Below are 144,179 nucleotides of genomic sequence, written 5' to 3' on the forward strand. Positions count from 1 at the left end.
ACTCTACAAGTTAATTGGCCATCTTTCATAGTATTAGGCAGGTAAGTGTGTAACTGAAACACCCAGGCTGATGACAGATTATCGAATTCAATTAGAAAATTCTGCTTGTAAGATCCTATTCATTTAAAAAAAAACAACATTGTTTTTGTATCCTTCAAACTAAGAGATGACTATTTAAGTAGATTGAGTCACTTTTCGCTTCTGTCAAACTGTGAAATCCTACTAGGTAAGCAGGATGCATTTGGGAAATTGGAAAGTCAAAATGCAACCTATCAGCATCAGCATGGTTTTGTGAAGGGTAAATCATGTTTGACTAATTTGCTAGAGTTCTTCAAAGACATCACAACTAAAGTAGACAATGGGGGTCCTGTTGGTGTAGTATATCTGGACTCCTGGCATTTGATAAGGTGCTGCACATAAATAAAGAAAGATCATATGGGTGGAGTAACTTTTTTTTAGATTAGATTAGATTCCCCCCAGTGTGGAAACAGGCCCTTCAGCCCAACAAGTCCACACTGACCCTCCAAGGAGTAACCCACCCAGACCCATTTCTCTGTGGTTAATGCACCTAACACTATAGGCAATTTAGCATGGATAATTCACTTGACCTGTACATCCCTGGACCATCCGGAGGAAACCCATGCAGACACGAGGAGAATGTGCAAACTCCACGCAGTCAGTCACCCAAGGCTGGAATCGAACCTGGGTCCCTTGTGCTGTGAGGCAGCAGTGCTAACCACCGAGCCATCGTGCCACCCTTTTATTTTTTTTAATAAAATCGAAGAAGTAAGGATATCTGTTCTTACTGTCAATGGATTGGTGTAAATAAGGTGATATTATTTGTTCACTTGTGGAATGTATGGCAGTACTTCCTTTTGACCCCGAGGGTGGGAAGCTGTGCCTATTTCACAGTTGGATGTTGGATAACTGAAATTCTGTTATCGGCTTGGATAGATGATTGCCTAACTAACATAAAGCAGAGAGCCAAGGTAAATGGGTCTTTGGCTGGTTGGTAAGCTGTAATTAGTGGAATGCTACAGGGTTTGGACCTCATGCCCCAATGACTTACAATCTACATCAATGACTAGGGTGCAGGGATAGTAGGTACTAAAGCCAAAATTTCACATGATAGTACAATAAGTGGGAAAATAAGTTGCAAAGAAGAAATTTTAAAAATTACAAATAGATATGGATAGGTTAGGTGAATGTGGCAAAATTTGGCAGATGAAGTTTAATGTGGATAAATGAGAGGTTATCCATTTTCATGGAAGTAATGGAAAGGGAACTGCTAAACTAAATGGAAAGTGGTTTTGCACATGAAAACTAGCACGTTGGTACTGCAGGTAATAAGGAGGGGAAATAGAATTTTGGTATTTATTACTAAAGGAGTAGAGTATACAAGTAGGGACATGTCATTACAACTGCACAATAGAACATAGAACAATACAGCACAGAACAGGCCCTTCGGCCCACGATGTTGTGCCGAACATTTGTTCTAGCTTAAGCACCTATCCATGTACCTATCCAATTGCCGCTTAAAGGTCACCAATGATTCTGACTCTGCCACTCTCACAGGCAGCGCATTCCATGCCCCCACCACTCTCTGGGTAAAGAACCTACCCCTGACATCCCCCCTATACCTTCCACCCTTCACCTTAAATTTATGTCCCCTTGTAACACTCTGTTGTACCCAGGGAGAAAGTCTCTGACTGTCTATTCAATCTATTCCCCTGATTGTCTTATAAACCTCTATCAAGTCACCCCTCATCCTTCTCCATTCCAATGAGAAAAGGCCTAGCACTCTCAACCTATCCTCGTATGACCTATTCTCCATTCCAGGCAACATCCTGGTAAATCTCCTCTGCACCCTCTCCAAAGCTTCCACATCTTTCTTAAAATGAGGCAACCAGAACTGCCCACAGTACTCCAAATGTGGCCTTACCAAGGTCCTATACAGCTGCAACATCACCTCACGACTCTTGAAGTCAATCCCTCTGCTAATGAATGCTAATACACTATAGGCCTTCTTACAAGCTCTATCCACCTGAGTGGCAACTTTCAAGGATCTATGAACATAGACCCCAAGATCCCTCTGCTCCTCCACCTTACTAAGAACCCTACCGCTAACCCTGTATTCCACATTCTTATTTGTCCTTCCAAAATGAACAACCTCACACTTGACAGGGTTGAACTCCATCTGCCACTCCTCAGCCCAGCTCTGCATCATATCTAAGTCCCTTTGCAGCCGACAACAGCCCTCCTCACTATCCACAACTCCACCAATCTTCGTATTGTCTGCAAATTTACTGATCCACCCTTCGACTCCCTCTTCCAAGTCATTAATAAAAATTACAAACAGCAGAGGACCCAGAACTGATCCCTGCGGAATTCCACTTGTAACTGCGCTCCAGGCTGAATATTTACCATCTACCACCACTCTCTGACTTCGACCGGTTAGCCAGTTCTCTATCCAACTGACCAAACTTCCCACTATCCCATGCCTCCTGACTTTCCGCATAAGCTTACCATGGGGAACCTTGTCAACTGCCTTACTAAAATCCATGTATACTACATCCACTGCTCTACCCTCATCCACATGCTTGGTCACCTCCTCAAAGAATTCAATAAGACTTGTAAGGCAAGACCTACCCCTCACAAATCCGTGCTGGCTGTCCCTAATCAAGCAGTGTCTTTCCAGATACTCATAAATCCTATCCCTCAGTACCCTTTCCATTACTTTGCCTACCACCGAAGTAAGACTAACTGGCCTGTAATTCCCGGGGTTATCCCTATTCCCTTTTTTGAACAGGGGCACAACATTCGCCACTCTCCAGTCCCCTGGCACCACCCCCATTGACAGTGAAGACGAAAAGATCATTGCTAACGGTTCTGCAATTTCCTCTCTTGCTTCCCACATAATCCTAGGATATATCACGTCAGGCCCGGGGGACTTGTCTATCTTCAAGTTTTTCAACATGCCCAACACATCTTCTTTTCTAACAAGTATCTCCTCTAGCTTACCAGTCCATTTCATACTCTCCTCTTCAACAATACGGTCCCTCTCATTTGTAAATACTGAAGAAGAGTACTCATTCAAGACCTCTCCTATCTCTTCCGACTCAATACACAGTCTCCCATTAATGTCCTTGATCGGACCTACCCTCGTTCTTGTCATTCTCATGTTTCTCACAAACGCATAAAAGGCCTTGGGGTTATCCTTGATCCTACCCGCCAAAGATTTTTCATGCCCTCTCTTAGCTCTCCTAATTCCTTTCTTCAGCTCCCTCCTGGCTATCCTGCATCCCTCCAACGCTCTGTCTGAACCTTGTTTCCTCAACCTTATCTAAGCCTCCTTCTTCCTCTTTACAAGACATTCAACCTCCCTCGTCAACCAAGGTTCCCTCACACGACCATCTCTTTCCTGCCTGACAGGTACATACATATCAAGGACACGTCGTATCTGTTCCTTGAAAAAGTTCCACATTTCAACGACATCCTTCCCTGACAGCCTATGCTCCCAATTTATGCTCCTCAGATCCTGTCTTGCAGCATCGTATTTACCCTTCCCCCAATTATAAAACCTGCCCTGTTGCACGCACCTATCTCTCTCCATAACCAAGGTGAAAGTCACAGAATTGTGATCACCATCCCCAAAATGCTCACCCACTAACAAGCCCATCACTTGTCCCGGTTCATTACCAAGTACCAAATCCAATATGGCCTCCCCTCTGGTCAGACAATCTACATACTGAGTTAGAAAAGCTTCCTGGACACATTGCACAAACACTGCCCCATCCAATCTACTTGATCTAAAGAGCTTCCAATCAATATTCGGGAAGTTGAAATCACCCATGACTACTACCCTGTGGCTTCTGCATCTTTCCAAAATCTGTTTCCCCATCTGTTTCTCCACATCTTTGCTGCTATTGAGGGGCCTATAGTAAACACCCAACAAGGTGACTGCTCCTTTCCTATTTCTGACTTTAGCCCATACTACCTCCAAAGGCAGATCCCCCTCGAACTGCCTTTCCGCAGCCGTTATATCATTTCTAATTAGCAATGCCACCCCCCCCTCCTTTTTTACCACCTAATCTTACTGAAACATCTGTAACCAGGAACCTCCAACAACCATTCCTGTCCCTCTTCTATTCATATTTCCGTGATGGCCACAACATCGTAGTCCCAAGTACCGATCCACACCTTAAGTTCACCCACCTTATTTCTGATACTCCTTGCGTTGAAGTATACACACTTGAGCCCATCTCTGTGTCCGCAAGTATTCCCCGTCAGTGCTACCTTCTCCACAGCCTCCCTACATTCTTGGACATCCTGAAAAACAGCTAACCTACTTGCTGGACTACAAGTCCGGATCCCATCCCCCTGCCAAATTTAAACCCCCCCGAAGAGTGCTAGCAAACCTACCTTCCAGGATATTGGTGCCCTTCTGGTTCAGGTGCAACTCATCCAGCTTGTACAGGTCCCACCTTCCCCAGAATGCAGTCCAATTGTCCAAATACCTGAAGCTCTCCCTCCTACACCATCCTTGCAGCCACGTGTTCAACTGCACTCTCTCCCTATTCCTTCCCTCACTGTCACGTGGCACCGGTAACAACCCAGAGATGACGACTCTGTCCGTCCTAGCTTTTAGCTTCCAGCCTAACTCCCTGAGCTCCTGAATGACCTCCCCACCCCTCTTCCTACCTATGTCGTTGGTGCCAATGTGCACCACGACTTCTGGCTGCACACCCTCCCCCTTAAGGATTCTGAAGACACGGTCCGAGACGTCTCAGACCCTGGCACCCGGGAGGCAACAAACCATCCGAGTGTCTTGCCCATGTCCACAGAACCGCCTGTCTGTCCCTCTAACTATAGAGTCTCCAATAATTAGCGCTCTCCTCCTCTCCTCCTTTCCCTTCTGGGCCTCAGAGCCAGACCTCGTGCCAGAGACCTGGTCACTGCAGCTTACCCCTGCTAGGCCGTCCCCCCCCAACAGTATCCAAAGCGTTATACTTATTGTTGAGGGGAACGACCACAGGGGATCCCTGCACTGAATGCTTCCTCCCCTTCCCACCTCTAACTGTTACCCAGCTACCTCTGTTCTCTGGTGTAACTATGTCCCTGTAGCTTCTATCTATCACCCTCTCAGCCTCTCGAATAATCCTCAGTTCATCCAACTCCAGCTCCAGTTCCCTATCGCGGTCTGTGAGGAGCTGGAGCTGGCTGCACTTCCTGCAGGTGAAGTCGGCAGGAGCATCGGTGGTCACCCTTACCTCAAACATCCTGCAGGAGGAACATTCCACTGCCTGTGCTGCCATAACTTTACACTTAGTCTCCAAAACAAGAACACTAAGGAGCTTACCTGTTCAGCCGACTGAGTTCTTTTTTTAGGTTAGAGGAGGAGGGAGGGTGGGAGACACTACATGTGTAGTGTGTCGGGTTACTTCTCCACTCAAACTTCTTACCATCCCAGAAGCCTTTGTTGACGACTTCCGGGTTCCCGCTCCTAGTTGAAAAAAAAAACACAGACTGCGAAAAGAAAAAAATTAATTTAAACTGGTCTCCGCTTACCTTCCGGCTCCCCTGTCTGTGCGCCTGCTGTAGCATTGAAGGCATTGAAGAGACTGCATCTGCAATAATGAGTCCAGTTCTGGGCCCCTTACTTGAGATAGGATACAATTGAATGGCGGTAGTTCAGAGAGTTTCACTAACTCAATGCCAGAGATGAAAGGCTTGCTTTCTGAGGAGAAAATGAGCAAATTAGGCCTATACTGTATGGATTTTAGAAGATTGAGAGGAGATCTATTTGAGGTATATATGCCATGCAAGAAGAGATTGACAAAGTAGACGTGGAGTGGATGTTTCTCCTTGCGGGGCAATCTGGAGTCTTTAGGATAAAGGGTAGCAGATTTAGACAGAGTTGAAGAGGAATTGCTTCTCTCAAAAGATTGTGAATCAGTGGAATTCATTACCTCAGAGTGCAGTGGACACCAGGACACAGAATATATTTAAAAAGGAGACGGTTCGATTTTTAGTTAGTAATGGGTTAAAGGATTATGGGAGTGGGCAGAAAAGTGGAGTTGAGGCCAAGATGAGATAAGCCATGATTGAATTAAATGGCAGAGCAGTGGGGCTGAATTGTGTATTCCAGCTCCTATCTCTTATGTTCATATTAAACACAAACTAAATCTCCATCTATACTACCCAAATCATAGTCAGTTTGGTAACAGAGGCTAATGGGATCATTTTAAAATAATTCTTTGTGAGTAGAAGTTCAATATCTTATCATCTTCACCGTGAGGTTCTGTGCATGATCAGCAGCAACATCTCCCTATTCAGTAATCACATGGGTTGCTGTGAGGTGACTAGTTTTGAGTTACTGTCAGCTCTTTTAAACAAAACAGACAGGCAGGAGGCTGGAAGAACACAGCAAGCCAGATAGCATCAGGAGGTTGAGAAGTCGATGTTTCAGGTGTAACTCTTCAGGACTGCGAGAAGGGTTACACCTGAAACTCGACTTCTCAACCTCCTGATGCTGCCTGGCTTGCTGGATTCTTCCAGCCTCCTGCCTGTCTATTTTGGATTCCAGCATCTGCAGTTTTTTTTGTCTCTAACCTTTTGAACAAACAACTGTTTTGAGCTCCCGTCTAAGACAACTCTGACTCTTCATTTACTTCACACTGGGACTTCAAATGCCGCAAAAATGCTTCATATGTAACGAAATGCAGCAGTTGATCTTTTGTTAGATTTTTAGATCCAATATATAAGTAACTTGAGACATGTCAGGTGATCAGCATTGCTTCTAGTCTTCTTGGCTGCACAACAACCCCAGAGCTTTCTGCACTGGCTGAACACAAGTCAGCCCCTTTAAGTTATTATGCATGTGTAGCTCATCCACAAAACTTAAAGTGTCTGCACACTGAAACAAAAGAAGGCCCCACAAAGCAGAAAAAAGCATTAGAAGGAATGTTGGTGGTAAGCACAGTATGCTTAAGAAGATCAGGTGATCTTCCACCAATGGTTCCTGGAGCTTTCCACTGTTCCCTTATGACTCTAATGGTGAAAGAATATTTTTAACATCCATCTGAAAGGGAGAGGGGACCTAATGCTGTGTATCATGTAAAAATAACATCATTTAGAATGGTACAGTTTGATCAGGGATAGCCAGCATGGCTTTGTTAGAGGGAGGTCATGCCTAATAAGAATGGTTGATTTTTTTGAGGGCGTGACCATGTGGATCGATAAGGGCAATGCAGTTGATACAGTTTATATGGATTTCAGTAAAGCCTTCGACAAACTCCCACATGGGAGACTGTTAAAGAAGATAAAAACACACGGGATCCCAGGCTAACTTGGCAACTCATTTCCAAAATTGGCTTAATGGCAGGACAGAAAGGATAGTGATGGAAGGCTATTTATGTGGTTGGAGGGTGGTGTCCAGTGGCATACCACAGGGATCAATATTGGGTCCCTTATTGTTTCTGCTACATATTAATGAAATAGATGAGAATTAGGAGAAAGAAAGGGTGAGTAAACTTGCAGAAGACAGGAAGATTTGGGTGACTGAGGGAGAAGATTTTAGGTTTCAGGAGGATATAAACAGATTGGGCAGGTCAGGCACCTTTGTCAACATCTTTCAATCCCATGATCTCTACCACTTAGAAGGACAGGGAAACAGATGCACGGAAACACCATCACCAGCACATTCCCCTCCACCTCACACGTCAGGCTGACTTGAAGCCATATCAATGGCACTGCGTTAAAATCCTGGAACTCATTCCCTTTCAGCTCTGTGGGTGCCCTGACACTGCAACTACTCCAGCAGTTCATGAAAACAGCTCACCAACGCCTTTTCAAGTGCAACTAAGGATGGGAAATAAAGATTGGAGTTGCTAGGATGTCTGCATCTGAAAATGAATAAATAAAAGCTAACAGGGACGTGGATAACATTAACATAGATATTAATGAGTATATTTATAGATATTGATAAAGAGCAAAATAGACAAATGTATAAATTAATAAGTAAATGCTTATAAATAGTTAAAAGATAGATAGATAGATAGATAGATAGATAGATAGATAGATAGATAGATAGATAGATAGATAGATAGATAGATAGATAGATAGATAGATAGATAGATAGATAGATAGATAGATAGATAGATTCATAAAGGAATGGGTGAGCAGTTACGACCAGGAAACAAAAGCTTCGTAAGACCTAAGGAATAGGAACAGAGTAAGCCATTCAACCCATCGAGCCTACTCCTGTCCAGTCAATAGGATCATGGCTGATCTGATGTTACTCACATCAATTTTCCTGCCCTTTCACCATAACCTTTGATCCCTATACTGATCAAGAGTCTGTCTGTCTCAGCCATAAATATACACAAGGATTCTGCCCACACAGCTTTCTGTGGGAAGGAATTCCAAAGACTCTCAACTCTCGGATAAAAGTTCCTCCCCATCTCAGTCTTGAATTGGCATCTCTTCAAATAGGTTCAAAGTCATATGGCATGAACAGAGTCGTAGGGAAACACAGTATAAACCCAGCAGACAGGGTGGTAAGGTTGCTGGGGTGAGTAACCGAGTACAGCTGTCCTACCAGTTCATAGCTTGGCAGAGCCACACTTTTATATGAGTCCACGTGTAGTTTCTGAAGTCCGGAGGTATGATAGACCTGTGGAAATGATGTTGGAAAAAAACATGAAGCTCTACCTCAGTGTTAGGGGCTTGGAACATGATGGAAGGTTAGAATACCTCGGACTCTTCAACTTTGAAAGAGTTATAGAAAGATGTGATAGTAAATGCAATAGGAAATGTTAAAATGATGCATTATGTTGAATTAAACTCTGACTATAAACTGATAAAAAGAAATCCAAGATAGTCTCAGGGAGCACCAAGAATGGACTTTAGGTAGGTGATAAACAGACCTGTCTCTTCAATCTGGCTTCTGAGACTCAATAAAATTTATCTGCGAATATACTACACATATACAACAGCAGACATTGATCAGCTCAGTACCAGGTTAGAATGGGGCAGTGCGTACTGAGGTACACTTGGGCTCAGGTGGAAGGGAACCTTTTACCGAGTATGTACTGGGTTGAAGCTATGCAGGACCCCATAGTGAGACACCCACACACACAAACCATAGAGCATGAAGCAGGAATTAATGGTTTCAGATTTTTCAGTGTACCATATAATTTTTGCTCTCCGAATCCATCGCACTATTATCAGTATAATCTGATAATAATGAAAATATAAGATCCTGGAACATTCTGCGATAATTCCTAGAATAGTTTTTTCTTCTTTAAATTACTTGCATGTTACATTTCTGCTGTTTATTTTGGGGCTAGATATTGACTGCCAAGTGAAAGAAGTCGCTCAATAGATTCCAGCAGGAGTCAGGAAACCATCCCGTGGTGAGACTGGAGATCATTGCATGTTTGAGGAGGGACTGCGCTGGAGAGCCATTCTATTACATTTTTAAAATATTTCTTCCTCTCCCGCCTCCCCCTCCACACACAAGCTCAATCGCAAAGTTGTGTGGCTACTCCAACCGTTGGAAAGTCACCCTTTGGACTTCCTCAACTACAACACACACACATAATAGACAGAGAAGTGGCCATTATTTCACTTGATTCTATCCTTCCTAGGCTCATCACAGCTGGTGTGCAAGAGAACTGAGAAAGACGATTGGAGAGCTGTCGGGAATGTTGAAACTAAATATACATGCGTGTGAATGTGTGTGTGTGTGTGTGTGTGTTATATTTGAAACTATTTCAAACAAAGTTGAAAGGACCTTTCTTTAAATAGAACTCTCAGTTGACAGGACTTTTAAATTGCTGGCCAATTCAGAAAAAAAAAGTGAACTGCTCTAAACTCACGAGAACGTGAAAGTGACAGAAAGTGGATGTTGAAACTGACATGAAACTGAACGCGGTGATATTCACACACTGATGTTTTCTTCCTCGACAAAATCCTGGAACCGTGAGGAGGAAACTGCAGAAAGGCGCCTGATGTGACAACACAGTAACCGCCAGCCCAGGGTTTTAATTCCTTTCTTGTCATTGGGGAAGATCCAAGGGAGAGCAGACTGGGGGATGGTATTAATGAGCGACTTCAATTCTATCATATGGATGTGATTTTTTTTTTCTCTGTTGTTGCTCTGTAACCAGAATTCACAGAAACTCAGAAATCAGCTCAGCACACTCCGCTCCCTCCACAACTGAGGGACGAAAAAGTTAGCGAGCGTTTCAATTGGACTTTGGTTTTGTTGGGGGTGGGTGGTGTAGTGTGTGTGTGTGGGGGGGTGGGCTTTGGGGGACGTGTTGGGACGGACTCGAGGATTCGATGCTGCCGCCGGTGAGGGGAGAGAGGAGAGAGTTTCAAACAAGCAATTTGAAAAGTGGATGAAGAGGAAGGAGGTGGGCTGACATCACCCAGTGTCAGACATGGGAGCCGCCACTGTCTCCAGCAGCCTTGGAGTGCTCCTATACTGCTCGGTTCTCAGCTGTGTCTATGCTCTGGTGAGTGTGTTCTTTGCCTGTTTGACTGATGTATCCCGATTAGTTGACCGGGTTATTCCTGCTCGGACGGACACACCACATATTTCATATTTACACCTTTTGGTGTTGTATTAGGTCTCTGTGTTATGGGTTATTTCTGTAGGATGGATCAATTCTTTGAATGTGTCCTGGGAGTGAGAGACAAACTTACAGGTTGGTCGTTCTCATTTCCTAAATCATATACTACATATTTCCCATATTTGAGCGTGATCTATATAGATGGGCATATACCATAGGCGTCACTGGCAGCAGTGTTTATATTTATGCAGATTTATGCGCAAACTCTTTTTATCCTTGTTTCAGTATAAGCTCATACAATACATACGTACAATGCTAACATCGGTATATGCTATAAAAGTTAAAAGCTTTGCTCCACTCCATATAACATATGGAGAGACCACCTCTCTCTCTCACTCCATACATACACTTTCCTTTGTGTTGTCTGTGTTTACAAACACACATATGTGGTGTGTCAGCATAAGCTATATACAATATAGCAATCAGCTACATGATTTCACTGGCAACACATTTGCTCGTTGGACCTAAGCATAACTATAACTCCAGCCCTATAACCACACTGACACTGAGCTAATGAGACTGAACTCTGCTCCATATGAGTGTTTTTGCACATATGGATCTGTCTGACCTTCCCATCCATACACCCCTCTGAGATCTCTGTCCTCCTCAAATTCTGGTCTCCTGCAGATCCCCACTTTCCATTATTCTATTATTATTATGCTTTCAGCTGGCAATGTCCTAGTTTTTAAAATTCTGCTCTGAATACCCTCTGGGCTTTCTATTTCTTTCTTGTTTTATCCTTAAAGCCCACCTCTTCATTGAAGCATTTTGGTCACCTTATTTCTTTATGTGGTTTGACTTTAACTTTGGTCGAATAGAACTCATTTAATGTGCCTTGGAACATTTTGACTATATCGAGCTTCATAAAGAAGAGCTTTACAAATGTTAAATAGATGTTGTGTCTTTGTGTATATGAGTATCTGACTCTGTGCATGTTATATATTGTCAATGAATATTTTTCCGGCAGTAGAGTTTGCATTGGAAACCCTTACTTTTCCTGATAAATATTAATGTCATTCTAGATCCCAGCGTGCCTCTATATTTACCGATGATATGGAAGTTTGGAGGATTCTAAACATTGAAGAGGACAATGTAGAATTTTAAAAGGACATAGATAAGTTGGTGGCATGGGAGGATAAAGGGGAGATGAAGTTCAATACAGAGAATTGTGAGTTGATGCATTTTGATAGAAAGAGCATGGAAAGGTAACAATGAATAAGGGTTACAATTCTACCAGGGGTGCACCAGCAGATGGACCTGGGTGGAGATCATTGAAGATGATAGGACAGGTGAAGAAAGTGTTTTAACTTTTTTAAAAGGAACACTGAGTACAAGAGCAATGAGCTAGTATATGACACTTGTTAGACCTCAGCTGGAGCATTATGTATAGTTCTGGACACCACGTTATAGGAAAGGTGTGAATACATTGGAGAGAGAGAGAGCAGAAGAATGGTTCCAGGGATGGGAAACTTCAGGATAGAATGCAAAAGGTTGGGAATGTTCTCCTTGAAGGTAAGAAGACTAAAATGAGATTCTGATCGAAATTTTCAAAACCATGAGGGGTTTGGATCGAGTAAATGTTCCAGCTCATAAAAGAACCAAGAATGAGAGGGCACAGAGTTGAAGTGATTTGGAAAAGAGACAACTGCAATGTAAGAAAAATGTTTTTGTCACAGCAAGTGATTCATGTCTAGAAACACTGCTGAAAGTGTAATGGAGGTAAGTTCATTGAAGAGGGCATGGGGTGATAATTAGAAGAGAAAATAAATTCTCCAAGATATGTGGAAAAGGCAGGAGAATGGTGTTAAGTGATAATGTCTGGAGAGCTGGTGCAAACACAATGGGCTGAATGGCCTCCTGTGCTGTAATGCATCTGTCATTCTGTGATGTGTGAATATATTTCATTGTGCGTGACAGAATGTGAGTCTGTGTGAGTGTGTGTTTCTCAATGAATCTGCCTGTGTGAACAAAAACATTTTATTCCTTTGCCGGTCACCTTTAATTTACACATTCTGGTTACTGACCTCTGGCCAGTTCAAACTGTTTTACAAAAAAGTGAAACATTGTCATCATTTTAACAATGAATTGAGCTTCTCTGATTTAATTCTTTAAGGGCTCAACAGGATAGATGCAGGAGACATGGCTCGGGTCTAGGACAAGGGGACAGAGTCTTATTATATGTTGCAGGCCATGAGATCTGAGGTGAGAAAGAATTTCTTTAGTCAGACGTGGTTCTTTAGTATTCTGTGCCCTCGGATGACTGTAGAAATTCAGTTGTTGGATATGTTTAAGCCTGACATTGATAGATTTCTACAGATTAAAAACACCAAGGGATATTATGATAATGCAGAAAAAGTTGGTCAGTGAGACCTCATTGAATGATAGATAGGCTCAACTGCTTAAATGGACCAACTCCTAATCCTATTTCTTATGTTCACAGAATTACAGAATTTTTACAGTGTATATGGCCCATCATGCCTTATATGCTTTCTGTTTACCTGTTTTTGCCATTTCCTTCCTTCCTGCCCATCTGCACACACTGATTGTGGGTTCTACAGGCACCCCCTGCCCCACTCCATCCAGTAATTAACCTGCATGGCCAATCTCCATTTGAGAGTGCAGACTCAATCTGTTGACCATAAGGGGTGGTTGAGGTGGGGTAGGGTTGGTGGGGGTTAATTCTGTCCTTGTGCATAAAAGCACACCTTTCCCCTAGCTGTAAAGCAGCAAGGAAATCTGATTGTTTTGTTCACTTGCACTTTTAATCCAGATGCTCTGAGGATGATTACAGTTGAGATCAGTTGTGGATGTAATTTTTCCTCAGCAATAAGTGAACTCATAAAAACCTTTATATAGCACGTCTTATGACTTGAGGACACCCAAGCTGCCTCAGACTCATGAAAATACATTTGAAATGTAACAGCAACCAATTTGTGTACAGATAGGTCCCACCAACAGCAATGAAATATTAAAAAACACACAAATAAGCTATTTTCATGGTAATGATGGATATATGTTAGTAATGACAAAAGGATTTTTTTTCCTTTTAATAGTTTCATGGAATATTTTAAGCTCGATCAAGACAGTAGATGATACAATAATGTATCATGTGAAAGTCAGAGCCTCCAACACTACAGTAATCCCTCAGCGCAGTGTGGAATGTGGTACTTGCATCCACAGGCTGTTGAATCAGTGGTGGGAGAGCTACCAACTAAAGTGTCAGCTCTCACAAAATATATAACCTTTGGCAAGCAAGTTATTGAGATTGTCAGTGTTGTAGGAGAGAATGAGGATTGATTTTGACAAATAAATGATAAAGAATAATGCAAACAGTGAGAGGGCAGAGGGAGGCCGTTTTTATGAGCAATATTATTAGAAACCTAATTTTGTGCTTAAGGTTAAAGAAGGAAAATAAAAATTAAATCAATACCTTAACCTTGAAACTCAAGAGGGCAAGTTAGAAACTGTTAAAAAAAGATAAGCCACAGAGTCTTGGATAAATTAGCAGCATTGAAGAAGGCCATTCAGTCCCACTTGTCACTTAATCTCTGTTAACCTCAGCCTTTCCAATCTTACCTAGTAAGTAAACCACTGACACACTCACACCCTAACCGCTTCTCATCCCTGCAAATATTCTGCTAAATCTCCTCTCAGGGGCTTTCCCAGCTTTCCAAAATTATCATGACCAGAACTCAACACAATACATTAGCTGGTATTGCCTTCAAGCTTTTTTAAATTTATTCACAGGAAGCAGGCATCACTGTTTAGGCCATCATTTATTGCCCATCCCTAATTGCTCAGAAGGCAGTTGACAGTCAACCACATTACTATGGGTCTGGAGTCACATGTAGGCCAGACCAGAGAATGTTGACAGCTCCTTCCCTAAAAGACACGAGTGAACCAGATGGCTTTGTCCCAACAATCAATTCATGATCATTATTAGACTCTTAGATGCAGAATTTTATTGAATTCAAATTCCACCATCCACCATGGCAGGATTTGAAGCCAGGTCCCCTGAACATTGCCTGGTTCTCTAAATTAATAATCCACCAATAATGCTACTACGCTGTTGCCTTCCCATGTGCCCATTCAATTTCATTTTGAAATCATTGGTGAGTTCCATTTCTATTACATTATTGGCAGTGCAGTCCAGATCATTATCACCCACTGCATAAAAACTGTTCTTATTCACATTCTTCCTGTATCACTTGCCCAAAACATTTAATTGATTTCCCCTACCTTTGTACTATCAGCTAATAAATTAAAACAATTTTCCTTGTCTCTCTTATCAAAGCCTTTCATAATCTTGTGCACAAGTCTCCCCTCAGTCTCTTTTGGTCTATAGAGAACAACCATAGCCTTTCCAAGCTAACCTTGTATGTCAACCATTGACACCTCCATGCCTTAACCCACTATCATCGCTGGAACTATTCTGCTAAGTTTCCTGCTAAAGGGCAGCATGGTGGCTCAGTGGTTAGCACTGCTGCCTCACAGCGCCATGGACCCAGGTTCGATTCCAGCTTTGGGATGTCTGTGTGGAGTTTGCACATTCTCCCCATGTCTGCGTGGGTTTCCTCCCACAGTCCAAAGATGTGCAGGTTAGGTGAATTGGTCATGTTAAATTGCTCATAGAGTTAGGTGCATTAGTTAGGAATGGATCTGGGTGGGTTACTCTTCGGAGGGTTGGTGTGGACTAGTTGGGCCGCAGGGCCTGTTTCCACACTATAGGGAACCTAATCTAAATTTTCTCTCAGGGATTTTCATACCTTTCCAAAATGATAGTGACCAGAACTTGAGATAATACCTTATCTGGTGTCTAACCAGAGACTATAAAGGGCATTTAACGGGCATTGGATAGGCATATGGAGGATAGTGGGCTAGTGTAGGTTAGGTGGGCTTGGATCGGCGCAACATCGAGGGCCAAAGGGCCTGTACTGCGTTGTATTTTTCTATGTTCTATTTTCCATATAATGTCTCTGCTTTTGTACTCAATGTCTCTATTTATAAAGTCCAAAATTTCTTATGCTTTCTTAACTACTCTCTCTGTCCCCTTTAAAGATTGATGCTTTGGCATCCCAGGTCCCACTGTTTGTTTACACTCTTTAGATCTCTATCATTATGTTTATACTGCCTCTCCCTATTCCTTCTGGCAAAATGCATCACCTCAGGCTTTGCTCCATTAAGTTCCATCCGTCACTTGTCTACCCATTCTGCCAGCTGTACTCTGTCCTGTTACATGAAATTCATTATTGTTGTCAGTGTTTGGCACTAGCCAAATTGGGTATCATGGCTAACTTTTCAAATTTTATTTTACATTTCAAGATTCAAATCACTTACATATTACAACAATATCAACGGTCCCAGCATTAATATTTGAGGAGTACCACTGTCCACCACCCATCAGTCCAATAAACCCTTATCTACGAGAACTCATGATTCACGCTTGAAGTTCAAGTCCCTCATCACACTAATTTACAAAAGGAATTTGCTAAACCCATGATAAAATATATGCTGACTTTTCTTTGGATTTGGATTCGCAGATGCCAACAACCTTTTAAGCACATTTCTGGGCTAATACTTTTGTGAGGTATTGAGGGATTGCTGAATCTTCAGTGGTGCTAACTGTCGAATGTTTGTCGTCTCAGGTGGAAGTAAGAGCTCCCGTGGCACTGTTGAAAAATGAACAGTGAGACAGAGAAAAACACCAGCGAATGTCGAAATAAAATTGGGATTCCTGGAAATACTAAGCAGCAATGGTAGCTTCTGCGGAGAGTGAAAAACTGAGTTAGCATTTTAGGTTGATGACCTGTCTCTAATTCTGACAAAAAGGTCATTGACCTGAAATATCAACCTCTGTTTCGGTCTTCACAGATGCAGCCAAAACTACTGAGTATTTCCAGTGTTTTGTTTTTGTTTTAGAGCAGCAAAATCCTTGCCAAAATTCCAAAACAGCTCACACCACACATATGCAGCAACATCACCCAGGAATTTATTTTTCTGTTAGAATTCACTGAGTTGGAGTCTTTTTGGAACAGTGTCATTTACACCTTTGTTACTTGACTAGGCCAACAATTTCTTTGTCGGACTCTGTCCCCTCTAAACTGAAACTCACTCACATTGCTCACATCCCAGAGTAGTACAAAATAAAACATGCCCACCTCCAGCCCACACAGTGCAAGTTTCTGGGATGGATGCTTGACGTGAGCCTGTCATGCCACTGGCTAAAGCAGTGGTGAGGTGAAGTGTTTATGTTGTCATTAATTGGCCACTTAAGGCACTCCACTTGCCCACTGTGGGCTGGTTGACAACTCCTCTCACACTGCTGCTAAAATTGAGGCAGAAGCAGGTGGGCAGGTGGACAAAATGCCCATATGGCATTTTATGAGCCACCAACCAAATTTCAAACTTGTTGCCAGATTGTGTAGAATCTAGCCTTGTTTTTAATATCTTTATATATATGTGTGTTTGCGTGTGTGTGTGTACATTGTGTGCATTTATGTGTATGTGGTGTGTCTGTTCTGTGTGTACGTATATACATATGACTACATTTGTACAGATATAAAGTGAGAACAGGATTGTCTGGAATGCTACTATTGTAGCCTCACTCTCTGTGTTGAAGCAAATGGGAGTATTTGAATGAGATGCTGCAAGGGTAGTGGAACCCACAGGAGCAAACAGCCAGCAGCTAAAGGAGGAGAGCCAGTATGAAAAATGACCGGTTGAGAACAGTGAGAGAAAGCAAGGTGCTTATGGCTGGGAGGGGAGATAATGGTGAGAATACACCTTCAGTGCAAGAGACAGCACCTTCAGGAGTGAGAGGGAACCAAAATAGAAGAAGAAAAATATGAAACAAATCACCAATGACTGGCAGAGAAATGTAAAGTGTTTACAAGATGTTTAAAGTGCCATGGCATTTGTCTGGTGATGACTGCGGTGTGTCGGCGGCTTTGGTCTCTGGTTCAGATTTCCCTCTGCTGGTTTAATTACTCAGAAAAATGGCCCATTGTAATTTTTGCTCGATTCAACCCTGTTATATTTTTAGAACCCAAAGTTAGTCGTCCTTTGAAGCCTGGTGCAGTGGGATTTTAGTTCTGTAACTCCAGATGTCCTGTGGAATTCACATGCCTTTTAACTCTCCACTGACAGTTCAAGTGGTTTGTTAGGAGCAAGGGGCTGTTTGATCCGACGGGATGTTCTTTCAGAAGTTCTCTCAGCACTGTATTTGCAAAGGCTGGGAGCCATGCAAGCACCATGAACACCCAGCTCTTTTTACCAGCTTGGAGGTCCCTCGCATTGCTAGCTGTTAATGCTTTAGGTACCTTCTCCCATTCCCCTTGATGGTGGCTAAGCCTTCAGTCTTCTCAATCCTAAACTCTGGATTTCCCTCCCTAAACCGCTCCACCTCATTCCTTTCCTTTGAGATTCTCCTTAAAACTTACCTGTTTGAACAAGCTTTTGGTCACCTACTTTAATATTTTCCTCAGTTTTTGTCCTGATTATGTCTTACTAGAGGAAATGTGCTATATAAATGCATGTTGTTGTTAAGGTGAACTCAGCAGAAGCGAGATCATATCATAATAGGGATAGGATTAATGTGTATGGGTAGAGGTGAAAGCAGGAAGTTGGCAGTAGGTAATGACGCCCATTTGAAGAGCTGGTGCATAGGTTTGATGGGCTGAGTGACCTCCTTCTGCATCATAACCTGTCTGTGATTCTATGTCTGAAAGCATGAAGTCGTAAGTGTCAGTATTCCAATGACATGCAGGGGAATAAAACATGTTCACAACTCAAATGAATAGTTACATATGTGGTTCATCTAACCATTTGCTTTGAATTAAGGGGAATCCTGTGAGGGAAACACAAGCAAAGTGTAACACATCAGTTTGATGGCAAAGGGTGACCTTGTTGTGAAGTACAAATGGGAATAATTGTTCTAAAAAGTTGCTTCTGAACTATTCATACCTGAAGTCTTTTTGGTATGAGTTATTGGAGCAAGTTCCTGACCATTGGTACACTTTTATCTTAAATAGTTTGGAACCAGTGTTAATCCATATAGCTCATAAGTTATAGTACTGATCCAGCTTATTTACATAAATTGATCCCCAACTTAGGTTCAGACATGAGCTGGGGATCAAAGCAATTTTCAGTTCCCAACCATGAGTAAAAGCGACTGGAAGATTTCATGTGAGTGGAATGGAACAGTTTTGAAGGTAAGTGTCACAAAAGCGACAAAACACTGAAAACCTTTGTAAAGCTTCAAAGGGAATCTCAACCCATTAGCATCCATTTCTAAGAACAAAACATCTGCTGGCAGATGCCACAAAGGCATCCAATTACCAATCTCTGCCCACTTTGCAGATGGTATGAGAGGGAAAAACAGAAAGTGAGAGAATGATTCACAGAGGTGGAAAGGAAATTTCATTACAATAGTAACTAATGAAATCTCATTAAAACAGCCCAATCACTAGTAGTAAAGTCTTACAGTAGGGTTGCTTTCTCAACAGAGAGAGACAGTTGGTATTGGCTTAACCTGAGGGTCACCATGCCTCAGGCAAGGGGCAGGAAGAGCCCTTTATGGTAACATTAGCTAGTGTAGGAACTGAACATACATTGTTGGTATCTGCTGAGTTCAGTTAACAACAACATGCATTTATATAGCACATTTCTCTAGTAAAACATTTCACGGCATTCCATAATCAGGACAAAAACTGAGGAAAATATTACACCAGCTGTCTAGCTAACTGACCCCCAATAACTAATAGCAATATTTGTGAGACTTATTCCTTTCAGAGATTGCAGTAATACAATAACCTATGTATAGTCTAACTAGAATTATAGGTTAATAGCCTGATCTGTAATGAATGATGTTTCCACAAACTGAATAGTGGCAGTTTAGGAAAAAGGTGAGGTGCATCGAGTTGGGTTTCATGGTGGAATAGTTGCTGAAGTTTGGCATGCAGGTGCAGCAGGCAGTGAGGAAAGCTACGGGTATGCTGGCCTTCATAGTGAGAGGATTTGAGTACAAGCATAAAAATGTCTTTCTGCAGTTACGCAGGGCCATGGTGAGACCACACCTTGAGTATTGTGTGCAGTTTTTGTCTCCTAGTCTGAGGAAGGTCATTCTCGCTATTGAGGGAGTCCAGCAAAGGTTCACCAGACTGATTCCCGGGATGGCAGGACTGACATATGGAGAAAGACTGGATCGACTGGGCTTGCATTCGCTGGAATTCAGACAAATGAGGAGAGAATCTCATAAAATCCTGATAGAACAGGATGGGCTAGATGTGGGAAGAAAGTCCTGGTGCTGGGCAAGTCCAGAACTAGGTGTCACAGTGTAGGAATAAGGGGTAAGCCATTCAAGACAGAGTTGAGGAAGAATTTCTTCACTCAGAGTTGTGAAAGCTGTTGGGGCCAGGTTGTTCGATATATTCAAGAGGGAGCCGGACATGGCCCTTGTGGCTAAAGGGATCAAGGGGTATGGGGAGAAAGTGGGTGGGGGAACTCAAATTATATGATCATCCATGATCTTAGTGAATGGTGGTGCAGGCTCAAATGGCCTCCTCTTGCACCTATTTTCTATGTCTCTATGTTTCATATTCCAAAACACGGTAGCCATTTGATATTTTGATATTGAAATTACTGTCAGAATCCCCAAATACTTTCAACAGGCCTCAAGTTTCTGCCTTGGACTCTGGCTTGGACACAGGTTGTGCATACAAGAAGCAGTTGGTGGTGGGAAATTTCAATCAGATATGATCTAAACATGGAATTAAAATGTCAAAACCAGTCGACGTAGCAAAACCTGACAGAACCAAGAGAGTTTTGTAAAAGTTGTTCATGAGATCTAGGTGTTGTGGGGTCAGCCATCATTTATTACCCATCTCTAATTAGCCTTTTGAGAATTTGGTGGTATGCTCCTTTTGAACCTCTGCAGTGTAGATGTAATATGGTGTATATATCTTTACAATACTGCTTAGATGGGACCACATTTCTCATAAAGCCCTTAATGTAGCTCATTGCCAAAATTTCTGAACCACTCTCTGGGCTCAGACGCAATAAAATATTTTTCATAGAAGTTACAGCACAGGAAGAGACCTTTTAACCCTTGGTGCTTCCTCATGATTCAACCTCCTGGTCCATATGAATTAGGAGCAGAAGGAGGCTATTTGGCCCCTTGACCCTGCTGTGTTATTCAATAAGATCATGACTGATCTGCTCATGTATTGAATTCCACATTCCCATTTACCACTGATAATCTCTGATTCTCTTGTGCCTAAACACAATCCATTGATTTCTGTTTTAAAAGCATTCAATCACCCTGTCTCGGAGTTCCAAAGTCATGTAACCCTCTGAGACTAAAAACAATTCGCCTCATCTCTGATCTGAAAGGGTGACTCCTAGTTTAAAAGGTCTGGATTTAGCCAGAAGAGGGAACATTGTTTTTAAAGCCGGCTTATCAAGACTATTCAGGGTTTTAATACTCCAATCAAATTGTCCCTCATTTTTATAAATTCCAGTGAAACCAAGCCAAACAAAACAAACAGAGTCCGCTAACCTTTCTTCATAAGTCAACCTGTTCATTCCAGGTATCAGTCTACTTAACCTCTGCGGAACCACCTTCAATGAATTTACATTCTTCCTTAGATAAGGAAACCAAAACTAAGCACAGCATTGAAAAATGTTCAATTCCTGTCATAATAAAAGTTAGAATTCTTAACCATTTGTTGCACACGGGTCCTAATACCTTGGAGCTGAAAATGTGTTGCTGGAAAAGCACAGCTGGTCAGGCTGCATCCAAGGAGCAGGAGAATCAACATTTCAGGCATGAGCCCTTCTTCAGGAATGAGGAAAGTCTTTCCACATTCCTGAAGAAGGGCTCATGCCTGAAACGTTGATTCTCCTGCTCCTTGAATGCTGCCTGACCTGCTGCGCTTTTCCAGCAACACATTTTCAGCTCTGATCTCCAGTATCTGCAGTCCTCGCTTTCTCCTACTAATACCTTGGACTCATGCACCAGTACACATGCACTGATCCCTCTGCACATCAGAATTCAGTTGCCATTCCCATTCCCTTTTGAGATAATTCTCCAGTTTTTTATTCCTGCTGCCAAAGTGATCAATGTCACATTTTCCCATAATATACCCCATTTGTTAGAGTTTTGCCCACTATTTATATTGGTTTGCAACCTCTGATGTCCTTACACAAAAGAACATTGATATCAACCTTAAGTTTACAGCAGAAGGTTCTACGGTGATCTAAATAGGAAGAGAGTAAAGAAAGAGAATGTTGGTCCTCTAGTGAATAAGGACGAAGAAATGTTATTTGTAAATTTAGAATTTTGTTCCCCTCATCTAAGTCATTTACACCAATTACAAAACCTTAAGCCGAATCCCCAGCACAGACCCTACTTGTAAACTCCATCCAATCGAAAAAGACCAGTTTATGCATAGTCCCTGTTTTCTGTTTCTTGATGAAGAGCGTATGCCTGAAACATCAACTCTTCTGCTCCTCGCATACTACCTGACCTGCTGTGCTTTCTGAGCACCATTCGTTAAGCCTCTGTTTTCTGCCAGCCACCTGGTATATCACTCCCTTTACCATGTGCTTCAATTTTGCACAATAACTTTTATGTGGAGCTTTGTCAAATGCCTGTGAGTAATACAAGTAGAGTACATTAATGGACTGTCCCTTATCTGTCAAACAACTCCAATAAATTGATTAAGCATAATTTCCCTGTCATAAACCATGCTGACTTATCCCAATTACCTTGAATTTTAATAAATACCCAGATATAGCCTCTTTAATGATCAATTCTATCATTACCCCATGATAGAAGTCAAAGTAACTGGTCTATAATTTCTTATTTGCTGCTTCCCTCCCTTTTAAATCAAAGGGTTATATTTGCCATTTTCCAGTCTGAAGGAACATTGCCAGAATCGAGCAAATTATAGAAATTAATACTAATACATTTGCTTCATTAGCACCTTGTTTATTGCTCGAAGCTGATGTCCATGAGGACCCAGGGATCCAGGAACTTGTTAGCCTCCAGCTCCATCAGTTTTCTCAATATGACCGGTTGTTAATTTCACCAAGTGAAATTCATTCTTTATTTGACCTAATTTATAACTATTACAGGAATTTTCTTTGTATCCTCTGTACTGAAGATAGAAGCAAAATATTTTTTCATGTCACCTGCCATCTGTGAATTATCTACTTTTAATTCCCCATTCTCATTCTCGAGAGGACCAACATTTACTTTATTTATTCATTTCCTGTTTAGACACCGTTAGAAATATCTATTATCAATTTTTACATTTCTAGCTAGCTTCCTCTCTTACACTAATTCCTTCCTTCTGATTAACCTCTCAGTCATTCTCTGCCATTCTTTACAATAATTGTTATTTCTCTTTTTAAAATATTTATCCCATTACATTTGTTCTAGTTTATGCTTCAATAGTTACTTGTGATGAAGGATCCCTCAGTCCAAAAGGTTCACTGCAAAAACTTTTCATCTACTTTTGCCTTAGTCATCTGTAAATATAACCACCAATGATGAGCATTGGTGAAACTGCATTTAGAGTATTGTGTACAGTACTGGGCACTATTCTTATTGAAGGATGCATTGGAAACGGTTCAGAGAAGGTCAACCAGACTAATACTTGGAAACAATTCTGAGAAGGTTTATTAGACTTAATACTTGGAATGAGTGGATTACCTTATGAGGAAAGTTTAGATAGGTTGTGCCTGTATCCTCTGGAGTTTAGAAGATGACTTTGTGGAAACACATGAGAGGACTTGACTGGGTGGATTTGAAATGATATTTCTTCATGTAGGAGAATCCAGAACTAAGAGTCATAGTTTAAACATAAGTGGTCATCAAGTTAAGAAAAAGATTAGATTTTTTTTCTCTAGAAAGTTGTGAGACTTGGAATTCCCCTTTTCAAAAAGCAGTGGATCCATATTTTTTATCATATATAAACATTTTTAAAAGAGAGGTGGTTATATTCATGATCACCAAGGGATGCACAATTATCAGGATATGTAAGAATGTAGAGTAGAGGTTGAAATCAGATTGAAGGATAGAGTAAGCTTGAAGGACTAGTGAAGTGACCTACTCTTGTTAATTGTTTGTATGTTGTATGTATGTTTGAGGTTAAGGACATTAGATGAGAAAATAAGAATACAGAGCTTCTTGAGGGTAGTTATACTGAAGAGTTTGCACTAGTGGGGAAGGTGAGGATGTTGAATGACTAGAACAGAAGGATTAGATTTTTATTCACTCGTGGGATATGGGGGTCACTGGCTGGGCCAGTATACCCTTGAGAAGGTAGTGGTGAGCTCCCTTCTTGAACCTTCTTGAACAGTCCATGTGCTGTAGGTTGACCCACAATGCCATAAGGGAGGTATATCCAGGATTTTGAACAAGCAAAAAGTGAGGGAATGGCGATATATTTCAAAGTCATGATTGTGAGCGGTTTGGAGGGAAACTTGCAGGTGATGGTGTTTCCAGGTATCTGTTGCCCTTGTCCTTCTCTATGCAAGTGATCAATGTTTGAAGGTGATGTAGAAAAACCTTTGGTGAATTTCTGCAGTGCATCTATAAGTAGTACACACTGCAGTTACTGAGTGCTGTTAGTGAAGGGAGTGGACGTTTGTGGACATGGTGCCAAACAAGTAGCCTATTTTGTCCTGGATGGTGTCAAGCTTCTTGATTGTTGTTGGGGCTGCTCTCATTCAGGCAAGTGAGGAGTATTGACTCATGTCTTGCGCTTTTGTAGATTGTGGACAGACTTTGGGAGTCACTGCAGCATTTCTAACCTCTGACCTGCACTTGTGGCCACTGAATTCACATGGCTCGCTCAGTTCTGTTTCTGGTCAATGGTAACCCTTAGGATGTCAATAATGTGGATTCAGTGATGGTAATGCCACTGAATGTCAAAGAACATTGATTAGATTGTTGCTTATTGTACATGGTCATTGCCTGGCATTTCTTTGGTGAGAATATTATTTGCAGTTCCAACCTGGATATTGTCCATGTCTTGCTGCATTTGGGCATGGATTGCTTCTGTAACTGGAGTCATGAATGGTGATGAACATTGTGCAATCATTGGCAAATAATCCCACTTTGATCTTATGATGGGGAAAAGGTCATTGATGAAGCAGCTGAATATGGTTAGGCCGAGCATCCTGAGGAACCCTTGTATAGATGCCATGGCAATAAGATGGCTGACCTTTAACAACTACAGTTATCTTCCCATGTATCAGTTATGACTCCAAACAGTGGACAGTTTACGTCCTGATTCTCATGGACTCCAGCATTGGTAGGGCTCCTTAATGGCACACTCAGTCAAATGCAGCCTTGATGTCTAGGGCAGTCCACTCTCACCTCATCTCATCAGCAATTGTGACTTACCACTACAGGGAACCAATGTAGGTCAGCGATGGATGACTGAGACTTGCTGGCAGTTAGGATATGGGAAATGGATACTTGATGACGTCAAGTTTATGGAGAGTGTTAATGGGGAGACCAAACAGGACATCGTTAGAATAGCTGTACTGTAAGATAACAAAAGTATTTCCTTTCCCTCTTCCATTAACAAATCGTAACTTGATGATTCCCAATTTTCAGTCTCTCTCTCTCACCCTCTCATTCCTAAACCTCTCTGTGCCATTCTCCATCCTTCCAGTCTCTACTTCCTCATATCTTCACCCCATCTCTAGTTTCAGAACCATCAGTTTACTGCCTCTCTTTCCTACATATATCTGAGGCTCAATTCAATTACGTACTCATTCTATCCACCTTGAGCTTCAGGCCACCGGCCATTGTCTCTGCTCATTCTCTTACATACAATCTAACACCTTTCCGCCCTTTCCAGCTTCTTCCTTTCTTTCCCTTCCTCAGAATTCCTGTTGTTTCTGCATCAGCTGGTTTCATTTCTGGTCTCTCCTAATTGTAGATTGTTACTTTTTGGTGGGCATATGATGTAAGTATTGGGTGATATCAGAAACATGATTTAGGTATTGAGTGATGTTGGAGACATGATTGAGTTATTGGGTGATATCAGGGACATGATGTAGGCATTATGTGATATTGGTGGCATGATGCATGTATTGGGTGATATTGGGCATATGATGGAGGTAATGGGTGATATTCAGGACATGATGTAGGTATTCTGTGATATCGGGGATATGATGGTGGTATTGAGTGATATTGGAGATATGATGAAGGAATTGAGTGGTATGGGGACACGTTGGAGGTATTGAGTGATACTGGGGACATGATTGAGTTATTGGATGATATCAGAGACATGACGGAGGTATTGGGTGATATTGGAGATATGGTGGAGGAATTGGGTGGTATTGGGGGCATGATGTAGGTATTGGGTGATATTGGGGATATGATAGAGATATTGAGTGATGTTAATGACATGATATTCTGTGATATCAGGAATACAATGGAGATATTGGGTGATATTGGGAACATGAAGTAGGTATTGGGTGATATTGGGCATATATTGGAGGTATTGGATGATATTGGGGATATGATGGAGATATTGGGTGACATTAGGGACATGATGTAAGCATGGAGTGATATCGGGAACATGATTGAGTTATTGGGTGATATCAGGGACATGATGTAAGTATTGGGTGATATCAGGGACATGATGTAAGTATTGGGTGATATCAGGGACATGATGGAGGTATTGGGTGATGTTGGGGACATGCTGTATGTATTGGGTGATATTGGCCATTTGCAGGTTTTTTTGTGGTGGTATCTAGTGATGCCAGAGTGTGAGGCATTCCTGATGAAGGGCTTTTGTGCAAAACATCGATTTTCCTGCTCCTCAGATGCTGCCTGACCTACTGTGCTTTTTCAGCACCACACTCTCAACTCTAATGTCCAGCATCTGCAGTCTTCACTGTCACTTGTGAGGCATAATGGCCTAGGTTTACTATTCTCTCAAAAAAAGACATTTTCAAGGAGGTGTATAAAAGGAGAAAGAGATGCAAAGTATTTGCAGAGGGGATGACAAGTAACTGTCAATTATCACAAGTGAAGAAGTAAGCGAAAGCCACTATCAATAGTCAAGGTAAAGGTTGCAGAGATTGGCTGGAAGAAGACTGTGGGCAGATTGAAAAGAGAAGGCCAACATTTGAAGTGTAATGTGATTGGGACTTGAGGAATTGGTGTAGATCAGGGGAGGGTGCTGATTGGCCTTATTGGACACAGTAGGTCCCTTGTGTCTATCTGCTACACTTGCTCCTCAGGCTCTGTTTACCAGCAGTAGCAATAGAAATATTTATAGAGACGAGGTTGTATTTATTGGAAGACATTCAAAAAGTATTTCTGTGCTGTGAAGATTTACCTATGTGAAATGTTTGGCCTCTGCACACACTATGGGAGGATCTATTATGTTGTTCTGAATAATATTTTCACATAGGGTTAATATAATCCATGGTACTTTTAATATAGATTTGGGTGATGTGGGGTGAGGAATTGAAATGACTAGCTGGTATTATTGCTAGAATATTAATCCAGAGGCTCAGATAATATTCTAGGGATCTGGGTTTAATTCCACTGCAGACAGTGCAATTTTAATTCAATAAAAATCAAGAATTAAGAATCTAATGATGATCATCAAACTACTGCTGATTGTTGGAAAACCCATCTGGTTCACAAGTGTCCTGTAGGGAAGGAAATGTGCTGTCCTTAACTGGTCTGGTTTATGCGTGTCTCTAGACCCACAACAAGGTTGACTCTTAACTGCTCACTCAGCAATTGGGGGTGGGCAATAAATACTGGCCTAGCCTAAGACTTTAAGATCCGATGAATGAATTTAAGAAATACCCTCTCTTCAATGGGAGCTGTAATAATGTGGAAATCAGAGTCACAACTTTTTCACATATCACTTTCACCCAAACAAAAATTATTGCACAACAGCGCACAAATTATTGAAATTTGTAGGATGGTTATCAGAATGGTTAATGAAGCATATAGCCCCGGAGCCTTGTCAATAGGGCATGGAATACAACAGAAAGAAGGTAATAATAAATTCATGTAAAACACAGATTCCGCCTCAAGTTGATTATTGGGATGTACTTGATACTCCTTCAATGCTGATTTGAAATGGGAACTTACAAAATCCAACTAATGGCTTTCTGGCCTTCCATCCATTTGTCTCCAACCTGTACAAAATTCTATGGGAGCTGGTGTGGAGGGGTCAGATCACAACTAAGGTGCTTTTATTATAGATTGGGGTAATGTGGGATTAGATGTGGCAATGGCTTAGTGGTATTACTGCTAGAATACTAATCCAGTGACTCAGATAATATGGGGGAAATTGAGGCCCTTTAGTGATACATTAATAACCAGTAGAGGGTGTCATCTACCACTGCCACTATTTTATCTGCAACTTTAACTGTGTGTTTTTTTTGTCAGGCAAGGGTGAGGTCTGCTTTGTAGGTTCCCAGTACCTGTTGGAGACAATTGATAGGCCACACTTTCCCCTATGCTTACAGACTACCAATCCCCTTATTTGGACTTGTCAGCCTAACCCTTCAAACATTTACTGCCACTTACTCTATCCATGATCTCCTTAGAATCATAGACTTCTTATGGTGCAGAAGGAGGTATTTTGGCCAATTGTGTCTCCAAATGAACATCATGACTTAGTGCCATTCTCCTTTCTTCTCTCCATACATTTGTACAATCGGCCTAAATTTTCCCAGGCACTGGACAATGTATGCTTTGGTGAGAATCAACATTGGTGATATTGAGATTCCCAATCTTGAGAGAAAAGAAAATTTCAACCAATTGTTGAATGATGAGATGAGATTCTCTCCAGTGATCTGTCTGAATCCATTAGCACATGTCAGTATTATATCACCTTGCTTTGTTAATGTGCAGTTTCTCATTTTCCCATTCATTTGGGAGAAACTGGATGGTGACAATTCTAGATGTGAAAGTCAGAGCAGTGTACAGGCAACTCCAGCTCACTGATTGGTCCTTTAGACCTCCATCATGGACACCAGGCATCAAAATCTCAGGGTACATTCATGGACAGTGACTGTGTGACCCACCATTTGTCAGGATTCCAGTTCCCTGTCGACAAAGTGTGTTGCCAATTTTCCTCTATCCAACATGTCTGAGGAAATTGGTAGGGACAGTGCAAGGCACCTGCGGACTCCAACACTTGACTGAGTGTATGGCTGGACTTCAAAGATGATACAGGTGCTAGGAATCCTTGGAGTTCATCCAGTGACTGACACTTCCACTCTCTTGCAGTGAGTGGGAGAATAAGATAATAGAGGTGTCATCTGGGCATGATGCATGGGTAATCAGTGTTTGGCAAGACAATGTGAGATTATGGAGAGAAATCCTCAAACAAAAACTCAACAGAAACTTAAATGAAATTAACAATTAACCCCAAATTCTGGCAAAATTCAGCCCATTGTTTCTATTTGAATAATGCCCTCTTGAATTCCTCAAGGTGAACCTATCTCTACCACGTTTTGAAGCAGTGCTTTCATATCGGAACCATTTATTGTGTGAAAAGATTTTCTGCCAAAACACACTTGTTTCTTTTGTAAAGCAATTTATTGATCCTCTTATGAATGGTAATACCTACTGTATCCAGACCCTTCATGAGTTTTAACATTTCTATCAGATCTCCTCTCAGCCTTCTTTTCTACAAGGAAGACAGATTCATCCTCTCCACTCTATCCTCATCGCTGAAATTTCTCACCCCTTGAATCAGTCTTTTAAATCTCTTCTGCACTCTCCCACTGTGTTCAGATTCTTCCTATCCTGCAGTGCACAGAAATGTGCATAATACTCTACCTGAAATCTCATAAGTGTCTTATCTAAGTTTGCAGGATGGTATAGGGTTTATTTGCTGCTGTCTTCACTTGTCCTGCCACTTTCAATAATCTGTGTATGTATATAGTAAGTTCTCTTCGCTCTAGCACACCCTTTAGAATTGTACCCTTTAATTTATCTATTCATGTTCTTCATACCAAACTACATAATCTCATACTTCTTTGCTTTAAACTTCATTTGCCAACTATCTGCCCACTCCAACAACTTGTCCACGCACTTTTGTACCAACCTTTTTGTTCTGTGGGTAGTCCCAGCAGTGGCCGCTGCTCCCAGATGGTGTTGCTGAGATCATGGAATATCAGGCCATCTAATATTGGCTTTATATTGTCAGCAAACGTTGATGCATTGTCCTCAATCTACTCATCTAACATACATTGTAAACAGATGAAGCCCAAGTTCTGATCTTTACTGGATCTCACTAGTTACAGGCTGATTTATTACTAGCTTCCTTTCTGTCCATTAATCAATTCGTACTACTATATTACCTCCAATTCCAGGAGTTTTACTTTTGCGTGATTAATTCTTGTGTGGAGCCTTTTTGAATATTTTTTGAAATTCAAATACATTACATTCACTGGTTTTCCTTAATATGTCTTGTGAGTTACAAGGTCAAAGAACTCTAACAAATTGGACACAATTTCCCTTTCTCTCAAATCATTGTATTTACTCTGTTTGATCATATTATAACTCCTTTAAGTGTCATGTCATTGCTTATAATGGATTTTAGCATTTTGCCAACTGATGTTAGGTTATCCAGGTCAAGTTTTCCTGCTTTGTTAACTCTTCCTACTTTTTGAAATAACAGGTACATCTGGTGAATTAAGACAGTTGGGATTTTTGAACAAATTCACAGTTGCAGACAGTTTTGTTTTCTTTATTCCTTAAGGTGATTGGTTGTCACTGACAAGGTCAGCAATTGTGGACAATCTCTATTGGGTAAAAACAATGACTGCAGATGCTGGAAACCAGAGTCTAGATTAGAATGGTGCTGGAAAAGCACAGCAGTTCAGGCAGCATCCGAGGAGCAGTAAAATTGAAGTTTCGGGCAAAAGCCCTTCATCAGGAATACAGGCATGATGAAAGGCTTTTGCCCGAAATGTTGATTTTACTGCTCCTCGGATGCTGCCTGAACTGCTGTGCTTTTCTAGTACCATTCTAATCTAGACAATCTCTATTGCCCTTGTATTAATGGTTTGCTGGCCCATTTCAGAGCCTAGTTAAAAGTGAATCATATTGCTGAGACTCTGGAGTTACAGGTAGATCAGACAAGCTAAGATTGGCAGATTTCTTTCCCTATGATTAATGTCTGTTCCAGTGACACAGTATTATCTCAGTATTGCTCTCTGTCAGACCTTGGCGTCAAACTCTGGAGACTGGAATCACTAAAGAGGGACAAGTGCTTATGGGAACACCAGGTACAATCCAAAGGCCATTTGACCTGTGATAGTAGCCATTTGACCTGTGATAGTAACTATCTTTTCCACTTTGTCCTCTGATCATTAATAACTATTCTCTTTTTAACTTTTGAAGTTCAAGTGCTGCTGTAGGCCAGTCTAGGAGGTCATTGTTCTCCTGTGTAAAGCAGGATTCTCAGATTATCTCAGGAATGCTTATCAAACACGTCACTAAAGACATACAGTGATAATGGGAAATACAAATTCTGGACTTATGACTGGGATTCTGATTGACAATCTTCTGAATAGTCTGTGAGGCTGGGGTTGACAACTCTGGATCTATCTCCGGAGGTTTCATTGTATAACCACCAGTCTACAACCAACACACTCACCTGCTCCTGCCATTGGCCATCCGGCATGTCCATCTTTAAAGCACATCACCTTCCACTGCCCATTGGAAAGCCAACAGATTCTTGTTATCCACTTGGATGATGCTTGACTGTCAATCAACTGTTATTCTCCAGTTCCAATAGATTTAGAATGAATAAACAGAAAGAGTTCAAAGGTGATAAAGTACATTTCTTTGTATGCTGCATTGTTTATTACTGAGGAAGCACAGTCACAACTGCTGTCTGTTTAAGTAGGCATTAAACTGAGGCACCACTTACCCTCTTGGATAGATGTAAATGGTCTCATGATATTTTTCAAGGGAGGCATGGGAACTCAGCTGAATGTCTTAGCTAATGTTTATCCTTCAAGCAACATTACTAAAGCTGGTGATTCATTTCATTGTTGGTTGTGGGATCTTGCTGTGCACAGTTTATGTTTTGTACTCCCCTGTATTACAACAGTGTTACTTCATTGGTTGTAAAGCACTTTGGGCATTCCGAGATCCTAAAAGGTGCCATATAAATGCACTCTGCACTATCCAGACAATTTAATTTTTAATTCCTAGTGACTCCAGGACATCCCTGGTGAACCGGCAGTTGAGCATTACCAATTTTCTCCAGGTTAGAATCAGTGCAGTATCAGTTTCAGATTTAACCCTTACTTCTTTTGGCATTTCCCTATAAAGCAGTTTAACTCAACAAACATCCAGTATTCAATAAAATTTGTGCCTGAGCCTTCAAACAGACGCTGTATTTATTTATCTGAACTCCTTGCTTTGGCTCACACCCTTTTCCTTTCAATTGATGAGGAGGCCTAGTTTGGCACTTAGTCAACTGTACAAAGTGTGTGCATTATATTACACAACACAGCCAAGACAGAGAAATGCTGTTCTGTACGTTCTTCTGAGAGTTGACCGAAGTACAATTTCATGTACCCAGAGTTCCATTACTCCAGCAGAGACAACATCATCTGGTGCAAAGAGGGAGGCTGTAAATATGCTACTAACAAGTTCTACTGAAAGTGTTGCCAGAATATTCCATCGTTATTACTTTTCTAATCCCAATTTTCAGTGGCTCAAAATATATTTCGATTGCTTGATTCCACTCACATTTTCTTTTAACCCTACTCAACATATGTTCCAGGCAGTTCTAATGCCAACCCCATATAGTACCAGCCTAGGCTCATTTGCTAGCACTCTTACCTTTGAATCAAAAAGGTTCAAGCTTCACTCCTGACACTTCATTAAAGCTACCAGTCTGTGCCTTACTGAGGGAGTGCTGCTTTGTCTATCGCGCTGTCTCTCAGATCAATCTTTAAACTCAGGCCCTGTCTACAGCTGAGATGAATGTGAAGGATTCCACAGCACTATTTAAAGAAAAACAGGGAATTCCCTTAGGCTGTGGCTAACATTCATCCCTTAATCAACATTCTGATGTAATAATATCCTGTTACTTACCTCAATGCTGCCGTGGGACTGTATTCTGTCCATATTAGCTGCTAAACCTCCGTCATCAAAATAGCAATTAAAAATGAAAGATTAGTTTGTTGTAAAACATTAGGCGCATTCTTGATTTCAATCAGCAAACTCCTACAAACATTAAAAAAAAGTTAACTTTTTCGTGAATGATCCTGATTGAGGATATATTTTAGCCAGGATTCCAGGGATGACTTCTTTGTTGCTGCTCAGAATAAGTGCTTTGGTATCTTTTACATCTACCTGAGGAGGGAAGAGTGGGTTCAGGCTCATCTGTCAGGAGAATAGGGAGAAAATTTGGGTGATGATGTGTAGGGGGAAGGGTTGATTTAAAACTAAATAGTCCTTGTGCTGATATTATTCTGGGGTTTGTTAATGGGAACGGAGTGAGGTTAATTCCCGACACACAGACAGAACTGTCCAATTCTTCCCTTCGATGAGCTTCACCACACAGATAATTACAACAAGGTTTTCAGTCAGGAACTGTGGACGCAGAAGACCCAACTCCATTGTATCCCTTGGTTACCTGCGGCTAACAGGAAATGGACAACATCGCTGAAAAGCCAGAATCCTGAGTCAGTTGAGGTGGGACATTGCTTCCAAGAAACATTCTCAACATTTGCTTAGTTTGTTGGGAATCCTTCATTTTGTAGCCTCAACCTCTTGGCAAGGTTTCTTTCTCAACCAAGTCGGGTCAGTGCAATAGGATAGTGGTTATAATTCTAGAGTCCTGGACTAATAATTCAAATAATGCCTCAGATAATAAAGTAGTCCATGCCAGCACACAGAAACTCCTAGATAATACATACATATTTGCACTGATAAATGAGAAAATATGTCAGTGAAAGGAATAGTCAATTATCATCTTGAATAAGAAACAATCAAACCATCTCCCTCAGACATTCAATTGGATTACCATCACCAAATCCACCATCATCAATATCCTGGAGTGACCAGAAACTTAACTGGACCAGTCACATAAATAATTTAGCAACGCCAAAGGCTGAGAATTCTATGGCAAGGGGTTCACCCATTGACTTCTAGTTCCTTTCCATTACCTCTAAGTCACAAGACAGAAATACTCTCCATTTGCCTGAATGCATACAGCTCCATCAGCACACAAGAAGATCAACATCAAACGGTCTATTTGTTTAATACCTCCTCCACTACCCTTAAGACTCACTTCAACCACCATAGGCACACTAAGCTATAGCTTTACCTAGAGGATATATACAGAAACCTTCCAAAGATTATTTGGCAACACTTTCCAAACCTATGGCCTCCACAATTTTGAAGATACCATACAGCAAATATTGGGAAGTACCATAAGGTTTTCACAACAGAGAATTAGGTGGTTCAAGAAAAAGGCTCACTTTATCACATCAACTATGAAGGGATGATAAAAGTCACCATAGTTCCAGAGAACTGTGTTCTCTCATCTCATGATGCTAATCAGAAGCCCAAAGTACCATTGACATTATTAACTTTTAACAGGGTTGGAGGATTTGAGCTGTAGGGAGAGGCTGAACAGGCTGGGGCTGTTTTCCCTGGAGTGTCGGAGGCTGACGGGTGACCTTATGGAGGTTTACAAAATTATGAGGGGCATGGATAGGATAAATAGACAAAGTCTTTTCCCTGGGGTGGGGGAGTCCAGAACTAGAGGGCATAGGTTTAGGGTGAAAGGGGAAAGATGTAAAAGAGACCTAAGGGGCAACTTTCTCACACAGAGGGTGGTACGTGTATGGAATGAGATGCCAGAGGAAGTGGTGAAGGCTGGTACAACTGCAACATTTAAGAGGCATTTGGATGGGTATATGAATAGGAAGGGTTTGAAGGGATGTGGGCCGGGTGCTGGCAGGTGGGACTAGCTTGGGTTGGGGTATCTGGTCGGCATGGATGGGTTGGACTGAAGGGGCTGTTTCCTTGCTAAAACATCTCTATGACTTTATGACTCTATAACTCCAAGATGTGTTTTTCAAAATCATTTGCCAGAGCTGAAAAATGACTGCAGGTGTGAATTCAATCACTGTTTGAGAAAGACCCATACAGTCTTACAAAAGCAAATCTTAGTAGGACTTATACACTTAATAGTAAGGTTCTAGGGAGTGTTGCTGAACAAAGAGACCTTGGAGTGCAAGGCTCCTTGAAAGTGGAGTCACAGGTAGATAGGATAGTGAAGAAGGCGTTTGGTATGCTTTCCTTTATTGGTCAGAGTATTAAGTACAGGAGTTGGGAGGTCATGTTGTGGCTGTACAGGACATCGGTTAGGCCACTGTTGGAATATTGCGTGCAATTCTGGTCTACTTCCTATTGGACAGATGTTGTGAAACCTGAAAGGGTTCAGTAAAGATTTACAAGGATGTTGCCAGGGTTGGAGGATCTGAGCTATAGAGAGAGGCTGAACAGGCTGGGGCTGTTTTCCCTGGAGCGCGGAGGCTGGAACCTTATAGAGATTTACAAAATCATGAGGGGCATGGATAGGATAAATAGACAAAGTCTTTTCCCTGGGGTGGGAGAGCCCAGAACTAGAGGGCATAGAGGGGAAAGATATAAAAGAGACCTACGGGGCAACGTTTTCACACAGAGGGTGGTACATGTATGGAATGAGCTGCCAGACGAAGTGGTGGAGGCTGGTACAATTGCAACATTTAAAAGGCATTTGGATGGATATATGAAATAGGAAGGGTTTGGAGGGATATGGGCCGGGTGCTGGCAGGTGGGACTAGATTGGGTTGGGATATCTGGTTGGCGTGGACGAGTTGGACTGAAGGATCTGTTTCCGTGCTGTACGTCTCTATGACTTTATGTGAAGGTTCAGATAAATCTCAGAGATAGAAACACAACAGGATGACATGACAAGGGGCTAATGATTTCACCGCCTCAGCAGAAAGACAAATCTTGCAGAATTCTTCTGTTTTGCCCTTACAGGAATATATGAAGAAAGGGTCAAAAACCATCTTCAGCCCTGGTCTGTGTGTGTTACTGGCCTGATGTCCTAATGAATTGATTAGTGTGTTATGATGGAAGCAGCTCTAAGAGCTGCCATTAAACACTGCTTTACTGCAGATAAAAGAAGGGGAAAATTCTTCTTCTTACTTGCTGCCAGTCAGCCACTGTTGAGAAGATTCATTCCTAAAGAATTTCAATCAATCTTCAAAGCCAGGACACTCAAGATCTCAGATTTGCTAATATTACTGCTACCAATAGCAACCACTGTAGCAACTGTCACGGTTGCCTGTCTGCTCTTCATGAATAATTTGACAACTGACTTTTTTTTAACTTTTATCTTTTTTGACTCACTCTTTATTTAAACTTTGTGTACATTATTATTTCTTCTCACCCTTAGTAATTTCTAAACCCATTGTTCTTAGTAATTTAAGAAAGCAGAGTTAGATTAGTTCCCTTTAAAATATTTTTCTTTGAGAGTGGGTGCAGGGCACCTGTAGGGAAGGGATCCTGTTAAAATTCATCTTGTTGCAACCAACCAAGGGGCGGATGAATAGCCAAAGGAGACTGGTTCATCCGTCTGCACCCAGGACTTTAATTGTTTTGTGGTTTTTGATCTAGAACAGTGACAAATTGAGGAACTTTTCTTGTGTTATATTTGAGGGCTACTATGTCTCAGGCAAGTTGTATAACAAAACTTCATAAGAAACCCGACAAAGCATTAATAGCCTTAGGAAAGGAACCTGGTGTCCTTCCCTGCCCTCAACCCAGCCTCACACCAATGGGGGAGGTTTCATTTTGCAGCAGGAGTGACTTCCCTAGACATTTTAATTTGAGTTACACATCAGTTAGTAAAAAAGCAATAACTCTGATACGAGTCCAGATGTGATTTCTTTCTGAGAGTAGATTCTAGCCAGATTATAGTTTCTCAGAAGAACATTTCTTAGATACAGTGCAATTGGTTTCCTTGACACAGTGAAGACGAGAGGGGACCTGATAGAGGCAAGTTTGAAATATTGCCTGATGCTGCGACAATGGAGTTCAGATGAGGGCTGAGAACCTGAAGAACTGGATGTTGGAAATCGGAAACAAGAACAGGAATTGCTGGAGAAACTCAGCAGATCAGGCAGCCTCTATGAAGAGAAAGCAGAGTTAGTGTTTTGGGTCCAGTCACCCTTCTTCAGAACTGACATTAGCTAGGAAAAAGTGATATATGTGCGTAAGACTGGGGATGGGGAAGGGGAGGGTGGAGTTAAAGGAATAAGTGATTAGTGGAGATAGAACCCAGAGAGAAAGACATTTAGGCAGGCAAAGGGATGGACAATGATAAGCCAGGAAGAAAGAAAAACTGATAATGAGGACCATAATTAGGTGAAAGGGTGTGCTGAAAGCAGCTCATGTGATGACAGGGTATGGTGTTTGAGGGAAGGTAAAAGTTATGGAGGAAGGTGTACAGGTTCTAAAATGATTAATCTTGATATTGGGTCCTGAAGACTATAAAGTACCCAATATCAAGATTATACACCAACTATACACCAATGACCTGCTGTTCTTCCAGCTTGTGTGACGAGTCCACAGCTGCAGCCAGACCTGCTAGCTTTCTCCAACAACTTCTGTTTGTGCTTCAAGATGTCAATCTGGAAATATCGAAAGGGTTCACAAGGATAAGGCATGAACAATTCTGACTGTACATCTCTACAAGCTGATGGAATAGGAAAACAATTATTCCTCAGGTGAATCCCTCATTGCAGCTTGCATAAAATATCAGCTAAAAAATATATAAGCTAAAGAAAATCAGTCAGTCAGTCTCAGTGTTGGTGTTGGGGTGGTAATGCCCTGAAGAAAATGGATTTGGAAATGACCCCAGCAGCTAATAAGATTCAATTAATTAATAAAAGTTTGGAATTGGAAGTTAGTCTCAGTCATGATTCCATATCTGGTTGACTGTAGGGAAGAAAATTTGCTGTCTTTTTGCAGTTTGGTCTATGTGTGACTAGAGACCCAAAGTAATGTGACTGAATCTTGACTACCCTCTGAACTGGCCTGAAACTTTTAGTTCAGCAGCAAGTGGGATTTTGACAAAAATATTGGGCTTGCCAGTGATTCCCACATTGCATAAAAGCATAAAGAGACATTAAAACTGACCAGAGAAAATGGCACTAAAATTGGTGGTGTAATGTACAGCGAAGAAGTTTACCTCAGATTTAACGGACTTTGGCCAGATGGGCCAATGGGCCAAGAATTGGCAAATGGAGTCTAATTTAGATAAATGTAAGGTTTTGCATTTTTGAAAGGCAAATCAGGGCAGGACTTACACACTTAATGTTAAGGTCCTGGGGAGTGTTGCTGAACAAAGATACCTTTGAGTGCAGTTTCATAGTTCCTTAAAGGCGGAGTTGCAAGTAGACAGGATAGTGAAGAAGGAGTTTGGCATGCTTTCCTTTGTTGGTCAGTGGGCTGAACTTGGGGGTTGGGAGCCCTGTTGTGGCTGTACAGGACATTGGTTTGGCCACTTTTGGAAGATAATTCTGGTCTCCCTGCTATAGGAAGGATATTGTGAAATTAGAAAGGATTCAGAAAAGATTGACAAGGATGTTGCCAGGGTTGGAGGGTTTGAGCTATAGGGAGAGGCTGAAAAGGCTGGGGCTATTTTCCCTGGAGCGTCGGAGGCTGAGGAGTAACCTTATAGCGGTTTATAAAATCATGAGGGGCATGGATAGGGGAAATAGTCAAGGTTTTTTTCCCCCAGAATGGGGGAGTCCAAAACTAGAGGACAGAGGTTGAAGGTGAGAGAGGAAAGGTTTAAAGGGACCTAAGGGGCAGCCTTTTTACACAGAGGGTGGGGCATGTATGGAATGAGCTGCTAGGGGAAGTGGTGGAGGAGGGTACAATTACAACGTATAAAGGCATCTGGATGGATACATGAATAAGAAGGATTTGGAGGGATATGGACCAAATGCTGGCACATGGGACTGGATTAATTTAGGATATCTGGCAGGTGGGACTAGATTGGGTTGGGATATCTGGTCAGCATGGATGGGTTGGACCGAAGGGTCTGTTTCCATGCTGTACATCTCTATGACTCTATGGTCTGCATGGACGAGTTGGACTGAAAGATCTGTACAGCTCTGTGACTGTATGACCGAATTGAAAGCAGAGTAAAAATTGATTCATAGCTCAGGAGGTAGAAACATTTTTCAGAGGCGATGTGAATCTGAGATATGTCAAAAAATATTGTTTAAAGTAAATTGCAAAGTAATGACATCTTGAGGGTGACAGATTCTGAAGAGCTGGCCTCTAGATAAGTTAATTGCATAGAATAGACATTGATGGGTTGCTTATTAATAGAAATGAACTTCATTATTTGGCTCTCATTAATATTAATTCTATGCTCAAATGGATTAAAAGTACAGCACTTGAATTTGCTGAGGAAGTGCAATGGCAGAGTATCTCAGGTCCACATCTGATTGGCATCAGATTTGAGAATACAGAAAGTCCCAGTTTCTGCTTGTACAATTTGTTTCTTTTGATTACCTTGCTCGAAGGTTCAAGAAAGTTTGCAATCTTAATCTTGTTTGATCACTAGCTTGCACTCAGAAGGTGAGGATTGTCATATTCTTATGCTGTTACCTTCCAGGATTACCACTTTCATAGTGGTTTGTGTGATCGAGGGTATGGATATGGGAGGGTGGAACAGTGGATGACATTCATGCCCCTGTCCTTGCTTTGGATCCCCCAATAAAAGGCAGAGATGTAAACGATGAAACCCATAGGAGAAAGCCCCAGAATAGATGAGAAGTGAAAAGGTTGCCTTTACACCAGGATTTCAGGAAAACAAATCACTCCAAAAATGGCGCTGGTTGAACAGTGAGCACTTGATTTCTGAGCAGTGATCCACATGGAAATTGAGTCATGTGTTCGTTGGGTTGTAGAAGCTGCAGGGAATTTGAAACAACCTTGGGTGCCATGCCCATGCAAATGGAAAAGTCTTGAAAACAGCACAGAGAAAAGTATTAATAAAAGCAAAGAAATACAGTAGCTACATTGCTGAATCTTAAATGGAATAGCCTCGTATTCTTGCTACTGGAAATCCCTGACATGTTGAAAATGTTTGCAAAAGCGAGTGAAACTCCGTAAAATTACCATTAAATTCCCTTGCATGAAACAGAAGGCCACAGGTACCCTATTTGTTTTTAGATATTTTTAGACACAGTATGAAGCTATGCTTTTTTTTGGTTTCATCTCTGCTGAGAAGGATATGCAATCAGTAAACATAAATATACCCATTAGAATCAAGCGGTTACACAGAGTGCACACTTTAGGCCTGTCTGAAGACTACCAGAGAGAACCTGCTAACTATCAGAAATACTGGAGGATCAGTATTGTGTAAAAGCTAACATTAGAATTCACAACCTAGAGATGTTCTCTTACATGCAACAGCCAAAGAATCAGTTGATCAGTTTGTAAGCAAATGCTGTGTCACTGTGTGCTTTCTCAATGCTGAGCTGAATGAGCAGATGTCAGAGCTGCCTATAGCTCCACTAAAGCTTTCCAAGAAGACCTCTTAGGAAAAAAGACGAAGACACACTGCTAAAAGGTGGGTGGGTAGGGGGGTGGGGGGCGGTTTTGGTGGTGGTGGTGGTGGTGGCATGGTGGCTCAGTGGTTAACACTGCTGCCTCACAGCACAAGGACCTGGGTTCGATTCCCGCCTTGGGCGACTGACCATGTGGAGTTTACACATTCTCCTCGTGTCTGTGTGGATTTCCTCCCACAATCCAAAGATGTGCAGGTTAAGTGAATTGGCCATGCTAAATTGCCCACAGTGTTAGGTGCATTAGTCAGGGGTAAATGTAGGGGAATTGGTCCGGGTGAGTTACTCTTCGGAGGGTCGGTGTGGACCATACTATACTATAGGGCATCTAATCTAATCTAATGTAGGTGAGAGAAAATTTGAATCAGAAGTAGCCCTCCATAACATCTGCAAGTGCTTTGTGAACATAGAAAGCAAGCAGGCTGCATGGAGGTGTAGTCTGTTACACTCACTGTGATGTCCTGCATTCCAAGATATTTGTGGAGAGCAATATGGTACTGGGCTCATCTATATAAGAAATCTAGTTCTAGAGATATGACCAGAGGCTAAAATAGGGCAAAGCAAAACAAAACATCTGTACATATGCTGACAGGAACAACAGGGAATGTGTCAAAGACCTGCACAATTACTAACACGTATATAAGTTGAGTGTAAGATTGTCCAGTGTGAAGATTCAGATTGGAAGAACCTTCAACCAGAAAGTGATCTGGCTTTCTACACATGCGGGGGAGGGAGGGGGGCAGTGGGTGAAGTCAAACTGAGGTTTTAGCTACAATAACATCATATACCCAAAGAAACACACTAAGCACATGTTCAAGACTGCCAACATGGCAGCTAGTGCAGGAATGTTTCCAGTCTGAATTCTGAAAGATATTTACCTGGATCATTAGAAATCAAAAATACAACCTATAGCAACAAACTTAACAGCATATAACAATTACCCATCCTTGCATTAATACACTCATGATAAAATGCAACTATGGTAATTTAGCATGGAAACTAGAAGTATTGTACCTTGTGGATAGAGTCTACCTGCAATAGTAGAATGAACCATATATGGAATTCGATATTATGATCATTTAGGAAATCACTAAGATGTCAGCAGAAGAGTCCAGAAATACTTGCATTGAGTCAGTCCAGTAACTACAACAAATATACCCACACAGGTAGAATACCATAGGAAACGTCATAGGTGATAGTGTATTGCATCTCAGAGAAAATGCAATTCCAATAATTTACTCTCAAAGAATAGTGTTCATAAACATGGGAAGTTTAAGAATAAAGATGATAATATGAAATGCAATACTATAAATCAATACACTGATTGGTGCAGTTCAATCTTATGCATCGTAAAAAAACATGAAATGTTGAGAGTATGTTTGGAATCAAGATCCATCTATTGAGATGCCAAATTCCATCATGAGAATTGAATCCTAAATTCACAACAGCTAAATTCTTTTTAAGCTGAGTGTCAAGTATGGATATTGGTCGTTGTACCTTATAAATAAATTGCAAGAAATCATTACTTTCAGAATGTCATTTGGAAAATGTTGCTTCTAGAACCTACTTTTTGGTCTGTCTGTATGTCAAGATCTGTTCTAGCAGCATACTGACAGAATACAGAGAACCACATGTTCCTGATCACACCACCAACCTTTAAGTGTCAATTGAAATTGCATGGCAAATGGGAAAACAAAAGAGAAGTGAAGCAGCATACACTTCCATGTGTACCAATGGAAATGGCACCCCTATGATAAAAATCTGCTCATTGGCAGAAAGCCTATAAGTTTTGCCGTATACAAAATGTCCACCATGTTGACGCACCTAAATACAGAAGTTATTTTCCTACTATGTAACTTAGCACATGGGAAGTATCGTGAACTATTTCGAGAAATACAATCATGAGTTATAAAGATGTTTTTTTTCAAATATAGCATGATTTTCTTTGACAAAGACTTTATTTGCACATGTCCCGTGCCTAATTTCATTATATTATGACCTGATTTTCACCCTATTCCCTATTACTACCCTCTCCTATCTCCCAAATGAAATCTGGTGATGTTAGCCCAGACAGTACATTGAAATGAAGGCCCCCTCCCCCGCTTCTCCTTCTGGTAGGTTCACAGATCTGTCCATGATCACATGGTAACAACTGCTCTCTTCAGCAAACTGCTGGCACCTTCAAGCTAACAAGAATGAACTTCCACTAACCTCCTCCTCTACTTTAATTAAAGGCACTCGCTGTGTGATGTTTTGGGACTTGTGCAACTGCTTGTCATGCGGACTTTCGCCCTTTTACCAAAAGGTTTCATTTAAGTAAAGGTTACAGAGCACTATAACAAAGCTGCAATTGTGGACTGATGTTAACGGGAAAGGAGGAATCTGGATGACTGGATCCCGATCATTTGGGTAGTATAGTGGTTACATTACTGAATGAGTAAGCATGAGATCAGGACTAATAATCTAGTGACATGATTTCAAACCTCACAATGGCACTTGTTTGATTTAAATTCAGTGGATTAAGTCGATCTGGAATAAAAATCTTATGACAGGAATGTTAACCATGGAATTATTAGATAGTTGTAAAAACCTATCTAGTTCACTAATATCCCTTAGGGAAGGAAATCTGCTGTCCTTATCTGGCCTGGCCTACATGTGACTCCAGTAAAGTGGTTAACTTGCAATATTCCTCTGAAATTGCCTAGCAAACCACACAGTTGTATCAAACCACTTTCAAAAAATCAGAGTAGAATAAGATCAAAACCAGCCATGTGACATTGACCCAGACACCAGAAAAAAGATGCACCCAGTCAAGTTGACCTTAAAAAATTCTCCCAGCTAACATTTTGGGACTTTTGCCAAAAATGGGAGATGCATCCCACAGATTAGTCTGCAACAACCTTACATAGTCCTCCTCACTAAATCATTATCTTACAGTAAAATCACAAATACCTCATCAACAACACTGGGCATGTCCTGTCCCATCACACAGTAGTATGTGCAGTAGTTGGGAGGGAGTAACTATGGGAGTTTTCAATATTGATTCTGGATTCCGTGAAGTCTTGTGGCAACAGGTCAAACATGGGCAAGGAAATTTTCTCTTCTTTATTGTCCTCCCTCACCGTCTATGTTGAATATAGTTTGAAAGAGGCACTAATGGCACAGAATGTACTGTTTGTGGAGTACTTCAATATTGACAACCATAAGGGCTCATTAGCTCTACATTGTCCAAGTCTAAAGGTCATAACTGCTGGGCCTGGGGCCTGATGTTCATGGAAGAGAATCCAAATGGTAGGAAAATCCTATTTTATTTTATACTAATCTTTCAGGCACAGATGGAATTATTCATGACTCTACTGGTATGAGTTAGAACCGCAAAGGGCAGAGAAGGAAAGACGGAGAGGAGTTAGTCAAAATGATGAGGGATCTGGATAGAGTAGATAGGGAGAAACTGTTCTCATTGGCAGTGGTGTCAAGAACTAAAGGAGATCAATTTAAGTTGTTTTTAAGCAAATTTCAATTGCTTAAAAACAAAGGCTATTTTTGATAACTCATATTTATGAGTTATGAGAATTGGAAAAGTGAAGATTTGGAGCAATTTTAGGTTGCAAAGGATTTACCATGTGACTTTATGGCAAAAGGCAAAAGTTCAGCAGAACAGGGGCCTGCCTACTATTTACAAAAAGCAAGTGACTTTCTAGTAAATAAAAGACAAATTTTCATAAGAGATAGAGCTGGCAGTTGTTACTTTAATGTTTAGCTAAACTGATTTTGAAGAACTCTCTGGATTTGTGCTGTTTGTTGTCTACAGATCAAAGCCATATCCCTCCCGTTCTCTCTCTTTCTCAATGAGTAAAGCACCCTTAAAGAAAACCAGCTGAAAGGATTTCTCAGTAAAGCATTTTTTGGGTATTTGAGAATACTGAAGAAATCGGTTTCTGCAATCTCTGATGAACTTTGGATATTGAAACATTAACTCATTCTAAGGACCTGTGTCTAAATGATCTTCCATTGCTCTGCAACTGCCAGCAATTGGATCTTATCAACAGGAAGTGAAATAAACTCTGAGACGTCAACACATTCTACCTTTTGCCCTCAAACCCTTGACCTGCACAACCGTTGTTCTTTTCTTGCCTGTTTTTCCTACTCATATTTGCTTTGCTGAACTGTGTCATCTTGTCCTAGAAATGCATTTTAAGTAGTGAAAACAGCAACAGATTGGATCAAACCAGTAATGAAAGGCTGGAGGAAGGGTCTTGTCACTGCAGTATTTATATGGCTGGTCCAGCTAAGCTTCTGGACAGTGATAATCCCTAGGATGTTGCCAATGGGAGATTCATGGATAGCAATCCCATTGAATGTCAAGAGCAGCTGGTTAGATTCTCTTGCTGGAAATGCTCATTGTGTGGCACTTGTGTGGTGTTAATGTTATTTCTCACTTGTCAGCCTAAGAATGAACTTATTCAAATCTTGTATAAGTATGCAAACTGATTGAGTATCTGGAAAATCACCAATAGCACTGAACATTATGCAATCATCAGCAAACATCCTCACTTTTAACTTTATGATATGGAAGGTCATTGACAAAGCAACTAAAGATGATTAGGGCCTGGATTACTCTGAGGAACTCCTGCAGAGATGTCCTGCGGTGACTGACCTCCAGAAACCACAACCGTCTTCCTTTGCATGAGGTGTGACTCCAACCAGTGCAAGGCTTTCCCTCTGATTCCCATTGACTCTTGGTTTGCTTTGACTCTTTGTTGCAATACATTGTAAAATGTGGCTTTGATGTCAAGAGCAGTCACTCAAACCTCGCCATTGGTGTTCAGCATTTTGGTTCCACCAGGACCTCTCAATTCCTAACTTTATTAAAGCTTAGTACAAACCTGAACAATTTCTCTTCAGTACTATTGCTGGAATATTTTATCAGGGTCCATAATTTTGCAGTATTCATTATCTTCATGTATTTCTTGATATTATTTCTTGATTTAATGAATAAAGTTGGTTGATGACCGGTTTCTGTGAGGAGGCCAAGATGGATCATCACTCAACATTACTGGCTCAAGATTGCTGCAGATGCTTCAACCTTGTCTGTTGCACCAATGTTGTGGGCTCATTGCCATTATTGAGGATGGAAATAATTTTCCTCCTCCAATGAGTTTTTTTAATTGTCCACTGATATTTATGACAGGATGTGACTGGACTGCTGAGCTTTAGATCTGATATACAGGCTGCAAAATCACTTATTGCTGTTTGGCACTGAGGTAATATTGTTTTGTGGCTTCACCAGATTGACACCTCAATTTTGGATGTGTGCGATACTGCTTCTGGCATGCCCTTCTCTTCATTGAAACAAAACGAATCCCCCAGCTTGATGGAAATTGTCCACCTGAAGTAAGCCAGCATAGAGGCTTGCAGTTTGTGTTTGTATTCAATCCCCTGCTGCTGATGGCCCACAGCACCATTGTGAGTTTCATGCTGGCACTCTGAGCTCTGAGTCAGTAGGTTGTGGATAGGAGCATTCTCTAAAATTGTGGTCGAACCCAATTCAATCACATTTTCTAAGATAATAATTTGATGATTATCTGAAGAAAAAAGGTAACTGCATGGCTATGAGGATATGGAAAAGGAGTGGGATTAGCTGAGTTTCTCTAGCAGAGAGTAGCTCAGACATGAGGGATTGAATATCCTCCTTCTGTTGTGGAATCATTCTAAGATTCTGCTCCAGAGAGATCAGCATATCATGTATTCTGGCAATCCAAGGCAATGCTGACAGAGTACCTATTAAAGATGTTATTTTTCAGAGAAAGCAATAAACTGACACTATCAGTCTGTCAGCTATGTTCTTGTATATTGTATATTTAAAGCCAATCCAGTGACCTTCATTAGCTGGATTAGCTGTATTGGTGAATGGATCAATGCACCACCCAGTCATCTTAAGAGATAAGTAGCTTGGGAAATTCAACAAGTTGGAGGGCAAGTATCAAGCTTCCCATAGTATCATTTGAAAAAATATCTCAATAAGATTAGTGAGGGATCTTCCTCTCTACCTGTTCCTGTGTGACACAGATCATTTAAACAAGATGAACAGCTTTAACATAGCTGGCAGGATTGCCTAAAAGGTTGCTTGAAAAGTGTTCACTAAATGTTAAAATTTTAAAAAGGAAAAGTATAAGAATATTGGAATAATTGGGTCATTCTTTCAAGGAACCCTCTCAAGCCCAATAGATCATCATTCTTGGACTCTATAAAAGCAGTTTTGTTTCCCTTTCTGTGTTGTTTATACATTTTTAATGGTCATCACTAAAATGGGTTATCTGGCCAATGCGCTTTGCTATTCATGGGAGTTACTGTTTGAAAATTGGCTGCTGTGTTTCTAATGAATAGTGACAACTTTTCAAAATTACTTGATTAGCTGTAAAGCACTTCTGTGACATCCAAAGGTTGTAAAAGTCACCATATAAACACAAATTGTTTTCCTTTCAGTCAGAACTCAGCAGCCTTGACTAATTCCTTAGCTACAAACTCTGGTTAACCTTTCCAGTTGATTAGTTAGGGGTTAACTGAACAGGCAGTTATGCAATTATTTGTAAAGAAGACACAAAAAATGCTGCTCACTCAGGAAATAACAAAAGAGACAATTGTTATTGGTATGGAATGCATATTAAATCTTTCCTTAGACTTATAAAGCCATGAGTTCAAGCTTCATTCCTGGATTACTGGATACTTAGTAGACAAGTGAAAGAGGTGATATGAAGGGACATAGAATAGACAGAAGATGACTTTAGCTTAGTGTGCTTTCTGTAAAATGCTCAACATGACAATGCAACATTGACTCAGCATTTAGTTGGTGTCAGGTGCCGGAAGACTGGAGGTTGGTTAATGTAGTTCCACTGTTTAAGAAAGATGGTAAGGACAAGGGAACTACAGATCAGTCATCCTGACATTGGTAGTGGGCAAGTTGTTGGAGGAAATCCTGAGGGACAGGATGTACATGTATTTGGAAAGGCAAGGACTGATTAGGGACAGTCAACATGGCTTTGGTGAATGGGAAATCATTACTCACAAACTTGATTGAGATTTTTGAAGAAGTAACAAAGAGGATTGATGAGAGCAGAGGGGTAGATATGATCTATGTGGAGACTGACAAAGTTCCCCTTGGAGACTGGTGAGCAAGATTAGATCTCATGGAATACAGGGAGAACTAGCCATTTGGATACAGAACTGGCTCAAAGTTAGAAGACAGAGGGTGGTGGTAGAGGGTTGTTTTTCAGACTGGAGGCCTGTGACCAGTGGAGTGCCACAAGGATCGGTGCTGAGTCCACTACTTTTCATCATTTATATAAATGATTTGAATGTGAGCCTAAGAGATATAGTTAGTAAGCTTGCTGATGACACCAAAATTGGAGGTGTAGTGGACAGCGAAGAGGGTTACCTCAGATTACAACAGGATCTTGATCAGATGGGTCAATGGGCTGAGAAGTGGCAGATGGAATTTAATTCAGATAAATGCGAGGTGCTGCATTTTGGGAAAGTAAATCTTAGCAAGACTTATACACTTAATGGTGAGGTCCTAGGGAGTGTTGCTGAACAAAGAGACCTTGGAGTGCAGGTTCATAGCTCCTTGAATGTGAAGGTAGATAGGATAGTGAAGAAGACATTTGTATGCTTTCCTTTATTGATCAGAGTATTGAGTACAGGAGTTGGGAGATCATGTTGCAGCTGTACAGAATATTTGGTTAGGCCACTGTTAGAATATTGTGTGCAATTCTGGTCTCCTTCCTATCAGAAAGATGTTGTGAAACTTGAAAGAATTCAGAAAAGTTTCCAAGGATGTTGCCAGGGTTGGAGGATTTGAGCTATAGGGAGAGGTTGAATAGGCTTGGGCTGTTTTCCCTTTAGTGTCGGAGGTTTATAAAATCTTGCGGGGCATAGATAGGATAAATAAGCAAAGTCTTTTCCCTGGGGTGGGGGAGTCCAGATGGGGCATTGGTTTAGGGTGAGAGGGGAAAGATATAAAAGAGACTCAAGGGACAGCTTTTTCACACAGAGGGTGGTATGTGTATGGAATGAGCTGCCAGAGGAAGTGGTGGAGGCTAGTACAACTGCAACATTTAACTAGCATCTGGATGGGTTTATGAATAGGAAAGGTTTGGAGTGAAATGGGCCAGGTGCTGGTAGGTTGGATTAGATTGGGATATCTGGCATGGATGAGTTGGGCCGAAGGGTCTATTTCTATGCTGTGCATCTCCTAGACCTTGGATTCTGAAATACAGGAATCCTATCAGGATTTTACCTTTGGTAACCTGCAAGGATCCGAGGAGTCTAAAATAGTTTTTTTCTTAGCTGTTTCCAACGTGCTTTAAAATGGTAATGTAAAGCAACTTTTGTTACATTTGGCAGAGGATTTTCATGGGTCACCCAATTACCAAGCTTATGAGCATGTAGAAATGATGTCTGGTCTATCCTCCTGTTCTATTGAGCTGAGTTTCAGCTAAACAATATGAAATCCAATGCACGACATGCATCAAAAGTCAAGAAATCTCCTTGGAGAGGAAATCCAAACAGATCAATAAAAAAATCATAGACCATTTCAGGGAAACTCTTTCTGGGAAATTCATACAAACATATGAATGGGTTTCTGATCCTTCTCTTTAATGTCTGTAAGATCATAAGAGTTCCAGGAGGGAGAGTGTTACACTCTTGTTTACTTGTTGTATGCAAGAACAGTCACCTCCAGGAATTTTTCCAGTTCCCTTTTATAACTGAAACTAATGCACTGCTGTGGAAATTAAATCGACTTGACTCAACTGTTAGCAAGAGCAAAGAAAAGAGCTTTATTTAAATTCTGCAGAGTTGACCCAATACATTCAGCTAGATGCCTCACTGTAAGGGGTACCTGAGCATTGTTCAGATACTTTTTCTTATCATGCTCTCAAGGGCAAAGACTGGGAAAACTCAAGTTGTTATTCTCTCATCCCCTGGTCTTGGACATAACAGTTCTTCAGCTTTCACTGAGTTTGACTGTTGCAAGATCGAGTTGAATGTTTACAAAATTCAACAGAGACAAGCTGGCTGCAAACCTCATCAAAGTATTGTTTACAAAGCTCAGCACAGCATTAAATTTTAGAAAGGTGTTCTCTTTCAAATTTCATAGTAAATGTAAAATTTCTTATAAATGTAAAAATTCTTAATTTTCCATTACATGCACAAATCACCAACTAATTCTGACGGTCAATGATCCTCCGAAAGTTGAAAAGCCTCTTGCTATCTAACCAAGTTCCATGTGTATATAATGTTAACATACATTCTCTTGCTATCTATAACTTATCTGATGCAAAAAGAGTCATTCACATGTAAACATTGCAGATGTTTTAGATCTCACAATCTAATATCTGTGATATCTATGGTTTTCTTGTAAAAATGTAGCAACTCTTTCAGTATACTTTGATAACTAAAGATTTTAGATTAAGCATTGCTTAGAACCTTTTCCAGGACTCTACTCAGGTGAGGCAATCAGAATGGCCTTAAATTGGTTTTGGATAGGATATAAATAAAACCTGGTGATCTGATTAAATTTGTTCCATTGCTTTTTAATTATATAGAAGGGGAAGCAGGCTGTCAGTTTGCATTTGGAAGATAGCATCTCTATACTTCACTGGAGTGTCACTCAAGATTATGTGCTCATGATTCTAGAGTGCAGGCTTAAACCACAATCTTCTCTCTCAAGAAGCATGAGAGAAACACTGAACCATCAATGTCATTGTTAATTAATTTGCTCTGGTCTGTGATGAGAGCATAAGAATGGTAATAACTTACCACCACAGTTTCAGGCTAGTAGATGCCAGCTTTGCTTAGTTGGCCATATCCTTAATTTACATTGAAAGGTATAGATCTACGAGATCACATGGTACTACTGGAGAAAGAGCAATAAATTGCCCCAATATCATAAGCAACATTTCTGCCTCAAAAAGACGCAGTGAGAAAAGCCACTAACATTGAAAATGCTGGAGAAAGTCAGAAGGTCTGGCACCATTGGTGGAGAGCGAAACAGAGTTAACATTTGAAGACCGTTCTTCAGAACTAAAAAGGGTTGGCAAATGGTTGTTTTTTCCCCAAACCTTTCAGTTTTGAAGGAGATTCATAGTAGACTTGAAATGGTAACTCTATTTCTCTCTCTACAGATGCTGCCAGATCTGCTGAGTTTCTCCAGTATTTTCTGTGTTAGTTTCAGATTTCCAGCATCCATTGTATTTGGCTTTTATTTACTCAATAGAAATTCAAATAGCCTGTCTTCTACATCTCAATTTTAACTTGTGATACTCTTGCTATGTATGTTTACCTATTCAACAGCACTTGAGAAATTAATTGTACAATAATGTATGATATAACATAATGAAACACAAGAGAAATTCTAGGCATATTGGTTGATGTCCAGTGACCCCTGCTGGTCAAATGCACACATATCACCTCTGGTTGAGGAAAGGAATGGGTTTGGATGTAATGGTCCCCATGATTTATTTGCTTGTCAAGTCTCCTAAATCAGGAACACGTGTATTGTGAGATATAGGAGGAAATATAGTATCTAACCTCTATCCCAACCTTTGCCCTTAGACATCCACAATCCAAATTCCACTTGTAATAATTTTGGTCAGTAGGTAGAGAATGGTTAATTTGTCCCATCACGCTTGTACTGCCTCTTAGATAGCAATCCCATTTTCCCACGCAATATATGTTCCCATTCTATAACTCTACAAGCACTTTGCTTCAATTAGTTATTCCAATTGTCTGTTAGAGATGCAAATGCAGCAAAGCTCTCCATGCTGCAACACTCCCTGAGCTAAGTTTCTCCACACACTCCCCCAGTGATAATCTTAAATTACTGACCCTAGCCTCTGAATATGAATCAGATTCATCTCTACCCCATTTGTCTGACCTATTTTATGCTTTTCTCACCTTAATCAGGTTGACGCAGATGATGTAATTACCAGGGATGAACAGATTTACTTGCTGCTTCATGCTAAACGGAAGTGTGAACAGAAATTGAAGTCCAAGATGGATAAAGCTGCTGGTAACTCTTTAAGCTTCTTTTATTTTGTCAACTACATTTTTGCATTTATAGAACACCCATAAAAAGACAAAAGGTTCTGAGGCACTTCACAGGAACATAATCAGACAAAAAGAATCCATGCACAAAAAGAGGTATGAGAGGGAATGATCAAAGTATTGTCCTCACCCTGGATAAAATCCTTTCCTCAGATGAGCCTATGTTCAATGATCTAAGAAGTTATATTTATTTTTGTGAGTGATTCAATTTAATTATAGCCAGTAGAAAGCCTTAGTCTTAAATGAGATGAAGGTCAATTTATTACAAAACTGGCTGTAGGTTGTTTAAGTAAAAATGCAAAATTATTTAATATATACAATGGTTAAATGCAGATAAGGATAGAAATTATGTACGAATTATGTACGAAGGTGAAAGTCAGATCAGTCCTTTAATAAAAAAACGAAAGAACTGTGGATGGAGTAAATCAGAAACAAACAGAGAAATTGTTGGAAAAGCTCAGCAGGTAGGCAGCATCTGTGGAGAGAAATAAGAGTTAACATTTCAGGTTGAGTGACCTTTCCTCAGAACTGATAGTAGCTAGGAAAATGTTGACTTACATGCAGAAGATATGGCGGGGGAGGGGGTAAGGAGTAAATGATAGGTGGGATAGACCCCAAAGAAAGAGAAGAACAGTTAGACAGACAAAGGATAATTATCTGGCTAGTAAGGTGAATACCTATTAATGGGGACTATTAATGGTTAACAATGAGTGGCATGTAACAGCAGATTATGTGATAACAAGCCTGGTGTGTGAGGCTTGGGAGGACATGGGAGACCTCAAGCCCTAAAGTTATTGAACTCAGTATTGAGTCCGGAAAGCTGTAGGGTACCCAGGTTAAAAATGAGGTGTTGTTCTTCCAGCTTGTGCTGAACTTCACTGGAGCTTTACAGCAAACTTGAGACTGAGATGTTGGCCAGGGAACAGGGTGGTGTGCTGAAGTGGCAGGCAACTAGAAGTTCAGGGTCTTTTTCACAAACAGAATGCAAGTGTTCTGCGAAGTGGTCACCTAGTCTACATTTTGTTTCCTCAGTGTAGAGGAGACTACATTGTAAGCAGTGAATACAGTAGACTAGATTGTATGAAGTGCAAATAAAGTGGTGCTTTACCTGGAAGGTATGTTTAGGCTTTTGGATACCATGGAGGGAGGAAGTAAATAAACAGGTGCCGTGAGGCTGTTAGGGGTGAAGGAGGAAATGTCCCTGCGGAAGGCTGACAAGGAAGGGGGGGGGGAATATATGTCTGGTGGTAGCATCCACTAGAGGTGGCAAAAATGGTGGCTAATGATCCTCTGGATGTGGATATTGGTGGGATGGTAGATAAGGACATGGGTGACCTGTTACAGTAAGGAAGAGAGATGGTGAGAGCAGATGTGCAGGAGATGGGTTGGACCTGCCTGGGGCCCTGAAAACAATAGTGCTTGGGAATCCTCCATTGAGGAAGAAGGTAGTTACTTTTGAGGATCCCTTGTTAGATTTGACATCATTGGAACAAATGCAACAAAGGCAGAGGAATTGGGAGAATGGAATACAGTCTTTACATGAAGCAGGGTGTGAGGATGTATAGTCCAGGTAGCTGTGGGATTTGGTGGGGTTATAGTGGATATTCGTGACCAGTCTATCCCCAGAAGTGGAAACAGAGATGTCAAGGAAAGGAAGGGGGGAGTCAGAGATGGACCAGGTGAAGGTGAGAGCAGGGTGCAAATTGGAAACAAAATTGATAGACTTTTCCAATCCCGAATGAGAGAGGGAGGCAGCACTGATTATACCATCCATATACTGGAAAAAGAGTTGTGGATGAGGGCCAGAATAGGACTGGGACAAGGAATGTTCCACATATTCACACATTGTAATTTCACTAAATTCTTCTCTCCCTTCGATCTCCTGATAAAGTTTTTGTATCCTCTATAGTGAATACAGAGAAAAATATTTATTAATTTCATCTGCTATTTCACTATGATCTACTGTGAATTCTCAATTGCCACTCCCAAGAGTACTAACTCTCACATTTCCTTTTTACATACCTGTAGGAACTCTTGTCATCTGTTTTAACATTTCTAGCTAGCTTCCTCATATTCTTTAATTTCTTCCTTCTGATTAACCTTTCAGTAATTCTCTGCTGTGCCTTGCAGTCACATTTTGTTTCTGAAGTTTGATGCTTTCCCTAACTTTTTGGCTAATCGAGGCTGGTTGGTCCTCCCTTTAGAATTTTTCTTATTACGAGGAATATACTTTGAATTTTCACTGAAATATCTGCCACTGTATTTATGTTGATCTAGCCTAGAACACAAGTTCACTTCAGTAAGCTCAGCTTTCATGCCCACATATTATTTATTTAATTTTCAAATATTCGTCTTCTCGTTTTCATGTTGAATATAAAATTCAATCATATTGTGATTGCTGCTACCTTGAGATGCCTGAACTCTGAGATCATTAATTAATTCTGTCACTTTGCACAACACCAGAACTACTGTCTGGTCAGTTTCAAAATGCGCTGCTATCTTGTAAGCATTCCATGAACTCTTCATCCAGGCCACTATTGCCAATCCAGTTTATATGTCAATTGGAGTTACCAACGATTATTGCTATCCCTTTATCAGAAGCACTAAAAATATATTATTTAAAATTTGTCTTACATTGTCAACAGTTAGAAGCCTATAGACAGCTCCCATTTATGAATTCTTTCTTCATTATTTCTCATCTCTATTGAAGCTAATTCATCACTCTTGATCTCCTGAGCCAAGTTCATCTCTAATTATTGCTCAAATGCCTCTTCGGATTTACTTAGCTTTCTATTTCTTTATGAATGAATAAACAATGACCATAATATTCCGGACCTAATCCTTGTCATCCTGAAACCATCTCTGAAATAGCCATCAGATCGTATTTATTTACTTCAATGTCTTCTATTGATTCACCTACTATGTTATGAATACATTATGAATACACATTCAAATCGTTTTGTTTTTTTGTTTTTTTATAACATCTAGTCTTGATTGTTGGCTCATTCCTAGTTTATTTTTCTCTCTCTTCCTTCCTGCCATTCTTAGACCCCAATTTCCGTTTTTACAGTTTTGCTCTATTCATTATCTCTACTCTATGATATATCGGATCTTTTTCACATATGATCTCTTGCCATCACTATTTAATTGAAAACCCTCTCTACTTCCCTAGTTACATAGTCCACAGTTCAGGTGTAGACAACCCCAACAGTTCAGTCCCCACTTTTGCAAGTACCCAACAAATTGGAACCTACTTTTCCTACATCAGTCTCAAATTTTAGTCATCTCTGATCTTATGCACTTCATATACATTCGCACCAGGTTAAGGTAATATTCCAGAGATTTATTATAAACTTCAGGATCGGTTTTCGAATTTAGTTCCTAGCTCCTTATGTTCCCTATGCAGAACCTCTTTCCTAGTTCTACCTATTTCATTGGTACCTCCATGGGCCACGACCCTCAGATCCTTCCCCCTCCTCACTGCAAGTTCCATTCCAGGTCGAAGCTGATTTCCCGAACCCTGGCACAAGGCAGGCAACACCGTCATCCAGACTGTCACTTTTCACTGCACAGAACAGTGTCATTTCCCCTCACTATGCTATCACCCACAACGAAGACTTCTTGTTCTGCTGATTTGAATGGCTTCTGGTGACATAGTGCATCTCATCCTGAGAAAATCTCAAACCTATTGGACAATTGTAGAGGTTAACACTTATGCCCTCTGCGTTCTCTTACCTGCACACTCACACTCATGCGCTCCTGTCCCAGCTCACTGACCATATTGTAACATTTGATCCTAATAGGAGTTACTGCCTTCTGGTATAAAGAATCCAGGTAAACATTCCCCTCCCTGATGGGTTTCAGTGTCTGTGATTCAGCCTCCAGCTCATAAACTCTGAACCGGAGCTGCTTGACCTTCAAATAGCTACTGTAGGCAATGAATTATTCTGCCAGCACGACGCTTGAAGATTGCCTGGACTCCTTGTCAGCAGAACATGCATGATTTCTGGATGAATGAAAACAAAATACTCATTTCAACATCTCCTCTGTGGTATAACTTTTCCAACAGAACACCTCTTCAGCACCACACAGTTAGCCTTGATCTAGAAACTCAAATTCTGGAGATGGTTCAATAGAGCTGTAAGATTCAATTTACTGCTTGCAGGGAGGAGGGTAGTACAGAGGGCGGTTGGGGGTTGTGGGGGAATGCCTGCCAAATTAAGTTTGCCTCATAGGTTCTTCACTGGACAACAGCAGGCTTTTCCTGGGATCAATGACACTAGAGGTGTCAATGCCAGCAGGTAAAAGGTGCCAGTCAATATGGCCAGTAGCTCTAATGAATGGCAGTGTCAGCAGAGAGGTGGTGGATGCTGCTGGTACTACACCAGCCTGCTGGATTCCAGGCTACATGTGAGAGATGGTGTGAGGGAGGTGACAGGCAGTTACATTGGAGGGAAAAGGAGAGTTTTTAAAATCCTTTCAGAGGATAGAGGCACCAATGGCAAGGTGAGCATTTGTTGCTGTCATTCTGCATCCATGGTGGAGGTAGTGAATGTTGGAGTTTGTGGATGTGGTGCAAATCAAGCCGGCTGCTTTGTTTCGGATATCAGGAAGCTTCCCGGGTTGTTGGAGCTGCAATCATCCAGGCAATTGGGAGTATTCCGTTACACTCCTGACTCTGGCCTTGTGTGGGTACAGGACAGATTTTCGAAAGTTAGGGAATGTATGTTCGATAGAATTCTCTGCCTTTGACCGGCTTTTTTAAAGCTTTAATATTTAAAAAAATAATAGAATGTGCGATGGCATTTATTGCTTATCACTAATTGCCCTTGAGAGGTTGTCGAGCTGCCAAAGATGTTGCCAAGGTTGGAGGATTTGAGCTATAGGGAGAGACTGAACAGACTAGGGCTGTTTTCCCTGGAGCGTCGGAGGCTGAGGGGTGACCTTATAGCCTTATAGAGGTTTATACAATCATGAGGGGCATGGATAGGATAAATAGACAAAGTCTTTTCCCTGGGGGGGCGGCGGGGGGGGGGGGGGGGGGGGGGGGGGGGGTGGAGTCCAGAACTAGAAGGCATAGGTTTAGGGTGAGAGGGGAAAGATATAAAAGAGAACTAAGAGACAACTTTTTCATGCAGAAGGTGGTACGTGTATGGAGTGAGCTGCCAGAGGAAGTGGTGGAGGCTGGTACAATTGCAACATTTAAAAGGCATTTGGATGGATATATGAATAGGAAGGGTTTGGAGGGATATGGGCCGGGGGCTGGCAGGTGGGATTAGATTGGGTTGGGATATCTGGTCAGCGTGGACGAGTTGGACGAAGAGTCTGTTTCCATGCTGTACATCTCTATGACTCTATGGCCTCCTGGAGGTAGACCCACAATGTCCTTAGGGAGAGAATTCCAGGACTTTGATTTGGCAACCGTGAAGGAACAGTGATGTATTTCCAAGTCAAGATGGTGGGTGGCTTGGAGGGGAACTTGCAGACAGTGGTGTGCCCATGAGTCTTATCCTCCTATATGGTAATGATTATGAGTTTGGAATGTAGTGTCTTCGGAGATTTATTACATTTCTGCAGTGCACCTCTCTGCTGCTACTGAGTGTTAGTGGTGATGGGGGTGCTCTGGATAATGTCAAACCTTTGGAGTGTCATTGGAGTTGCAACGAAACAGGCAAATCGGGGGGTATTCCATTACATTCCTGACCTGTGCCTTGTAGATGGTGGGCAGGCTTAAGGGAGTCAGGAGGTGAGTTCTGTGCTGCCAGATTCCTACCTGTTCTGGTAGCCACATACTTAAATTACTTTTTCAGTTCTGTTTCTGATCAATCATAACTCCAGGATGTTGACAGTGTGCTAATCAATGATGGTAACACTACTGAATGTCAAGAGCTATGAATAGATTCTGTCTTGTTGGAGGCAGTCATTACCTGGCACTTGCGCAGTACAAGTTTTACTTGCCACTTATCAGGTCAAGCCTGAATCTTGTCCAGGTCATAAAGTTATAAAGTCATAGAGTCATACAGCATGGAAACAGACCCTTTGGTCCAACCAGTCCACACTGACCATGTTTCCAAACTAAACTAGTCCTACCTGCCTGCGCTTGGCTCATTTCCCTCCTATTCATGAACTTATCCAAATATCTTTCTAACATTGTAACTGTACGTGCATCCATCACTTTCTCTAGCAGTTGATTCCACACACAAACCACTTGCTATGTAAAAATGTTGTCCCTCATATCCTTTTGAAACCTTTCTTCTTTCACTTTAAAAATATGCACCCTAGTTTTGAACTCCCCCACCAGAGGTAAAAAAACCCTTGTCATTCACCTTAGCTATGTCCCTCATGATTTTATAAACCTCAATAAGATCACCCCTCAATCTCCTATGCTCCAGTGGAAGAAGTTCCAGCATATCCAGCCTTTCCTTATAATTCAAACTCTCCATTCCTGGCAACATCGTGGTAAATCTTTTTCCGAACCCTGTCCAATTTAATAATGTCCTTCCTGTAACAGGGAGAGCAGAAGTTTACACAGTACACCAGAAAAGGCCTCACCAGCATCCTGTAAAACCTCAACATGACTTCCCAACTTCTCTACTCAAAGATCTGAGCAATGAAGACAAGCATGCTAAACGTCACCTTAACCACCCTGTCTAGTTCTGATACAAATATCAAAGAATTATGCACCTGAACCCCTGGTATCTCTGTTCTATAACACGATCCAGGGCCCTACCATTAATTGTATAAATCCTATCCTTGTTTGTATTACCAAAATGTAATACCTCACATTTATTTAAATTAACCCATATTTCCACTCCTCAGGTCATTGACACAATTGATCAAGGTCTGTTTGTAACCTTAGCTAACCTTCTTCACTGGAGAAAGTGAGGGCTGCAGATGCTGGAGATCAGAGCTGAAAATGTGTTGCTGGAAAAGTGCAGCAGGTCAGGCAGCATCCAAGGAACAGGAGAATCGACGTTTCGGGCATAAGCCATTCCTGAAGAAGGACTTATGCCCGAAACGTCGATTCTCCTGTTCCTTGGATGCTGCCTGACCTGCTGCGCTTTTCCAGCAACACATTTTCAGCTCTAACCTTCTTCACTGTCCACTATACCACCAATATTGGTGTCAGTTTTTCTGCATATACTCATGCGTTGCTTTAGTATCTGAAGAATCACCTATTTGACCTTATGATGAAGCAAAGATTGTTGATGAAGTAGCTGGAGATGGTTGGGTCTAGGACACTACCCCGAGGAGCTCCTGCAGAGATGATCTTGAACTGAAATGATTGTACCACACCTCCAACAATGATGATCATTTTCCTTCGCACTAGCTCTGACTTTAACTGTTGTAAAGTTTTTCCCTTTGCTTCCTATTATAGATGCAGATGGAATATAATGTGAAAAAATGTGAGGTCATGTATTTTGGCAACAAGAATTGAGGAGCTGAAGATTTTTTAAATGGAGAAAGAAAGATAGAAGAAAGCGACAGTACAGTCCTTGTCCCTGAATCAGAAAAAGTTAGCATCCACCTTCAGCACATACTAGGGAATACAAAGGGTATGATGCACTTTATTTCAAATGTGATGAAGTTTAAAAGTAGGAAGGTTTTGCTAAAACTATATAAGACACTAGTGAGACTATAGCTGAAATTCAAGGAACAGTTTTGGCACCTTGTCTATGGAAAGATATACTGGCATAGGAGTCAGTCCAGAGAAGATTTGCAAGACTAATACTAGGTATGGAGGCACTGTCTTATGAGGAGAGATTGAATAGGTTGAGCCTATATTCACTGGAATCTGGAAGAATGAGAGGCAGCCTTATTGAAACATGTAAGATATTTGGGAGCTTTTACAGGGTAGATGCGGAAAGGACAGTTTAGATCAGAAAACATAATCTCAGAAATGAAATTTCCTCTCTCAGAGTGTTGTGATTCTGTGGAACTCTTTACTGTAGAAAGCTGTCAAATTTGCATCATTAACATATTCAAGGTTGAGATAGACAGGTTTTTAATTAGTGAGGGAATCATAGGTTATGAGGAAAAGGCAGGAAAATGAATTGAAGATTATCAGATCAAACATAATATCATTGAAATACAAAGCAGACTCAATGGGCTGAATGGCCTTCCTCTGCTCCTACATCTTATAGTGAACTCTACCCACTACACCCCTATACTTGGTTAACATACACGACTTTACGGACCTCAAATGATGCCATTTCATTCTGTGAGCTTAATTTGGTGGACATAGGAAGAAAGCATGGTCCTCACTTGCCATCTTCCTGCCTGATTAAATGAGCCCCCCCCCCCACCCCCCCCCCCCAACTCTTCACTATCAAACTTGCCTTGGAGAGGGCATCAAATTCTGGACAAGTTCTTTATCGCATTTAATTATGCCATTCAGCTTATTCAATCCATGATTGGTACCTTTCTGTGGAACAGTCCAGCCTATCTCACTCCTCCACTCAATCCCCATAGTCCTGCATGGTTATTTCATCAAAGACATCATCGAACTTCCCTTTGAAGTCATTGATTATTTCTATTTCCACCACCCTTGTGGGCATTGAGTTTCAGGTCATCCCAAGATTATCCCTCCAAATTTTGCACTAAATATTAAATTAGATTATCCAGGGGTGGGGGGATTAGACAGCCATCAAAGGAAGCCTGACAAAGGAAGTCAGGAATGTATCATAGAAAAAGAGAGAGCCGATAAAGTGGTTTAGAGCACTGGGAAATCAGAAGATTGGGAAGATTATAAAACCAAATAGAGGATAACAAAGAGAGAAATAAGAAAGGAGAGGATCAAAATGAAGGTAAGCTAGCCAGTAATATTAGAAATGATTGTAAAGATTTCTTTCAATACATAAGAAACAATCGAGAGGCAAAAGTAGAAATTGGGCTGCTCCAAATTGATGCAGGAAGGCTAGTGATGGGAGATAAGGAAATAGCTGATGAACTTAATAAATACTTTATGTCAGTCTTCACAGTGGAAGACATGAGAAATATCCCAACAATTAAGGAGAATCAAGGATCAGAGTTGAGTATTGTAGCCTTTACAAAAGAGAAAGTGCTAGAAAAGCTAAAAGGTCTTAAAATTAATAAATCTCCTGGCCCCGATGGGCTGCATCCTAGAGTTCTGAGGGAGGTGGCTGAAGAAATAGTGGAGGCATTGGTTGTAATCTTTCAAAAGTCACTGGAGTCAGGGAAAGTCCCGGATTATTGGAAAATCATTGTTGTAACCCCCTTGTTCAAGAAAGTATCAAGACAAAAGTTGGAAGATTATAGGCCGATTAGCCTAACCTCAGTTGTAGGTAAAATTCTAGAATCCATTGTTAAGGATGAGATTTCTAAAATCTTGGAAGTGCAGGGTCAGATTAGAACAAGTTAGCATGGATTTAGTAAAGGAAGATCATACCTGACAAACCTGTTAGAATTCTTTGAAGAGGTAACAAGTAGTTTAGACCAGGGAAACCCAATGGATGTTATCTACCTAGACTTCCAAAAAGCCTTTGATAAGGTGCCTCACGGGAGGCTGCTGAGTAAGGTGAGGGCCCATGGTTTTTGAGGTGAGCTACTGGCATGGATTGAGGATTGGATGTCTGACAGAAGGCAGAGAGTTGGGATAAAAAGCAGCTAGTGGTCTCCCGTAGTGTTCAGTGTTGGGACCGCAGCTGTTCATTTTATATATTAATGATCAGGTTGAAGGGACTGGGGGCATTCTGGTGAAGTTCATCGATGATACGAAGTTAGGAGTCAGGGAGGTAGTTCTGAGGAGGTGGGGGAGCTGCAGAAAGATTTAGACAGTTTAGGAGAGTGGTCCAAGAAATGGCTGATGAAATTCAATAAGAGCAAATGTGAGGTCTTGCACTGCAGAAAAAAGAATACAGAGACGGACTATTTTCTAAACAGTGAGAAAATTCCAAAAGCCAAAGTTCAAAGGGATCTGGAAGTGCTAGTCCAGGATTCTCTAAAGGTTGACTTGCAGGTTGAGTCTGTGGTTAAGAAAGCAAATGTAATGTTGTCATTTATCTCAAGAGGGTTGGAATGTAAAAGCAGCGATGTGCTACTGAGACTTTATAAAGCTCTGGTTAGGCCCCATTTAGAATACTGTGTCCAATTTTGGGCCCCTCACCTCAGGAAGGACATACTGGCAGTGTGTCCAGTGGAGATTCACACGGATGATCCTGGAATGGTAGGCCTAACATATGATGAATGACTGAGGATCTTGGGACTGTATTCATTAGAGTTTAGAAGGTTGAGGGGAGATCTAATAGAAACTTACAAGATAATGCATGGCTTAGAAAGGGTGGATGCTGGGAAATTGTTTCTGTCAGGCAGTGATACTAGGAACCGTGAGCACAGCCTTAGAATTAGAGAGGGTCAATTTAAAATGGAAATGAGGAGACATTTCTTCAGCTGGAGAGTGATGGGCCTGTGGAATTTATTGCCATGGAGTGCAATGGAGGCCGGAACATTAAATGTCTTCAAGGCAGAAATTGATAAATTCTTAATCTTGCATGGAATTAAGGGACACGGGGAGAGTGCAGGTAAGTGGCGGTGAAATGCTCATCAGCCATAATTGAATGGCTGAGTGGACTCGATGGGCTGGAGGGCCTTACTTCCACTCGTATGTCTTATGGTCTTGTAGTCTTTAAATTGCATCCCCTTGCTCTTATAATATCAGTTAATGGGAACATTTTTTTCTCTATGAAGAAACAAGTAAGAACAAACTATTCAGCCTGTCAAGCTTGCCCTGCCATTCAATATAATCATGGCTGATCGAACGCTTCTAAGCCCTTTATTTACCCCATCCTCATATTCCTGTACCCCACTGGTAATCAAAAATCAATCAATCTAAACATATTCAAACAATGAGCTTCCACAGCCCTCTGGTAGAGAATTCTAGAAGTTCGTAATCCTCATCTGTCTTATCGAAATCTATCACACTCTTATATACTTCTATCTAATCTCTGCTCAATAATTGTTGCTTGAAGGAGAAAATCCCATTTTTTTCAATCTAATCTTGTAACTAAAGATCCCCCATCCCTGCAACCATCAGTGAATCTCTTCTGCACACTTTCAAGCGTCTCACATTCTTTCTGGGATATGGTTACCAGAACTGAATGCAGTGCTCTAACTGGGGCCTAATCAGAGGGGCGTTATAAAGGTGTGGGATAGATTTTCTGCATTTGTCCTTAATGTATCTATTCACAATATTATCTATGATCCTAACCATTCTCTCAGTCTGACCTACCACCTTCAAAGACTGATGCACATACACTTCCAGAGCCCTCTGTTGCTGTACACTCTCCGGATCTGTGCCATTAATTTAGATTGCTTTCCCATCCCACTCCAAAAATACATCACCTCAGACTTCTCTATCTTAATTTGATCTGACAATCTTCTGACTCAGAGGAAAGAGTGTCTTTCACTGAACCATGGCTGTCACAGTAAGTGTTTAAACTTTGGATTTGGCCATAAGATCATATGTAATTTGTCCACTGTGGCAGCAACTGTGAAACTTTTGGGAGTCCCTGGACGAGGGGAGAATGTGTAAATGGTGGTAGGAAATGTAAAATGTGTGTCCAGTTACATGAGTTGTGAAACATGGGCACCAACGTGGTAATGGGATGCTTTAGTTTGACCTTTGTACTCCTCAGTTCTGATTGAGCCAGCATCCATTGGAAATGTTCCTGCCCGGTTGTCAGCTGAACTGAGTTGGTACTCCTCAGCTGACCAAACTCACCATCCATTTGAACTTCGGTGAGTCTGTGGGCCTGGATCACCTCAGATCACCTTGGTATGAGATGGGAATGAAGGGGTAAAAATTAGAAAGCATCAATTTATTTGAGACTGAGCACCTTTGGCATCTTTGGAGGAGTGTGGCAGAAGCGACTAAGCTGAGACAGTGAGACAAGGGCAGCCTATTGAACTCAAGTCATTAAATAATAAAATTGGCTCCGGGTTGTTTGCTTGCTGAAGGAGCTCAACCTTTCAGTGATGTGTAAAACGTTGCAGTGAAACATTCCATAGTTTATTAGTATTTATTTTTCTAAGAGGCACTGAGTGATCTTTCCTTTTTGCCAGCTTAGCAAGGCTTCTCAGAGGTTGTGTGGAAGGAGGGCGAGAGGAAGGGAGGGGGATGGGCAGGTGGGAAAACCGTCTCTGCCGAATTGGCAAAGTGCCTCATTCTCCTGCCTGTCAACTTGATTCACGCCATCAAGTGCAAAAAAAAAGCTTATTTGGCAGACGGCATTACTTCAGTGGCTTCTGTGGGCAATGAGCAGTGCAAATTGAGTCTAAGAATTATGTGATATTTGCTTTAAAATAATGTTTAAGATAAGCAAGTTGCTGGCTTAAATTGATGGAGGAGAACTGTATTTGTGGAACTAAAATGAAATGTTGTTCTTTATATGGTTCATACATAATGAGACAAAGGGTCGAGCATCTGTACAATGCTATCCAGAGTCCTGGGAGCGCCAAAGATGCTTTGTAGAATTCAGGAACAGTGTAGTCACAACAGCCAACTTTTGCACAGCAAGATCCCACAAATATCAAGAGATCAACTATTTATTTAAATAATCTTAATGTCTGGGCCAAATTACCAGACCAATTAAAATTGGACCGTGGCTCCCCTATATTTTCACCAATAACAGTAAGTTAGCCGACATACAGGGCTTTACCGAATACAATGTTCTTATTTGAACATGGATTTGTTATTTTCTAATAGTAACTGAAAAAGGACCAATGCTTAATCAGTTAGAAGTACTGTTCTTTTGTAGACCCTTGATCAAGGCAGTCTGGCTTGAACCAGTCATCTGGTTACAATGCTGTCCATGATTGTTTATCAAGGGTGTATCTCCAAGTTACATGCCCAAACTTATGTGAAATATTGATACTTAGGGGTGGGGGGGTGGTGGGTGCGGGGGTAATGGTGTGGAGCAGCATGTTCACATCGGATCAGTACTCCGACATCAATCACCTGCTATTCCAATGAGATATGACATGGCGCATCAGACTAAGGGACATAAACGCCATTCTAATCTCCAGAAGAACTATCTCAGCACATAATATTCATCAAACTCAGGGAAATCAATGATTTAGAACTGCTATATGCTCCATAGATAGAAAAAAATCTTGTCTGTCATACCTGAAACCTATGGGCAACGACTCAAGGGAATTGTGGGATGACTGTTTTTAGCAGTGCGGTCAGGGTTATGTACTGAATTTTACTGCAAACATACCCAGCCTTGTTTCAAGTTTCCCTGCTGTACAGAAGCATGCTCTGTGTACCAGGTTACCACTAGTTGCTGTCATCCAAACACCTAAAATTAGCCTTGAAGAATATTTTACTCCCACATACCACAATATCCTTTTATTTCCTTCTCTGGATGACAGTGTGTCACTAGTTTAACACAGCACTGTTTTCAGAAAGCAAATAAAACTGCACACAAGCTTACGAGCTGGGCCTGAGTGAGAGAGCAGAATCATAGAGACCTGGGCCTCTGAAGCACGGCAGCCAAAAAAAACTTTCTTGTTTACTGAAATCTTTGTAATTCAAGATTGTTTTTCTTTAAGTTAGGAGAATCTGAAAAAGAACATTTTCAGTAATTTTTAAATGGGCAGCAACCTCACACCACTGGTGGGACTAGGTCAGAGCTTGATTCTGTGATATCTTCTCTAACTTTAATCACTGCTGACTTTTGTCTCTCCTCTCCTCGGTGTCCTGCATCAGGCTGGGATAAAATGATATAATTCAACACAGTATTCTGTTGAACTGTTGTGTTTCACTTGTGCTTTATGATATTATAGATGCAAGTGTTATATCCATTAACACATGATGTGTTGTGTCACAGTTCACACAGGAAACTGAGTTGCTATGGCAAAGTACAGTTCTTATATTGTAGACCGGAGCTGAAGATAGCAATGATTGGAGCTCCAAAATTCTTTCCATCACAGCTGACCAGCTTTCACCACTAGAATCTGTAGAGATAGAAACAGTGTTAATGTTTAGAGTCCATTGAACCTTCTTCAGAGTGGTTTCTGATGATGTGGGAGTCCAGAACCAGGGGTCACAGGCTAAGGATATAGGTGAACAAAGTTAAAAATCACACAACACCAGGTTATAGTCCAATTGGTTTAATTGGAAGCACTAGCTTTCGGAGTGACGCTCCTTCATCAGGTGGTTGTAGAGGACCACTTGATGAAGGAGCGGCGCTTTGAAAGTTAGTGCGCTTCCAATTAAACCTGTTGGACTATAATCTGGTGTTGTGTGATTTTTAACTTTGTCCACCCAGTCCAACACCGGCTCCTCCAAATCATGATATAGGTGAAGTCATTCAGGATTGAGATGAGAAACTTATTCATCCAGTGAGTCATAAGACTGTGAAATTTGCTATCACAGAAACAAGCCAAAGCCAAAACTTATGGTTGGACATAGCACTTGGGGTCAAAGGGACCAAAGACTATGGGGGAGGAGCAGTAACAGGCTATTGAATCGGATGATCAGCCATGATTATAATGAGTGGCACAGCAATTCAAAGGGCTAAATGGCTTACTCCTGCTCCTATTTTAAGTTTCTATGCCCAGTTCTTATGTTACGGGTGCTATAATAAGCAGTGCCACATTGGGTATAAATACCCAGCTGGAGGTAAGGCCCTCACCATGGTAGCAAATTACGGTGTTTATTAAGTAGTAATTCATTGTGCATTTATGGGTAATATTTGTGTGTGTATATATATATATATATATATATATAGCATTAACACATCATTGTTACTGGCTGAGTTTTTCCAGCAATTTCTGTTTTATTTGTCTAAGAACTCCAGCATCTTCAGTGCTTTTTAAAGTATACCATCCCAGAGTCTTGCTTGTATCTACAGAAGTGCCTGTCCATTCTTTTAACAATTGACTCCTCTATAACTATTGCATTTCCACACTTTGGTTCTACTGTATTGGAGAGGAGGACATTCATGGAGCAACAAATTTAACATTTTTCCTTTTCCCTTAGAGGCCATTCCCCTCCACAATGTCCAAAGTGGTATACCTATTTTGCAGGAGAATAACAACAGGAGACTCCTGTATTGCCTGCTTAGTCCTCTTGCTCTGCCTGTTGGTCACCCATTCCCTACCTGCCTATGATGCCTTAACCTGCGATATACCATCTCCATCATGTTGTCTGCGCTACTCTTTGCCTTGTTGATGCTCTGCAGTGTCCCCAAATGCTGCTCTAGCTCCACAATCCAGAGTTTCAGAAGCTGCAGTTGGAGAATCTTCCAGCATGTGCCAGCCGATGCCTGACTTCCCACACAGAGCAGGAAGAGCAAAGCATGGCTTTGACCTCTCCTGGCAAGACCAAGCACTTGAAAATAAACCTTTTGGGAGATGCTTAATATTAAATAATATCAATTACTCCCTGGTTCTCATTACTATCAAATATAGACCATATAAACTATAACCAGCAAAAAAAGCAAAGAGTATCTCTTCCACTTTGCACCAAATTCCCATGATGCTTCAAAATCCCAGAAATACATACTCACTCTGGCCATGTCTCGCTCAGGATGTGCCCTCTCCCAACCGCTAATGCAAAGCCTACTGTCATGGATAATTACATCGGTAACACATTTTTAAAAGCCCCTCATAAATACATACATTACAACCCTTTGTGGGTTGATAACAAACTATTTAGTAACAAACAGCAGTGCGTTTCCATCAATGTAAAATATTTCAGGTGGTAATATTTCCAGTGACTGGTTTCTTTTTTTTTTAGTTTTTTAGTAGTCTCATTGGGAATTTAGAATAGTAGGAATGGAGGTTAGGGCAGTTGAATGTTTCTCCTACAGAATGTGGGAGGTAAGGGTCACCAGTAGTATCGCAGCTGACTGCATCTGTGGGAAGTACACCCAATTCCAGCTCCTCGAAAACAGCATTAGGGAACTGGAGCTGGAACTGGATGAACTTTGGATCATTCAGGAGCTGGAGTGGGTTATTGAGAGGAGTTATAGGGAGGTAGTCATACCTCAGGTAAAAGATGAAGGTAGATAGGTTACTGTCAATGGAACTGGCAGAAAGTGCAGAGATCCCCTGTGGTCGTTCCCCTCAACAATAAGTATACCATTTTGGGTACTGTTGTGGGGGATGACTTACCTGGGTAAGCAATGGGGAACAGGTCTCTGGCACAGAGTCTGTCCCTGTTGCTCAGAAGGGAGGGGAAAGAGGAGCAGAGTATTTGTCATTGGGGACCCATAGTTAGGGGGATAGATAGGAGGTGTGGTGGGAATAGGAGAGACTCACGGTTGGTGTGTTGTTTCCCAGGTGCCAGGGTTCATGATGTTTCTGGGTTCTCAAGATCCTTGAGAGGGAGGGGGGAGCAGCTCCAAGTCGTGGTGCACATATGCACCAATGACATAGGTAGGAAGAGAGATGGGGATTTAAAGCAGAAATTCAGAGAGCTTAGGGTGGAAGCTTAGAACTAGAACAAACAGAATTGTTATCTCTGGTTTGTTGCACGTACCACATGCTAGTGAGGCGAGGAATGGGGAGAAAGAGGAGTTGAACACATGGCTTTAGGGATGGTGCAAGGGGGAGGGTTTTGGATAGTTGGATAATTGAGGCTCTTTCTGGGGTAGGTGGGACCTCTACAAACAAGATTGTCTTCACCTGAACCAGAGAGGTACCAATATCCTGGGGTTGAAATTTGTTAATGCTCTTCAGATAGGTTTAAACTAATTCAGCAGGGGGATGGGAGCTGAAATTGTATTTTGAGCATACAGGAGGATGAGAGTAGTGAGGTCAGAACTAAGGTTTCAAGATTGCAAGAAGGCACTGGCACTGGTTTGGAGTGTGTCTACTTCAACGCCAGGATCATTCAGAGTAAAGTGTGTGAACTTGCAGTATGGGTTGGTACTTGGGATTTCGATGTTGTGACCTTTTTAGAGACATGGGTAGAACAGGGACAGGAATGGTTATTGCAGGTTCTGGGATTTAGATATTTTAGTAAGAACAGAGAAAAGGTAAGAGAGGAGGTGGTGTGGCATTGTTCATCAAGGATAGTATTACGGTTGCAGAAAGGGCATTTGAGAACTTGTCTACTGAGGTAGTATGGGCTGAGATTAGAAACAGAAAGGAGAGATTACCCTGTTGGGAGTTGTCTATAGGCCTCCAAATGGTTCCAGAGTTGTGGAGGATAGAATAGCAAAGATGATCCTTGATAGGAGCAAGAGTGACAGGGAAGTTGTTATGGGGTCTTTAACTTTCCAAATATTGACTGGGGGTACTATAGTTAAAGTCTTTAGATGGGTCAGTTTTTGTCCAATGTGCGCATGATGGTTTCCTGACACAGTATGTAGACAGACCAACAAGGGGTGAGGCCATGTTAGATTTGGTACTGGGTAATGAACCCGGCCAGATGTTAAATTTGGAGGTAAGTGAGCACTTTGGTGATAGTGACCACAATTTAGTTATGCTTACATTAGTGATGGAAAGGGATAGGTATACATTGTAAGACAAGAGTTATAGCTGGGGAAAGGCAATTACAGTGCAAATAGGCAAGATTTAGGGTGCATAGGATGAGGAAGGAAACTGCAGGGGATGGGTACAAAGACCAGCTATTGTGGGTCCTTGATAAGTATGTACTGATCAGGCAGGGAGGGAGTTGTTGAGTGAGGGAGCCGTGGTTTATGAAGGAAGTTGAATGTTTTGTCAAGAGGAAGAAGAAGGCTTATGTTAAGATGAGACGTGACAGCTCATTTTGGGCACTTAAGAGTTACGTGTTAGCCAGAAAAGAGCTAAAGACAGAGCTAAGAAGAGCCTGGAGGGGACATGAGAAGGCAGACAGGATCAAGGAAAACCCTAAGGCTTTCTATGGCTATATCAGGAATAGAAGAATGACTAGAGTTAGATTTGGGCCAATCAAGCATAGTAGTGGGATGTTGTGCATGGAGTCAGAGGAGATAGGAGAGGCGGTAAATGAATGCTTTTCGTCAGTATTCACACAAGAAAAAGATAATGCTGTCGAGGACAATACTGAGATACACGCTACTAGAATAGATGGGATTGAGGTACAAAAGGAGGAGATGTTAGCAATTCTTGAAAGTATAAAAATAGATAAGTCCCCTGGGTCGGATGGGATTTATCCTTAGATTCACTGGGAAGCCAGGGAGGAGATTGCAGAGACTTTAGCTTTGATCTTTATGTCATTGTTATCTATAGGAATAGTACCAGAAGACTGGAGGATAACAAAAGTTGTTCCCTTGTTCAAGAAGGGGAATAGAGACAACCCTGGAAATTATAGACCTGTGAGCCTTACTTTCATTGTGGATAAAGTGTTGGAAAGGGTTATAAGAGATAAGATTTTTAATTATTGAGAGAGGAATAAGTTGATCAGGGACAGTCAACATGATTTTGTGAAGAGTTGTCGTGCCTACCTTATTGAGATCTTTGAGAAGGTGACCAAACAGATGGATGAGGGTAAAGTGGTTGATGTGGTGTATATGGATTTCAGTAAGGCATTTGATAAGGTTCCCCACGGTAGGCTATTGCACAAAATACGGAAGCATGAGATTGAGGGTAATTTAGTGGTTTGGATCAGAAATTGGCTAGCTGAAAGAAGACAGAGGGTGATGGTTGATGGGAAATATTGTTCCTGGAGTTCAGTTACTAGTGGGGTACTGCAAGGATCTGTTTTGGCTCCTCTGTTGTTTGTCATGTTTATAAATGACTTGGATGAGGGCATGAAAGGATGGGTTAGCAAATTTGTGGGTGACACTAAGGTTGATAGAGTTGTGGATAGTGACGAAGGATGTTGTAGGTTACAGAGAGACATAGATAAGCTGTGGAGCTGGGCTGAGAGGTGGCAAATGGAGATTAATGTGGAAAAGTGTGAGGTGATTCACTTTGGAAGGAGTAGCAGGAATGCAGAGTATTGGGCTAATGGTAAGATTCTTGGTCGTGTAGATGAGCAGAAAGATCTCGCTGTCAAGGTACATAGATCCTTGAAAGCTGCCACCCAGGTTGATAGGGTTGTTAAGAAGGCATACAGTGTGTTAGCTTTTATTGGTAGAGGGATTGCGTTTCGGAACCATGGGAACATGCTGCAGCTGTATAAAACTCTGGTGCGGCCGCACTTGGAGTATTGCATACAGTTCTGATCATCACATTTTAGGAAGGATGTGGAAGCTTTGGAAAGGGTTTAGAGGAGACTTACGAGGATGTTGCCTGGTATGGAGGGAAGGTCTTATGAGGAAAGGCTGAGGGACTTGAAGCTATTTTCTTTAGCGACAATAAGGTTGAGAGGTGACCTAACGGAGACATATACGATAATCAGAGGGTTAGATAGGGTGGACAGTGAGAGCCTTTTTCCTCAGATGGTGATGGCTAGCACAAAGGGGCATAGCTTTAAATTGAGGAGTGATAGATATAGTACAAATGTCAGAGATAGTTTCTTTACTCAGAGAGTAGTTGGGGCGTGGAACACACTGCCGACAACAGTGGTAGACTCTCCAACTTTAAGGGCATTTAAAAAGTCATTGGATCGGCATATAAATGAGAATGGAATAATGTAGGTTAGATGGGCATCAGATTGGTTCCACATGTTGGCACAACATCGAGGGCCAAAGCGCCTGTACTGCGCTGTAATGTCTATGTTCTATGTAAATGGTACGTTTGTACCCTTGTTCACATGTTATGACACAGAAATATTATCATAAACATGTCTCTTAAAGGTATATCACACTGCTGGGAGACAGAGCACAACGTTCATCATGTTTGATTGTTATACAATAAAACACGTTATACAAGATTAACAATTCTAACCATTATGTAATTCTTTGAAGATTTGATATCTTATCCTGATCTGATGACTGTATGCCTGTTCGGAGAGGTATATGTTGTGTTCAGTTGCTCGTGGTTGACAACTTTGATTTCTTGTTGCTGTAGTTGTCACTCAATATCATTGCCCAGTTATTACCATTGGAGTTTTCCTCCTCACAGCCTTCATGCATGAATATCATGTTGTAAATTGGTCTGATTATTGTTCTGTTCCTTTGCAGTGTAGCACCATGGTCAATACTGACTTTTGGGCTGCTTGAATATTCTAAAAAACTTGCTGGTATCCAAGCACTCATATTTGTATTTCTGACTCCCACTCTCTGCCCAGTATATAGCTGTGGTAGCCCCCTATCTTCTTACTAGCTTTATCTCTTTCATTCTTATCTATCTTTGACAATGAATGCCATGAGTCTCAGAATGTTCATGGAATTGGATGCTGAGCAAAATTACCCAATCTTGCCGTCCTGGTATAAGCTATTCCAGGAATGGTAATCCCTTCTCATGAAAATTCAACAATGCAATGTGAAAATCCTGTTTTGATCATTGATTTGATAGTGTGTACCATTTACCCAATGTGAGCTTGGACAACAGGATAACCATGTGAGATGGATCCCACCCCAAATGGCACACATCCTGTATTGTATCCTTTGTCAGTGAACTGCAGTCATTATCAGATATGCTCTGTTTGGGACACCAAATAAATTGAAAATAACATTCAGCATGTCAGTGATAGGCCTGCTCATTGTGTTGCTAAGTTGGTGAACAATAGAAAATTTAGATAGGCAATCTGTCACAAGGATAGATCTTCCAGTGCACTGTGAGTAAGTCTGTTGCTATTTTCATCCAAGGCAGGGCATCATTATGGGGGATTGAGTTGGGAGAGGATCAGGCAGGATGTGCCAAGGTTGGTTGGGGCCAGGTCAAGAGGTTCCCAGTTGGGTTGGGATGTGTTGGATTGAGTTATACTCAGACAGACAGATTGTTAGTCAGTACAAGAATCAAGGTTTATGGAGAAAAAGCAAGAGAGCGAAGTTGAGATTTTCATGATCTCATTAAATGACAGAGTGGACTCAATGGGCCAAATGACCAACATCTGCTCCTATATCTTATGATCTTATACATATCTTGGACCATTTGAGAATGAGGGTGTTCAGAAGGTGTTGGGTCAAATTGGATGTTAAGGCAGAGGGTTTTCAGGTTGAGGGCTTCCTAGTGTCTGCACTTGTCAGATTGGTAAGGGTGCTGCATTGGGTTAGAAGGGGGATGTCTGAGGGATTCCTGATGTGTCATTGGGGAATTATGGGGAGGAGGGTCAGCAAGTTAGAACAGATTTTAATTGCTCCTATCTCTCCTGGGTAACTATTTAATCAATTGAGGTAGAACCCCTTATAGTTTGTGAGTCTAACTCAAGATTCAGAGACATTTTTGAAGGGTCCCACATGATGAATAATTATCTGTCAGATATTTAATCTTCCCAGGCATTTCAGGCAGTCAGTGCATCGGGACCTCCTTCCAAGTGGTCCATGGCATATCTTTCAGCATATCTTTCATATAGTTGCAACAACTATCTTCCAATCAGAAAACCTGGGTCAGGGAATTTGATTGTTTATAAATGTACAGACTAGCCCATGCAATATTCAAGAGGTTAAAATCAATCACCATCACAGATAGTTAACTCTGGAGGTCAGGAACTAAGGCCTCTGATTTCTTACAATATTCAAACTCATCAAACTATTTAGAACTCTGGAAGTGTGTTTATGATTAATTATATGGGACAAACTTGATGTTATTATGCCAATGCATTCATGGTTCATTTGGCTAGTGCAAGTATCTTACTACCTAAGAGCTGTCATGGTTCTGCAGACTATTTCTCCCTTCTCCTGCAAGTTATTGGCAACTCTATCTGGTTTATTAATGTCTGACATTTCCACACACATCGTTGACTGATTTTGTCAGATGAACCTTCACTTCCTTGTCTTTTTACATTTTCAAATTCATCCTCTCAACATTTCCCCCAGATAACCAAGTATCTGTACAAATTCCAAGTTGTCCTATTTATTTTGAGGAAGGGTCACCGGACCTGAAATGTTAACTTTGATTTCTCTTCACAGATGCTGCCAGAACTGCTGAGCTTTTCCAGCAACTTCTGTTTTTGTTTCTAAATATTTTTAGCTTCATATGTCTGTGTTGTCCACAATGCGATTTAATCTGACGTAATTCGTATTATCATCACGGCCTATTTTACCTACACGATACTGACTGTTCTACCTAATTTATTAATTCTTACAAGTCATTTTAATGCACTGTATCTTTTCAATAACTCACATTATGCACTTTTTTCCCCACAGAAGGGTACTGTGCTCCCCAGTGGGATGGGATCCTTTGCTGGCCAGAAGGACCACCAGGGAAATTGGTGTCAATGCAGTGCCCAGATTATATATATGATTTCAACCACCAAGGTCAGAGGCTGGCATTCGATGCTCACTACAAGCACAGTGTTTTAGAATATATATTTCAGACTTAAGTTGCAAGAATTCATGAATATTTGACCATCTTTCCACAGAAAGGATATAAAAAACATATATAATTATTTTAACTGTTGACTTCGAAAATGTAGCAAGTTAAAAAAGGAGATCTTTTAAAAAATATTAGTTTGTTAAACTGCCAGTGAGGAAAACTTAGATGTTATTTTCTCATTGCTCGCAAATAATTTGTAGCTTTTTATATGTCTGATCAGCCAGTATGTTGGAGGGATTTGATGTCTTTCTGACAGTCAGACATTTTCATGAAGTATCTTAGCCATTACATTTTGAAACATAAAATAGTTAAGGCATAAAATGAGTCCATTCAGCTTTTTGTTTTTGTGCCAACTATGTCTATAACAGCAACTCATTTGGTTTCACTTACCCTCCTTTTCCAAGTAGCTTTGCACATCTTTCTCTTCAGAAAATTCCATTCATATTATTCCATTGTCTTTTTGAAAGCAAGGATTGAATCTGCTTTGACCACAATCTTGGCAGTGCATTTCAGATTTTAAACACTTGATGACTAAAAAACATTTTTCGCAGTTGTTTCTCTTGCCAATCACCTTGAACCAGTCACTTGTTAAACCTTGCACCAACAGGAAGAATGTCTCCAATCTTATGCTGTCTAGACCCATCATAACTTTGGGCAACATAACAAAATCTCCTCTTAATCCTCTTTTAGCCAATTTCTCTATCTATCCATGTAAAGACAGTTCTCATTCTAAAGACATTCATGTCAATCTTTCTTGCAGCCTTTCTAATACCTTCACATCGTTCTTGAAGGTGGACTCCATGGCCATAAATTAGTGCTACATCAGGGTCCCCCTCCACTACTTGGAGTATCAGTGGGAGTTTGGCATCTATTCCATGCGGCAGGCCTAATGCTGTTTAAGTGCCTTCCAGTATTTAAGTCACCTTGTAGGATGGAAATCTTGCCTTAGAGAGCTATTGGCTTGCATTGGGAGCTGTGTCTGCTGCCAGAGAATCTCCACTGGAACCCCGGCCTCAAGTGAAAGAGAGTGGGATGTGGTCACAAGGAGGGGTTGCATTGCAAATGGTTAAAGGTCAAGTCAAGTCATTATAGTCTTAACAGATCATAGGGCTGCTGTCTCATTAGAGAGCGACAAAACTGATGGCAATTTTACTTAAGGGTCACCATACCTCAGGCAAGGGGAGGTGTTGAGAAGAGTCCTTCATTATAACCTCAGTCAGTGGAGGGGATTGAACCCATACTGTTGGTATCATACCGCTTCACATACCAACCATCCATTCAGCCAACTAAGCTAAACTAACCTATCAGTTAAAGGTAAGGACAGAAGAGTGAATCAGAGCCCCCCCCACTGTTCTGCCTTTCCAATGGCTATGTGTCTCAATCTGGTACTGAGTGCCTGCAATGAGGAAACTCCTCCTACACGGTCACCAACAGAGTTAGTGGACAGTCATGTCAGTCTCATTAAATCCCTGAAATTCTGTTAGGCCCAGATAGCTTATTAATGAGCTTAATTAACATTTCATTGCTGAAGATTGGAATTTCTGCATCAATGCCTTGCTTGCCCAATTTAATTGGGCTAGTTTTCTCAATGCCTAGAATCTGAGGCGATGTCACTTGTCTGAATCTCTCTCCCCTTCAACCTCTGCATTCATGGCTACTCTGGCAGCCTCCATTAAATTATGCTGAATCCTACAATTGATACTCAACTAATGTTTTTTGCAGGCTTATAATAACATCTTTGCTCTTGTACCCTGTTACTAAAGCCTAGAATCTTGCATTCTATGCTAACCATTCCTCTCAATTTGACCTGCAATCTTCGATGATTTGTGCAGCATCTCTGTAATGCTACCCTTTATTTTATATTGTCTCTTTTCGTTCTTTCAAAATGAATCACTTCATACTTCTCTACATTAAATTTCATCTGCCACTTGTCTGGCACATTCTATTAGCATGTTTATGTTCTCATGAGGTTTATCAGTATCCTCCTAAAACTTCCAAAGTTTCTGTCATTCATAAATTTTGAATTTGTGCATGTGTACACCTCAGACTAGATCATATATATAAATCAGAAAAAGCAAGGGGAGCATGATTATACCCTTCCTTCAGTCTGATAAAGAACCATTCACAATTACTCAGTGTCACTCAGCCAGTTTCATATTAATGTCACTGTCTAGGTCAGCATTATGTACTCACCCCAAGTTATCCTTTCGAAATTGTAGGTGAATGCATTCTTGGAACTGCTTGAAAGGAAAACTACACTTTGGGCTATTGTAATTTGAGGTGTGCAAGTGAGATTAATTCTCACTATAAGATTTAGGGGATCCCTACAGTGCAGAAAGAGGCCATTTGGTCTAATGAGTCTACACTAAAGAGCATTCCACCCAGACTCAAATCCCACCCTATCCCAGAAATCATGCATTTTCCATGGCTAATCCATCTGAGTTGAACATCTTTGGACATTACAAGGCAATTTAGAATGACCAAATCCCCTTACCTGCAAGTATTTAGACCATAGGAGGAAACCAGACCACCCAGAGGAAACCCATGCAGACGTGGGGAGAACATGCAAAATCTGCAGTGTTACCATAGGGTGGAATCAAACCCAGGTCCCTGGCACTTTGAAGCAGCAATGCTAACCACTAAGCTACCATGCCACTCGGTATTCTTATCTATTGTAGATTTTCTGACAAACTGCATTGCATGTTGGAAATAGGTTTTAATGAATTATTTGACTTTGAGAAGCTTATAGATAGCAGGCTATGACTATTTTTTTCAAATGTCTTCTAAAACCCTGCCCCAGACCTTCCCTTTAATTACGAGGTAAAAACACTTCCCCCACCTCATCCTAGCTTCTAACCTCCAGCAACTCGATCCCCTGACTTGTCCGACCTGCCCAGCTCCTTTTCCACCTATCCACTCCACCCTCTCCTCCCTGACCTATCACCTTCATCTCCTTCCCCACTGACCTATTGTACTCTATGCTACTCTCTCCCCACCCCCACCCTCCTCTAGCTTATCTCTCCACGCTTCAGGCTCTCTGCCTTTATTCCTGATGAAGTGCTTTTGCCCGAAACGTCGATTTTGCCTGTCCTCGGATGCTGCCTGAATTGCTGTGCTCTTCCAGCACCACTGATCCAGAATCTGGTTCCCTTTAATTAGACAGCCATTTATTCCCCCTCTCTGCTCCTCCTCTTCAATATCCACTTCATTTCTGTCAGCAACTTTGTTCTTTGAGAGACACTATTGTTAGGCTTGGGACCAAATCCTGGACAATAAATGCTGAATTTTCACTCGGAGTATCTTTTAGCCTTCAGTTTTTAGTCATTTTCAGGAAAAAGAGCATTCCTCAACCTGAATTATGTCACAGAAGTCTCTCTTATTAAGTGAGCAGGTGAAGGGTGAAGCTGCACTCGACACTAACTTCCTGTGTGTTTTCTGGCAGGCCATGCTTATCGACAATGTAATGTGAATGGGAGCTGGGAGCTTGTGCCAAGCAATAACCGAACATGGGCAAATTACACAGAATGTGCCAGGTACCTTGCACATATGAACCAGGTTGCAGAAAAGGTGACTTTACCCCATGAATCATTTTTATTACAATGTTCTATTTCTATATTGTCACAGAATATTTGTGGTGACTATCTTTAGCAATTGTGGTTGTAGTAGCAACATCCATAAACAGCAATAAGATAAACAAATGGGTTACCTTTTTGTGAGGACTTGGAAACTTGAAAGGGTTCAGAAAAGATTTACAAGGATGTTGCCAAGGTTGGAGGATTTGAGCTATAGGGAGAGGCTGAATAGGCTGGGACTGTTTTCCTTGGAGTGTCGGAGGCTGAGGGGTGACCTTATAGAGGTTTACAAAATGATGAGGTTCATGGATAGGGTAAATAGACAAAGTGTTTTTCCTGGGGTGTTGGGGGGGGGGGGCGGGGTTCCAGAACTAGAGGGCATAGTTTTAGGGTGAGAGGGGAAAGATATATAAGAGACCTAAGGGGCATCTTTTTCACACAGAGGGTGGTACGTGTATGGAATGAGCTGCCAGAGGAAGTAGTGGAGGCCGGTCCAATTGCAACATTTAAGAGGAATTTGGATGGGTATATGAATAAGAAGGGTTTGGAGGGATATGGGCCGGGTGCTGGCAGGTGGGACGAGATTGGGTTGGGATATCTGGTCGGCATGGATGAGTTGGACCGAAGGGTCTGTTTCCATGCTGTACATCTCTATGACTCTATGATATCCTCAAACCATACAATGGGACTTTCACCTTCCCACCCAGCATTGGATTAGCAACTCATCCATACACCTTTAATAGTCTTTGTGGGCTTTTCTAGTCTAATAAAACATATCAGACTGCTATTCGCTGGAAAATTGTTCAGAGGTAAGATCTGCTGTGTACCAAAGTGGCTGCACTTTCTACACAGGGTGACATGCAGCTGTGATGAATTAACATAGACTAAAATCCCTACAGTGTGGAAACAGCCCTTCGGCCCAACAAGAAGGACCTCCAAAGGCTAACCCACCCAGACCCCTACATTTAACCCCTTACTAATGCACCCAACCTACACATCTTTGAATTGTGGGAGGAAACTGGAACACCCAGAGGAAACCCACACAGAGAGGGAGAGAATGTGCAAACTCCACCCCTGAGGCTGGAATCGAACCCAAGTCCCTGGCGGTGTGAGGCAGCAGTGCTAACCACTGTGCCACCTTGAAGGGCTATTGAGACTAAGTTGGTGAACAAATATCGGAAGCAGCAAGATGATGCTTCACTCTGCAGTAGTTAGTGTATGGAATGTACTGCCTAGAGGTGTGGTGGTTCATTTGAGGCAATCAAGAGGACATTGGATGGCTATGTGGATAAGAAAAATGTGCAAGGACATGGAGGAAAAGCAAGAGATTGGAACTACATGAGTTTCTCATTTAATGAGCTGGTGCAGTCATAATGGGCCAAATGGCCTCCTCCTACACCATAACACTTCTGTGATTCTGTGATGTTGTAGAGAGATGATTAGGGTTGAAAAGGGCGAATTAAATCGGCTGAAGGGCCCTGTACAGTTGAATTAATCTTGTGATCTCATAAGTTATGCAGTTAATATTTTTGCTGAGTCTTTCATTCTGTTAAAGTTGCTTCAAGCCTCCGATCTTACATGTCTGGAAGTTGGACATACAACACCATTCTTTCATTATAGCTGAGTCAAGGTTTGAACAATATTAAACCTAATGACATTAGCAAAGTATCTCAATTACATGGAATGCAGCAGGTCCACGAGAAAGTCCACTATCATCAGTCAGATAGTCTAGCCACTTCTATTCATCCACACGATCCAGAATTTTATGAAATCTGATTGTAGAACCACTTTTTCTCCAATCCAATTCTCCAAGCTGTGGGTACTTTAAATTTTGACGTGCAACAGTTTGAACAACATAGAGCCAAACAGAGCAGAAAGATACTTTTCATCCAACATATATGTCTTAGTTCTTTGCTCCACTAATTCAAATTTTCTCATCCTTTTCCACTCCAATGGAAATATTCTCACTACTTTATCCCAAAATTTGCAACCTCATACTTAGTTAAATTGAACCTGTCATGTTTACTCCTATTTTAATAAACTGCCTGTCATTGTATAAATTTCAGGCAGATTGAAGAATTGCGATAAAAATCCCCGCTATCTCCACCTTCACAGCTATCAACCATTTTGAATCCATGGAACCAGGGTGCAATAAAATCCATCCTGAGTTACTGTATTCATTTCAAAACCAATTTCTTTTTATACTCTTTAGAAACTGTTCATGTCCTCCAGTACATCTAATTTCCATTTGCATCATTATTTGTTAAAAGTATTGGTATATATTTACTTACTTTCTCTACCATGCCTTCATCCTTCAAAATACACTACATCCTCTGGCCCCATTGCTTACTCTCAAGGTAAATTTTTAAACTTTGAGCCCTTGCAAAAACCTTTATTATTCAATTTGATATTATTTACTGATTGTTTATAATACTCCTTAAGGTCCTTTTATTTCCTTTCAGTAATTTATTTTTGTGATGTAGATGTTGCTGGCAAGGCTGATATTCACTGCCTATACCTATCATCCTCAAGGAAATGATAGTGAACTTTCTCGTGGACCTGTTGTCAAACCTTGACTCGGCTAATGATGAAAGAATGATGTTGTGTGTCTAAGTTACCTTCCAGACATGCAAACTCAACAATCTAGAAATAAAAGGAAAGGCAATGCATGGGAACACCACTACCTGCAAGTTCCCCTCTAAGCCACACACCATCCTGACTCAGGACTGTATCACCATTCAACCATTCATTCACTGCCACTGGGTCTAAATATTGGATCTCCCTCCCTGATAGCATTGTGAGTGTACTACACCTCATGAATACTGTGATTAAAAAAAATAGCTCACCATCACTCTCTCAATGATAATTAAAGATGGGCAACAAATGATGACCTAGTCAATGGCATTTCCATTCTAGTTATGGAAGGTTGAATAAAAAGATCCGTCTCATTGCGACTTTTGAAAATTCAGAGGTAAGGATGTTTCTGCTGCCCTTTTCTTTCACTCTCGTCTACACTTTCTACGCTTCTCATAATTTTCGGTATGTGTTGATGGTTCTAACTTTATCATATTTCTTTAACACTGTACAGTACAGAAGTGAGCAATGTTGAAAAAAGGTTAGGGTTTTATCTTGCGTTCACCAGTTTGCAAGAACTCCAATTCCATAGGAAAACTGACATTTATATTCCATGAGAGGAAAATACTTATTGTTTGGAATGTGGGTTCTGACTCTGATATATGTTTTAATTCAACAAAAGGATGGCAGTCATTTGCGGGTTCAAATCTCAGGATGATATCCTGACAAATCAGAGTCAAGCTGAGTTATTTAAAACTTAAACAAAGTCTGACAGTTAACTGTTAATCATCATTAATGGTGCATTCTTCTGTACCAATCATAGTCCATTTGTCAAACAATCAATACTCTCCTCTAATGAGGTATAAATGTTGTTTCTCCCCTTGATTTGTTATTCTGTGAATTGTCCTAATGAACATGAGACAAAAATCTTTGAGAAAATGTAGTTATTCAGCAATAATTGGCTGGTGAAAGGAGCAGCTCTTGGGTTTACCTTCAGCATGTCAGATCTGGGAAATATCCAATTGGATTAATGTGAAATTTAAGAGATGTGAAGTTCTTATTCTATGAGCCAATTCATAGGCACAAGAGGATGTGAGCCTCAGACTATGGTCTGTATTGACACCATTAAGATGTGAATCTCAAGTTAGGTAATCTCCTGAGTTACCAAATGTGTTTGCCATGAGAAAACTTCCAATGTAATATTTCTGGTTGAAGGGTAAGGGTCATTTGGTGCACGGGTATGATTGAGCTGGGCCTGCTCCTCAGGTGGCAGTTTGGTGGTTTGATAGAAGTGAGTTTGTGCAGAGGCAGGATGTTTAAGAAGCTTGTTTTCATTCTTTGAGACAAAAACTAATAGAGTGTAACAAAAAGAAATAAGGAGGGAGAAGATTAAGTATGAGGGAAAGCTAGCCAGTAATATAAAGGAAGACTATAAGAGTTTCTTTAGATATATAAAGGGCAAAAGTGGGCATTGGACCACTCGAAATGACGTTGGAGAGGTAATGATAGGGATCAAGGAAATGGCTGAGGAATTGAATAACTGATACTTCGCATCAATCTTCACAGTGGAAGATATGGGTAAAAATTCAAGAGAGTGAGAGGGCAGAGCTGCGCTATTACCAAGGAGAAGTGGCTAGAAAAACTGAATGGCCTGAAGGTGAATAAATCACCTCGACCAGATGGATTACACCCCAGAGTTCTAAGGTAGATACCTAAAGAAATAATGGAGGTGTTAGTGGTGATCTTTCAGGAATTTCTAGAATCAGGAAGGGTCACAAAAGATTGGAAAATTGATAATGTGACACCCCAGTTTAAAAAGGGTGTAAGGCAAAAGACGGATAATTACAGACTGATTAGCGTAACCTCAGTCGTGGGTAAGATCTTAGAATCCATTATGAAGGGTGAGAATTCTGAATACTTGGAAGTGTATGGTAAAATAAGGCAAAGTCAGCATGGTTTCAATGAGGGAAGGTCATGCTTGACAAATCTACTAGAATTCTTTGAAGAAACAATGAACAGGTTACACCAAGGAGAGTTAATCGATGTTATCAACCTGGATTTCAAGAAGGCCTTTGACAAGGTGCTGTACAGGAGGCTACTGAGTAAGATAAGTGCCCATGGTGTCAAATGCAAAGTGCTGGCATCGATAGAAGCCTGGCTGACTGGCAGAAAGCACAGAGTGGGGATAAAAGAGTCCTTCTCAGGATGGCAGCCAGTGATGAGTGGTGTTCCGCAAAGTTCATTGTTGGTACCACAACTTTTCATTTTATACATTAACAATCGAGATGAAGAAACTGAGGGAATTCTGGCTAAGTTTGCAGATACAAAACTAGGTAGAGGGATGGGTAGCATAGAGGAGGTGGGGAGGCTGCAGAAGGATTTGGACCGGTTAGGAGAGTGGGCAAAGAAATTTCAGGTGGAGTAGAATGCGGGAAAGCGTGAGGTCAGGCACTTTGGTAGGAAGAATAGAGACATGGACTATTTTCTAAATGGGGAGAAAATTCAGAAGTCTGAAGTATAAAGAGACTTGGGAGTTCTAGCCCAGGATTCTGTCAAGGTAAACTTGCAGGTTGAGTCAATAGTTACGAAGACAAATGCAATGATGGTATTTATTTCGAGAAGACTTGAATATAAAAATAAGGATGTAGTTCTGAGACACTATAAGGCTCTGGTCAGGCCACTTTTGAGTATGGGGCACAGTTCTGGTCCCCATATCTAAGGAAGGATTTACTGGCCCTGGAGCTTGTTCAGAGGAGTTTCATGAGAATGGTCCCAGAAATGAAAAGCTTAACATATGTTGCACGTTTGACGACTCTGGGCTTATACTCGATGGAGTTTAGAAGGATGAGGGAGGATCTAATTGAAACATACAGAATGCTGAATGGCCTGGACAGAGTAGATATTGAGAAGATGTTTCTATTTATAGGAGAGACTAGGAGCTGAGGGTAAAGCCTTAGAGTAAAGGGAAGACCTTTTGAAATGGAGATAAGGAGAAACTTCTTCAACCAGAGAGAATGGTGAATCTATGGAATTAATTGCCACAGAAGACTGTAGAGGCCAGTCATTGAGTATATTTAAGACTGAATTTAAGGGGATCAAGGGTTATGGGGAGAAAGCGGGAGAATGGGATTGAGAAACGTATCAGCCATGACTGAATGGCAGAGCAGACTCGATGGGCTGAACGGCCTAATTTCTGGTCTTACGGTCTTGCAAACTTCATAAAGCAAAATATGTCTCATTAAATCTCTCATTAAATAGTCAATCTGTTGGAAGTCGAATTTGTATTTGATAATTACTTCAAAGGTAGTTAATCTTTGTTTAGTGTCTCAATGCTATGAAATAAAATGTGATCTCATCTTTTTCCCCAAGATGAAATGAGCTTGTGAAACTCAGCCAAGCATTCTTAATGAGTACATTTGCTAGAATAACACTTGGCGAATGGCAACAATGAAGTGTATTGAAACTGCAATAACAGATTTTCTTGTCTCCATTACACTAGATTGTCTATCCGTCAATGTATTCCAGCATAGGGTCTCTTTTAAAGCATAACTAATACCTGAAGCCTGTCTCTTAATTATTTAAGTTGAAATAATGTAAATAATTTTAAATAAAGCTCATGACATTTAAACAAACCTTTTCTACCTTCATGAAACTAAGAGAAAGAAAGGAGGGAAAAAAGTAAGAAAGAACAAAACAAAGAAGACAAGACTGCTACTTACATTGTGATCATATTAACCTCAGGACTCCTTGAAGTATTTTACAGCCAATTATTTCCTTGAAGTGTAATTCATTTTTGTAATATAAAAAATGGAGTTCATTCGGATGCATGATAGCACTGTGATCCATAAACTAAAAATCAAAGAGTCAGTTCAAAATCCAATATATAATGAGAGATCTAGAATTGTAAATCTAGGTGTTTATTCAAAGTTCTGCAAGTATTGTGCCATGAAATCTGGAGTTATGAACCTGGCAGAGATTTAAATATTTGGAAAAAGATAGGTAACGTACATTACAAACACTGAATTGGAAAGGAATACACTGTATATATTGTTGCACAACACTTGTTGATTTAATGTCTTGCATTATTGAGTATTTTATAATGCCAACTGCTTCACGGTTTTATCTACAATGATAAATACAAATTAATGTCTAAGTGACTGTAGTGTTGAAATAAAACTTTGAAGCTATTCCTTCCTCTCCACACATTCCATTCATAGGGTGTACTGTCAGTTGGTCAGCTTAGGGGTTCATGGTGTAGTGATAATGTTACTGGACTAGTAACCTGGAAGCCCAGGATAATTTTCCAGGTGCATAGATACAAATCCCACCAAAGCAGTTAGTTAAATTAAAAAATCAATGAATAAATCCAGAACATAAAACTGGTCTCAGCAATAATGATTACAAAGCTACACATTGTAAACCTATTTTGTTCGCTAATGCCCTTTACGGGCTATTTCACCTGGTCTGGTCTACAAGTGTCTCCTGATTAACAGTCATATAATTGACTCCTAACTGCCCTCCAGCAACATGCTGAATTCAAAGACTTTGAGTGAAGGGAAAATAATTGCTGGCCTTATCAGTGACATCCATGTCCCATGAAAGGATGCTGTCTGCTTGTTTGTGACTTTTAAAGACAACATATGACCTCTTATTACTTGCTGCAAAGTCCTGTGTATACTGTGAGATTTGGGATTATAAATCCAGAAGTTCATTCACACTGTTGTACATATGATAAGGTCTGGAATTGTAAATCAAGGAGTGATTAGAGATGCAGAAAAAGCAACAAACGACAAAGCAATATATTTTGTTGCAATGTATGCATTCATTCTCTATGTTGAAAAAAATCATGGCGCTACAGCCATGGCACTACAGTCTGTGATGATCAGGACAAACTCATATCTATCCCAGGGATTTAAAGATTGTTCTTCAGTAATACCAGCCCACACACATTCCACTCATAGCATAAAACTGCCATTTCTCCTATTACTGTGATGTGTATTGACAGCAGCTCTCTGCATTACTTATGACTTGTGGCTATTGTTAACCACAATCTATGACATCTCATTTCTTTCTTTCAGGACATCTTTGATCGTCTGTACCTCATCTACACCGTGGGATACTCTATTTCCTTATGCTCATTAACTGTGGCAGTTATTATCCTGGGCTACTTCAGGTAAAGAGTATCATCTGATTCATCTACAGAATTAATCAGGTCTCATTTGATTTAAAAAAGGGACTGCAGTGGAAGGGAAGGGCTTAACATCATTAGGTGCTGGTCCATACCCATACTGTAGCTACTTTCTCTATGTTTCATGGAAAGTTTTAAGATGCTGAAGCTACTCAAAATAAAAGTATAACTGCCAGAGAGCCATGTAGATAGAGTTATGACACTTAATACCTTTCATGCCTTCAATAGAAAGCTAGACTGATTCTTAGCTGAGATAACATGACAAAATAAATTAACTGATTAAGAGACCCTGCACTGTTGGTCAGCAATGTCCTGGTTTGTCTTTCATTGTCTGAGAACTTAGATAAGAATTTCTAGAATTCTTTTTCCTTTGAAGTGTTGCGGCTTTTTCAGTTTTTTTGCCTCTCCCATGACCTGGCTGTTGTGACAGGATGAAGTGCACCTTTAAGGGGGTGTATTTTAAATTGCTGTCAGTCATGACATGTCTTGATGATATTCGTGGTGTAATTTCTATGTGGTTTGAAGCAACAGTGTTTGAGATCAAAATATGCCCAACAGCCTCTCAGTAAATCACACCAAAACAGGAATTACTGGAGAAACACAGCAGATCTAGCAGCATCTGTGGAGAGAAAGCAGAATCGATGTTTCGAGTCCAGTGAACCTTCTTCAGAAAGGATGTATCATGTATCACTGGAGTGTTTGCATTGGAACAGCAGGACTGACAGTGGCCCACTCTGTGAACTGCGATGATTAGCAATTCCTGGCACTGACTAACCATGTCCAGATGGCCTGATTGAGGTGTGATGCTGCCCTTGACTGAATGTGGTGATGTCCCCTGATTGATTGCAGCTGAAAATGTGTTGCTGGAAAAGCGCAGCAGGTCAGGCAGCATCCAAGGAGCAGGAGAATCGACATTTCGGGCATGAGCCCTTCTTCAGGAATGCCCGAAACGTCGATTCTCCTGTTCCTCAGATGCTGCCTGTCCTGCTGCGCTTTTCCAGCAACACATTTTCAGCTCTGATCTCCAGCATCTGCAGTCCTCACTTTCTCCTGATTGATTGCAGTCTCCATTGACTTGACTGAGGATTACTCCCCTTATTTGATGACACATGGCCACTTGGCTGAAGTACATGATGCACTTGCTGTGTAAGCTGTTGCCAAGTTCTGAAGGTGCGATGTTGATGTGTTAGACAGTACCATGTCCACCCATTTGACTGATCACTGCTGACAACCATGACAAGCTGCCTGGCTTTGTGTCTGTGCTAAAAGGCAAGGCAAGGCAAGGCAGAGTACTGTGAGTTCTGAATGAGGATGCAAAGTGTAAAAAAGGCAAGAAAGGCATAAAATGTATGTGTGTGATGGAAGCAAGCAACGAGCCTGAAGTGTAATTTGTTCAATTATAGGGGAAGGGTGACTGCTTCTGTGTGTAAATAGAAATCTGGAGAAGCCAGGAGTTGCCAGGTACCTGCTCTGACTGTCATGTCAGGAATTGTCACTGTCTAATTTCTCTCTGTTATGTAGGAGAATTGCATTTAGTGAAGTGAGAGTAAGTAATTATGAGATGTTAATGCATGCAAACTTACCTCTTACTGTTCAACCATGGGAAATCGGCCTTTTACTTCTCAATGACCTAATTTTTCTCATCTCACTACAGTCTCTGATCCATCTGTGAGGGAATCAGGACAGGTGGATTAAGTGGTTAAGAAACTTATGGCATACTTCTCTTTATTTGTTGAGGCATAGAGTTTAGGAGCAGAGGTGTGATGGAGATGCTGTATAAATATTTGTTTGGCCACAGTTAGAGTAGTGTGTGTGGTGGAATCCACATTACAGGAGGGGTGTGGTTGCACTGGAGGGTGCAGAGGAGATTGACCAGGATGTTGTCTGGGCTGGAAAGTTTTAGTTGTGAAGAGAGATTGGACAGACAGAACTTATTTTTCTTAGACCAGAAGAGATTGAGGGGGAACATGATTAAGATAGATAAAATTATGAGAGACAAAGATAAAGTAGACAGGAAGAAACCTTTCCCCTTGATGGAGGGATCAATGACCGGGGGCATAGATTTAAGCTAATGGTCAGAAGGTTTAGAGAAGATGTGAGGAAAATGCTTTTCATCCAGAGGGTGGTGGAAATCTGAACCACTGCCTGTAAGGCAAAAACCCTCAGGACACTTAAGAAGTATTTAGGTTTGCGCTTGTGATGTCAAGGCATACAAGACTATGAGCCAAGTGCTGGGAAATGGAATTAGAATAGTGAGGTGACTGGTGAAGACACAATGGGCCAAAGGATCTTTCTCTGTGCTGTAGACCTCCATCACTCAATAACTCATCATTGCTGATGTCATTCAGGTATTGGGAAAATTCAAAGCTACGTTTTAGTTTAGACAGGGGGTGAGCTACAGCTGGGGCAGGTACCTGTAAGAATTACTGAAGTCAGGATACTGTTTTAATTTCTAAAGGAAACACTTGCATTTGAGTAAGAGAATATCACTGTGATCACATTCCATAGCACTTCACAGTCAATGAGTTACTTTGCATGGCAGCTCTTTAATTCTAGAGGCAAACATGGCAGCAAATATTGTATGAAACAGAAAATGAGATGAATAATTATTTAATCTGGGTTGTTTTATTTTTCATGGTGATCTTTGACGGAGTTAGTGTTAGCTGTCATAATAACTTTGTTCCTCTTTCAACATACCATTTCCATTTATGTCTTATGAGGAAAGACTGAGACTTGGGTCTGTTCTCACTGGAAAGAAGAAGGCTAGGAGGGGATTTGACAGAGGCCTACAAAATTATCAGAGGATTAGATAGGGAAGACAGTGAAAGACTTTTTCCTAGGATAATGACGTCAGCTTGTACAAGAGGGCATAACTACAAATTGGGGGGTGATAGATTTAAGACAGATATCAGAGGCAGGTTCTTTACGTAGAGAGTGGTAAGGGCATGGAATGCCCTACTTGCTAATGTAGTCAACGCAGCTACATTAGGGAGATTTAAACAGTCCTTAGATAAGCACATGGATGATGTAGGGGGACGAGCTGAGAATAGTTCACAAGTCGGTGCAACATCGAAGGCCGAAGGGCCTGTTCTGCACTGTATTGTTCTATGTTCTATGTTCTACGTAACACTGTAGGTTTGGTAGCTCACCTGGGAGATGGTGCTGCTCACAGTCCAACACTCCTTCATGAAATATCAGTCTAGACTGAGTGCTCACATCCTGAAACAAGAAGCAACTTTTAAATTTTGAGACAAGACTGCAATCCAAGGAATACTGTATTATGTACAGTGCCTTTCATGACCTTAGAACTTCTTAAAGCATTTTACAGTTACTTGATTAGGTCTGTTAGCCAAACTGTGCACAGCAAATTCTCCCACACAACAATGATCATAACTGGACAATCTTTTTCTTTTTGATTTTAATGAGGGACAGGTATTGATCATAATACTCACCAGCTCTTACTCAAAATACTGTAGTGTCATTGGATCTTTTACATTGGACAGCAGACAGGGCCTGCATTTAAGATTCTGTCCAAAGGATGCAGCGCACCCTCTACTCCATTGGCCTGTCAATTTGATTTGGGCACTGAATTCCAGCATTGCGACATTAACTCAAATGATTCTAACTCAGACGGGAAAATGCTAATAACTGGAGCCATGGTTTATATACCATTAAAGCTTGGATCAATCTTTGGTTGGGGGATAAATGCTAGCTAGGATGTTGGGCAGAGCTGTCATGATCTTCTTCAAAATACTACCATGGAATCATTTATTCTCATGTGACAGGACAGCCTAAGCATCATCAATTTCAAGTTTAATTCAAAAAGCAGAATCAACGCTTCATTAATGTAATAGAATCACAGAGTCATACAACACAGAAACAGACCCTTCAGCCCAATTCGTCCATACTGATGAGGTTTCCTAAACTGACCTAGTCCCATTTTCCTGGATTTGTCTCATATCCCTCAAAGCTCTTCCTTTTCCTGTACCTGTCCCCCAGATGCCTTTTAAATGTTGTAATTGTTCCAGCCTCCACCACTTCCTCTGGCAGTTCATTCCATGCACACATCACCCTCTGGTGAAAAAGTTATCCCTCAGGTCCTTTTCAAATTTCTTCCCTCTCACTTTTAATCTATGTCATTTAGTTTTGGACTCCCCTACCCCTGGAGAAAAGACCTTGGCTGTCCACTTTATCTGTGCTCCTCATGATTTTATAAACCTCTATAAGGTTGACCCTTGGAATGTTCTTGCCTACATTCCAAGGCAAAAATGTCTCAGCCTATCCAGCCTCTCCTTATAACTCAAACCCTCCAGTCTTTCTAGATTTTATTCTGAAGTCCTTAGATTGGGATTTGAACTTTTGGGTATTTGGTATGACTAGCATTTATTAATAGAATATGGTAATCAGGACCATCCAAAACACAAACACTGTTGCCATGGAGTACAAAACTGAAATTATATTCCAATTATAGCATGTGTATTTTAGCTTTGTGTAGTTGCTAGTTAACTGTAATGAAAATGAAGGTAAAATTTCCATTGTTCTACCAGACCAAAGGGCTGCTCACTCATTCGAGAGAGAGATAACTGGTGACTGTTTAACCTAAGGGTCACCATGCTTCAGGCAAGGGGAAAGGTTGACAGTCCTTCATGGTAATCTCAGCTGGTACAAGAATTGAACTCATGCTGTTAGCATTAGCTCTGCATTGCAGATCAGCTGTCTAACCAACTGAATTAACCTACTCCCAACCTTTGTGGAGATGAAAAGAAAAACACTTCATCTTCCATCTTGGCCAATTTGATTAGGCAATTGTTAAAAACAATAATTAATATTAGCTGGGTCTTTCTGCTCTCCTCACTTTGCTGTATTCTTGCTCCAGCAAATAATTTGTATCTGTTGGCTCTGAAGAATTTTGTGACATCTTGCAGATATGAAATGTTCTACATTAATACGAGCTACTTGCATACAAGGGAAGATATAAAGAATCTCCCAAAGGAGGCACTGTTCAAGGAGATTGCTGTGTATGTAATCTTTATTTGTTGAGTCTGAACAGTATTTGTTGGTTTCTGCATGCTGATGGGGCAAGGCTAGGGTTAGGTTCCTGTAGATATTTGATTTTGTGAGAGTGAGTTGACCCACCCTAACTCTTGCTCTTCTTAATTCCCTCATAGGCGCCTACACTGTACCAGGAACTACATACACATCCATCTTTTTGTGTCTTTCATGCTTCGAGCCATCAGTATCTTTGTGAAGGATGCAGTGCTGTACTCAGAGACAACATTCTTAAATCTGGAAAGCGTTGATCTGGAGGATCTGAAATCTATAACTGATGCTCCTCCATCCCAAGACAAGTCTCAGTATGTAAGTAACCCCCCTTTTGGTAAGGTACTGCTTACATTTAAACACTCAGTGCCTCTAATCCTTTTATTTTGGAATTCCACATTATATCTTTCAAATTCTCATTCATGAGTAGATAAGAAATAGGAACAATAGACTATGTGGCACCTTGAGCCTGCTCCACTAGCCTGATTTGATAGCAATTATAACTATTTCTCTTCCTCTAAAACCTTATTTGTCAATTAAAAAACTATCCAATTCAACCTTGAATATATTTAGTGACTCTGCCTCCATTGTTCTAGGAGAGAATTCCAAACCCACTAGCTTTCTGAGGGAATAAATGTCTCCTCATTTCCATTTTATGTTGAAACTGAGTGCCATAGTTCTTTTCCCTTCTGTTCCGATAAAGTGGGAGAATTGGTGGTGCAAAGGTTCAACTCATCAATACTTTCCAATTCCTCATTCATAAATACAGTGATCATTAGGCTCCAGTTTCACAACTGTCTTTGGTTTCACATTCACAGTTACTGTCCAATTTCACAAGCATCATTTATATTTAGTGACCTATCAAGGTTAATTTGTTATGAATTAGTTTAGCTGCTATGGCTAAAATGTGGTTGATGCCATCCTTGGATGTGATGGGTGGCAATCTGCCAGTTGCCATGAGGCATGCAGCACACCAACCCCGTACTGCTCCATACAAGATTATGGTGTTGATTTGAATGAGGCCTTTCTATCAGTTGCAGTAGGACAAACAGCATTTGACCGTAAGATGTAGGAAAGGAAGTAGGCCATTTAGCCCACTGAGTTTGCTCCACCATTCAATGATATCATGATCCGATAACCCTGAACTCCAGTTTGAGGAGAAGCCAATGCAGATCTTCCAACATTCCCTTTTCGAACACCCAGGAACTGCTGCTTGTCCAGACACAGCACAAGCTTGTGATGAGTGAGCTACGTCACAGCATTGATAACGAAAGTCATATTTAAACCTGATACTCAGCCACAAAGTCACATATTGACAATGCACATACCTTTGATATGAACATTCAAAACAGAATCAGAAGTAGATCATTCAGATGTTCAGCTTGCTCTGCTCTTCAATAAGATCGTGGTGGATCTGGTTGTGTTTTGAATTCCACTATCTTCCCCTGATAAACATTGATTTCTTTATCTAACAAAAACCTGTCTGCCTCTGAAAAACAATATCAATGACCATGCTTCTTGTGATAACTTACTGGTTAGGCTCACATCCTGTGAAAGCATTTTTAAAAACCTAAGCAGCCGCCAGAGTCTTTACAACAAGCTCCATGCAAATTAATTCCATGTAAATCCATCCTTCTAGAGTATGAAGACATTTTGGTTTATCAGGAAGTCAGAATGTCAGATCATTGATCTAAATCATGTTTGCCATTGAGTAATTGTTATTATTTATATATAGTTTTCTTCATGAAACCTGCACAGAATGTGTATGAAATTCAGAGGTAAAGATTGGGATTAAATACACATTTCTTTAGGAATGGGTCATCTTTTATTGGAATGTCTTGAAATGTTTACATGAGGAAAGGGTGCGTGAATTGAAAATTCACATTGTTGACGTCTTATTTGTGACTAGATTTGACGCTCTCAGATCATCATTATTCCTTGTCAAGGTCTTAGAGCTGTGTGTTAACTCTGGTCTATAGTTGTGTTGATATGTTTCTCCTGACTGTCTTCCAGATTGGCTGCAAGGTGGCTGTTACCATTTTCCTTTACTTCTTGGCTACTAATTACTACTGGATCCTGGTGGAAGGCCTCTATCTCCATAGCCTCATCTTCATGACTTTTTTCTCTGACAAAAAGTATCTTTGGGGCTTCACCTTAATAGGCTGGGGTAAGACAACAATTTAAAAAAATGCTTTCCTCTATCTGCTCTCTCCCTGTCTGCCTCATTTCATCTCTTTCACATCTATCACAAATAGTTTGGATATTTACTCTCTCACTATCTTTTAATTGATGTGTTTATTTTCATCAGCCCCTAGCTGTCCTTTTGCCTTTGATTCTCACTACATCTATTTATTGCTGTATCTCTATCTCTGTCTCCATTTCTATCGCTTTCTGTCTCTTACGTGTGTCCATGCTCTCTCCCCCTCTTTATCTATCTTTTCCTCTCTCTCTCTTTCTCTTCTGCCTCCAATCTCTCTGTCTCACTGTAGTGGTTAGCTAAATAGATTTGGCTTGTCCTAGTTAGGCACTAAATATCCCCAGTGATTTCAGATACTACTTAATCCATTTCTCACGCAGTCATGATTTAAAATTGCCTATAAGATGGGAATGTGAACACTTGCTGTGGCTAACCATCCACTAAGCTGCCAGTGCTCAGAAGTGAAATGTGTGCAATGGTTAGAGAGGTTACGGGTTGTTCTGCTATAACACTTGTTTCGTTAACACAAATTTGTTATAACACGATTGAAGAACTGGGGACACTGTTTCTAAAGCACAAAGTTTTAAAACGTGAATTAGTTATAACGTGATTCTGACCCCATTAGTTTAAATGGTGCTGCTGTTACACAATTTTCTTATAACATGGGATTGCACAAGAATGGAACTACCACATTATAGTAGAACTGACTGTATTCCACTCCAGACAAACAGAAACTATCTCACTGTTTCTCCATAGTTTAGTTTTGAAACCTAATTACGGAGAAAGGTTTCCATCCATCCAAAATCTACCTGACTAAAAATGAAGTCTGTCCATAAATGTTTTGCCATACTTAAGATATTAGATTGGTGACCAAAGATTAACAGGGAGACATCAGATGAAAGTATGTCAAAATGTTCTTAAGCTGTGCATGGAAGACTGAAATTTCCATAATGCACTGCTTATTTGTGGTCTCATGAGATGTATTCATAGAGCAGTGATAGAGTGTAACAACACAGGTGCATTCCTATCTTAGGGTCATTACTAATCAACAGCTGTACTGTCAAGGAGCAAGTAATATATCAAATCATTGGAGCTGGGCCTAACCTCCACACGTTTTGTATGGGTAGGGTGCCTGATGATGCAAGTAGAATAAGATAGTGGGAAACTTGCCCAAACTTAGGTCTAAGTTTGAGACCTTAGCTCACCTGGGTCTCATCTGATTTTGTCATTCATCATCATGTTAGAAACAAGCAGACAGTCCTTTCTTTCTGGAGTAGTGCTGAGAGTGGGAGAGAGCTCACCAAAACAAAAGGTAAATTTTAGGTTCAGGAGTTATGAAAATCTTTTCCATAGATCATCCTTAAGACAGAACATGCCAAATCACAATAATTCACTGCATTAAAGAAATTGTCCTCATCTCCCTTAAGATTAATTTGCTAATTACCTTAAATCTCTGATCTGTAGTTGCTGTCATTGCTAAGAATTCTCCCTTAATTATTCCCTCAGAATCTTTCATGATTCTGAAAATATTTATCAAATCCTCTCTTAACCCTCTCTGCTCTAAGGATGGCAACACCAGTCCTTCAGTGTCTCCACATATTTGATGCTCCTCATCCCTGTTACTATTCTAGGAACTTCTCTCCTGCATCCTGTCTAAGACTGTGCCATTTTCTTAATGTGTTCTGTCTAGAATTGAACACATTGTGCCCAATATAAATGGTGATGTTGGGGAGGGAGAGAATCACAGTGGTCAGCAAATCTGTAAATGTGAAGGTCATGATGAATTTAACATGAACATTCTTTCAGGCTGTGCATACTATTAGAAGAGAACTCTTGCAAAAATAAATATTCTCTTCATTTCCATTCTGCTACCTGTAATCTTAAATCTGTGATTGTAATTTTGAAATCTTAAATATCTCTTGAACCCAAGGAGGGCAAATACAGCATGTCTAATCTCTCACATTACTGAAGTAGCTGTCAAGAGGCAGTTGAATGATTAATTTTATTGAAACAATGTGCAGAGTTATAGAGAAAAGGAAGGTAATTGACACTGAGCTAAAATGCTCAGACAGTTAGTAAGAATGAATAGCTTCCTTCTGCAGCATAAGAATTCTGTGACACTGTGATGTTAATTTGGAAACTGATGGCTATGTTTCATCATGGTTTTGAGCTGGTTATGCTCCCCATCCTGAACAGTTTTCCATTGCCTCACGTTTCTTCTCCCTTTGCTAGAGATCTCTGTGTTGTACCCATCCTGACATTGTCAGCTAGTGCCAGAAATACATGAACAAGGTAACTGTGTTCTGTCACTAGCAGGGCTGAACAACAGAGGCTATAGAAGCAATACAATTTACACAGAAAGAGTTTTGGAAATTTGGGCCTGTGATGTTGATAATATATTTAGGTTCATCATAATCTAAGCTGTCCTTACAGTAACTAAACATAAAAGCAATGATGTTGGACTGGGTTCACCTCTGAAGCTGATGAATGAAAGCTCAAATCTAGATACTTGAGCACACAATCCAGATCGACATTCTCGAGCATCACTGAATGGGTGTTCTGCACTTGGAGGTGCCGCCTTTGGGATGAGAAGTTAAATAAAAGCCCTATCCTCCTTGTCAGCTGGTGAAAAGCTACAGGGAAATTCTCTAATCGTTCTGTTCCAGCCTCCATCACCCAAAAAAAGGCAATTGGGTCATTGCCTTCTGTTGGTTCCTTGCTATTATTGTAGTTGTTTACTGTGTTTCCTATATTACAATGTTGATTATTGTTCATGTTGCTTAATTGACTATGTTATGAAGGCATAAAAGACAGTAGGTAACATCTCAGCTCAAAGTTGACATCTCTGGCAGTGTACCATTCCTTCAGTACTGCATTGATGTACATCCTACAGGTAGTTCTTCTATAACACGATGGTTGTGTTCTTGTGCACCCTATATTATAGAAAAACCGCACTTTAGAAACAGTGTTTAAAGTATTGATGATATTCGCGATATAGCCAATGCAACATTAAGAAGTTTGCGCTTTGTAAACAATGTCTGTAATTTGTCAATCGTATTATAACGAATTCATGTTAACAAAACACATGTTATGGCAGAATGACCTGTACATTGTCTCGTCAAGTCTCTGAAATGGGTCTTAAAGCAAAAAGATTGAGATTGTACCAGAAAGTCATGCTGATACTGAATGAAGGAAATCAAGTGAAAGGTTTCTACGAACAGAAATTTATATTTGCATTGTGATTTTATTTGGACTCTTTTTCATCTGTAGGTGTTCCTGCTGTATTTGTGGCAGCATGGGCAAGTGTGAGAATGACGCTGGCAGATACACAGTATGTATGATAGGGTAACATTTTAAATCGAGACACTTCCTGGAACCTCTTGATCAGAGGAAGTGCAAACAAATACGAAAAACTAAAAAAATGTCATTCATGACAATTCCATGTATTCTATACAGCCTTCCCTTTGTATATTTCTCGATCCCTTTCGTTGGGGTACCCCAATTGAATATAGGAACAGGAGTAGGTTATTCAGCCTCTCAAGCCAGTTCCTACACTCTGTTAAATCTGACGATCTGTACCTCAACTCCAGTTATCTGCCTGACCTAACTCAAATCTATGGTCTCAGCTTTGAAAATTTCAATTGACCCAACATCCTCTGCTGTTTGAGGGAGAATTATCCAGTTGTCCACTCTGAGTAAAAAATAATGCTTCTTCACTTTACTCCTAAATGGCCTGACTTTGATTTTAAGATTGTGTTCAATTGTCTGTATTTCTGCTCCAGATATTTCCTCAGCAGCTGTCCCACTGAATCTTATTACTTTACCCAGCTTGATTAAATTGCTACTCAATCTTTCAATCTCATGTGAATGCAAACCAGGTTTTTCTACCCTATCCTTTCAATTTAAGCTTTAGAACATAGAACAATACAGCACAGAACAGGCCCTTCCACCCACGATGTTGTGCCGAACATTTGTCCTAGCTTAAGCACCCATCCCATGTACCTATCCAATTGCCACTTAAAGTTCGCCAATAATTCTGACTCTGCCACTCCCACAGGCAGCGCATTCCAAGCCCCCACCACTCTCTGGGTAAAGAACCTACCCCTGACATCCCCCCTATACCTTCCACCCTTCACCTTAAATTTATGTCCCCTTGTAACACTCCGTTGTACCCAGGGAAAAAGTTTCTGATTGTCTACTCTATCTATTCCCCTGATCATCTTATACACCTCTATCAAGTCACCCCTCATCCTTCTCCGTTCCAATGAGAAAAGGCCTAGCACGCTCAATCTATCCTCGTACGACCTATTCTCCATTCCAGGCAACATCCTGGTAAATCTTCTCTGCACCCTGTCCAAAGCTTCCACATCTTTCCTAAAGTGAGGCGACCAGAACTGCACACAGTACTCCAAATGTGGCCTAACCAAAGTCCTGTACAGCTGTAACATCACTTCACGACTCTTGAATTCAATCCCTCTGCTAATGAACGCTAATACACCATAGGCCTTCTTACAAGCTCTATCCACCTGAGTGGCAACTTTCAAAGATCTATAAACATAGACCCCAAGATCCCTCTGCTCCTCCACCTTACTAAGAACCCTACCGTTAACCCTGTATTCCGCATTCTTATTTGTCCTTCCAAAATGGACAACCTCACACTTGGCAGGGTTGAACTCCATCTGCCACTCCTCAGCCCAGCTCTGCATCATATCTAAGTCCCTTTGCAGCTGACAACAGCCCTCCTCACTATCCACAACTCCACCAATCTTCGTATCATCTGCAAATTTACTGACCCACCCTTCGACTCCCTCTTCCAAGTCATTAATAAAAATTACAAACAGCAGAGGACCCAGAACTGATCCCTGCGGAACTCCACTTGTAACTGGGCTCCAGGCTGAATATTTACCATCTACCACCACTCTCTGACTTCGACCAGTTAGTCAGTTTTCTATCCAACTGGCCAAATTTCCCTCTATCCCATGCCTCCTGACTTTCCGCATAAGCCTACCATGGGGAACCTTATCAAATGCCTTATGCTTTGATCATGATAAAAGAAGAAACCCCGTAATCCCGTAAGTGCTCCACCTTACTTACTATTCCATGATGATCAATCCCATCCATCTTCTACCTGCTTCCATCTTGGTGTATGTGAAGCTACCTTCCTGACTAAGATTGACTGGCAGACATCCTTAGCAGCACGGAATAGGAAACATGGGAAGTCATGAAAACATTAAATATTGTAAAAGGACTCACAAAGTCCAAGCTTTTCATCTTACACTTATTAAGTTGATGACACAAGAAACCAACTTGGAAAAAAGGACATCGGTTTATAGAGCATGAGAAGACGTTGCTGTTTGGTTGTACTTTGGACATGCAGCTCAACTTGTATATTTCATCTTGTTGCCATGGAAATGTAGCAGACACGGACAGTATCCATAATTTTTTCACATGAAAAAGATGCAATGTGTGTACAAATTCCTGTTGGCTGTATTGAATAGATTTCAGTGTGTTAATAAATGTAACTTGTAGTGTGTACAAAAGCAGTACACCGCGAGCCTGATAGACAATCTTAAATTAGCTACTGGTGACATTTTCAGGACAATCCAGCTCATTGGACAATAAATGTTGGCCAGTAGCAAGATCACAACTGAATATGGCTTCCTAAGGCCTGTGGACCTGGTTGAGTACTGTGAATGGTCATACGGGTGTGTTTGATATTGTCCATCAGTCATTGAGACATACTGCCTACATTCCTAGCATTACACAGGCATGAAAATGCATGGTTTTCACAACTAACAGATTGTTCCACTGAGTCAAAAATATGTTTTACCCCCCACGCAAACGAGTAATTCAATATGAGTTTCGGTGCTGGTGTGATGCTACATACATAGGCTGATGGATGACTGGTGGACTGTTTCAAGCCACCAATCTCATTGACAGGCATGGAGAATGCCAATCTCACCTGCATTCCCCTGATAACACCACGACCAATCAGAATCTGCCAGCTTGGTCTGACACCTGAGATTGACCACTTCCTTGTTCCTGCTGCATCTCCATATCAATGAGGGAGAACAAACCTGCACGTCTTCCTATGCTTTGTGCACTAGTATTCTTTTTGCAAGTCTGGTTTCTTTCTGATGAGTGCAGGATCAAACGTTTTGGGTAGATATCTTCTTTTGGTAATATTTTAAACATGGATTCATAAAATGTTATAGCATTTAAACAAACCATTCAATGCAGACCTCAGTCTGAGCTCATTATAGGAGCTGTAATAAAATAAGTTCATTTATTGCTTTCCAATTTGTTATCTAAAATATTTAGTGCCCAATGGAAATACACATGGGAATAAACTGTGACATATAGAACTTAACATGTCTCTTTTCTCTTTTTGCAGGTGCTGGGATTTAAGTGCTGGGAATTTAAAGCTGATTTATCAACTACCCATTCTGGCAGCAATATTGGTAAGATAGCAAAAAACAATCTCCCCTCCCCAGTCTGAGATTGATTCCATATGTCATGAACCACAATGATCTTGTAAATGCATTTAATTCATACGGATGCATTTTCTTTCTCCTTTAGGTCAACTTCATGCTTTTCATCAACATTATTCGAGTTTTGGCCACAAAGCTGAGAGAGACCAATGCGGGAAGGTGTGATACCCGTCAGCAGTATCGGTAAGCTGTTGGGTGCCTGGTTGATTCAGATGGAGCAGGCTTGCCTGTGAAGAGAGATTACATAGTTGAATGGTGTGGAAATGGCTGGGTTGGTTTTGTGGTGATGATGAACACCTTCCCCACCATGGCCACCCACAGCTCCCTCCTGCCATCATTCATGTGGCCTTCTCCTGGGTAAGCCTGTGTGGATGCCATCCACTGCCTCCCAGTGGTGCTACTAAACAAAGACAGCTGCTGGCCTCAAAATTAGCCTATAATATTAAACATTAGTAAAAGGACTCACAAAGTCCAAGCTTCTCGTCTTACACTTTTTAAGATGATGACAGGAGAAACTGACTTGGAAAAATGGACATCAACTAAAAGAGAATAAGAAGATGGTATAGTCACCTTGTTGCCATGGGAATGCAACAGAGACTGGCAGTACCCATGACCCTTTTTTTTTTACTGTTCTTTTGAGGGATGAGGCTTAAGTCCCGAGGGCCTTTGATCTGGTTAAGGCTTACTGCTGTCCAGTTTACTGTTTGGGAGCAATCTAATGGATCTTCACCAAATGAGGTGATGTGCATCGGGTGTCCAGCTAGTTGCCTCCATTAAATGTCATCCTTATTCTATGTCTCATCTCTGTTGTACTTATTCTCAAAATATTTGATGAGAGTCAAAAAGGACTGCTATCCCATTATATCCAATTGCATGCTATCCTCCCTCACATTTCCTTTTTGCAGTCCTGCTTTTCAAGTAGCCTACCTTTGTATCTTCCATAAGAAAAATGAAGTTATTTCACATTTTTAACAGTTCTAGTTTATAAGTAAGTCACTTATAACGATGTGATTGTAACATGGGCATACCTCCCCATTCTCTTTGACCTCTCTCCATTCTCTTTGACCTCTCCGGGATCCTTCCCAAAGTACCAAACCATTTACGTCAGCAGTACTGTCAGAAAGAATCTGTTTCTCATCTGAACAGTGGGTAGCTCTCTTACTATGAGCCACAATATTGTTGATGATGAGATTGTGTAATATAACTGGAAGGAGTACTGCATTATTTCTGACCTGGCTTCTCCATTAAGAAATTTGACAGATATTAGATGACCTACAGATGGAAGAATTGTAAAATGTTTAGGCAGTGAAGCCAATTGGCTCGATCTTCTCACACCTTGTCCCTACCCTCTCAGCCCACAGATTTCCCACTTGTCACATATAAATGTTAATGGGACAGAGGAACCATTGTTATAGTTATTGCTCCTTCTGGTTTCTTCGGTAGCTGCTGGTAACTGCACAAAAATGTAATGGATTCTAAACTGCCTTCTGAAGTGTCTAAGCCAGTTATTCAATTATGCTAAACACTTATCAGTGGATTAAGGTCTTGCTACTGATTGGAGTCTGATGTTGGAACAGTAGATATCAGTGATGCATAAATCCAGAGATATTTTGAAAAATAAGATAACCCCTAAATTCCTTTTGAACTCATCTCATTGTGCTCATTAGAGATCGCCTCTGGTAACATCATCTATGACTTTATTAACTACAATAAGCATAAGTAAGATAAATGCAGAATAAAATTAAAGATCTCCCTGTCATTGAACCATGTAACAACAGTACAAAGAAAGAAATCATTCAGCTCATTGTTCCTGTGCTTATGTTTTGAAATTGTAATTAATCCCACTCCCCTGTGCTTTCCCCATATGCTGCAAAATTCTCCCTTCAAATATTTATCCAAACCCTTTTGGGAGTTATTTTTGAATTTGTTTTCACTAACATTCAAGTGGTGTCTGACATATCACAACAAAGATATTTTTATCATCTTCCCTCTAATTGTTTGGCTAATTATCTTACATCCATGTCTTCTGGTTACCAATCTTTCTGCCACCAGAGATAGTTTTCCATTTTTTCAGTCCGTCAAGCCTTTTCATGACTTTGAATGTGTCTGTCAAATCTGCTTTAGCTGTCTCTTCACTAAGGAGAACAACCCAGCTTCGTCAGTCCCTCTGCATTACTGAAGTCCCTCAGGCCTAGTACCTAGTACCTCTACGTACCAACTCCGGATTTAAGCACTTGACCTTTAAAGGCCCTTGAGAGTGTGTTGCTGGAAAAGCACAGCAGGTCAGGCAGCATCCGAGGAGCAGGAAAATTGATGTTTCGGGCCCGAGCCCTTCATCATTCCTGATAAAGGGCTCCGACCCAAATGGTCGATTTTCCTGCTCCTCGGATGCTGCCTGACCTGCTGTGCTTTTCAGCAACATACTGTCAACTCTGATCTCCAGCATCTGCAGACCTCACTGTCTCCCCCTTTAAAGGCCTTTACAGATGGCTCCAGAGATCCTTGGATATCCGGGCAATAGCGAGCACCTCCAATTACAGCGAATGGGAGAATCAAGTTAGCATTGAATGAGAAGGGTGTTATAGGTTCATGGAAGGGAGTTAATGAGACAGGTGTGGGATGATCACATGAGGAAACGTGCTAGACCTCGTGGAGAGAAACCTTCTATGAAATTCACCAAAAAATTATACAAATGGGAAGATCCAGCCCTATGTTTCCCTGCCCCTCTCTTTCTAGTTCTCTTTTATTGGTATTGCTTAGTAAGAAATATTAAGGGGAAAGATTGATCTCCTGTCTAGTTACCAGCCTATTTTGTTTGGTTTTCAGGAAGCTACTGAAGTCGACTCTAGTGTTGACTCCTCTGTTTGGAGTTCACTATATTGTGTTCATGGCTATTCCCTACACGGAAGTGTCCGGCACGCTCTGGCAGATCCAGATGCATTATGAAATGCTCTTTAATTCCTCTCAGGTAATTTTCTTTTTTCTTCTGTAGCAGGCCATATTTAATTGATAAAATATCAGAATTTAGGGTGGTGTGGATGAGCTGGCTGTATCAGTAAAGCCGACCATCAACTGTGGGTTATTGTAAAAAACATAACTGGTTCGCTAACATCCTTTAGGGAAGGAAATCTGCCACCCTTTCCTGGTCTGGTCTAACACCTGACTCGAGTCCTGCAGCAAGTGATTGACTGAGTTGGCCCATCAAGCCATTCATTGGAAGAAGGCTCACCTCTACTTTCTTAGGTGCTCATCCTTGCCAATGGCACCCACAATATGAGAATGAATGGGATAAATAATTTTACAAAATTAAGATAGATTACTTATAAATCATTTCCTTTGAGCAGCTGGATATCATATACCAGCTCTTGTACACGTTCAGTTTACATCGTCTATAAGGGAACAATTTATCCATATCGCTGAATGTGTGACTGAGAGAGGATCTGATTGAAGTGTACAAAGTTCTGAGGGGTGAAGGCAAAGTAGATAAGTAGAAACATTTTGCCTTAGTGGAAGAGTCAATAACCATTGAGCACAGTTATAAAATGAGGAACAGGAAGAGATGGGAACCCTCAATACATTTAAGAACTATTTAGCTAATCACTTGAAACACCATTGCAAAAAAAAACTATGAGCCAGAAGCTGGGAAATGGGATTTGAATAGAAGGATATTTGATGATCAGTGCAGGCATGACAAGCTGAAGGACCTCTTTCAGTTCTGTAAAAACTCCATGACTCTATGACTTGTTTTTATGCCGTCAATACAAGCTGCTGTGTGCAGAAAGTAACAGGGTTTGATATAACAGATTACTGGGGAAAGTCAATTTTTGGAACGTCAGAGCTCTTATTATTGTCTGTTGAACTTTGCAGGGTTGCTTTGTGGCTGTCATCTACTGTTTCTGTAATGGAGAGGTAAGCATTTGTGTTTGTGTGTCGATGCGTATTAGTTTAGTGAATGAGCACAGCCAGTACCAGCTGTAGATGGATGTCTGATCTGCGTTAAGACAGTGCCTTGTTGTGATGAAGTATCTCAAAAGTTGGGAATTTCCTCGGAGCTGATCCTCTTGGCTGCAGTGTATCTACATGACAGTGAGCTTTCTGTCACATATTGGGTGAAGTGGACAGCTACGGTGCACAGGAGATTTCCATCCAAAATGTTTCAAATGAAGAATCTTGTTATTGGGGGGGGGTTTGGACCAACACATTAAACTACATTAGTTGGGCAATAATGTCCCACAGCATATGATTTTACAAACTATATTGTTGCAGGATTGAATACAAAACTAATTAAAAATAACCATCAGTCTGAATTTATTGTTTGAGTGTAGGATAAATACTGAAAGTAGCAGTACAAATTCCAATCCTTGTTGCTTCTTTCAGATTTTGAATTTGTTGAATTCTACCAATGTTTCTCTTTCATATTTTTCTTATATTTCATACTTCCATCTACTGGGGTTTCTGTGGGAAGAATGGAAGCTCTCACTAACCACTTTCTCTTGAGTAATAAATTCTGTGAGGCTGTACATGAGGTGGTGCATCTTGTTCAACAGTTTAGATTACTTACAGTGTGGAAACAGGCCCTTCGGCCCAACAAGTCCACACCAACCCACCGAAGCGTAACCCACCCAGACCCAATCCCCTACATTTACCCCTTCACCTAACACTACAGGCAATTTAGCATGGCCAATTCACCTAACCTGCACATTTTTTGGATTGTGGGAGGAAACCGGAGCACCCGGAGGAAACCTAAGCAGACATGGGGAGAATGTGCAAACTCCACACAGTCGCCTGAGGCGGGAATTGAACCCGGGTCTCTGGCGCTGTGAGGCAACAGTGCTAACCACTGTGCCACCATGCCGCCCACTAATTGCCCACTAGTTTGTGGTGTGTAAAATTAGACTAGAGATCTAATTTGCAATGTTCCTAATATTCAGCTCTTTATACTCGTTTTTAATTTGTTGTGTAAAATCCACAAAGACCAAATCATTTCTTGCTTTGTCATTCCACAGAATCTTGGTAGATTGAATTTGTGCTGAATCCCAAAAGATTAAAATGGATCCATTCACTCAAAATATATTGAGATATGAGAGTCAAATAATACCCATTCTAGTGATTTGAGTCAAATAAACCTGTTTCGTTCACTCCCCTGATAGAGTATCACCAAAAATAAATACAGTACAGAAAATGCTTACAATACTCAACAGAACAGATAACATCTATGCTCATAGGAACAGGGTTAACTTTCCAAGTTTTCCGAACAGGAGAATGGCGACGGACCTGAAATGTTAATGCTATTTCTCTCTCTATTGATGTGCTGTGTTTTATTTTGTTAGCATTTTCTGCTCTTAATTTCAGATTTCTGCACATTGTAATATTTTGTTATGTCATAGAGTATTTTTAAACTTAAGTATAATCGATAAATGCTGAATGTATATTTTAATATCCTGCATGTGATAATTTGTCACATCACTAACATAAAGAGTTAAGGAAAACTTATTTATAATAGACAGTTCTTGTTGAAAAGCAGATTTGACAGACTGGCTGACTCTTTGCTAAGCTTTAAATTTTGTGTCTTATCATCTCCAATTCTTTCATCATTGTGAACTCTTCAATTAAGTCTTCTATTGTCTTCGATGCTGCATTGAACACAACCTTCTTAAGTCTGCATGCCAATATTATGAGGACAGTTTTACCTTTGGATGAGATGATGATTGGTTCACCATCCAATATTGACACAGAATTACAGGACAGATGAAGGCCATTTGAATTTTCATGCTCATACCTGTTCTCTTCAAAAGTAACTCACCTAAAAGCACACCCCTGCCAGTTCCTCAATGTCCTTTGAAGTATTTGTCTGTTCTGATGCTCATTGAATTCACTTTCAAAAGCCATAATTGAATCTGCTTCTAAGATAAGCTCAAACACTGTATTCAGAATCTAACCACTCATTGTAAGAAATGGTTTTTCCCTCATGTCACCTTTGCTCCTTTTGCTATTCACCTTGAAGATGTATTCCCCTGTCCTTGGCTTTATCACCAATGGGTATGCTTTGCTGTTTCTGCTTTGTCCAGATGTCTCACGACTTTGGACAATTTACTCAAATCTGCTGAAAGACAGCAGCTCCTGCTTCTCCAAATTCATTACCACCATTTTCCATATTGTCACTGAATGCAAGTGTCAGCCAGTTTTATTGTTTGGGTTTAGAATAGAGCAGCAGTACAAACCCCAATCCTTGTTTCTTCCTTCAGATTTTGATTCTGTTGAATTCTACCAGTTTCCCTCTGTAGTATTTCTCTCATTCTCTACCTTGGGTCTCTGTGGGGAGAATGGAAGCTCTCATTAACCATCTATTGTTCCACTTTCTCTGGAATTGACTGGCTTAAAGCTGTTTTTAATAACAAATTGCTTTGAATGATAAATTCTGTTAGGCTCTGCTCTAGGTATTATGTCTTATTCAACATTTTGTGGCATCTAAAACTGGGCTAGAGATTTGACTGTCAATTTGCAAAGTTCTCCCAATGTCCAACTCTTTATACTCCTTTTTAATTGATGTATAAAATATTGAGAAACCAAACCATTTCTGATGTTGCCTTTTCACAGAATTGTGATAGACTGAATCTGCATTCTATACACCCCAGTTCCAATGGATTAAAAATTGTCCATTTCCAGTAACTGTAATATTTTAATGTCATAGAGTGTTAATAAACTCAAGTATAACAGATTAATACTGTTAACAGACCCTACTTCTCCAATCCATCCCCATCACTGAAGTACCTCATGTCTGGAACTATTCTTGTAAATCTTGTCTGTACCCTATCTAAAGCCTTCAACATTTTTCTTAAGTGGAGAATCCAGAACTGATTGCAGCATTTCAATTCAGGCTAACCATTGTTTTATGAAAGTTCACTGTAATTTTCTTGCTGTTGTACTCAATGCCTGTATTTATAAAGACTAGGAGAAAGTGAGGACTGCAGATGCTGGAGACCAGAGTTGAAAAATGTGGTGCTGGAAAAACACAGCAGGCCAGGCAGCATCCGAGGAGCAGGAGAATCGATGTTTCGGGCATAAACTCTTCTTCAGGAGTGAGGCTGGTGTGCCAAGCGGGTTGAGATAAAGGGTAGGGGGGAGAGAATTTGGGGGAGGGACGCTGGGAATATCCTTGTGGAGGGAGGAGGAGAGCTTCTTCAAGGTAGGCATCCTTGCAAGAGGATTCGCAATAGGTTAAGATCAACTAGGAGAAAGTGAGGACTGCAGATGCTGGAGACCAGCGCCCCTCCCCCAAATTCCCTCCCCCCTACCCTTTATCTCAGCCCGCTTGGCACACCAGTCTCACTCCTGAAGAAGGGTTTATGCCCGAAATGTCAATTCTCCTGCTCCTGGGATGCTGCCTGGCCTGCTGTGTTTTTCCAGCACCACACTTTATAAAGACCAGGATCTTGTAGACTTTTTCGAAGATTTTCTCAGTCTGCCCTGTCAACTTCAAAACTTTGTGTGCATATAACCCCCAGGACTCCATTCCACACTCACTTTAAAATTGTAGCTACTATTTTATATTGTTTGTTAACTTTCTTCCTATTAAAATATATAACTTTATACTTGTATGGACTAAATTCCATCTCACTTCTGTTCACCTATTCTCCCAATCTGTCTGTCCATTTGAAAACAATTACAGTTCATAAAGCTTCCAAGTATTGTGTCATCTCTAAATCTGCAAATTACGTACCAGGTTTATGACATTAATATAGATCAATACAAGCTGTGATTCTTGAAGTGACTCCTGTGGGATCCAATTTGATATCTTCCTCTCGTTTACTGTTTACCTTTACTCTCTGATTCCAGTCCCTCATTCGGCTTTGTATCCATGCTGCCACTGCCCTTTTTATTCCATAGGCTCCGACTTTACTGTCAACCCTGTTATGTGACACTTTATCAAACTTTATGACTTCCATCAAATGTCTTTGAAGCCTCATCAAAAATTAACTCACGTCAACTAAGCATAATTTAACTTTAGCAAATCCATGCTGGCTTTCTTTAATTAATCCATAATTGTCCAACCGTACGTTAATTTTGACAGAGAAGTTTGGTTCTGAAAACTTTTGTTCCAGTAAAGCTAAACTTCGTGGTTGCTAACTTTATTCTGGCACCTCTTTCTTTGAACAAATGCATAACATTTGCAATTCTTCAGTCATCTGTATTTAAGGAGAATTGTAAGATTACAGCACATGCTTTTGCAATTTCTACCCTTGATTCCTTCAGTATCCTTGGATAAATCCTACCTGGTTCTGATGATAACAGCAAGATATAATTCTTCCTCTTTATCAATTTTTGGTTCATCCAATGCCTGAACTATCACCTTTTTCACTTTGACTTACGTGGTGCCTTCTCATTCAGTACTTAAACCATGCCCTTGGCTTCATGAGTAGATCAACTTTTGAGTCCTTCATCTCATTCGTCTACACTTTTAGTATTTATTTTATCTGGGGAGGTGATGGCCTAATGGTATGATCACTAGACCTAGTAATCCAAAGACTTAGGTAAAGTCCTGAGGATCAGGCTTTGAATCCTACCATGGCAAGTGGTTGTATTTGAATTCAATAAAAAAACCTTGAATTAAGAGTCTAATGATGATCATGAATCCTTTGTTGATTGTTGGGAAAAGCTCATCTAGTTCACTAATATCTTTTAAGGAAGAAAACTACCATCCTTACCTGGTCTGGCCTACATGTGACTCCAGGCAATCAGAAATGTGGGTGTCTCTTAAACTGCCCTCTGGGCAATTAGTGATGGGCAATAATTGCTGGCCTAGCCAGCAACGCCCTTATCCTGTGAATTAATAACAACTTTTGCACTTCCTTGGGTTGAATCTACTCATCTTTTGGCAAAGTGTAATTTTTGTCAGGTTCCATGGAGGGTTTCTCTCCATGAAGCCTAGCGGGCTTTCTTGTGATATTGTCCCAGTTCTGCCCCAAAGGTTTAACTCTGGCACCCTTCCTGCCTGATGCTAGCTCAATTCTACCACTCAGCAAAGCTGGATGTACTCAGCACATCCAGGATGGACTGGCATCACTGTGGCTGGCACCTTATTTAAGAGGCCATTGTACACCCAGTCAAGAGGTGGCAGTTGGGAGCAGCCCTGCATGGTCGCAGATATTTGCCCTGCCTTGTGGCAAAGGGAAATTGGTACCCAGTTTGTGAACATGGGCTTGGTGATCCTGGTGAATGGCATGGTATGGAGGGGGGGGGTCATCCTCTTCCAAAAGGATTGGTAGAAGAGGGCACAATGCCAGTTTGAGATTGTCATACGGGTCACAGCAGTCTCTACAGCCTGGAAGAGTGATCAGCAACACAGGGTAAGTGCCTCCACCTTATTTCTGCTACTGCACCCACCGCCCACCAAGGCTCATGCTCTCCCACACGTTCTATGACATGCAACATCTTCCCTCCCTGCTTTGCCATCACAACCCCCATACACATTACTGCCCTTGTATGTCTCTACACAAGCCCCCCACACATTACTGCCCCTGTATGTCTCTGCACAACCCCCCCACACATTACTGCCCCTGTATGTCTCTGCACAACCCCCCCACACATTACTGCCCTTGTATGTCTCTGCACAACCCCCCCCCCACACATTACTGCCCCTGTATGTCTCTGCACAAACCCCACACTCATTACTACCCCTGTATGTCTCTCCCCAAACCCCCCCCACACATTACTGCCCCTGTATGTCTCTCCCCAAACCCCCCCACACATCACTGCCCCTGTATATCGCTGTGCTGTCTACTCTCTCACTCGGGTCATCTCAGCACCTTTCCCCCACTTGCACCAATCCTGACACCTGTATCAATCACTTTCATCTCATTCAGTCCTTTCCTTTTGCATTCTAGACCATAACATGGCCAATAGAGCTGGGATGGCTGGTGGGGTGCAGTTCCTCTTCTCCTCACCCTGATGATGAGAGAATGTTGGCTCTGGCTGACAAAGACTGGTCGATTCCTGTGAGAATGTGGAAATCTCCTTTTCCTGGCAGCCGAGCAAGAAACTTTGTTTATTGTTGTGCTGCTCTTCAACTGCCTCCACTCTGAATTTATTGTTGACATGCCAGAACACTTACCCCATGGTGGTGAGATTCTTTCTGGTGCCTCCTGCAGGCACCAGTATGATGTCCAGTGTGTCTGCTGCCAAGAGACCCATCCTGCAAGACACACCCTACTCTACCCCGAAGGAGGAGATGACTGCTCCATCAGAGGGAATATCAGCAAAGCTGCTTCCTGCACCCTCCACCAGCTCCTGTACTGACACCTCGGAAGGAATGTTAGCTAGATTAGAGCCGAGGCAGTCAGCACTTCACTGCCACGCTTCTGCAGCTGGTCAAGGGAGAAATGCCAGAGTCATCTGTCACTCGGAGGATTGCCGGAGACCAGACACCTGCATAGCACCCAGCAGGAAATGACCTCATGGTGTCGGCAATGCAGGTGTCAATCAATGCAGGCAGTGACCTGCACAAGTCAACACAGAAGCAGCAGGCAGGCCTGTGAGGAGCACTGGCCAGCCTGACACAAAGGCTGCAGGACTGTAGCACTGCCATTGGAACACTGCTGCCTCAAGCACATGAGGATCTGCCTGTCTCCATGGACTGGTTTGGTAGCTGCCTTACAGAGCCAGGTCCGGCACTCTCAGAGACTTCACAGACCTGCACTCCACCACCCTATCCATTGGTGATGAGTACCAACAGAGAGAGGGGGACAAGGGTCCTTGAGCTCAATCTAGGTGCCTCTTCCTCCCAGGGTTACAGGGTGGCACCCAGCCATGAGAGAAACCAAACACAAGCCCTCTGGCAGTGTCTACTCGAGCCAGACTGCCTACCTAACTCCCCCATCCCCACCGACCCCCTCAACCCTGTGAGAGGTCAACCCAAGGAGGATGCACTTGCCTGTGGTCAGGGTGCGCTCACCATATCTGGGACCTCTGGACAATCAAATCCCTGTGGTTGCCCAATCATATTTCCAAGGCCAATAGGCTTCACAATAGGCAGAGCACCTTCCAGCTCTGGAACCTGGGACTATACTGAGATGTAGTGGGAAGGAAAGAAGGAAGATCTCTTGAGGGGACATATATAGCATGGGTGATAGGTCACTGCAAATAAGTTCCTGTATTGTAAATACAGGTAGTGCTCCTATAATGCTATAGTTACATTCCCATGTGACTCCATGTTATAGAAAGTCATGCAATAGAAATAATGGGGCCTATGGGAAAAACAGGGTTGGTGGCGAACCACTAAAAATAACAGAAAAATCAAAACAAACAATAGAACAGTCTAAGTAAATTTTAAATCATCTATTTTAATGAAATAATACAGTAAATTTAACACTTTAACACTAAAATCACTGACTACAGCACTTTATCTTTCACAAAGCGCTTCACCAGAAAGCGCGTAAGCTGACTGACCACGTGATGCTACGCGGAGTCCTTGCACTGTGACATCTAGCGCCAGGAATGGAAATCGCGCAATAATGAATGGGAGTTAGCTTTATTAAAAAAAATAGTCTGCAATTCACAAATCACGTTTAAGAAACGTGCTATCGGAGAACTACCTGTATATGTTAATGTTTCACCATCACCTGTATGGATAAGTCTTTGTCTAGCCAGAAATGCAATATTGAAGCTACAGAACTCACATATCCTTACTACTATATGGTGTTTCACAACCCAAAGTGTGAAGTGAGCTCCTAATGAACCATTTGCAGGCTATGGTTAAATGGCAGGTTACTGCTATTTTGGAAGCTAGATGTCAGTTTTTCACAGCAATTGCACAACAGGCATTAATGGGATTCATTGATTATCTTGCCTGATGGAGTGACGATTGGGCTGAACATAGGTGGCAAATATATAATTTGCAAAGCATTTAGTGCTCAGTTTTCGCATCAGCATGTTGGTGTCAGTTTAATGAAGGGCCTCTCATCATTCCAAGTCAACACTCCCTCCCTCCCAGAATGAAGCGTTTACTCCACCCACTCTGGGTGTGGTCACAAGCATCTTCATCTTCTGAAACATTGTTGTCAGATGCCGAAGATGGAGGCCTGAAGGATTAAGTGCCAAGCTGGAGTCATCAGGCACTCGCTCTGACTCACATGTTCAGAAATCTTGATGTTTAGTTTCCATTCGGAAGTTGGAATAGGAAATTCATGAGATGAGATTAAGTAAAAAAATAGGTTGATAATGGGCTATAAACTCATTAATAAGCTTCTTGCTGTTCATTAGTGAGCATCATGATTGTCAGTCACAATGTCAAGGAACACCTCACTCAACATCTCTCAAACTCTCACAACTTTCTCACCATGGGCAATGTTATTCCGGGTCTGGAAAAATTCTGTCTTTCTATGTTATATGCTGTTCTTTTCTCACACTCTTTTACTCTCATATTCTTTTTTTAACTCTCCCTCTGAACTTTTTATTTTCAGTCTGGTTCTCACTTGCATTATCAACTTGGCATTTGCCTTGAGCATGCTTTTTCTGCTTCATTTTATCTTTTTCATAATTAAATAAACTTTTTTGATCCTACATTTCCTCCTTGTGGCTATCTCCTCTTTAATGGTATCCCATTGTTCCATCACTGTTTTGTCTGGCAGTCTTTAACTCCTATTGACCAGGGTCAGATGTATTCTTACCCCCATTGAAATTGGCCACCCTTCACTTAAGTATTCCTAATCTGGATTGCTCCTTGTCCTTTCCATCACAAATCTAATCTTTATGGTTCTATGATAAATGTTCCATAAGTATTCCCCTATCTCAGATTCAGCAATATTTCCTTCCTTTTTGAGCTATAAACATACTGATCAAGAAAATTCTCCTGAATATGCTTCAGGAAACTATTTCCTTTTTTCTTTGCACTATTATTATCCTAGTCTATGATTAAGATAATTAGACATCAATTATCAATACTCTATAGTTCTTGTGCCCCCCCCACCCTGTGATTTCCTTCTCTACCTTTCTGATGACAGTATGGAAACAGGTCCTTCAGCCCAACAAATCCACACTAACCCTCCGAAGAGTAACCCACCCAGACCCATTCTCATACCCTATATTTACCCCTGACTAATGCACCTAATACCATGGGCAATTTAGCATGGCCAATTCACGTAACCTGCACATCTTTGGGCTGTGGGAGGAAACCTGGGGCACCTGGAGGAAATCCATGCAGACATGGGGAGAATGTGCAAACTCCACACAGACAGTCTGTCCAAGATGAGAATTGAACCTGGGTCCCAAGCACTGTGAGGCAGCTGTGCTAACCACTGAGCCACCATGCCACCCTAGTTGGTGGTCTATTGAATACTAATGGCACCCCTCTAGTTTCTTAACTCTAACCATAGATTGTGTCATTGACTACTCAACTCACATTCCATCTGTCTTGCTTTCCTTTCTTTTTCATCCTTCTCGAACCCTCTGTAGCTAGAAATAGTAAACATTTAGTCCTGTGCATTATTGAACCAGACCTGTTATGACTGCAACATGATATTCACACATGGCTATCTGCTTATAATCACTAATCTTGTTTACTAATGTACATTTACATATATGCACTTCTAATAATACAATCTAATTCAGACTTTATTGTATTCTCTCTTAATCTGGCTCCATTAGAATCATAGAATTCCTAGAGTGTAGAAAGAAGACATTTGGCCCATATTGACCCTTCAAAGAGTATCTCACCCCTATAACCCTTCATTCCCAATGGGTTATCCACCTAGCCTATACATCTTTGAAACCAGAGCACCTGGAAGGAACCCACGCAGACATGGGAGAATGTACAAGTTCCACACAGTCAGTCAGCCAGGGGTGGAATTGAACCTGGGTCCCTGGCATTGTGAGGCAGCAGTGGTAACCACTGAGCCACCGTGCCACCCCATTGCTTCATGTTACTATGTTTAACTCTCCTACTAACTGTCTCGCTGAATTCTTTGTGCTCGTTGTTTCTCCCTTCTAATGTTACATGTTGGTTAGCATCCTTCAAATGTTAGTCTAAATCCTTTAAAAAAAGATAAGGCTGACGCATTTGAGACAATCTTCAGCCAGAAGTGCCAAATGGATGATCCAGTTTGTCCTCTTCCAGAGATCTCCTTCATCACAGATTTCAATCTTCAGCCAAATTGATTCACATATAACCAAGAGATAGCAGGATACACTGGTATTGCAAATACTTGGTAGTTTGGTAATAGTACTGAAGACTTGTGTTCAAATGCTGGCCAAAACCCTGGTTAGTCTGTTCTTGTATAGCCCCAACACAGACATCTATTCAACAATGTGAAAAAAAATGGCCAATTTCTGTCTTGGGGTATTGAATTGAATTGAATTTATTGTCACATGTACCGAGGCACAGTGAAAAGCTTTGCCTTGCGAGCAATACAGACAGATCACAGAGTTAAGTAGCATAGAAAAGTAAATAATAGGTAAACAGTGGCATAAGCAAAATCACAGGTACAGACGAATGTTAAGAGTTTGTGAGTCCATTCAGTATTCTTTCACTAACTGAATTTCCACAGACTCTGGGTAGAGAATTCCAAAGATTTATCATCCTCCTGAATGAAACAAAACCCTCCTTATCCCTGTCTTCCATGGGTTGCCTCTCATCCTGAGATTATGTTTCTCAATTCTAGAGTGTCGGCCGGGGAGAAATCGTCTCTGCATCCACTTTGCCACACACGATCACACCCTCTAAGAACTTCATAAATTTCAATGAAATCATCTCTCATTCATTAAAATGCTCAGGAATGCAAATCTATTTTCCGCAATCTCTCCTCATAAGATAACTCCAACATTCCAGAGAGTAAACTGATAAACCACCTTTGACGTCCCTTAATCACTTGCTGCTTGTGCATGTTCACTTTTAGTAACTTGAACAAGGACATCCAGATCCTTTTGAATACCTAAGCCTCTCACCATTTAAGAAATATTCAACCTTTCTTTTCTTTCTACAAAATAACTTCACACTTATTCACATTATATTCTGTCCTCCATGTTCCAGCACATTTACCTAGCTAGTTCCAGTCCTCTTAAAGCCTCCTTGCATCATACTCACAACTTGAATTTCTACCCAGTTTGCTGTCATCAGCGAATCTGGAAATATTACAATTGGTCTGCACATCAAATCATGTTGATCCTGTAACAATAATTTCCATGATTTTGGCATATGTGGTTTCAGATTTTATATATAAAATTTAACATGTTCAAGCAGCAAGTGATTGAGGAAGCAATTTTCCTTTGTAATTCACTGGAAATGGATTTGAGTACAGAAGTAAAGATAGCTGGCAGCAGACCTTGTGAGTCCAATCCTGGAGTATTATGAACAGCTTTGGTCTCGTTACGTAAGGAAAGATATGCTTACTATAAAGGGACGTCAAAGGTGGTTTATCAGTTTAGTCTCTGGAATGTTGGAGTTATCTTATGAGGAGGGATTGAGAAAAATAGATTTGCATTCCTGAGCATTTTAATGAATGAGACATGACTTCATTGAAATTTATGAAGTTCTTAGAGGGTGTGATTGTGTGTGGCAAAGTGGATGTAGAGACTATTTCTCCCCTGGCCAACACTCTAGAATTGAGAAACACCTATGTATATTATATATTGCCAAATAATATGTTTTCTAGTATTAAAATAATTCTCAAAATGAGAAAATATCAATGAGTACTAGAAGTGAAAATTAATAGATCTGGCTCTCTACTATTCAGCTGGGGACTTCCAGTCTGTCCTGAGAACACTATTTTGAGAAGAATCAGTTATCCTTGTACTATTCAGCTACATTAGGCTGTATGTACATATTCCAATTCTTATCTTTTGTCACAAATTATTGCATCATTCTAACTTTCCAACTGACTCTTGATGTTCTGGGCTCAACTCTTATTTTGGCTGCAGACACAGTATCTGTTTCCCTGGAGAACATGTAAGATTATGTTATCGAAACAGTAGATACTTTATGGTTGTCAAGTCTTGCAAGTAAGGGCGGTTTCCCATACTGCGTCAGAAAATCTCCTGGCAACTAGTTTTCTTGTCTACATAAAGGTCAGCACTTGACCTGGGAGTTATAGCTGTGGAGACTTCAACACTTTGTCCCTTAGCAACTTGTTTAGTCACAAGTAGAGACAAGATTTCAGTGTGGCTAAGTTGCTGAAGTAAAAACAGCTAGGATATGTTAATTAAGAGCAAAATACTACACAGCTGAAGATCTGAAATAAAAATGGAAAATGCTGGAGAAACTCAACAGGTCTGAAAACATCCAGAAAGAAACAGAATTAACAGAAATGATTCTTCAAAACTGGATCTGTTGATAATTTTCATGGGAATAAAACATATTTGCAAAATACTCAACACTCACCAAAGTGATTGACTCTTAACTGCCCTCAAGTAAATCTTATAATTTATCATGACATTTTCACATTAAGAGGGAAATAAGCACCATTGCAGTGTCTACATCTTGAGAATGATCTGTTCAAAATGAGCTATCTTCCTGAAATCTGGATTGGCTCTCGAATGTTCAATGGAACTCACATGCTAAAGGCAGAGACCATTACATCATCTTATAGAAACGGAAATAATTGGAACAAGGGCCAGGTGATTCTCATTGACTGTGACATCCATGAATGGGATTGTTACTCTGGGCCAATAGGGAACCCTGGCTGACAGATATAAACAGGAGATTCTCTTTCACTGTGTCTCACACCTGCACACACAACATTGGTGCTTTGGGGGGGGGGGGGGGGGAATAAATAAATAAATAAACAAACATACAAACAACATGCACTACTGCAGTTAGGTGGTAGTGTGGGGGTAATAAAGAAGGGAGTGTCTGACATCCTCTTCACTCTGAGAGCTGGCTCTGAGGGAGCTGGATCAGTGTCAAGGACTCTCCACATAAAAAAAACAGGAGATTCAGAGAGTCTTATTCTAGGGACTGGCTCTGAACAAGCCAGTCAGAGTCCATGTATAAATAAAAAGTGATTTGGTACAGATACCTTGTCTTCTCTGAGTTATTTCAGAAATCTATGTGAATACATGAAGCAAATGAAGTTACAGGTTTCAGGGAGAGCATAAGATGATGGAATTAGTTTTGGATTCTACTGGCAAACATCTGGAAAATACCTGATTGGTTGAAATACTTCCAGCACTGGGATTTTATTGTGTTGATTTAAACATTGTCTGAATGGAAGCATTAACCACTGTTGCAGTATAGATGGCTTGACATTGATATGAAAGATGGTATAAATTGATCTCATTGTTACTTGTGTTTGGAAGAAATAAGTCAATAATCTATTTTCTCTGCTGATTAAATGAGGCCGGAGAATTGATTGTGACAGGGGCAATAGTTCACCATTTACTGATTTTTACTTTTCTTCTTCATTTTGAAAATCATGGGTCTAGAAATAGGATTGCACTGTAGCTGTTTTAAATACACTCAGGAGACCAATCATTACATTTGTGCTCATTCTCTGCTGGAAGCGTTGTATCAGTTATACTAATCAGTAATTGGTTGTTGAGTTGGCTGGACAGCTGTTTGGAATACAAAAAGATGCAATTCCTGCACTGAGCTTACTACGAAGGACTCTCTTTCTCAACCTTCCCCAATCACCTGAGTTGTGGTGTCCCTCTGGTTAAGCCACCATCAGTTGTCTCTCTCTCTCTCTAATCAGAGAGCAACCCTATTGTCCTCTGGGAAAATGGCACCTTTGTTTTTAATTTGTGTAGTGAGTAAGATATAAGTAAATGCCTAAAACTGGCAGTAAATGTGTGTAAATTAGAGGGTTAAGCCCACATCAAACTTGCTTGGTGAAATCTGTTGAGATTGAGCTCAGCGTATAATTTCCCAGCTGTGGTCCATTTCTTCAGGACAGCCCAATGAGCAATCTAACAATCTGTAAAGGTTTGGTTGGAGGCTGTCACCCAGAAGGCAGATTTTAAATTATTTCCTTATACTTCTGTGAAGACAGCTGATCTGACTGTGCCCCCCTTGTCCTAAAGCTCACTGTTACCACCATCACATGTGACAGCTATTCTGCCTGTAGGTCAATTTGCAGTGGTTTCATCAGCAGCCATATTAATCTCATATAATTGTCACACACTCTTGCAGGCACTATCAGTGCTCCAGGCTGTGAGTTCTGACATTTTTTGATTGTGTATCTCTGTCCTATTTTGCAGGTCCAGAGTGAGATTAAAAAGGCATGGGCACGGTGGACATTAGCACTTGACTTCAAACGCAAAGCCCGTGGAGGGAACACCAACTACAGCTATGGACCAATGGTGTCACACACCAACAACAGTATCAGCACCAACCTGACCACCCGTGCTCCACAAGCTCTCCACCTCAATAGTCGACTGGGCAGTGGACTACTGAATGGGCATCGGAACCTGCCAGGCTATGTTAAAAATGGCTCAGTCTCTGAGAACTCACCGCCCTCATCTCTACCTGAGCAAAATGGCAAGGATGATGAGCACAGCAGGAGTTTGGGGGCTTCAGAGACCCACAAACCTTCTTTAGTTGTTGAGGAAGAGAGGGAGACTGTAATGTGATTGGAAGGCACATGCACAGGAAGCATCTAATCTACACACAACTGAACTCCTCAACCATAAAACAATAGCAATGGATTGAATTGTTCTCCACTTGTTTCACTACACTGGTAAGAGCAGGGTACTCCAACTGGAAAATACCTGAAATGTGGACGGAGAATCAGGAAGACATGATATTGTATCGTGTAATCTTTTTCTCCCCCAAGGATTTGTTGTATCTTTGCATAATAATGTAGATTTTAGTCAAGCACAGTCAATGTCATCACAAATGCCAGTATTCAGTGGATAGACTCAAAACAGCACTGGTGACATTTATTGCTTCTGCATGGCCTGAATCTCCCAGAGTAAATTCTCTCTGTCGTTTGCATGTCATCACCTGAGTGCCTATTCACCATGTTAGAGGAGCATCAACTGATTGATCATAAGGAATTGGGCATTCAACTTCCTTCTTTTTCTCATTCCTAGTATGCTGCTTCAAAAATGATGATATCTGATTAACTGAGCAATGCCTTCTTTTTTGCAGAGGAGTCATGTTTATGTAGAGGGGCTGCCAGATCTCAGAAAGGACAATCTGGAAGATGGTCTCAACAGAATCCTGTAAAGTGGCAATTTAAGTGTAACTCTTCCTTTTCAAAATAGATAGTTCTCATTATTACACCAGTGCATACAGAGCTGTAGAAAACCATCTGGGGAATGTACATGTCCTGGATATCTTGCACTGATACCCACAGTGTTAATTAAAACCAAAAGAACTGCGTTGGCTATAAATCAGAAACAGAAGTTGCTGGAAAAGCTCAGCAGGTCTGGCAGCAACAGTGGAGAGAAATCACGAGTTATGTTTTGGGTCCGGGTCAGTTCTGCAGAAGGGTCATTGGACCTGAAATGTTAACTCTGATTTCTCTTCATAGATGCTGCCAGACCTGCTGAGCCTTTCCAGCAATTTCTGTTTTTGGCCCAGAGTGGATTTCTTTCGATCTTTTTTCATTTTGAGAGGATAGGTAAAATATGTTGAAATAATAAGGTAATAAATGACCCAAAAACCAATTTGAGCACAGATCCATAGTAGCAGAAACTTGGAGAAAAGTTGATGTTCATAACAATGCTGTTGACGAAAGCCGTCCAAGCATTATTTCAAAGATCTTGGCCAATGCAGCATCAATATTCACAATTAGCTCTAAAGCTTTGAGTTGCATGGTGAACTCCTCAAGTAAATAAGACAACATTGAAAACCACAATCTTTTCCATTGACCAGGCATTGATCTCCAACTGTTAGGTATCAGAATTCACTAACTCCATGTCCATTCTTTATCCTTTCCATTTATTAGTGTCTGTTCAAAACATGCTGATATATAGATGTTGTTTCTTATTGAGTTTGTGATGTTCATGTTGTTTGGTTAAAAATTATTGGGAAAAAGGATAAATTATTATTTATTAATTTTTTTAACAAATGCATCTTGAGTGATTGTGGGAAAATAATAAACATGTTTGTTGTTTCTATAGTGATTGACAAGAAACAGTGAATTGTGTTCCATTTTGGGTTGATGTCATTTTTTATTATAAACTGAAGACTGAGGGATGGAAATCTGAGAGATTGACTTGCTGCTAATCCACCTGGAACGATTACGCACTGAATTCACCATATGATCACAAGTTGACAATTCTAGTTCACAAAGAGTTTTGAAGGCCAGCAGTGGTGCACTGGTAATTTCACTATTATTCCAGCAGCCTCAGGATATTTCTATGGGGGCATGTGGTCAAATCCTATCATGGCAACTGGAATAAAAGGTAGTCTCAGCAGTGGTGACCTTGCCAATTACTGATTGTTGTAAATATCCATCTGGTTAACTAATGTCATTTAGGGAGAGAAATCTTCCATGCATTTCCAAGCCTATGTGTGAATCCAGACTCATAACAATGTGGTTCACTTCTAACTGCACTCTGAACTGGACGAGCAAACTGTTTAAGTAGGGTGAGTCAACAAATATTGTCATTGCCAGTCATGTCCATTTCTAATGGAAAAAAAAAGACATTGACGTTATGTATTCAAATTCCAACATATCAAGACATGAAACCATGTTTAATAAATCTGATAATCTATGAGTGTGCCATAGAGAAAAAGAAAACTTATTATCCCTAACTGTTTTGGGCCTCTTTGTTTTACTAAAACTGTTAACTATTAATGCATCCTGAAGTGACCTGGAAAACTATAGCATGCATACACAAGATCCCACCACATTTCAATGCATCTAGGCATTGACACTATTGCCCTAATCCTAAGAATCTGTACATATCCAAGTATACTTGTGGATGTCAAAGCTTAGTTCTTCAACACTTAATTGAACACATTTATGACCAGCTATACAGTCTAGGATTATTCCATATAGATTTGGATTTGGATAAATCTTGTGCTTTGAGGAGTCTGAGTGTCTCTTAAATGTATCACTAATGTTCACATTCTTTGTTCTAACCAACATTTGCTGCATTGAGTGAGCCTCTGGATTTGATTTTTATCATGTGAATGTCTCCACCTAAGCTAAATAATGTAAGAGCCCATGGTGTTAAGGGCAAGATACTGGCATCGGATTGGCTGACTGAAGAAGGCAGAGATTGGGGATAAAGGGGTGTTTTTCAGAATGGCAGCTGATGGCCAGTGGAGTTCCACAGGGGTCAATGTTAGGATCACCACTATTCACGTTATATATTAACCATCTGGGCAAAGGAACTGAGGCCATTGTTGCTAAGTTTACAGATGACACAAAGATAGTTGGGGGAAGGCTGCTGAAGGACATGGATATGCTGGGTGAGTGGGCAAAGAATTAGCAGATGGAATGCGATGTGGAAAAGTGTGAGATTATACATTTTGGTAGGAAGAATAGAGGCATAGACTATTTTCTAAATGGGGAAAGCTTTCAGAAATATGAAGCACAAAGGAATTTGGGATCCTAGTTCAGGATTATCTTAAGGTTAACATGTAGATTCAGTTGGCAGTTATGAAGGCAAATGGAATGTTGGCATTCTTTCAAGAAGGCTAGAAAACAAAAGTTGAGATGCACCACTGAAGATGTATGAGGCTGTATTCAGACTGCATTTGAAATATGACGAGCAGTTTCGGGTTCCATACCTAAGGAAAGATTTGCTGGTTTTTGAGGGGGTCCAGAGAAGGTCTACAAGAATGATTCTGAAATGACGGGTTTGTCATATAAGGAACAGTTGAGGAATCTGGGTTTGTACTCCATGGAATTTAAATGGAGTAGATGAGATTTGATTGAAACCTACCAAATACTGATCCTGGATAGGGTGGACTTGGAGAAGATGTTTCCATGAATAGGAGACACTAGGACACAGAGGCACACCTTCAGGGTGAAGAGACAACCCTTTGCAATCATAGAATCCCTAGAGTGTGGAAACAGGCCCTGTGGCCCAACAAGTTCACACCGACCCTCTGAAGAGTGTCCACCCAAACCCATTCCTCTATATTTACCCCTGACTAAAACACCTAACCTACACATCCCTGAGCATTATGGGTAATTTAGAATGGCCAATTCACCTAGCCTGCACATATTTGGATTGTGGGAAAAAACTGGAGCACCCAGAGGAAACCCATGCAGACACGGAGAGAATATGCAAACACCACACAGACAGTCGCCCGAGGCTGGAATCAAACCCAGGTCCATGGAGCTGTGAGGCAGCAGTGCTAACCACTGAGCTACCGTGCTGCCCTGGAGTTGAGATGAGGAAGAATTTCTTCAGCAGGAGGGTGGTGAATCTGTGGAACTCTGCTGCAGAGGGCTGTGGAGATCAAATCATTGAGTTAATTTAGATTTTTAAGGGGATCAAGGGTTATGGGAAGAAGTAAGGAGAATGGGGTTGAGAAATGCATCAGATATGACCGAATGGCAGAGCAGAATGGTTGAAATCTGCTCCTTTATTTTTATGCCCTTAAGATCATGGTGAAAATGTTAGAAGAAATCAAGAATCCCAAAAACCACCTATGAAACTAGCATTGTATCACTTTTACAGAAGCAGATTTGGAGGTGGTCTGTAGTTTACACATATAAAGTCCCCAGAGGCAGCTGACCATTTAAATGACCAGCTATTCCACTGAAATCAGAGTTTTGAGTCCCCAACAAGAGGGGTATATGTGAACTTTTGGGGTTGTCAGGTGCCCTTTGAGACTGTTAACTACGAAGATTGTGTGTGTGTGTGTAAAAGTTGCATCAACCTCTTAGAACTGACCAACATAGCAAGACCCATCAAGAAGTATAGACAAGTGTTGACCTGTTAAGGGCGCGAAGGAGTTTTAAAATATGTATTTAGGAATGAATTCTATTTTCAACAGAGCATAGTCTGAAATATAAATACCCCAAATCCTCATTAACTGCAGGGGATAAAGGCATGGACTTCCTGCAGGTAACAAAAAAACACCTATACCACTCCTGTGTAACACTCCTACATAACGCAAAAGACCATGAAATCACATTGGAGGAGTCAATGGGAAGGGTTCTTCTCCAGACAGCCAGTGAATTTGCAATTACACTCATCTTTTGGATGTATGTCTCTTTCTAAATAAAAAAAAACACGTTTATTTAAAAGTTCAATATGTCTGTCAGTATTTTGGGGCTCACGATGACAAGGGCCATTGTCAAATGTCAAACCAAGGATAAACAGACTCTGCAAAGAGATGCAGACATAACCATCTCATTAATACATATATGGAAGTTTGTTTTTTTTAGGAGTTTTGTTGAGACACTATTTACAGCACATTCAGATTATTAATTTTCTCTGGTTTTATAATTTAGATGAATCTTTGGTAATATATTTGAAAAGACATCCTTGAAGCAAACAGCTTTTAGCATTAATAATGCCAATTCATTCACCAGTTACTACATCTAGGCCACAATCCACTGTGTTGAGTGACTGTCTAGATAAAGCCAGTATCCATTCTCTGCAGTTTAAAGTAATACTCTGAATTTACTTTATATCGTCATTGTATCAACTTGCATTAATGCAAGACTCTCTCTTTGAAAAGGAACCTGATTACACAAACACGAAGACAACACCTCATTACCAAATGCAGCATTGGAAAGAATGTGCGTTTTGGAATTTGACGATCGAGGGGGTTTTCAGAGATAACCTCTTTCGAAAATCTCGTCTAATTTGTTATCAGCATTTAACTACAATTTACTGTTGAAGTTAATTTTTGTTTCAACCTTACTTGAACATGAATAGTTAACTAGATAACTAGTTAGAGGTGATTCAAGATGGCGGCAGACTGAGAAGTTTGCTGTGTTGGGCTCTGTGTCATGAGCTAGCAAGGTGGGCTCCTACCCACACCCCCATCAGTCACCCCTGAGGAAAATTTTAGTATAAAGTAGGTAGAGCACCTGGAACCTCTTTTAATTAGGATTTGGCGGATCTGGAGCTGAAATGAAGACATCTAAAGGAAAGGGAGCTAGGGGAGTGCAGTAAGCAGGGCATTCCCCTACTGTGTTGGGCACATTCGCAGCCGCTGTCTTGACTCCCGTGGCAGCACCATTAAGTTCGGTGGAGCAGCAGCATCTACTCATGGAGTTTGCAAAATTCCGTGAAAAAAATCAAAACAGCACTAGAACCGATTACTACCAACTGACAAGCAGGAGATCCGAGCTTTAGATCTCCGAGTGGAAATGGTGGAACAAACGACGGCAGCCTCAGAGACTGCGACGGAGAGCTCTGAGGGGCGGGTCCAAACTTGGAAGGACATGTTCAGACCCTGCAGGAACAAGCAGACAACCTTGAAACCGAGGTCGAAGATAATTTATGGAAGGCATGGTGGCTTAGTGGTTGGCATTGCTGACTCACAGTCCCAGAGACCTTGGTTTGTTTCCAGCCTCGGGCGACTGTCTGTGTGGTGTTTTCACATTCTCCCCATGTCTGCGTGGGTTTTCTCTGGGTGCTCCGGTTTCCTCCCACAATCTAAAGATGTGCAGGTCAGGTAAATTGGCCATGCCAAATTGCCCATAGTGTTAGGTGCATTAATCAGAGGGAAATGGGTCTGGGTGAGTCACTCTTCAGAGAGTCGGTGTGGACCTGTTGGGCTGAAGGGCCTGTTTCCACACCGTAGGGAATCTAATCTAATGTAAAAAGCTTATGTGTCCATGGGTCTTCCTGAGCATGAAGAGGGCAAAAACCTGTTGACTTTCTTGAGAGATTGCTCTTGGAGTTCCTGTGGCTGGAGATTGAGTTGGGCTGGGTGAGTGTGGAGCAGGCCCACTAGATTGCAATGCGCAGGTCCGGGCCGGATCGGTGCCCTCATCTGGTCCTAGTGCAACTCCAGCACAATAAAGAAAAGCAGTCAATAGTAGAAACAGCCAGAAGACTGGGAAGAGATCCACAGGCTCTGGTTTATAAAGGTTCGAAGATAATGTTTTTCAAGACTTTTCTGGGGCCTTAATTAAAAAAGAACTTTTGATGATGTAAAGAAAAAAATTAAGAGACTTAAATATTCGATATTCTCTGAGGTACCAGACAGTGCTACGTTTTAATTATGGGGGTTCTGTCTACAACTTTGACTCCGCGGAAAAAGCAAAAGAATTTGTGAACTCGCTGAAATAATAGACTTGGACCGAGGCGGAAAGATGGAAAGATGTATGCGGGCAATGGCATAATTTTTAAAAATCTTCTCTTTCTTTGTTCTTTTCCCTTTTGTGGTCTCTGGTCTTATAGGCTTGGTATTGCTTTGGTGTAAAATCTGGTATGTTTTATATTATATCCGTTTGGATAATTATCTGTTATTTTACAATTCTGTTTTTCTGGGTGAGGGGTCGTTACTCCTTTGGTGTAAAGATGTGTGGGGTTGAGGTATGAAGGGGGAGGGGAGGGTGTCCAGTGTTAACTTGCAGGAGTATAAATAACATGTTTTTTTCCCATTGCCTGGGTTTGAGGCATGGCTCTAACTGGAAGGAGCCAGGATGGCTGTAAGGTTGGGAGTGAATGCCCCCTGTGGGCGAGGGGAGATCTCTGGAGATTTGTGGTATTTGTGTTTATTTGTTTAAGTTAGGAGTAATGGTTAGTTTCATAGTTTTCGTAGTTTTAGTAGTGTTTGTAGGAATAGCTTTTAGATTTGATAAAGTCTGTGTTTTTTCCACTTGCCGCACATTCAATGGGCTTCTTCCTCTCAGGGGACCACAGGCTGTAGTGTGCAGTCGTGGCTAGCGATCTGTTCAGATGGTGCATCTGGAATATAAAGGGGAGCCACTTCCCCCCTTAAAAGGATTTTAAATCTTAGGAAGACAAGGGTTGACATCGCTCTGTTGCAAGAGACACATTTAACCAATAGGGAACATCTGAAGTTACAGCAGGGGGGATACGATAGAGTATTCTTCTCCTCCTTCAACTCCAGAAGCAGAGTAGTGACCATACTGGTGCAAAGGAACCTCCCATTTCAGGTGAAAGATCAAAGCAAGGATAAGTATGGATGGCTCGTCATTCTCAAGGCGCTGATACACGGAGAAGAGTATGGCATCCTGAACATTTACTGTCCCCCAGCGCATCCTCTCAAATTTCTAGTTGACGCGGTCTCTAAATTAATGGTTCTTAGGGTGCACCATATGAAGAAGAGACTTTAATTGTCTCATAAACCGTGGGGTAAACAGGATGCCAGGAGGTCTGTCAGGTACACTCCTGCAGTCTGGACAATTAGTGGATTTCTGTGAGGAGTTGGGACTGGTGGATGTGTGGTGGTGCCTCCTCCCTAATGGGAAGGATTTTACCTTTTACTCCAACCTGCACAAGTGCCACACAAGAATTGATATGTTATTTATTCTGTCGGTTTGTTTGAACTTGGGGTTGGCCTGCAAGATTGGGAACATAACTATTTCAGATCATGCGGCGGTGCATTTGGATGTTAAGACCAAGGGTAGTGGAATAGATACACATCATTGGCACATGGATTGTTTCTGCTGAAGGATGGCAACGTTGTACAATATATTACAAGGGAGTTCAGGGCTTTTAGGGACATCAATTGGGGTACAGCAAGTAATCCATCGGTTCTTTGGGAGACCACCAAAGCGTTCTTAAGGGGTCTGATCATTTCGTACTCAACAAGAAAGAGCAGAGAAGAGAGAACTAGCAGATGCTTGAGGCCCGGCTGAGGGCAGCCAAGTCAGCATATTATAAAGGTAAGAACAATGACTGCAGATGCTGGAAACCAGATTCTGGATTAGAGCAGTACTGGAAAAGCACAGCAGTTCAGGCAGCATCCGAGGAGCAGGAAAATCGACGTTTCGGGCAAAAGCCCTTCATCAGGAATAGAGGCAGAGTGTCTGCAAGGTGGAGAGATAAATGAGAGGAGGGTGGGGGGTGGGGAGAAAGTAGCATGGAGTACAATAGGTGAATGGGGATGGGCATATTATAATGGACCATCTATGGTTGAGTTACAACGGGTCCTGGGTCTTCAGGCTGCTCTGGACTCAGTGCTCACACAAGTGGTAAACAGAAGTGTCTCTTTTGCAAAACAAAGGCTGTTTGAATATGGGGATAAGCCAGGTAGATACCTGGTTTACCTGGCTAGGAAGAAGAGTGCTCCACACTCCATTGTGTCTATTAGGGAGTGAACTGGCAACATCACTCACGGGCTGAAAAAGATTAATGCCAGGTTTTGGGAATTCTATGCAGAGTTATACCGGTAGGAAGGCTGTTGGGATGGAATAGCGAGAATGGAATCCTTTTTTGAAAGCCTGCACCTCCCTGGTATAAACGCAGATCAGGCCTCCCTTTTAAATGCGTCTCTGATGATTCAGGAGGTGCAAGAGGCAGTAAGACAGCTCCAAGGTGGTAAGGCAACCAGTCCAGGTGGGTTCCCAAGGAGTTCATACACATGATAACTGAACCCCTGCTGAAGATGTAATAGTCATTCGTATAGCCAGGACTGCCTTCCGCCCTCTCTTAGGGAGGCTAATATCTCCCTTATCTTAAAGAAAGGGAAAGACCCTGAGGATTGTGCATGGTATAGACCCATCTCGTTATTGAATGTGGACTTCAACATGTTCTCTAAGATGTTGACTCTGAGGTTGGAGAACATGCTGCCCGTTATTATAAAACAGGACCAGATGGGTTTTATCAAGGGCTGCAGCTCTTCCAATAATATCAGGCGGGTGTTAAATATGGTGCAAATATGTCAGCAGAGATTGATTCCAGGCACGGTGGTCTCCGTGGATGCAGAAAAGGCTTTTGATCAGGTGGATTGGTCGTCTCTCTTTGCTGTTCTAGATCGCTTTGGCCTGGGAGGAGCCTTTGCCAGGTGGGTGGCAGTGTTATATAAAGACCTCAAGGTAGTGGTTATCATGAATGGGGTTAAATTGAGCAATTTTGGTGTGGGATTCCCCTACCGCCGCTGCTGTTTGCCTTGGTACTTGAACCACTGGTGGAGGCTATCCGAAAGGACCCTGAAATAGCAGCACCAAAGGTTGGAGTTTGGGAACACAAAATCACTCTCTATGCGGACGATGTCTCTCTGTTTTTGGCTAACCCCAAAAGGTCTGTACTCCAGCTAATACAAAAACTTAAATTATTCAGCAGCTTTTTGGGATACAGGATAAATTTGACAAAGTCAGAAGTCATGCCTGTGGGGGGGCTTGGTGGAGGTACCGAAGCTGGAGGACAGAATGGAGTTTCCTTGTAGATGGTCACAGAAAGGTTTTCTCTATCTGGGAATTTTTATTACCCCTACCTTCCATCAGCTGCACAGAGCTAACTTTGGACAGTTGTTTGAGAGAATAATGCAGGACTTGCAGCAGTGGGAGGGACTGCCCATCTCATGGCTAGGCCGTATAGCCTTGATTAAAATGTGTGTTCTTCCTCGGTTGTTATATCCTATGAGGATGTTCCCGTTGTTATTACCCAAACAGGTGCTGCAGAGGTTTGCGAGGTGGCTTGGATCATTTATTTGCTGCCATAGGCGCCCCTAATTAAATTTACCAATCTGCAGGATATTGGGGGAGGGGGAGGGGTTTGACCTCCCAGATCTGAAGACATACCAAATAAGTGCCCTGTTGTCATATGTAGGGGAATGGGTGCGCAGTGACTCGAGGTTGATATGGCTTGATGTTGAGGCCTCGCAGGTGAGCTGTCCCCTCATAAACTTACAGTTTATGGGTAAGCTGAGATCTGTGGTTGAGCACTGTGAGAGCTCGATTATTACAAGTATGGTGAAAGCATGGAGGATAATGCAGCAGGGTGAGGGCAATTTGCTTAAGACTTTGCCATTCACCCCATTAGTGGGAGCTTCAGGATTTAGACCGGGTTCAATGGACTCCGGCTTCAGAGCATGAAAGGGTAAAGGAACCTCCTGTCTGGGAGATTTATTTGAGGACGAGGTCGTGATGTCTTTCAACCCATTAAGTCAGAAATATGGGATTCTTAATAGGGACCTTTTCAGATACTTCCAGGTTAGGGATTACATACAGAGGAAGGTCATTCTCTTGACCCAGCCCTGCAAGTTGGATATAGAACGAAGAATGCTCCAACGTGCGGGTGCTCTCTCAGTTAGTACCATATATCATCTGCAGAATGGGAACGCCTGGGAAGATATGGAGAGACTCCATGAGATTTGGAGTCACAAGTTAGGGGAAGAAATCTTATCGGGAACATGGGAGGACATATGGGGGAATGTAAAGAAAATTTCAATATGCAATAAGGCACAAGCGATACAATTAAAGATCCTCCACAGGGCCCATATGGCGCCAGAGAGGTTAGCAAAGTTTAAGAAAGGATCTTCCCCGAAATGTCCCAAATGTAAAATCAGCATAGGCACCCTCACACATTGCTTTTGTTCCTGTTACAAGATTCGTGAAGATTTGGGGTGCCTTAGTGAATGAGCTGCAGAGGATCCTGGAAATTGAAGTTAGAGAGGATCCGGTATCCCTTCTTTTGGAACTACTGAATCTGTCCTCTCTGGGTGAGCATGGGAAGAAATTATTTAACATTCTTACACCACCACTGTGTAAGGAAGAACATCCTAACGAATTGGATATCAGAAAAGCCTCCAGGTCTTGAGGGGTGGCGCTGACTTGTGATGGAACATGTCCCTCAAGATTATCTGCCAAGTATGATGCGCCACAGAACGGAGCAATTTTATAAGATATGGTGGCCCTTTTGAAATTACATTGACATGGATCTGTCAGTGGTACTGATTAGGGCCTTTATTTGGCCACGAGGGCTGTATATGGCGGCCTGGGGATCGTGGGGTGGGGGGAGGGGAGCGGTGGAAGGCTTAGGAAATAACTGTTGTTGTCATGGACAGGAGCTTCAGTGGAGGTGCAGCGAGTGCAGTAATGTAATATAGTGTAATTAATGTCATTTAACTTTAGTGGATTGTAATACTATTTTATTTAATTTAATACTATTTTATTTAATTTGAGTTTATTCTAATTCAGGTTACTTTAGTAAATGTGAGACAACTGTGTATTGAAGCATAGTGGGTGGTTTATTGTTAATGTTACTGCAATACAATAATGTGATATTATTTATATTTTTCTGTACTTCTGTACTTTTAGAACTTTTCAGTTTTTTTGTAAAAGAGTAAAAGTTTTTCTGTAAATAAATATATTTAAAAGATAACTAGTTAGAAGTGGTTTCTTTCGCCTTATCTCTGTAGAATTTCAGCTAATGTATGACAGGTGATCTTCTTAAGTACATGAAGCAAGCAAGCACAACCACAGAAGTTTGGAACTGACAGCAGCCTAGGAAGTTGGTGAGTGAAAGAATACAATGCAGTATGGAGGAGGTATTGTTCTGATCCTTCATATAAAGGGGGTGGGCAGAGAGAGAAGGAGCCATCGCTCGGGTCATGAGAGTTGAATCCTGGAATTAAGTAGATAATGGGTGGTTGTTGAATTTCTTTTCTCCTGACTGGCAATAGTAGTTTAAAATGCTACTGAGATATATGTACTGCAGAACTGAATGTAACTAATTAACCACTTGATATACCAATAATTATTCTTACATTTTTAAACTTAATTAATTAAATAAAAGGCATTAAAGGTTAGCAGGTGATGTGTTACAGCTGTAGAATGTGGGAAGTGGTGAACTCTAAAGCGATCCATATTTGCTTTTTGTTTGCAACTTGAAGAACCTTATCTTGAAGTTGATGAGCTGGAATCTGAACTTTGGACACTGTGAAGTATCAGAAAGGGATAAAGTTACCAGGGTATTTTTGGGTTAGGTACTTCTGATTTTTTTCTACAGGAAGGCTTGGCTGTAAGGTAGGTATGGTGATGCAAGACGTTGCACTACAGGAGAGACAGCCCTTGCAATTGACCATTACATTTGGGCTTCTTGCAGCTTGTATAATTGAGAGCGGAGACTGCTGGAAGGATGGATACACAGACCATATAACCAGTAGAATCCATTGAATTGGATGAAGTTAAAAGCAATGTAGGTGGAGTGAGGAACCATGTAGCTAAGATATGGCACTTTACAGCCGAGAATGTGAGTCCTGGATGCTGTATTGCCTAAGGTGTGCCAAGATTAAAGACATCGAAAGGGGCCTGCAAATTGGAGTGAGGGGCAAGTTATTGTTGTTAACAGTGACATTAAAAAACTGATTTCTGGGATTAAGGGACTGATGTATGACAAGAAATTGAATCAGTTATGACTATATTCACTGAAGGTTATAAGAATGGGGGTGGGGGGGGGGGGGGAGGTTCCCAATGAAAATTATAAAATTCTAACAGGATTAGATAGGTTAAACACAGAAAGAATATTCTCAATGACCAGGGAGTCCAGAACCAGGGGCTATGGTTTAAGGATATGTGGTAGATCATTTAGGACTGAAATAAGGAGAAATTGATATAGGTGAGCCGATTGAGGCCAAAACATTGAGTATTTTCAAGAAAGATTTAGATTCAGTTCTTTGGGCTGAAGGGTTCAATGAATATGGAGAGAATGCAGGAACAGGAAACTGAGTTGGATGACCAGCCAACATCATGGCAAATGGCAGAGCAGTCTTAAAATGTCAAATAGCCTACTCCTGTTTCTTTTTGTTTTCATGTTTCTATGTTAAGATTTCTGATGACAGAATCTGAGTATCTAAGGATTAAATTGAAAAGAAAAAAACACAAAGATAATATTGTTTTGGGCTGCTACTTAATCCAAGAGCAAATTGACAAAAACATAAATAAGATTAGAGAGTTCAATGCTCTATTGCAAGGTTGTAATGAGAGAAACCAATGGTTCATGATGCTCTGGCTGCAGCAGTTGGGAAAGAGGGAGCTGCACCAGTATGAATATCAGCTGAAGTGCACTGGGACTAATGTTCTGGAGAGACAACAAAATATGTGAGCGAAAGTAGGCCATTTGGCCCTTCAAGTTTATACTTCCATTCACTGAGATCATCGCTGATCTGATGATTCTGAATCTACTTTCCAACCTTACCCCTATTATCCTTGACACTTAAACATCTGTCTATCTCAGCCCTGAATATGCTGAACGATCCAGCTCTCCACGGCAACATATTCTACAGACTCGCCACCGTCTCAGAGAGAAAAAAACCTCTTCACCTCTGGTTTAGCTGGACAACTCCTTACTTTGTGATTATGCTCTCTGATCCTAGAAGGTCCCACAAGGGGAAGAAACCTTTCCACATCTACCTCATCAAGCCCTCTAAAAATCTTATATGTTTCAGCTCTTATTCATTGAAAATCCAATGAGTAAAAGCTCAACATACACAACCTGTCTTGATAAGGAAATCCCTCTCTACCCTGAATCTGCCTAGTGAATCTTCTCTGGGCTACCTCCAGTACCAGTATAACTTTCCTTACATAAGGGGACCAGAACTATCCACAGTATTCCAGCTGTGCTCTGACTAGTGCCTTGTATAGTTTAGCAAGACTTGCCTATTTTTACATGCCATTCCTTTTGAAAGAAAAGCCAACGATTTATTTGCCTTCCCTACTGCTCACTGATTTGAATGCCAACTTTTTGTGATTCATGCAAAAGGATTCCCAAACCCTTCTGTGCTGCAGTTTTCTGCAGACTTTTTCTATTTAGCTTTTCTATTATTGCTGCCAAGGTGCATATCCTTACAATTTCTCACATTATATTCCATCTGCCAAGTTTCTGCCTACTCATTTAGCCTGTCTATATCACTTTATAGATTCTTTGTAGACTTACCTTCCCACCTATTTTTGTGTCATCCACAAAATTAGTGATACTGCATCCATTTCCAAGTTATATATGTATATAAAAATATAGTAAATAATTCACGGAACATTTCAGGAAACATATTTGGGATGCTTGCACAAAACAACTACCTTCTGGCCAAACACTTCAACTCTCCATCCCACTCCCCCAAAGACATGCAAATCCTGAGCCTCCTCCATTGCCAAGTCAAAGCCACCCACCAAATGGAGGAGGAATGCTTCATCTTCAGCCTTGGAACCCTCCAACCTCATGGCATCATCATTGACTTCACCAGTTTCCAAATCTCTCCTCCCCCACCTCATTCCAGATCCAATCCTCCAACTCGGCACCACCTTCTTGACCTGTCCTACCTGTCCATCTTCTGTTCCAAGGGAAACAATGCCAGTCTATCCAATCTCCCTTCATAACTGAAGCACCCCAGCCCAGGCAACATCCTGGTAAATCTGCTCTGCACCTTCTCCAGTGTTATCACATCCTCCTGTAATGCACATTCCAGAACTGCCCACAACACTCTACTATGGCCTAACCAAAATTTTGCAAAGTTCTAGCATTACCTCTTCGCTCTTAAAGTCTGTGCCTCAGCTAATAAAGACAAGCATCTCATACACCTTAACCACTTTATCCATCTGACCCACTACCTTAACGGACAAATGGGTATGCGCACCAAAGCCCAGGATCCTACTTTTCATCATACATTCCCTTCCCGTGTTTGTTCTGCCCAAGTGTACCATCTTACATTTATCTGGTTTGAATTCCATTTGCCACTGATAAGCTCATCTGACCATCCTGTCTATATCCTCCTGTAATTTAAGTCTATCCTCCTCGCTATTTACCAGCCTCAATTTTTAGTTCTCCTGAGATCTTACTGATTATCCCTCTGTATATAGGTACAAATACTTTATACATGCCATAAACAGCAAAGGCCCCAATACTGATCCCTATGGAGCCCCAGTGGACATGGACTTCCAGTACAAAACATCCTTGACCATCGATCTTCTACTTCGTTCCACTCAGCCAATTCAATTAGTCAGATTTCCTTGGGTCACATGTACTCAATCTCCCACTAGGGATCTCATGAAAAGCCTTGCTGAAGTCCAAACAAACTACATCAAGTGCATTGCCCTTGTCTACACATCTGATCAACTCTTGAAAAATTCCATTAACTTAGTCAGTCATGATCACCCCTTAATAAAACCATGCTGACGGTTCTTGATTAATCCCTGCCTCTCCAAATATGGATTAGTTCTATCCCTTTGAATTGCTTCCAATAGCTTCCCCACCACTGAGGTTAGACTGATTGGTCTGTAATTTCCTATTTTATCTCTTCCTCCTTTCTTGAATAATGATACCAGATTGCTGTCCTCCAGTCGTATGGCACTCTCGTAGAACCGTAGAATCCCTACAGTGTGGAAGCAGGCCCTTTGGCTCACCAGGTCCACATCGACCCTCTGAATGGCGATATAGGTTGTTTAACCCTGCAAGCCACTTGGAACCTCCTTACTGTCTCTGTGGACTTTGAAGTGTCCACCCAGCATATACTCTCAGTTCATCCTCCAGGTGGTATTCAAGATAGAGGGCTACTGATTCATCAGCCAAGTGATGAATCAATGAGGGTGGGCCAGGTTGGGGAACTGCTGGTAGTGGTGGGGGTTATGTGATAATCATCAGGAACTTTCCCTGTTCATGCTTGACCAGTCACCATGAGACAACATGGGGTCTGAAGACAATGTTGAGAACTCCCAGGGCAAGCTCTCCTGAAGTTTTTTTCGATTCAGTCTCAGGATGTGGGTGTCACTGGCTGGACCAGCATTTATTGCTTGTCGCCAATTGTCCAGATGACAGTTTAGAGTTAGCCACATTGCTATGGGCCTGGAGTCACATGTAGGCCTGACCAGATAGAGAAGGCAGTTTGCTATCAAAAAGGACATTAGCGATCCAGATTTTGTTTTTTGGCTGACCATCAATGATTTCATAGCCTCATTAGAACCTTAATTCCAGATTTTTTAAATTGAATTCTAATTCCACGACTATGAACAGAACATTATCTGATTTTTGGATTACTAGTCTAGTGACAGAGCCACTAGGCCATCACCTTTCCCTTAAACTATATCACTGCTCTTTCAGTGTAAATGCATTAAATATCTGAAACTTCCTCCCTAACAACACTATGTGGGGTACCTACACTATTTGGTCTATGGTGTTCAAGAAGGCAGCTCAACACCACTTGCTCAAGGGCTATTAGGATTTGATTAGATTACTTACAGTGTGGAAACAGGCCCTTCAGCCCAACAAGTCCACACCGACCTGCTGAAGCGCAACCCACCCAGACCCATTCCCCTACATTTACCCCTTCACCTAACACTACAGGCAATTCACCTAACCTGCACATTTTTGTACTGTGGGAGGAAACCGGAGCACCCGGAGGAAACCCACACAGACACAGGGAGAATGTACAACCTCCACACAGTCGGTCGCCTGAGGCGGGAATTGAACCCAGGTCTCTGGAGCTGTGAGGCAGCAGTGCTAACCACTGTGCCACCATGCCACCCACATTTGGCAATAAATCATAATCTTATCAGGAGTCTTCACATCCCACAAAAAAATGACATTTGCAGGAATGGCACCATTCACCTTTTGTAAACAAACATTCAGTTCTTAATATAACAACTTAATTAAGTACTCAGGCCTGAACAAGTGCCAAGCATTGTTCAATCGCCTTGGGAGGAAAAAGTGGATTTGCATATTAGAGCAAAATCAATTGTTCGAAATAATAAAGCAGCTTCTGAAGTCACTTCTCTGTATGTATATTGGCATTTTAATAACCAGGAAGATCTGCTAAAAATTAATCAGCGCAGAACTTGTTTGTGCAATGCAGCTTCACCGTGTGATCATGTGGAAGTTCATCCATCCAAACCAATCCCATTCACCAGCCTCAGCGCTGTCACATCCTATTTTGTTTTATCAGTCAAAGACATTTTTTAAATCATTGATTGTGTGAAGAATTCCATGAATACAATCTTAAAACATTCCCTCTCTTTCCTATTTTTTCAACTAACTAGATTTAATTTAAAGCAAGTTTCCAGGACAAGATTTACTGTGTCCTCAACAACCTCTCAAGTCTTGAGTGGGTCATTTCCAGGTACCCTTTCTAGATTGAAAAGTTCAGTTCTCTTGGGGTCTCATGCTTCAGGCCCCTGTAAATATAGATCAGCCTGAGACTCTCCTCTGCACTGCCACCATGGTTGGTTGATGACTAGAATCAAGATTTTGTCTGATCTCCAACACATATTGTACTCTTTGTGCTACATAATTAAAATCCTGCACTTGAATGCCTCTATGCTGATTGCATGAAAAACTTTTAATGCATCATGAATCTTGAGTCTGTTTCATCTCCTTCCTTAATGGTTTTACCACCATGTAGACTGAATCTTTCTCCTGAGTATATGCAGCACTTTACCTGTACATTTCTTCGGATAGTGAATGAATTTCCACCAAATGTCATCTACCAGTATACTGCTCATTGCGTATTTTGTCCAAGTCTAATTTTGTTTAATTTCTAACTTGGTATCCTCTGTAAATCTGATTACTTTGTATTGAGAGTCTGAATCCAGTTAATTTATGGAAATTAGAAATGGTAGTGTTCCTAATACTGAGCCAAAAGAAACTGCATTCAGTACTTTCCTTTCCAAACTAACTTCAATCCTCCAATGAGACTACTTCCTACCCTTTAGCTGTTTTCAGGATTTGTCTTGCATTCTGAATGTTTTGAGCTTAACCTTTTATGTGGAACTTTATAATGGCCTTATGATGGCTCAACCCATCCATTCCTGACTGTGCACTTCAGGCTGATAGTTTTTCTATCCATTGTATGGACCGTACAACATCCTTGGGTAAGACAAAAGGTGGAGGGGTTTGCTTTTTAAACAACAATTTGTGGTGCATGGACATTGCAACCCTGGCCAGCCATTGCTCCTCAAACCTTGAACTCTTCACCATCAAATGCCGCCCCTTCTATCTACCATGGGAATTTACTGCTGCTATGCTAATTGCTGTGTACATATCACCACAAGCAAAGATTGAGGAAGCTCTGGATGTGCTGTACTCCACCACTAACATCCTGGAGACAGAACACCCCGAGGTCCTGTTTACTGAGACTAGCAACTTCAATCAAGCCAATCTAAGGAAGGTGTTGCCTAAGTACCACCAGAACATTACCTGCCCCACCAGGGGCCCAAACATTTTAGACCACTGCTCCACCACTGTGAAGGATGCCTACTGCTCCTACGGCTCCTAATGCAATTGCATTAAGAACACTTTAAATCAAAGTTTCATTTAATTGCATCAATCTTAAATTATTCATGCCTTCAAGGACTTCTGTATACCTTAAACAATCCATCCAAGTGAAACAATGATTTACTCAAATTTCTTTCAATTTTCTACACTGTAGTCACTCTTCAAAATGTGCTCTTCTCTACAACATGAAGACCAAACTCGGGCAGGGAAAGAGCTTCATGGAACACCTCCATTCAGTCCACAGCATGACCTGGAGTTTGTTATTGTTAATTGTTTCAATTCTTCACCTTGATCTCATACCACCCTTTCTGTCTTGATCTGCTACAGAGTTCCAATGAAGCTCAATGGAACCTCAACAAACAGTGTCGCACCTTTTCAGTCAGCACTCCACAGCCTTCTGGACTCAATGTAGATTTCAACACTTTAGATTGTAACCCTTGCCTCTATCGTGGGAACTTCACCCCGACATTTCCCCAGCAGTTTGAGGAAGAAACAGCCCAGAACCCACTTCCGGACTCAAGGCACCTACCTACTCAGCCACTGGGCAGGAGATTTGGCAATTAAGAACATCATAGAAATGCACCAGCAGACTGTATGAGTAGTATCAAGCAGGTTTGTTGGAGCCACTGGGAAAACTGACAAGCAAAATTGATTGCACCTCTAGTCTGTGAGTCTCTGGCTGCCTCCATGGGCAGGTTAGTGGCTGACATGAAACTTGATTTAACTACATTACTCTTCCTCATAAGGAGGTAGGAGAGCTGGAGGAGAACCCACATACAGGGATTCTCCTTCCAAGACATTCCAGCGATGGCTGGGCCTTCATCTCCACTTCCCTTACCACCTTCAGCTGTGTGGTCTAAGGAAGGTGCACCCACCTCTGGGCAGGACATACTCAGAATGTCTGGCTCTCTGGCGACAAATACCCTGGGGTCACCTATCAAAACTGCAAGGGTATCAGTCTCCACTGTAGGGCAGGTTCCCTCCCCATTAGCTGTAGAGTCCAGGACTGCAACAAAGTGTAGTGGGGTGAAAGGAAGAAGATAAATTTCTGAAGGCATGTAGGTGGCGCAGGTGATAATTCATTGCAAAAATGTTGTAACATTTGTAAATATGTATTCATTTTTCATCATCAGTTGAGTGACCAAATATCTGCCTAACTGCAGCTACAAGATTGAAGATTCAGAGACTCATAAGCCTGAGTGCTACACAATGCTTCATGGTCCAAGGTGTGAAGTGAGCAGCTCCTGCACCTACTCCTGGGATTCATATGGGGATTTGGAAGTTGATTATTACTTTGGTAACAAGGCAGAATCTTTTCAGGCCACAGGACATTGCTTGTGCATCACAGCCATTAGTGAAGTTGACTTGTAATGTTGCATAATGTATCAACGGTGCTTGGGGCCAGGAGTTGGAGTCCACAAGTAGATCAGTACCTAAGGTTCAGATACAGCATTTTGTGACCATAGGTGTCTTTCTCCTGCAATGTGTATGTCCTTTTAAAGTTATTGCACTTTTAAGGGCCTCATCACATGAAAATGGAGCACCTTTGTCACAGGATGAAACACTTAGCCCTGTAACTTTCTGAATGTGAAGACAGCCATTTTCATTTCCATTGCACACTTGGTATTTGGTTAGTTGTCATAATCCCAGAGGACCATAGAGAGAGAGAAACGACCGGTGGTGAGTTTAACCTTAGGGCCACTATGCCTCAGGCAAGGGGAGAGTTTGAGAAGGTGGGATCTTCATTCTGACCATAGCTAGTGTGGGTATTGAAAACACTCTGTATTGCAAAACAGCTGTGCAGTCAATTGAGCTAACCAGACATGAAAATGGCAGTCACACAGTCAGCCTCTCAGTCTAGGTGACTTGCCCTCCCATCAAATATTCAAATTCATTTCTTAGTTACCCTCCCCATTGACCCCGTTAGCTTTTAGATTGTCCAAATTCCCACCAAACCTTTTTAAGTAACCTGTTAATCTCCACCTTCCCTGACTGATTCACCTTGACTCTGGGGTCTAAACCTACAAGATTATCCTTGGCCCCACTCCCCAGACAGTGGGGTTCCTGACCTTGACTGCCCCATGTGGTTGACCAACCATGTCCAAGCTCCTGCACTCATATCAGAGGATGCCCTTGACTTACTGACCTCCTGTCCCCTTACTGTAAGGTCACTCCATTGACCTGACTGATTGCTATTCTTATTAGACTTTGAGACATGGCCATTTGACTGATGCATATGCAGTGTCTTTTTTGTGCAGGCTGCTGGTACATGGTGCTGAAATGGATTCGGCTTGGCAGAGTAATGTCCAGCAACATGTTAAATTGATCACTGCTGACAACCATAACAAGCTGCTCGGCTTTGTGTTTGTGCTAAAGAATAAGGCAGGATAGAAATACCATGAGCCTTTAAATCCTGGCTGAGGGGCCAAAGCACAAAAATATGAGGGAAATCAAGGTAGAGACACTCTGAGCATCAAAATAGGTGCAAGGTGAATGGCTGGGAAGAGAGGATGTCTGAGATGCTCACTGGCCAATCCATAAATTAGTGTTCATCCCTGCAATTCCCAAAGTGTTAGAGCAGCAACATTTCAAACAAATGTGCCATGACACTCCAAAATCCATCATTGAAGCATACAACCATACTTTAAGAGGTATTCTATGATGTCGCGGGAAAAGACATGCCAGGGTAACTATGGTAAGAATTGGACCCATTAAGGACCCCGGCAGTAATTGGTGCCTACAGCCAGAGGATGTAGGTACGGTTCTAAATGAATATTTTGTGTAAGTAGTTACTGGTGAGAGGGACAATATTGGTATAGAAATCAGGGAGAAGGACTGCGATATAATGAACAAAATTAGCATGGACAGACAGGAGGATCTCAGTTGTCTGGCAGGCTTAAAATCAGATGAATCTCCAGGGTTAGATGATAAGCGGCTCCTTTGCAGGTGAAGGCTTCACCTGATGAAGGAGCAATGCTCTGAAAGCTTGTGATTTTAAATAAACCTGTTGGACTATAACCTGGTGTCATGTGACTTCTGACTATGTTTGAACAACTTAACAGTACTTTTCAAAGAGGTGTATAAATGAGAGCAATACATTTGATGAAGTCTACTTGGACTTCAACAAGGCTTTTGATTAGGTGTCACAAGGGAGAGTCATTGTGTAGGTAAGAGCCCAATGGGATCTATGGAAATCTATCTGATTAGATTCAGAATTAGCTGCAGAGACCGGAGTGGGGCTCTTGTTTCTGGTGATATGTTTAAATTATTTAGCCTGGAATGTAGGAGGGTTGGTCACTAAGTTTGCAGCTGATATGAAAATTGATGGGATGATAAACAAAGAAGAGGATAGCCTTGGGTTGCAGGAGGATATAAGTGGGCTGAACAGATGGGCTGATAAGTGGCAAATATATTTCAATCTGGATAAGTGTGAGCACGAGAAACAAGGCCTAGGAAGAAATAGTTGGACATTGGGAAACACCAAAGGTCTGAGTGTGATATGTACTTTTATCCCTTAAGGTAGCAGGACAGGTGTATAAAGTGGTGAAGGTGCATATGGGATACTTCCCTTTAATAGCTGAGGCACAGAGTTTAGGACCAAGAAAGTTATGATGGACAAAATAACCAAAGAACGATGGATACTGGAAATCTGACACAACACAGAAATTGCTGGAAGAGCTCAACATCTGTGGAAAGAAAGTAGAGTTAATGTTTCGGGTCCAGTTGAATTTAATTGAATTGAATTAAATTTATTGTCATCTACACAATGAGTATATTGAAAAGTCTCACCTACCACCCCACCAATCTCCATGTACAGCGCATCATCCACCGTCATTTCCGCCACCTCCAAACGGACCCCACCACCAAGGATATATTTCCCTCCCCTCCCCTATCAGCATTCCGTAAAGACCACTCCCTCCGTGACTCCCTCATCAGATCCACACCCCCCACCAACCCAACCTCCACTCCCGGCACCTTCCCCTGCAACCGCAGGAGGTGCAAGACTTGCGCCCACACCTCCCCCTTCACCTCCCTCCAAGGCCCCAAAGGAAACTTCCATATCCGCCACAGATTCACCTGCACCTCCACACACATCATCTATTGCATCCTCTGCACCCGATGTGGCCTCCTCTATATTGGGGAGACAGGCCTCCTACTTGTGGAGCGTTTCAGAGAACACCTCTGGGACACCCGGACCAACCAACCCAACCACTCTGTGGCTCAACACTTCAACTCCCCCTCCCACTCCACCAAGGATATGCAGGTCTTTGGACTCCTCCATCGCCAGACCACAACAACACGACGGTTGGAGGAAGAGCACCTCATCTTCCGCCTAGGAACCCTCCAACCACAAGGGATGAACTCGGATTTCACCAGTTTCCTCATTTCCTCTCCCCCCACCTTGTCTCAGTCAAATCCATCAAATTCAGCACTGCCTTCCTAACCTGCAATCTTCTTCCTGACCTCTCCGCCCCCACCCCAGTCTGACCTATTACCCTCACCTTGACCTCTTTCCACCTATAGCATTTCCGACGCCCCTTCCCCAAGTCCCTCCTCCCTACCTTTTATCTTAGCCTGCTGGACAAACTTTCCTCATTCCTGAAGAAGGGCTTATGCCCGAAACGTCGATTCTCCTGTTCTCTGGATGCTGCCTGACCTGCTGCGCTTTTCCAGCAACACATTTTCAGCTCTGATCTCCAGCATCTGCAGACCTCACTTTCTCCCCATATTGGGGGGTCTATATGTTGTCACTTACAGCACCATCTTGGGTACAAAGATACTGAGGTACAATCTTTAGATTAGATTAGATTAGGTTATTTACAGTGTGGAAACAGGTCCTTCGGCCCAACAAGTCCACACCGCTCCGCCGAAGCACAACCCACCCATACCCCTACATTTACCCCTTACCTAACACTACGGGCAATTTAGTATGGCCAATTCATCTGACCTGCACATCTTTGGACTGTGGGAGGAAACCGGAGCACCCGGAGGAAACCCACGCAGACACGGGGAGAATGTGCAAACTCCACACAGTCAGTCGCCTGAGGCGGGAATTGAACCCGGTCTCTGGCGCTGTGAGGCAGCAGTGCTAACCACTGTGCCACCGTACCGCCCCTTTAGTTACAGAATAGAGACATAAAGAAAGAAAATGTTACATTACAGCTATACATTGTATATCCATAGGTCAGAAAAAACAAGAAAAAAAGTTAAAAAGACAAACATCACAGTCCCTTTCCAAAGGCTCTCTGATGCAGAACAAAGCAGGAGGCCTCTCCATGGTCTGGCTGCTGGCTGCTGCTATCCTTTGCACTGGGCCCCTACCCCAGCTCCTGCACCAGGCCACTACCCCAGCTCCTGCACCAGGCCCCTACCCCAGCTCCTGCACCAGGCCACTACCCCCACTCCTGCACCAGACCACTACCCCCACTCCTGCACCAGGCCACTACCCCAGCTCCTGCACCAGGCCACTACCCCCACTCCTGCACCAGACCACTACCCCCACTCCTGCACCAGGCCACTACCCCAGCTCCTGCATCAGGCCACTACCCCCACTCCTGCACCAGACCACTACCCCCACTCCTGCACCAGGCCACTACCCCAGCTCCTGCACCAGGCCACTACCCCCACTCCTGCACCAGACCACTACCCCCACTCCTGCACCAGGCCACTACCCCAGCTCCTGCACCAGACCACTACCCCAGCTCCTGCACCAGGCCACTACCCCCACTCCTGCACCAGACCACTACCCCAGCTCCTGCACCAGGCCACTACCCCCACTCCTGCACCAGGCCACTACCCCAGCTCCTGCACCAGGCCACTACCCCAGCTCCTGCACCAGGCCACTACCCCAGCTCCTGCACCAGGCCACTACCCCCACTCCTGCACCAGACCACTACCCCAGCTCCTGCACCAGACCACTACCCCAGCTCCTGCACCAGGCCACTACCCCAGCTCCTGCACCAGGCCACTACCCCCACTCCTGCACCAGACCACTACCCCCACTCCTGCACCAGGCCACTACCCCAGCTCCTGCACCAGGCCACTACCCCACTCCTGCACCAGGCCACTAACCCCACTCCTGCACCAGGCCACTACCCCCACTCCTGCACCAGGCCACTACCCCCACTCCTGCACCAGGCCACTACCCCAGCTCCTGCACCAGGCCACTACCCCCACTCCTGCACCAGGCCACTAACCCCACTCCTGCACCAGGCCACTAACCCCACTCCTGCACCAGGCCCCTATCCCCATTCCTGCACCAGGCCACTAACCCCACTCCTGCACCAGGCCATTACCCCTGCTCCTGCAGCAGGCCCCTATCCCCATTCCTGCACCAGGCCACTACCCCAGCTCCTGCATCAGGCCACTACCCCAGCTCCTGCACCAGGCCACTACCCCAGCTCCTGCATCAGGCCACTACCCCAGCTCCTGCATCAGGCCAATACCCCAGCTCCTGCATCAGGCCACTACCCCAGCTTTGCATCAGGCCATTATTCCCACTCCTGCACCAGGCCACTACCCCACTCCTGCACCAGGCCACTACCCCAGCTCCTGTACCAGGCCACTACCCCACTCCTGCACCAGGCCACTACCCCAGCTCCTGCATCAGGCCACTACCCCAGCTTTGCATCAGGCCATTATTCCCACTCCAGCACCAGGCCACTACCCCAGCTCCTGCATCAGGCCACTACCCCAGCTCCTGCATCAGGCCACTACCCCAGCTCCTGCATCAGGCCACTACCCCAGCTCTGCATCAGGCCAATACCCCAGCTCCTGCACCAAGCCACTATTCCCACTCCTGCACCAGGGCACTACCCTCACTCCTGCACCAGGGCACTACCCTCACTCCTGCACCAGGCCACTACCCAGAAAGTGAGGACGGCAGATCAGAGTTGAGGGTGTGGTGCTGGAAAAGCACAGCTGGTCAGGTAGCATCCGAGGAACAGGAGAATCAACGTTTTGAGCATAAGCCCTTCATCGAAAAAGATTCTTGGTAACATATTCTAAAAACACAAAAGGTAAAAATTTCTCATTCCACTCCAAAGATAGTAGCTGAGATTAGGCAGTTCATAGTCTGTTTAGTATAACACTCTATAGGTATTTAGCACCATCCATAGCCCTCATTATAACAGCAGCCAGAATGAAGTGAGAGGCACCATACCATGTGAAAGCTCTGGAGTTAGGAAAAAGTACAGAGCCTTCACTAGGTATTACCTGAATGTGCTTATTTTGACACGCTCAAAATTTATACAAAAATGTGGTGATGATCTTCCTGGTGAATCGTGCGTGTGTGTGTGTGTTTGTGGCTGTGAAAGGTTAACCACATTAAAAGCGACTGGATTCACATGTAGGCTAGATTGGTTAAGGATATAAATTTCCTCCCTAAAGAACATTTGTGATCTCTCTCCACTCTGGCCCATCAAATGCTCCCAAGACAGGTACAGCACTGGTGTTATACAAACTAAAGCTTCCTCTACACTTCTCATGAAACATTTCCAGAGCAAATAATAAATTCAGAATACATTCAGAACAGATGGAGAGTCTAGCTCACTTGAAGCTACCTTGCACGCACAAGGCCTGCACCCCATCCTCATTTTTCCTCTTAGCTGCGTGGAGTGTTTTTCAATGTACAGGAAAGGTACATTGTCAAATCTACTTCAGGATGGTGTTTGCCATTTTCACCTGATCAGATCCAGTCCCATAATGTCAGGACAATTCCAAATGGGATGTATATACTGCCTTGCCAATTTGACCATAAAGCACCTGAAGCAGAAGAAACACCTTATTGAATTCTTTGAGAAGGTGACTAAGGAGGTGGACGAGGGGAAAGCGGTAGATGTGGTGTATATGGATTTTAGTAAGACGTTTGATAAGGTTCCCCATGGTAGGCTACATCAAAAAATACGGAGGTATGGCATTGAGGGTGAGTTGGAGGTTTGGATTAGGAATTGGCTGGCTGGAAGAAGACAGAGGGTAGTAGTTGATGGTAAAGGTTCATCTTGGAGTGCCGTTACTAGCGGTGTTCTGCAAGGATCTGTTTTGGGACCATTGCTGTTTGTCATTTTTATAAATGACCTGGAGGAGGGGCTAGAAGGTTGGGTGAGCAAGTTTGCGGATGATACGAAAGTCGGTGGAGTTGTTGACAATGAGGAAGGATGTGTCAGGTTACAGCGGGATATAGAGAAGCTGCAGAGCTGGGCAGAAAGGTGGCAAATGGAGTTCAATGTAGCTAAGTGTGAGGTGATTCACTTTGGTAAGAGTAACAAAAAGATGGGGTACTGGGCTAATGGTCGGATACTTGGTAGTGTGGATGAGCAGAGGGATCTT

General features: G+C 41.6%; 1 protein-coding gene across 3 annotated transcripts; it reads left to right on the forward strand.

The window, feature by feature from the left end:
- Positions 1 to 10,389: 10,389 nt before the first annotated feature.
- Positions 10,390 to 118,880, forward strand: LOC122549546 (parathyroid hormone/parathyroid hormone-related peptide receptor). Of its 3 annotated transcripts, XM_043689395.2 has the most exons (13): positions 10,390 to 10,523; positions 51,282 to 51,387; positions 73,592 to 73,702; positions 77,203 to 77,327; positions 84,985 to 85,079; positions 90,263 to 90,452; positions 92,148 to 92,301; positions 95,602 to 95,662; positions 98,726 to 98,792; positions 98,911 to 99,005; positions 101,649 to 101,790; positions 102,690 to 102,731; positions 117,009 to 118,880. In XM_043689395.2, exons 1-13 carry the CDS (start codon positions 10,449 to 10,451, stop codon positions 117,378 to 117,380), a joined length of 1,635 nt encoding a protein of 544 aa, XP_043545330.1. In that variant the 5' UTR covers positions 10,390 to 10,448; the 3' UTR covers positions 117,381 to 118,880. The 3 variants fall into 3 exon arrangements, with proteins under 3 accessions (XP_043545330.1, XP_043545331.1, XP_087841979.1); XM_043689396.2 differs by lacking the exon at positions 102,690 to 102,731; XM_087985853.1 differs by lacking the exon at positions 73,592 to 73,702.
- Positions 118,881 to 144,179: the final 25,299 nt, after the last annotated feature.

Source organism: Chiloscyllium plagiosum, unplaced genomic scaffold (assembly GCF_037043375.1).
Source record: "Chiloscyllium plagiosum isolate Xiang-an unplaced genomic scaffold, Cpla_swu_hap1 HiC_scaffold_4, whole genome shotgun sequence".
In the NCBI taxonomy this organism is placed as follows: Eukaryota; Metazoa; Chordata; class Chondrichthyes; order Orectolobiformes; family Hemiscylliidae; genus Chiloscyllium; species Chiloscyllium plagiosum.

Bases quoted from the DNA above. Each gene is read 5' to 3' on its own strand.
- LOC122549546 (XM_043689395.2), top strand. From the start codon at position 10,449: ATGGGAGCCGCCACTGTCTCCAGCAGCCTTGGAGTGCTCCTATACTGC. The intron at 90,453-92,147 runs GTAAGTAACCCC...ACTGTCTTCCAG, and splicing joins CCCAAGACAAGTCTCAGTAT to ATTGGCTGCAAGGTGGCTGT. The intron at 98,793-98,910 runs GTAAGATAGCAA...TTTCTCCTTTAG, and splicing joins CCATTCTGGCAGCAATATTG to GTCAACTTCATGCTTTTCAT.